Raw genomic sequence first — 121896 nt, forward strand, 5'->3', positions numbered from 1 at the left:
AATTTAATTATAATTAGTATGATCATGTAAGGAGGGACACAGGCCTTAGACATTTGTCCAGATCCATAGAAAGTACAACACCAAGACTGAACCGGAATGTAAAGGATGAATTTGGGGTTTCGATGATGTGCTGATGTAAGTTCAACAGCAACAAAAGTACCACTCTGTTGGGGGTGTTGATAAGTGAAGGGGGCTATGCAGATGCCGGAACAGGGGTATGTGGGAAATCTTGTTCCTTCCCCTCAATTTTGCTGTGAGCTTTTTTTTGTTTTTGCTGTGAACTTTAAATGGTTCTAAAACAGTCTTTTTTTCAATGAGAACAAGATTCCTTTTATAGCTAACGCGGCTGGAGCACATTTATTTAAGACCACGGACATTTGCATTTATTCAGCGCTTCAATTCTTTTAAAAGAGACCTCTGACTGGGGTCACCCATTCTTCTGCGTTGTTTTTATTTTCGTGTTAGCAGAAGGACAGGAGAACCTGATTTTTCTCACACCGGCTCCCCAGTCTCTGCGGAGCGGCTAAGCGGCTTTTTTCTCCCCGTGGCCACTAGGGGGTGCCAGGACCCCGAGCGGCTGCCGAGCCTTGGCACAGCCCAGGCAGCGGGGGTCAGGGCAGTGCGGGGTTATTCCGCACGGGAAGGCCCTCCCCGCCCGCCCGGCCTGGGCACGAACAGCAGCCTCTCCAAAGCCCCAGGACTGCAGGTAACACCCTCACCCCCCTCCAGCCTCTGAGCTTCTGCTGGCGTCCGATCCAGCCGCGCTGACCACAGCCCGGGGTGGCAGTGCCAGGAGTCCCAGCACAGAACACCTTCAGGGGGACCTTTGCCCCCACCCTCCTCAGTTCTGCACCCCCAAGCCTTGACCCCCAAGGAGCAGCCACAGGGCAGCTTGAAACCCTCCCAGCCCCTCTCCAGACAGTCCGGCTGTGTCTGAGAGCACACAGGTACATTACAGGCTAGAATAACCCGTAATGGATCCATCTGCTTCCTGTACAAGCCTTGGTTTTCATTTACTGTAAGTAATCCTGCTTCTCCGAGGCGACGAGAGAGCCGAACGAGGGACAGGGCGGGAGTCTCGCGGGCGTTTGCTTAAACCAACACGGCGGCCGGGCCGCCGCTGGGGCCCAGCCAGGCTTCTGAGCGGAACCCAAGGGGCCTTGGGGCGAGGCGGCACTGGGAAGTGTGAAGGGCCTGGGGCCCTTGGAACAGACTTGGGTTCAAACCCAGCTCCCCCATCTACCAGCAGCTCTAGGTACCTTCCCTCTCAGGGACTCCGTTTCCTCATTTTGAAAGTGGAGATGAGGAGTTCCCGTCGTGGCTCAGTGGCTAACGAATCTGACTGGGAACCATGAGGTTGCAGGTTGGATCCCCGGCCTTGCTCAGTGGATTAAGGACCCGGCGTTGCTGTGAGCTGTGGTGTAGGTCGCAGACGCCGCTCGAATCCCGCATTGCTGTGGTTGTGGTGTAGGCCAGCGGCTGCCGCTCCGATTAGACCCCTAGCCTGGGAACCTCCATACAGCCCAAGAAATTGCAAAAAAGACCAAAAAAAAAAAAGAAAGAAAGTGGACGTGGGAGAGTTCCCCTCGTGGCTCAGCGGGTTACCAAACGGCTTAGTACCCGTGAGGATTAGTGTTCTGTTCCCCCCCTTCCGCCGCCCCCTCCGCTGTCGCCGCCGCCGCAGTGGGTTAAGGATCCTATGTTGCTGCAGCTGTGAGAAAAGGTCATGGCCCAGGAACTTCCATATGCCTTGGGTGTGGAAAAGGGAGAGGAAAAAAAAAAAAAAAGAAATTGGAAGTGAAATTCAGAAGAATGATATGAAGTAATGGCTCCCTAGCACCCGTCACAGCAGGGCCTCAGCTCACAGTAGATACCATTAGGCAGTGGCTTGATGGCCTTCCCACAGTGATACAGGGGGATCAGTGGCATCTCTGTAGCCCAGGACACAGGTTTGATTCCTGGCTGGGCAGTGGGTTAAAAGATCAGCTTTAAAGCTGCAGCATAAGAGTTCCTGCTGTTGCTCAGCATTACCAACCGGCCTAGTATCCGTGAAGACACGGGTTTGATCCCTGGCCTGGTTCAGTGGGTTAAGGATCCAGCCCTGCCAGTGAGATCCTGCATTGCTGTTGCTGTGGCTGTGGCGTAGGCTGGTAGCTATAGCTCCCATTCGATCCCGAGCTTGGGAACTTCCATACGTTGCGGGTGCAGCCTAAAAAAGCAAAAAAAGAAAAGAGAAGCAACAACTATGATAGAGGAGGTATAATAAGTTAAATGGTGGCGTCCCAAAAGATAGGTTCACGGAGTTCCCCTCGTGGCGCAGCAGAAACGAATCCAACTAAGGAACCATGAGGCGGCGGGTGTGATCCCTGGCCTCGCTCAGTGGGTTAAGGATCCTACACTGTTGTATAGGTCACAGACGTGACTCAGATCCTGCATTGCTGTGACTGTGGTGTAGGCCGGCAGCTGTAGCTCCATTTCAGCCCCTAGCCTGGGAACCTCCATATGCCGCGAGTTCAGGCTTAAAAGCAAAAAAAAAAAAAAAAAGATAGGTTTGCATCCTAATTTCTAGAGCTGGCTAATGCAGCCTTATTTGGAAATAGGGTCTTTCCAGGTGTCATGAAGTTAAGGATCTTGAGATGAGATCTTCATGGATTATCCAAGCGAGCCCCAAATTCAATGCCCATGTCCTTATAAGAGACGCACAGAGACAGGCATGAGGAGGCGCAGCCGTGTGAAGACAGAGGCAGACATTGCACTGATGCAGCCCCAAGCCCGGAAACACCATGACGGAAGTCGTAGAAGCTGGAAGAGGTAAGGAACAGACTCCGAGAGCACCCTGAGACAACACGGGCCTGCTGGGTTCGAGAACTGTGAGAGAATACATTTCTATTGTTTTAAGCCACCGAGCTTTTTATAACTGGTTATAGCAGCCACAGGAAATGAATACAATAGGTAATCATTACAGTGGAGCTGTGAAGAAGGCAAGGCATAGAACTCAACCAGGAAGCAATGAGACAACAAGCAGACCTCAGGGGGATCGTGGTTCAGTTCCAAGCCACCCCAGTAAAGTCAGTGTTGCAGTAAAGCAAGTCACATGAATGGTTTGGTTTCCCCTGTGCATATAAAGGTTATGTATTCAGGAGTTCCTGTCATGGCTCAGCAGAAAGGAATCTGACCTGGATCCATGAGGACAGATGCAGGTTCAAGGTGTGGCCCTAAAAAGACAAAAAAATAAAAAGTTAGGTATATACTCTTCAGTAGTGTATTGTGTGCAATAGCATGATACCTGAAAAGACAATGTACATACCATAATTTTAAAATACTCTATTGAAGGAGCTCCGTTATGGCTCAGTGGGTTAAGAACCTGATGTAGTATCCATGAGGATTTGGGTTCCATCCCTGGCCTCACTCAGTGGGTTAAGGATCCAGTGTTGCCACAAGCTGCGGTGTAGGTCTCAGATGTGGCTTGGATCCTGCGTTGCTATGTCTGTGGTATGGGATTCAGCTGCGGCTCTGATTCCACTCCTAGCCTGGGAACCTCCAAATGGCACAGGGGCAGCCCTAAAAAGAGAAAAATAAAAAGGAAAACAGCAAAAATGGTGAATCAGCCAGACTAAGGAATATCATGCAATCATTAAAAAAAGGACATGGCACAATCTGTCCATGACATATATTCTTTTTTTTTTTTTTTTGTCTTTTTACCATTTCTTGGGCCACTCCTGTGGCATATAGAGGTTCACAGGCTAGGGGCTGAATCGGAGCTGTAGCAGCCAGCCTACACCACAGCCACAGCAACGCGGGATCTGAGCCATGTCTGTGACCTATACCACAGCTCATGGCAACGCCGGATCCTTAATCCACTGAGCGAGGCCAAGGATCAAACTTGCATACTCATGGATCCTAGTCAGATTCGTTTCTGTTGGGCCACGACAGGAACTCCAGACTTTGATTGTTTTTGATGACAGTTTTGAGAAGCTGTGGTCAGGTATTTGGAGAATGTCCCTCGAGTGGATTTTGCCTGATGTTCGTCTCGTGATGCGCCTCGGGTGATGGATTCGGGGAGGAGGACCACACATGAAGTGACTTTCCCCACATCACATCAAGGATGTGTATCATCAGCATGACTGCTGACCCTGAAGATGACCTAGACGACGTAACGTCTATCAGATTTCTCTGTTTTCCAGGACTTTGTTTTTGTCCATGATATTTTTTTGGTCCAGCTTTATTGAGATATAAGTGTCCATGATATTTTGAGGAATGAAAAATGCTAATTCCAAAAAAAGAATATAAAGTATAGACAGTTATAAAAAATTATGTGTAGCAAATATGTGTATTTTTACCTGTCCAGCCCTGATTCTCCTTTCTTCGAGTTACGCTTTTCCAAATTTCCTTTGGGTAATGACCACCCCTTCATTCTTAGCCCATGTGGTTTATGTGGGGCTGATCCTCTTCCTGGATTCCTGGGGTGGGCACATGACCCAGCTCAACCAATCAGAGGACCCCATTCTGGTTCGACCTGGTTCAGAGGTGGACATGTGACCCAAGTGCGTCCAGTGAGCCTGAGCCCTGAAAAGAGATGTTGTCTGTGTTGCTAAGCCTGGAGGATTTGAGCTTGAAGGACCAAATGGAGGAAAGCAGAGGTGAGAGGGGGAGAGAGACAGATTCCTGACACATCATATGAACAAGAGCATTTAAACATGCCTAAGGCTAGTGTGTTCCTTTTCAGTTTTGTGGGCCAGTTCTTCCACTCCTGTTCTTAAAAATTATTTTTACTACATTTTCTTTAGCTCTGTAACTCTTCTATCTCTGTATCTATTTATCTGTCTATATCTCTCACTGTCTGTTGTCTGTCTCTGGGCGTGTATTCCTCACTCCTGTCATCTCCCAGTTACTTACTCTCATCAGACTCTTCACTTTTAAGTACTTCAGTATGTATCTGCTAACAACAGCAACGTTATCCTACATCCTACAGTGCAGTTACCTTATTAAAGAAATTTAAGGAATTCCCATCATGGCTCAGCAGTTAACAAATCTGACTAGCATCCATGAGGACGCAGGTTTGATCCCTGGCCTTGCTCAGTGGGTTAAGGATCTAGCGTTGCCATGAGCTGTGGTGTAGGTGGCAGATCTGGCTTGGATCTGGTGTTGTTGTGGCTGTGGTGCAGGCCGGCAGCTGTAGCTCCGATTAGCCCCCTAGCCTGGGAACTTCCATATGCTGTGGGTGCGGCCCTGAAAAAAAAAAAAAAGTCAGAAAGAGAAAGAAAATTACGAAATGATCTCACTTATACATGGTATCTAAAAAACAAAGCAAGCCAACAAACAAAAGAAAATGAAGAGCTCCCGTTGTGGCTCAGTGGTTAACGAATCTGACTAGGAACCATGAGGTTTCGGGTTCGGTCCCTGGCCTCACTCAGTGGGTTAAGGATCTGGCTTTGCCGTGAGCTGTGGTGCAGGTCGCAGACGCGGCTCGGATCCCACGTTGCTGTGGCTCTGGCATAGGCTGGTGGCTACAGCTCCGATTCGACCCCTAACCTGGGAACCTCCATATGGCACAGGTGCAGCCCACGAAAAGCCAAAAACAAAACAAAAAGGAAATGAAAACATACTCATAGATACAGAGAACAGAGGATAGTTGCCAAAAGGAAGGGGGTGGGAGATAGGCAAAGTAGGTAAAGGGGGTTAAAAGGTACAAAAATATAACATGTGCGGTTACGTCGTAAATAAGGCACGGGGACATAATGCACAGCATGAGGGATGTGATCTGCAATATCCTAGTAAAGTCGTATGGGGACAGATGGTTACTAGACTTCTTGCAGGGATCGTTTCGTGATGTATGCAAATGTCAGGTCATTGTGTAGTACACCGAAACTAACACAATGCTGTGCATCAACTGTATGTCCCCTGTGAAAAAGAAATCTCACACTGACATCATAGGGGTTCCTGTCGGGGCCTAGCGGTACCAAACCCAACTAGTATCCATGAGGACGTAGGTTCGATCCCTGGCCTCGCTCAGTGGGTTAAGGATCCGATGTTGCTGTGGCTGTGGTGAAGGCGGGCAGCTGCAGCTCCTACTCGACCCCTATGCTAGGAACCTCCATGTGTTGCGGGTGTGGCCCTAAAAGACCAAATAATAATAATAATAATAATAATAATATTATAGTATTTTCTGATATATAGTCCACGTGCAAATTGCCCACTTATCCCAATAATGTCCTTCTTGGCTCCCATTCGGGATCCTGCATTACACTCTTAGCTCTCAGCCGGCAGATGGCTTTAGTCTCTAACGTTCTTTTTTCTTTTTTTTTTTCCCTGAGCTATGTGGAAGTTCCCTGTGGGCCAGGGATCAGGGATCAAACCCGTGCCACAGCAGCAACCCTAGCTGCTGCAATGATGTTGCCAGATCTTTAAACAGCTGAGTGACAAAAAAAAAATCTCCTTTCACTTCTACTTTAGACACTTTTATAATGGTTGGGTCTTTTAAAAAATCCTCACCTATGCTCTGCAGTTTTAAAGGTTGTTAGGTGGTAAGTTGCAGGCTCTGGAGCTGGGTAGTATGTGGTTTCTCCCAGCTCTGCCACTTACCACCTGTGTGGTCAGGGATGAGCCACTTAACCTCTGGGGACTCTAGTTCCCTTATGGGCAAAATGAGGTTATCATGATCTTCCTTTCCTGAGGGCGTTGCTAACACAAGCAAAACCCTTGAAAAGTTAGCTGCCGCTATTTCTTGTTTGTTTGTTTTTTGTCTTATTCAGGCTGTACCATGACATATGGAAGTTCCCAGGCTAAGGGTCGAGTCAGAGCTTCAGCTGCCAACTTACACCACAGCCACAGCAAGCAGGATCTGAGCTGGGTCTGTAATCTACACCACGACTCACAGCACTGCCAGATCCTTATCCGACGGAGTGAGCCCAGGCCTCGAACCTGCAACCTCATGGATACTAGTCAGTTTGTTACCCTTGAGCCATGATGGGAACACCCACTATATGCTTCGATGCAAACTGGGAGTGGGAGGGAGGAGCAAGTCCACAAAGAGGAAGAAGAAGAAAGGAAGGGCTGGCTCAGAGGGTGCAGGGAGCATGGGGATGCTAACTAACGGGTGGGTTGTGGGAGGAGAACCATGAGTAACCCGTCCTGCAATAGGAGGAGAGCAGAGAATGGGAGACTTCTGTGGGGTGACTGGAAGAGCAGCATGGAGGAGGTGACATTCAAGCTGGGATGTCACCACAGGACACAGAGGAGAGAACCAGGGTTTGCCTGCCTGTTTAGGGTGAAAGATTCGGGAAGGCTCACAGAGAAGCAGCATGACAGTGGATGAGATCTTGAGCTCCAGAATTGGACAGTCTTGAGCGTAAGCTCGATGGGTATAACAATATAGTACTGTTTGATTTTTTTGTTTTCTTTCTTTCTTTATTTATTTTTTTGTCTTATGTCTTTTTATGGCCCGACCCAAGGCATATGTAGGTTCCCAGGCTAGGGGTCTAATTGGAGCTGTAGCTGCTGGCCTACACCAGAGCCACAGCAACTCGGGATCCTTAACCCACTGAGGGAGGCCATGGATTGAACTCACATCTTTACAGACACTCTGTCAGGTTCACAACCTGCTGAGCCACATTGGGAACTCCAGTACTGTTTGATTTTTGCGAATTTGAAATGCCAGCATAGACCTAATATAAGTGAAACTTGCTTAGTGCACCCAATTTGAAATAATTTGGGATTCCTTCCCCCCAAAGTTGTTGTTTGTTTGTTTTTGTCTTTTTAGGCTGTGCACCCGTGGCATATGGAAGTTCCCAGGCTAGGGGTCAAATCAGAGCTGCAGCTGCCGGCCTACACCACAGCTCACAGCAACACCAGATCCCTAACCGACTGAGCGAGGCCAGGGATCGAACCTTCGTCCTCAGATTCGTTTCTGCTGAGCCATGGCGGGAATGACACCCCCAAGTTTTAATGTATCAGAAATCATAAAATTTCCAAAAATTACTTGGAATGTCAGACTTAGCATATTGAATATAATTTGATGGTTCCTGTACAGATGTTCCTACTGGGAACAGCCCAACCACCCCCCAGTCCCTCTTGGGAAATAGCAACATTTGCCAATTTGGGTCAGATTTGAAGGTCCCACAAAAGTTATAATGTGACCCTGACAGAATAAGGGCATAGAGTAAGTTTCGATCGTTGTGTGTTATTTTGGAGTTCTGGTCATGGCTCAGTGGTAACACACATCAGACAAAATCCACCTGAGGGACATTATCCAAATACCTGATCACTTTCCTCAAAACTGTCATCAAAAACAAGGAAAGTCTTAGAACTCGTCACAGCCAAGAGAAGCCTAAGAAGATACGACAAAAAAACGTAATGCGCTGTTGTGGATCGGATCTTGCAACAGGAAAAGTGCTTTAGGTAAAACTAAGAAAATCTGCAGTTCCTGTTGCCACTCAGTGGAAACAAATCTGGCTAGTATCCATGAGGATGCAGGTTCGATCCCTGGCCTCACTCAGTGGGTTGTTTTCCGTGAGCTGTGGGTAGGTCTCAGATGCAGCTTGGATCCCGAGTTGCTATGGCTGGGGCATAGGCCAGAACCTGCAGCTCTGATTTGATGCCTAGCCTGGGAATTTCCATATGCCGCAGGTATGGCTCTTAAAAAAAAAAAAAAAAGTTATTTTATTATCCTGGTGATCCTTGCTGATATTGGCAAGAATGGGCATGACCATAAGACCAGCCTAGCCAGATGGAAGGGTAAATACAGCTAAAGGAATTATATGGGAGTTGTCGTTGTGGCTCAACGGTTTAGGAACCTGACTAGTATCCATGAGGAGGCGGGTTCGATCCCTGGCCTCTCTCAGTGAGTTAAGGATCTGGTGTTGCAGTGAGCTATGGTGTAGGTCACAGATGTGGCTTGGATCTGCAGCTGGCAGCCGCAATTCCGATTTAGTCCCTAGTCCAGGAACATCCCTATGCTGCAGGTAAGGACCTAAAAAGAAAAAAAAAAAGAAAAAGAAAAATCCTTGAACAACAGTCGTGGTCATGGGAATTTGGATGGAATCAAATAGATGACAACACTGGGAGGTTTTTGCTTTTGTTTTTCTTTTTGGGAGGTTTTTGGAAAGGAGCTAAGTGTCGTTTATTGAGATGGATTTGGTAGTAGTGCTTGGAGTCTTGGGAGGTTATCATATTAATTCCAAGGAACATTATAAGAGGAGTCTAAGTCTGTTGAGGACCCTACCCACCCAAAGCGTTCATTCTCTTTGGAAAGAGCCCATCTGAATCATACTCTGATTTAGTATCAAAAGGAAGTTAGTGGGGCTGCCAGCCCAGCCACCCCCAGCAATGACCTGGAAAACCATCTCGTTTAATACCCTGACTTTGTGATGGGAAAAAGATGCTACAAACCCCACTCGTTACCTGCACGATGGCTTTGTTTGAAATGATTCGCCTCTAACAAACACTGATCTATTACACAAACATTTACAACCTGCCTAGTTTGTGTCAGGCCGTTCATCAGATAGTGGGGTGCCGAACTGAAAAGATGTCCAAGTCTTTGCCCTCTCAGTTTATATTCAAAGAAGGGAGCATGTCCCCAAGGTTAATAAACAGATAAGCAACTAAAGAGATTATGACCTGCTCTGGGAGATAAAGAGGAGGCTGCTTATTGGAGATGGAATACGGATGACCAATTGTCCTTCCATGTCTCATCTTTCTTTTAAAGTCAGAAACACACTCCCCCCACCACCCAGTTCATAGCCGGGCACACCACGCAGCCATGCAGCACCTCCCAGGCTCCCTTGCAGCAGACATGACCATGTGACCCAATCCCGGTCAGTGGGATGGAAGCTGAAGTGCTGTGTGCACTTTACAGGAAGTTTCCTGAAAGAGAGGGCAGATGGGAGAATGCTGGAGACCAGTTTTAACCATGTAATAAAAATAATAAAGGTCATGCTCAGGAGAGCAACGAGGTGGAAGGAGCCTGGGTTCCAGGCATCATGAGGCCCATCCTGGCACAGCACTGCTTGCTTTCAGATTTTTAGGTGACAGAGAAATAAATACCTAGGGCTAGAACCCAGATAAGGGAAGAGGGCTGACTCTGGGTGGGGTGGTTTAGGAAGACTTCCTGAGGAGAGGGCATTAGAAAGATGCCATTTAAACCCAATAGAAACATAATGTGGAGTTCCCGTGGTGGCGCAGTGGTTAACGAATCCGACTAGGAACCATGAGGTTGCGGGTTCGGTCCCTGCCCTTGCTCAGTGGGTTAAGGATCCAGCGTTGCCGTGAGCTGTGGTGTAGGTCGCAGACGCGGCTCGGATCCCGTGTTGCTGTGGCTCTGGCGTAGGCCAGCAGCTACAGCTCCGATTCGACCCCTAGCCTGGGAACCTCCATATGCCGTGGGAGCGGCCCAAGAAATAGCAAAAAGACAAAAAACAAACAAACAAACAAAAGAAACATAATGTAAGCTGTATATGTGGTTTCTAATTTTCTAGTAGCCACATTTTCAAATGAAACAGATGAAAATTTAAAAAAATATATATTGCTGGGAGTTCCCATCCTGGCTCAGTGGTTAACAAATCTGACTAGCATCCATGAAGGCTCGGGTACGATCCTTGGCCTCAATCAGTGGATTAAAGATCTGGCGTTGCCATGAGCTGTGGTGTAGGTAGCAGATGCAGTTCGGATCTGGTGTTGCCATGAGCTGTGGTGTAGGCCTGCAGCTACAGCTCCAATTTGACTCCTAGCCTGGGAACCTCCATATGATGCGGGTGTGGCCCTAAAAACAAAAAAACAAACAAAAAAAAAATTGCTGAGATATTTTGCTTTTTAAAAAAATGCTGCCTTGGAAATCTGATGTGTGTTTGGTGCTTATGGCACATCTTGGTTTGGACTGACCGCGTTTTAAGGGCTTAGTAGCCACATGTGACTGGCAGCTTCTATGTTGGACAGCCCAGCTCTGGAGGAATGAAAGAGACACGGAGAAAGCCTGCAAAGAGCATTTTATATTGAGGAGACCAGGCTGAGCACACAGAACCAGGTTGGGAAGGATCAGATCTGAGTAATATAAGTCCTCACTCAATCTTCAGCGAAAACAGGATTGGCCCAGCAGGGGGCTGGCACACTTCAACTAATATCTTGAAAATGCCTTAATATCAAACAGATTACCGTTCTTCCCCTAAGAAGCTGTAAAGCCTGGGTCCTCCACAATGAGTGAGGAGTCAGACTTTTCATATTCAAATCTTTGCTCTGTTTCATATTGCTGTGTGACCTTGGCAAATTAACTTAATCTCTCTGTGCCTCAGTGTTTTTCAATCCTAAAGGGTGGATGATAATAATAGAACTTGCCTCAAGGATTGTTGCGAGTAGAATGTGTTAAGCACTTGCAGCAGTGGTGGGTCTGTGGTGGGCATCCTTTAGACATTGGCAGTAGGCTTGGGATGGGTTTTAGCTCCTAAGTTAATGATGTGCAAGAAGAAACAATTAGGAGATGAACCCCTTGCCAGCTGGGTTTCCTGAGCTTCAGACAGGAGGTGAATGTTCCAAGAATGTAATTCATTTAAAGTCGTAACATAAGGTAGTGGGTGGCAGTGCAGATGCAAAAGCAAACTGGAAAAAGTTAGCCAGCAAGAAAAATAAGCCAGGAAAGAAATGGACACAAAAAAATCATGCCCATTCTTTTTCACCTCCCTGCTATGCCCCAAGGTTTGGAAGCTCTAATACCTAAAGGAACTAGGCTGATTTTGCCAATAAGTGAAGCAACCTAAGGTGTTAGAATGTGGCGGGGTCTATGGCAACAAATTTCTAGGCTCAGCCAACTGAAGTCAGTACAGAAATGCATGTTTTCTGTTTAGTATAGTGGGTAGGAGCATTTACAGTTGGAACTTTGTTATGTGACCTTGGACAAGTTGCTTAAGCCCCTGTGCCTCAGTTTCCTCATCTGTTAAATGGGGACAGTGGTAACTTACTACAGGAACGAATGCAGGTGAATTACTTTGAACAGTACCGGGCATATAATAGTACACATTCGACAAGTATTAGCTACCATTATTATTGCTGTTGTTGTCTTTACTTGCATTACAGAAAAGGGGCCAACTGGGCATGGGGGCACCAGCTAATCCTCACACCGGTGTGATTAAAGGCATGGGAAGTGAGACAGACCCACACCTGCCACTTACTAGCTGAGCGACTCATTTGCATTACATAACATCTCTGAATTCAGTCCTCTCAAATGTAAAATGAAGGTAAACATCTACATGCATCACAGAGATCTTTGAGCTGTAAGGAATGGAAATTTATGTCAACCATAAGGAAATATATCATCTTGAATAGCAAAAATGCCAGAGATAGAGTTCTCATCGTGGCGCAGCAGAAATGGATCCCACTAGGAACCATGAGGTTTCTGGTTTGATCCCTGGCCTCGCTCAGTGGGTTAAGGATCTGGCGTTGCCGTGAGCTGTGGTGTAGGTCGCAGACGAGGCTCAGATCTGGCTGTGGCTGTGGCATAGGCTAGCTGTTGTAGCTCTGATTAGACCCCTAGCCTGGGAACCTCCATATGCCTTGGGTGGGGCCCCAAAAAAGCGAAAAAAAAAAAAAAAAGGGAAAAAAAAGCCAGAAGCCCAGTGTGGCCTTCAGGAATGGTTAATCCAAAAGCTGAATCTGGTATCAAGGACCTAGAAACTCTCCATCTTTCTATCTGGGATTCAGCTTCAGGCTATGGTTGAGTTTCTTTTGTGGTTATTTGATGTCTCTGGCTTTTCATGGTAATTGAAGTCGTTTGCCTTTTTGGTCACATCCAATGAGCACTAGAGAGGCACCTCTTGATCATGGGATAACATTTCTTTCTTTCAGCCTAGTTAGTCAAATTTAGGTGTCATACCCACCCTTGGACTGAGAACCCATTCACTGGGGAATGCCTAAAGCTGATTGGCTTAGGCCTGGAAACCTGAGCCAATCACAGGCAATGAAATGGGATTATCAAGTTTAGACCAATCAGAGCTCAGTCCTGGGGCTGGGGATGGGATTGGCTGGCCTTCAGTCACATGTGCTATGTGCCTTTCCGGATTTCAAGAAAAGGCAGACTGGATGCCCAGTAGGCAATCAGCAGTGACCCCCCACACTGCCTCCCAGGGTTATGGAGAAGATTAAATAAGAAACTGTCTTTAAAGCACTTAACACAGTGCCTCACACCTATTATTAAGCTTATCTGTGTTGTTAGTGGGAGCTGAATTGAGTGCTTAGAACTGCTAAATTGGTTTCCAAAGGAGAGAACAGTGAGTCCTGGCAGGATTTTTTTTTTTTTGGTACGGTTAAAGGAGACAGTATAAATATTCTTAACCGTTTGCCAGCTGTCAGGTGCCTTGTAGACAAAAAGACTCTAATGCAGTCATGAGGCAGTGCTTGAGTTTAATCTGGTATATCATCCTGGAAAAAAAGTAAGAGACGCAAACAAATGAAATGACTGATCCTAAGTGGATGTGAGGGTCCTGAAGCCTCGGTTTTTCAGCACTTCCTAAGTGTAAGGTGAGTGTTTAAGGCATTGTTGTTACAAGTCATATGTCCCCCTTCAATGCATTAGATCAGAGGTTAGCAAACTGCAGCATTTGAAGCAAATCTGGCCTGCTGTTTGTTTCCTAACAATATTATAACTGTAATTAAACTTTTTTTCCTTAAGTGGGGGGCTCTCCAGAATAAAGTGGAGGCCCCACATATGTGACTTTTTCCTTTGAGTGCAAACCCAAACGTAGCTAGAAGGTAACTGATGAGTGAAAATCGCTGGGAATTTCAGGGGTGGGCAAGAGCTTTCACTTTCTCTTTCCTTTTCTCTCTCTGTGCTGTCAGTTGCTGCTTGGCCTTATTTTGCATAGATATTCCTGCCCGGTGTCAGAAACAATGACCTCGGGTGGCTTCAGACCTCCAGTTCAGCCCTCCCATTAGAAGGAGAATTTTTGCCTCCCAAAGTCTGTCAATCCATCTTAGAGGAGGTTCTGATTGGCCCAACGTAGGTCACATGCCTCTGTCATGAGCCAATCCAGTGGCCAGGAGAATGGTCTACTCTGACCTGCCTGAGCCACAGGGAAAGAAGGGGAGGGCAACCCAGGACCAGAGGAACTTCTCCTAGAGGAACTTGGAGAAAGAGAAGTGGGACCATATAATGGTTAACTGCACAGTGTGTTACACTGAGGAACTGCAACCATCCGCTCCATCCCTGTCATGTTATCACTGAGGGTACTGTGACCCGAAGAGGGGATATTTCAGTTTACACAAGGTTACCCTGTATTTGTACAGCAGATCAATCAGTATTAGGAAATCATGGACCTGGAGTTCCCGTCCTGGCTCAGTGGTTAACGAATCCGAGTAGGAACCATGAGGTTGTAGGTTCGACCCCTGGCCTCCCTCAGTGGGTTAAGGATCCAGCGTTGCCATGAGCTGTGGGTCACAGACAGGGCTCGGATCCCACGTTGCTGTGGGGGTAGGCCAGTGGCTACGGCTCCGATTCAGCCCCTAGCCTGGGTACCTCCATATGTCTCTGGTGCGTCCCTGGAAAAGCCAAAAAAAAAAAAAAGAAAGAGAGAGAAGGAAAGAAATCACCTGATATAACATAATCCTACCCCACATGCCCGGCTGTGTTACGGGGGTAAGGAGAAAGTACCACATGTATTGTGACGCTGCGTATGGACTCATCATCTTGGGCTTTGTGACCCAGAAAAAATGGGAAAGACGTGCAGTCAGACTGTCTAGCAGGACTCTTTTAGGGTTCATCAAAGGGATTTCTTTTAAAATACCCACAGAGGCTCCTCCTGGTGGAAGTTACTTTTGGTGCCACCAGAGCTGCTTTCCTAGAATAGTGACAGTTCAGGGGGGTGGAGGTGGGTATATTCTCATCCAGCAACTGCAAGGGAATCCAACGTCATTTCTCATCGTTACCTCCAGGGATTCCAGCACCACCAAGCCACTCCCCTTTGTAAACTGTATATAATCGGAATCTCACCTCCCAATGGTGTTTGGCAAAAATGTCTCCCTGTCAACTGGGAGAATGACAGCTGTAACCAAATGCTTTCTCCATTGTCAGGAGTCAGCTGGGGCAGGGATGCAGCCAGCTTCAGCAGAAAGGAGGGTTTGCAATAAGGGAAGGGAGCGACTCATAGAGTCTGAAGGCCTCAGGAGGGTCCAGAAATGGAAAGCCATCAGCAACACAGACTGGATTGGCATTTCAAGAGTCTCTTGGCTCGGAGTTTCCCACTGTGGCAGTAACGGATCAGCAGCATCTCTGGAGCACTGGGACGTAGTTTTTGTTTTGTTTAGTTTAGTTTGTTTTTTGTCTTTTTGCCTTTTCTAGGGCCGCTTTCCACGGCATATGGAGGTTCCTAGGCTAGGGGTCTGATTGGAGCTGTAGCCGCCGGCCTACGCCAGAGCCACAGCAACGCTGGATCTGAGCCGCATCTGCGACCTACACCACAACTCACTGCAACGCCGGATCCTTAACCCACTGAGCAAGGGCAGGGATCGAATCCACAACCTCATGGTTCCTAGTCGGATTCGTTAACCACTGTGCCACAACGGGAAGTCCCTGGGACGCAGGTTTGATCCCCAACCTGGCACAGTGGGCTAAGGGTCTGGCATTGCCACAGCTGCAGCTTAGGTGGCAACTAGGGCCCAGATCTGATCCCTGGCCCAGGAACTCCATGTGTGGCCAAAAAAGGAAAAAAAAAAAAAAAAAAAAAAGAGCGAGAGAGACTCTTTCGGCTCTGTTTCTCTCTGCAGGTTGCATTCATTCTTTCTCTCTCCGGCCTGACTTCCTCTGCTCCTGGACTACTCCATGGACTGTGGCAGCTTCAGAGCTCAGTCCTAAGCACACAGCATCTTTCTCCCCATCTCTCTGTGCGGCTGCTAGAGGATATAGGGTGGCCATGGAGAGTTAAGCAGGTTCCGTACTGCTCAAGGGTTGCCAAACAAGGAGGCACCTGGAGGATGAACCTTGGTCCCTCCTGTGCTTGTCAAGCCATATGCCCCACTGAGGGCTTCCTCCACCCACAGGGAAGGTCTTCAGCAAAGCTGTTGGATGGCTTGAGTGATGCCCAGAGCCAAGTATCATCTGGACTCATCTCCCAACCACAACCCTTGAAAAGGAACCTCTTTCTGGAGTTCCCGTCATGGCTCAGCAGAAACGAATCTGACTAGTATACATGAGGACATAGGTTCGATCCCTGGCCTTGCTCAGTGGGCTAAGGATCCTGCATTGCCGTGAGCTGTGGTGTAGATGGCAGACACATCTTGGATATGGCATTGCTGTGGCTGCGGTATAGACCAGCGGCTACAGCTCCGATGCAACCCCTAGTGTGGGAACCTCCATATGCTGCGAGTGTGGCCCTAAAAAACAAAACAAAACAACAACAAAAAAAAGAAACCTCTTTCCTGGCAACTTGCAGCTTGGCTGGGGATGTTGATCAGGGTACCAAAGGGTAAGAATGTGCTGGAACTAGAGCTGTCTTGGAATCTGAAACTCGGAGCCTGCCCAGCCCTCAGCAGGGCCTGGAGAGACCTTTGGATCCTGCCTCTTGGATCCCGAGACTGCTCTTGTCCCTTGCTGGGGTCTGGCTTGTTCAGCTTTTCCTTCGATTCTCTGATCCATCCTCTCTTTTCCAACAAATGCCTTTTCTTTTCTTAATGTAATCAGAGTAAAGTATGCTGCTTAGAACTGAAGAATCCTAACTTATGGCAACCGCAACATCATATATTGAGCATTTGCTATGTGCCAGGCACTGTACAAAGCACTTTATGTGGAAATTCATTTACTCCTTACAACATCCCTGTGAGGTTGATACTACTGTAATTATCCCCACTTCACAGATGTGAAAACTGAGCCCCAGAAAGGGAAGTAACTTGCTCAGGAGCACCCAGGTGTTAAGGAGTGGAGCTTGGATTTGGATGAATCCACATGCTTATTCAGTCCCAATTCCAAATTCCCAGGGAAAGGATCCCCCCTTGCCCAGGATGAGTCAGATATACAAGCCTAGTCCAGGAAATGGTGCAGGGGGCATGCTGTACACACCTGGCTGCAGAGACTCTTTGCCAAGGATGAGAAGGGTAGGGTGAAGGTCACTGGTGAGGTTCTCCAAGTGTTCCCAGTGCCCCCTTCCTGGGCACATAGTGGGATGGCACTTCTGCCCCCTAGTGGATATATGGGGCTCTGTGATTAATCTGGCCAATGTAGTGAGTGAAAATGACCATGTGAGCCTTATTGAGCCATGTTAGCTTGGGTCCCTGAGTCACCACCAGGAGACTTTGTCACCTGGCAAATTGAGCAGGAAACGGATTGTTGTTATTTTAGGCAACTGGAGTCACTGGGCTCTGGAGATCATTTGTTACTGCAGCAGAACACAACCTGTACTGACTGATACAATTAAAGGAATCACCTGCAAAAGATGCTTACCTGGAGTTCCTGTTGGTGCAGCAGAAATGAATCCAACTAGTATCCACAAGGATGTGGGTTTGATCCCTGGCCTCACTCAGTGGGTTGGGAACCCTAGTCTGGGAACTTCCATATGCTACAGGTGTAGCACTAAAAAGAAAAAAAAAAAGATGCTTACCTAATATTAGTCATCATACCCATCGTCAATGCTCTGTGCCAGTACTAGTTTCCTATGGCTGCTGAAACAAATTCCCCAAAACTTAGTGGCTTAAACAACACAAAGGTATTATTATTATTATTGTTGTTGTTGTTGTTATTTTGGCCATGTCTGAGGCATGTGGAAGTTCCTAGACCAGGATCCAACCTGCTAGCAGAAACCTGAGCCACAGCAATGACAACACCAGATCCTTAGCCTATGAGGTCACCAGGGAACTCCAAACAACATAAAATTATTGTCTTACCGGAATTCCCATCATGGCGCAGCGGACACAAATCCAGCTAGGAACCATGAGGTTGCGGGTTCCATCCCTGGCCTCCCTCAGTGGGTTAAGGATTGGGCGTTGTCACTGCAGTGGCTTAGATCACTGTTATGGCATGGGCTCAGTCCCTGGCCCAGGAACTTCCACATGCTGTGGGTGCAGTGCCGCCCCCCCACCACCACCTCCAAAAGTATGATCTCTCTGAGACATTTCTGATCTCTGCAGAGGAGAGCACAGCCACCAGGGTGCGGTGCTGCTGCCTACACCCTCTTCCCAGCCAGGCCCCCGCATCCGTATGTCTGAGCAGTTATAGCAGTAAAATCTACCCGCTTTTTGCAGATCAACTGTACTTTTTTTTTTTTTTGGCTTTTTAGAGCTGCACCCGTGGCATATGGAGGTTCCCAGGCTAGGGGTCAAATCAGAGCTACCGCTTCCAGCCTATGCCACAACCACAGCAATTCAGGATCCAAGCCACACCTGCGACCTACACCACAGCTCACAGAAACACCAGATCCTTAAGCCACTGAGCAAGGCCAGGGATTGAACCCACAACCTCATGGTTCCTAGTCAGATTTGTTTCCACTGTGCCACGTTGGGAACTCTCAGATCAACTATACTTTAATCAAATGAATTTTTAAGGGAGTTCCCATTGTGGTTCAGCGGGTTAAGAATCTGACTAGTGGAGTTCCCATTGTGGCCCAGTAGTAACAAAACCGACTGGTATCTGTGAGGACTCAGGTTTGATCCCTGGCCTTGTTCGGTGGGTTAAGGATCCAGCGTTTCCCTGAGTTGTGTTGTAGGTCTCAGACGTGGCTCAGATCTGGCATTGCTGGGCTGTGGTGCAGTTGCAGCTCTGGGAACCTCCATATGCCTCGGGCGTGGCCCTAAAAAGACAAAAAGACAAAAAGAAAATAAATACCGTACTGTATTCCCTAGAGGTTGTCCATTTGTCCATACCTGAGCTCTGTCGGTCATTTATTCGTGTCTTGCGGGGAGGCTGATGGAAACTCTAGATGCCCAGGCCCCAGCCTGACTGAAAGCGGGACCTAGGAATCTGCATTTTAAAGAAACACCCCCAAGCATTTTTGTGTTTCTTACATTGAAAACTGCCCTCTCTTTATAGAGAGCCTCGGGAGGGAGAAGAAAATCACAGTCCTGGAGTTCTCGTGTGGTGCAGTGGATTAAGGATCGGTCTTGCCACTGCAGGGGCTTTGATCCCTGGTCCAGGAACTTCCGCAGGCCGAGGGTGTAGCCAAAAAAGAGTAAAAAGGAAAGAAAAGAAAGTTGCCGTCTGGGGTTCCCATTGTGGCTCAGTGGTAACGAATCTGACTAGTATCCATGAGGACATGTGTTCCATCCCTGGCCTCGTTCAGCGGGTTAAGGACCCAGCATTGCTGTGAGCCGTGGTGTAGGTCAACAGCCATAGCTCTGATTTGACCCCTGGCCTGGGAACTTCCATATGTCGTGGGTGCAACCCTAAAAAAAAAAAAATTTTTTTAAAGGGATTTGTAGTCGATTGTTTGGAATGTCATGAGCATCTCAGCATAAGGTGGGAGCAGGTGGGGACTGGGCATGCCCGCTCAGTTTCCATGCTTGCAAGGCTGCCGCCTGCTGGCAGATGCGCAGGGAGGAAGCTGAGCACCCAGTCTGAATCTGCTTCTGGCCTGCCCACATCAGGAGTAAGTGGGTGCTTTGTGGTTTCTACTCTGGCAGTTCAACCCATCAAAGTCACAGCGGGTCCCTCTGGCCCCCCGCTGAGCAGACTGACCTGTCACCAGCCTAAGGAGGTGCCAGCTATGGTAGAAGCAGCATCAACGAGAAGGTGGGCAGAAGGAGCAAGCATCTGCCCCACTTTCCTGCAAGCAACAGGCTTGTGTCCCCTACAGGTGGCACCTGGCAGGAGGGAAGACCTTGCCCCACTTTTTCCCAGGGAAACTTTCCTTCCTTACCTGCCTTGCTTCTGGGAAAACACAGACTACGCTGGCTTCCCCCAAGCTTGGCATTGCATGGAGGTCAAGAGCACAGATTCTGGAACTGGGTTCAATCCCATGTTCTGCTGTGTGATGTCAGGCAAGTTACCGAACTGCTCTGTTCCTGCCTCAGTTTCCTCATCTGTAAAATGGGGATCACGGAGCCCGTGCCTCCTTGCGTCAGGGTGAGGATTGAATGAGTTAATGTGTGTTGGTGCCCAGAGCACTCACTGCCTGTGATATGGTGAATGAGAAATAAGTGTTTCTTGGTGCCATTGTCTATACTACTCCTCATAATAATTCATGAATGGTCTCCAAGCATTTCCCAGATCCCTGAGCTTGTGTGAAACCTTTAGGTTCACGATATAATCCCAGTAGGTTCTGGAACAGTTTGACAGTGGAAATGGTTGCACAACATTGTGAATGTACTTAGTACCAGCAACTTGTGAATACTGCACTTTAAAATAGTTAAGATAGGCGTTCCCATTGTGGTGCAGCGGAAACAAATCCAACCAGTATTCATGAGGACACATGTTCGATCCCTGGCCTCCCTCAGTGGGTTAAGGATCCAGGGTTTCTGTGAGTTGTGGTGTAGGATGCAGATGCGGCTTGGATCCCGCGTTGGTGTGGCTGTGGTATAGGCTGGCAGCTGCAGCTCTGATTTGACCTCCTAGCCTGGGAACTTCCATATGCCACAGGTGTGGCCCTAAAAAACAAAAAAATAAAAATAAAATAGAACGGTTAAGATAGGGAGTTCCCGTTGTGGCTCAGTGGGTTAATGACAGGGTGTAATATCCATGACAAGGCAAGTTCCATCAGTGGGCTAAGGATTCTGTGTTGCTGAAGGCTGCGGTGTAGTTCGAAGATGTGGCTCAGATCCAGTGTTGCCATGGCTGTGGTGTAGGATTGGAGCTGCAGCTGCCAGCCTACACCACAGCTCAGCAACGCTGGATCCTTAACCCACTGATCAAGACCAGGGATAAGGAGTTCCCGTCGTGGCTCAGTGGCTAACGAATCTGACTAGGAGCCATGAGGTTGTAGGTTCAATCCCTGGACTTGCTCAGTGGGTTAAGGATCCAGCGTTGCTGTGAGCTGTGGTGTAGATTGCAGACGTGGCTCGGATCCCGCATTGCTGTGGCTCTGGGGTAGGCCAGTAGCTACAGCTCCGATTTGACCCCTAGCCTGGGAACCTCCATATGTCACGGTGGCCCGAGAAATGGCAAAAAGACAAAAAAAAAAAAAAAACAGGGATCAAACCCACATCCTCATGGATACCAGTCGGGTTCACTGGGAACCCGGGCACAGCGGGAACTCCCCTCTCAACAAGTCTTTACTGAGCACCTACTATGTGCAGGGCACAGTGCTTGGCCCTAGGAATAAGCCTGTGAAACAGTCAAGTCCAGCAAGGATTTCTGTAAACAGGAGAGCTCCTGGAACTGATATAATTTGAAAGGGCTAATCAAAGTCAACTGAACTCCTCTCTTTCTAAATCCAATTATTTTCGGGTGTGCGCAGCAGCGGGGATGAGTCATGAGTCATCTGCAAGCTTCCTCTGGCCTTACTTTCTCGGGGAGGAGAAGGATAAAAAATAGATACGTCTCAAAGTGCCAGGAAGAGAAGCAAGGCAGGCTGAGGGAAAGGGAGGGTGGTCCGGGAGTGCCTTCTAAGCAGGGACAGAAGGAGGTAAGCGTCCAGCAGCCCTGGTTTCTCCGGCCGCCACCCTTGCTCCCTGTTAGGGGGATGTTGCCCTATGCCTCAGTGTTTGGATTCTGAGAAATGGAAATAAGGACGCTAGAACCTGAGGTTACTCTGCAGGTGGAACCAAGCCATGCACGGAGAATCTGAGTGTGGCCGTCACTGTCACGGGGACACTGTTGGGCAGGGAGCCCTGGGTTTCCAGAACATCTCCTGCAGACTCTGATATTGACTGAGGTCAGCTCACCTCTATACCGACTGTCCAAAATCATGATAGCAGTAATTATAATCATAATTTCTTGTTCCAACAGTTAATGTCCAGTCCCCCCACCTCCTCTGCCTCCTCCCCATCTCCCCAAAGCCTGCACAGAACAGGGACTAAAAACAACTTGGTGGGAGTTCCTTTTGTGGCTCAGTGGGTTAAGAACCCGACCAGTATCCATGAGGGTGCAGGTTCGATCCCCGGCCCTGCTCAGTGGATTAAGGATCTTCCTTGTCACAAGCTGAAGTGCAGGTCGCAGATGTCACTCAGATCTGGCATTGCTGTGGCTGATGTAGGCCGGCGGCTGCAGCTTCACCTTGATCGCCTATCCTGAGAACTTCCATATGCCACAAGTGTGGCCCCGAAATACAAAAAAAGCAAAAAAAAAAAAATCGGTGAGTGAATGAATGACTCCAAAGAATGCCCACGTTTTACCTTAGAATTGGGATGGCCCCACCCACGTTTCTCCCCCTCCCACATTTCCAGGAGGACGTGGCATTGGAGCTGAGCCTTGAAGCTAAACCAAGAGGGAGGAGAGGGCAGAGGCTTTGCATTAAGGAGGGAAAGACCTGGAGGCTGGCTTCTGGCTCTTTCTGAGCTGCTGGGAGACAGGAGGGGTCTCAGGTGGGTGTGATCAGATTTGGCCTCCTGGGTGGAGACGGCTTGACTCTAACACCCAGACTGACCTGGGGCCCTGCCCCCTCTGAGGAGGAACCCTGTCCACCCCTCCTGGGCCAGGACCTGCTTCAGCAGCCTTTCGTGGCTGCCCCTGACCACGTCTGGAACATTCCTGTTTGTTTGTCTGCAGCCCGAGCCCCGGCACCCCCGCCCAGACTCCCACGCCCCATCCTCACTCTGCAGGTGGCATTGGGCTGTTTTTCAATGTTTGGGTGCCTGTTGATTGAGGGCCTACTAGATGCCCGGCCCTGTTTGGGTGCTGCGGGAACCGTGGAGACAAAAGTCCCTGACTTTGGGAGAACCTGTAGTGGCTCACCGGCTTGTGAACCCGACCAGCACCCACGAGGATATGGGTTCGATCCCTGACCTCACTCAGTGGGTTAAGGATCTGGGGTTGCCGTGAGCTGTGGTGTAGGTCGAAGACACAGCTCAGATCTGGCATTGCTATGGCTCTGGTGTGGCCTGGCAGCTTCAGCTCCGATTCAACCCCTAAGGCAAGAACTTCCATATGCCACAGGTGTGGCCCTAAAAAGCAAAAAAAAAGTCTTTGGCCTTGAGGAGCCTGCATTCATTGGGAAGAGACAAGAGAAGTGAAATACAGAGGGTCATGGGGGTCTCTGGGGAAGAATAACTTGGGGGAGGGCAGGGGAGGAGGGCTGCAGGTCAGGTAAGGGCGTGGGGGGGGTGGGGATGGGGGTGGGGTCTTGTGGGAGGACTGCTGGGACTCCTTGCTGCTGCCAGTGGGAGGTCCAGGTGTGGCTCTAAAAAAAGAAAGGAAGAAATAGAAAAAGAAGCAGGTTCCCAGATATAGAGAACAAACACGTGGTTAGCTTTGCAGGGGGAGCAATATTGAGGTGAGGGGGTGACAGGTACAAAGTATCGGGTATAAGACAGGCTCAAGGGTGTATTGTACATCACGAGGAATGTAGCCAATATTTTTTTTCTTTTCCGCTGCATCTGTGGCCTATGGAAGTTCTCAGGCCAGGGATCGAACCCAAGCCAGAGCTAGAATGTAACCTAAGCTAGACCTGCAGCAATGCCAGATCCTTAACCCAGTGTGCTGGTCAGGGGATCTGTGGAGGCCAAAGAGGCAAGTCAGACCATTAACAGGTTGCACCACAGTGGCAACTCCAAGCCAACATGTTGTAACAAGTGTAAATGGGAAGTAAACTCCTCATTGTACTCACAGAGTTCCCCAGTGGCTCAGTGGGTTAAGGATCTGCCATTGTCGCTGCTGTGGTTCCGGTCACTGCTGTGACATGGGTTCAGTCCCTGGCCCAGAAACTTCCATATGCTGTGGGCATGGCCAAAAAGAAAAAAAAGAAAATACTTGGGAGTCAAGTAGCTATGTATTTAACGAATGGTTATAGCTGAAGCAGATTTTACTCAACATTAAAAATGTTTTATTTTTTACTTTTATTAAGGTGTAATTTACACAGCATAAACTTAACCCATTTAAAGTGTACAATCCGGGAGTTCCCCTTGTGGCTCAGAGTTATGAACCCAGTTAGTATCCATGAGGATGTGGGTTTGATCCCTGGCCTCTCTCAGTGGGTTAAGGATCCAGTGTGGCCATGCGCTGTGGTGTGGGTCACAGACACGGCTCTTATTCGACCCCTAGCCAGGGAGTTTCCACATGCCCTGTGCCTGGGGTGTGGCCCTAAAAAGAAAAAAAAAAGGAAGAAGAAGTAAAGTGTACAATCCAATGTTTTTAGTAATGTTTTACACTTCTGCCACCTTCCCTGTAATCTAATTTTAGAACCTTTCCATCCCTCTCAAAGGATCCCTTGGGTCCATTTACAGTTAATCCCCTTTGCTCCACCAGCCCAGGCAACCACTAATCCACTTTCTGTCTGGATGCATTTGCTTATTCTGGCTATTTCATATGAATGGAATCCTACACTATGTGGCCTTTTGCATCTGACTTCTTTCACTGGGCAGCATGTTTTCTAGGCTCATCCACATTGTAGCACGTGTCGGTAGTTCATTCCTTTTTATGGCTGAATAGTATTCAGTGATACCAATAAACCATGGTTTATTTATCTGTTGAGCTGTGGTCATTCAGTTCTTTCAGTTTTTTGGGTTCTTTTTTTTTGGTTTGTTTTGCTTTTGTTTTTTTAGAGCCGCATCTGTGGCATATGGAAGATCCCGGGTTAGGAGTCCAATCTGAGTTGCAGCTGAAGCCTACACCACAGCCACAGCCATATGGGATCTGAGCTGCATCTGCAACCTACATGGCAGCACCATATCCTTAACCCAGCTGAGCAAGGCTAGGAATCTAACCTGCATCTTCATGGATATTAGTCAGTTCTTAACCCGAGGAGCCAAAGAGGAACGCCTCAGTTCTTCCAGTTTTGGGCTATTGTGAATAATGCCCCTAGAAATGTTGACCCTTAGGTCGGTATGGCCATGTGTTTTCATGTCTTTTGGGCAGATACCTAGGAGCAGACTGGCAGGCTGGATGGTAAATTGATGCTTATTAAGAAAACTCCAGTACTGTTTTAGAAGTGCTTTCTGAAGTTCCCATCGTGGTGCAGCAGGAACGAATCTGACTAGGAGCCATGAGGTTGAGGGTTCGATCCCTGGCTTCCCTCAGTGGGTTAAGGATCCAGCGTTGCTGTGAGCTGTGGTGTAGTCTGGCAGCGGTAGCTCCGATTGGACCCCTAGTCTGGGAACCTCCATATGCTGCGGGTACAGCCCTAAAATAAATAAATAAATAAATGCTTCTTAAAAGGATGCAGAGTGTTGGAGTTCCCTTCATGGCTCAGCAGTTAACTAACCTGACTAGTATCCATGAGGACGTGTGTTCAATCCCTGGCCTCGCTCAGTGGGTTAAGGATCCTGCGTTGCTGTGAGCTGTGGTGTAGGTTGCAGACGCAGCTCGGATCCCACATTGCTGTGGCTGTGGTGTAGGCCGGCAGCTGCAGCTCCAATTTGACCCCTAGGGCAACAGCTAGATCAGGATTCCAACAAAGATGTCAGTCTGTAGAGACCCCATCCTTAACCACATACTCACTCTCGGAAGTCCTTTATTCCTTTAGAAATTGGAAATCTACCCTCACCCATGTCCTTCTGGGAAAATCCCAGGCAATGAAGTCTTTTCCCGTTAAGCAGAGTCTCTCTTTTAAAAGCATAGCCTCGACTGAATCACTTCGTTGTACCGCAGAAATTAACACAACATTGTAAATCAACTCTACTTCAATAAAACTTCAAAAATGAAAAAACATAGTAAAAGAATAGCCTCAGAAAGTGTCAAAAGAAATGACCTAAGTGTGCAAAACCTCCTTTGTCATCTGGTACTAAAATTAAGGGGGCTGGAGCCAGAAGAAAGAGCCCATTGGGTGCAGATTTTGGTCAGTCTATGTATTAGACCTTTAATATTTTTTGAGCATTTTTTATGTTTTGAATAGAACATGTAATTGGGCAGTAGTCTTTTTTTTTTTTTTTCTTTCTCTTAAAGAAAGCAAATGGTGGAGTTCCCATCACGGCTGAGCGGAAATAAATCTGACTAGGATCCATGAGGACGCAGGATCCCTGGCCTCAATCAGTGGGTTAAGGATCAGGCATTGCCATGAGCTGTGGTATAGGTCAAATATGCAACTGGGGAGTTCCCGTCGTGGCGCAGTGGTTAATGAATCCGACTAGGAACCATGAGGTTGCGGGTTCGGTCCCTGCCCTTGCTCAGTGGGTTAAGGATCCGGCGTTGCCGTGAGCTGTGGTGTAGGTTGCAGACGCGGCTCGGATCCCACGTTGCTGTGGCTCTGGCATAGGCCGGTGGCTACGGCTCCGATTCGACCCCTAGCCTGGGAACCTCCATATGCCACAGGAGCGGCTCAAGAAATAGCAAAAAAACAAAAACAAAACAAAAACAAAACAAAAAAGTGCAACTGGGATCTGGCATTGCTGTGGTTGTGGTGTAGGCCAGTGGCTATAGCTCCAATTCCACCCCTACCCTGGGGACCTCCATACACTACGGGTGCGACCCTAAAGGACAAAAAAGAAAGAAAGAAAGAAAGAAATCTGGTTTCAGACTGGTAGTTTGGACTAAGATGATGCATTCATGACAAATGTCCCTCTGCCCAGCACCTGTCCCTGTGTGAAAAGAACTATTGATGGCAAAGAGTCATTGGGTGTCACCTATGCACATAAAATTAGGCTGGAAGCTAAGCCAGAGCACATACTGAAAACTTGTCATCCTTGTATTCAGAGGACTTATTTCAGGGTCCTGCATATAGTAGGTCAGTAAATGCTTATAGGATGAGTAAATGCATGGGTGTGAAAGTGTGGGATGTTAGCCGCTAACAGTGTTGATCTTCAGCCTTTGCTGAGGCCACATTTCCATCAGGCGTTGTGCTAGGCATTAGCTGTAAACACAAACAGTCACTGTCCTGGTCTTTGGGGGACCTTTGGCCACTGGAGGTCAGGTCAGGCCAGGCCTCTTGTTCAAAAATTAAGATTTTCAAGATGGCAATCATATGGAGCCCCTCTGAGCACCAGCCCTGGTGCAGCTGCACAGGCTGTATGACCACGAAGGCAGGTGTGTATATAACCCGTGTGCAGGTTTATGTACATATGCAGACTTTCTGAAAGGACTCACCAGAAATGGTTAAGGCTGGGAAAGGGGGCCCAGACAATGTCACTTTCACGCTCAAAACTTCTTTGTTGATACCCGGTATTTCTCTCAGAGTAATAGCCGACCTCCTGACCCCAGGCTGTAAGCTCACCCCACTCCCTACGTCCTGGCTCTCACCTCCTCTCATCCTAGCTCTCTCCACTTACCCACGTGCCTCCTTGTGCTGTTCTTCGTCCAGTGACCCTTGTACAGACCTGCCTCAGGGCCTTTGCGCTTGCCATTCTTCTCCCCACAGCCTCCGGGTTAACTCCCTTTGTGAAGTCACCTCCATAGAAAGCGTGATTACGAGTTCCCATTGTGGTGCATCGGAAACGAATCCGACTGGAAACCATGAGGTTGCAGGTTTGATCCCTGGCCTCGATCAGTGGGTTAAGGATCTGGCGTTGCTGTTGCTGTGGCTGTGGCCTAGGCTGGCAGCTGTAGCTCCAGTTTGACCCCTAGCCTGGGACTCTCCACATGCAGCCCTAAATAAAAAGCGTGACTATGGAGTTAAAGCTGCCTCCACAAAGCTCTAACCCCCTCCCAGTCTCCCTAGTTCCCTAATTTCCTTTTTCTCCATAGTACCTGTTACCATCTAATAGACTTATTAAATCAACTCGTTTTGTTTTATTTTGTTACCCCTGCTAGAGTGTAAGCCCTGCCAAGGCAGGGGTTGATGTGTGTTTGCATCTTTTTTGATCTCTTTTATAGCCTCAGTGCCTGCAAGCACACCTGGGCTATAACAGGTGCTTAATAACTGTTTATTTATTTATCAGAGATCAGATCTGAGCTACAGTTGCAAGCTACACCACAACTGCAGCAATGCCAGATCCTTTAACCCACTATACCGTGGCAAGGCGGGGTTGGGGGAGGATCGAACCTGCATCCTGATGCTGCAGAGACACCCTCAATCCCATTGCACCACATCAAGAACTCCATTAGCTGTTTACTGAGGGAAGGAAGACAGCCTTCCCGTGTACGGGTAGATGGGGGTTAAGACTTTGAATTAAATACTATGATTGGTCCCATATAAACTGAGACATATCAGGGAGTCCTACTGTCACAACAGCTTGGTTACCCACTGTAAGTGCCCTTGGGATCCCAGGAGAAGCTTTTGCTTTTCTGTCAATACCTTTGTATACTATTAAAATTTTGGGCAGTTCCCGTTGTGGCGCAGCAGAAACAAATCAGACTAGGAACCAAGAGGTTGCAGATTCGATCTCTGGCCTCGCTCAGCGGGTTAAGGATCCGGCGTTGCCTTGAGCTGTGGTGTAGGTCACAGACGTGGCTCAGATCCCATGTTACTGTGGCTGTGGTGTGGGCTAGCAGCTATAGCTCCAATTAGACCCCTAGCCTGGGAACTTCCATATGCTGCAGGTGCGACCCTAAAATGACAAAAAAAAGAAAGAAAAGGAATTTTGGGGAGTTTCACTTGGTGTGGTTGGTTAATGATCTGATCTGTCTCTGTGGGGGTACCAGTTTGATCCTTGGCCCAGTGCAATGGGTTAAGGATCCACCGTTGCCACAACTCCAGAGTAGGTGGCAGCTCTGGCTCAGATTTGACCCCTGGCCTGGGAACTCCCATATGCCTTGGATGTGGCAGAAAAGGAAAAAAGAAATCTTATTTTGATTTTTTTTTTTACCAGGTGTGCAAATTCTTTCTATTTAAGAAAACATTCTACTCCCTTTTTTAGAGGAGTTGTACTCCGGAGCTGGTGGTTAATTTCTGGGAACTCTGGCTTTGTTTCACAGGGCAGCGTCCTGGACACAGGAGGCACTCAGTGATGTTTGGGATGTGAATGGAGACAGCGTATATGCTCAGCAGGGGGAGAAAAGGAGAGTCAGATTCTTTTTTTTTTTTGCTATTTCTTGGGCCACTCCCGCGGCATATGGAGGTTCCCAGGCTAGGGGTCGAATCGGAGCTGCAGCCACCAGCCTACGCCAGAGCCACAGCAACACTGGATCCGAGCCGCGTCTGCAACCTACACCACAGCTCATGGCAACGCCGGACCCTTAACCCACTGAGCAAGGGCAGGGACCGAACCTGCAACCTCATGGTTCCTAGTCGGATTCGTTAACCACTGCGCCATGACGGGAACTCCAGGAGAGTCAGATTTAAGAACAGTGCTGGCAACCAGTTTAGTCCTGAAAATATAGCCGATAGGAAGTTTTCTGATGGCGAGAATCTCCACTCTGATTTCTTAAACCTTTTATTTTTGGTCTTTTTTTTGTCTTTTCTAGGGCTGCACCTGCAGCATATGAAGATTCCCAGGAGAGGGGTCCAATCAGAGCTACAGCCGCCGGCCTACAGCACAGCCACAGCAACACGGGATCCAAGCCGCGTCTGAGACCTACACCACAGCTCACGGCAACACCGGATCCTTAACCCAATGATCAAGGCCAGGGATCAAACCCACATCCTCATGGCTCCTAGTTGGATTTGTGAACCACTGAGTCACGACAGGAACTCCCTATTTCTTCAAACTTTTAATTAATTAATTTATTTATTTGCTATTTCTTGGGCCGCTCCTGCGGCATATGAGGGTTCCCAGGCTAGGAGTCCAATCAGAGCTGTAGCCATCGGCCACGCCAGATCTGAGCCACGTCTGCAACCTACACCACAGCTCACGGCAACGCCGGATCGCTAACCCACTGAGCAAGGGCAGGGACCGAACCCGCAACCTCATGGTTCCTAGTCGGATTCATTAACCACAGCGCCACGACGGGAACTCCTTCAAACTTTTTAAAACTGAGTTATAAAATAGCCTAAACTCATTACTCGTGGATTCTGTATTTGCAAAATCACCTACTCACTAAAATATATTTGTAGCCACTAAACCCCCACACACAGTCTTTCCGAGGTCATTCCTGGGTAAATACCTGAGTCGCTTTCCCAGCTGACATCGAACAAGGTGACCGACGCCCTTCCTATAGTTTTGGCTCTGATACTGTGAACTGGTGTTCTTTTGTGATCTTTTTGTGCCATTTGCACTTTTTGTGGATTTTGCTGGTTGTTTTTTTCCCCCCACTCTTTAGGGCCCCACCTGCAGTGGCTAGGGGTCGAACTGGAGCTGCAGCTGCTGGCCTACACCAGAGCCAGAGCAACATGGGATCCAAGCCACATCTATGATCTATACCACAGCTCATGGCAACACCAGGGATCAGGGCAATGCCACCGAGGCCAGGGATCAAACCCGCACCCTCATGGATACTAGTCGGGTTCATGAGCCACAATGGGAACTCCTGGATTCTGCTGTTTAAAATGGCCCCACCTGTTCTCCAGGGGGGTTGTCTACATCCCGAAGTGCGAGGAGGCTGAGATGTGCTTTATGGAGGAAAAAGATGTGTTAGAGAATCTCCATCAGGCACAATCTCTAGCGCTGCTGGCCATGAACTCAATGTGCAGACCCAACAGTGTGTATTAAATAAGGTACCTTGAGGAGTTCCCGTCGTGGCGCAGTGGTTAACGAATCCGACTAGGAACCATGAGGTTGCAGGTTTGATCCCTGGCCTCGGGTCAGTGGGTTGAGGATCCGGCGTTGCCGTGAGCTGTGGTGTAGGTCGCAGACGTGGCTCGGATCCCGCATTGCTGTGGCTCTGGTGTAGGCTGGTGGTTACAGCTCTGATTCGACCCCTTGCCTGGGAACCTCCACATGCCGCAGGTGCAGCCTCAGAAAAGACAATAAATAAGTAAATAAGTAAGTAAATAAGTAAATAAGATGGCTTGAAACAGAAACACACAATTTTGCCAAAGCTCAGTGAAAAGGTGAGATCAAAGATGAATCAAGCTGTGCACATGGTTTGAAAGTTTAAAAAACAAAATAAAACAATGACAACAAAAACCAGAATCACACATAAAACAAGGCATGTACTGATGGGTTGATGAAAATGTGACCAGAGACTCACAGGAACCCAGCTCTGAAGTTTCTCCGGGGGGCGACGGTTCAGCTCCACGCATTCGGTGTTTGTGATGATGGTCTTTATAGGACGTAACTGTCGGGAACCCGGAGAATCAACCCACATACCGTACAGTGCCCGAATCTTAAGTTATCTGCTTGATAACCTTTTTTTTTCTCTTTTTGTTTCGGGTGACTTTTGACATATGGACACATCCCACAACCACCATGCAGGCCAACACCATTCCCAGCACCCCCAAAGGTCTTCACGCCCCTTTCCCACTTCCATTCAGTGGCAATCACCATACCAAGTAGCACCATTGATTGGTTTTCCCCTCCTTGTATTTCACATAAATAAAACCAGGAGTTCCCTGGTGGCTCAACAGGTTAAGAATCTTGCATTGTCACAGCTGTGGCTGGGGTCTTGCTGCTGTGGCGCAGGTTTGATCCTGGGCCTGGGAACTTCCACATGTCATGGGTGAGGCCAAAAATAAATAAACACATAAATACATTAATTAACAAAATCACTCACATTTGGGAGAGTCATTCATGCTGCCAATAATGTCTCAATAATTTGTTCTTTTTTATTGCTGTAGTGTATTCCACGGTATGATTATACCACAATTAATTTAACCATTCTCCTGTTGATGGCCATTTGAGTTATTTCTAGGTTTTTGTAGTTGTTATTAACATCTCTCACTACTTAAAAAAGAATAATGCATTCCCAGCTAATAATTTGTTTCTAAAATATATTATCAAAATATTCCCAAACACCTGTATAACAGTTTAGTAAGAATTAATGCAAAATTTAAAGCATTTAAAATCGGAGTTCCCGTCGTGGCGCAGTGGTTAACCAATCCGACTAGGAACCATGAGGTTGCAGGTTCGGTCCCTGGCCTTGCTCAGTGGGTTAACGATCCGGCGTTGCCGTGAGCTGTGGTGTAGGTCGCAGACGCGGCTCGGATCCCGTGTTGCTGTGGCTCTGGCATGGGCCGGTGGCTACAGCTCCAATTCAACCCCTAGCCTGGGAACCTCCATATGCGGCAGGAGCGGCTCAAAGAAATAGCAAAAAGACAAAAAAAAAAAAGCATTTAAAATCAATGATTTCTGGAGTTCCCCTCGTGGCGCAGCAGAAACGAATCCAGCTAGGAACCATGAGGTTGCCGGTTCAATCCCTGGCCTCGCTCAGTGTGTTGAGGATCTAGCGTTGCCGTGAGCTGTGGTGCAGGTCACAGACGTGGCTCAGATCCCTTGTTGCTGTGGCTGTGGTTTTAGGCTGGCAGCTGTAGCTCCGGTTAGACCCCCTAGCCTGGGAACCTCCATATGCCACAGATGTGGCCCTAAAAAGCAAAAAATAAAATAAAATATTTCTCATTCATGAACTCATTAATGGGAGCTTTGTGAAGTATGCATCAATATTGTATAATATGTATGGCCTGCAATCATGTTGTATAAAATTCTGTTTCCTTTAACTATATAACAAACTTGTACTGTAAGGTAATTGAACCTTACAGTAATTGCTGCTGTGGTGCGGGTTTGATCCTGGGCCTGGGAACTTCCACATGTCATGGGTGAGGCCAAAAATAAATGAATACATAAATACATTAATTAATAAAATCACACACATTTGGGAGAGTCATTTATGCTGTCAATAATGTCTCAATAATTTGTTCTTTTTTATCACTGTAGTATATTCCATGGTGTGAATACATTATACCATGATGGATTATAAGGATATTATCAAATGTAGGCTTGATTATGTAGCTCCCAGGGTACCCAGGGGAAGCCAACACTGGGGCCCGTGAAAGGCTAAGTCTTCAGGGAAAGAACTTCGTTGTCTATCTTGTCTAACTATCTCTATCTCACAAAATGTCACAGCAAATATTTGGAGTGAAAGTTCCTCACAAGTGACTAGATAAAGTACCATCACAAGTGAGTAGATATAGTTCCCTGTGCCATACAGCGGGCTCTCATTGTTTATCCACTCCAAATGCAAATGTTTGCATCTATGAACCCCAAACTCACAGTCCATCTCAATCCCTTCCCCACTCCCTTGGCAACCACAAGTCTGTTCTCCACATCCATGAGTTTCTTTTCTGTGGAAAGGTTCATTTCTACAAGGGATTTTTGCACCGTACTTAAAAAAAAAAAAAAGTGAGACTTCAAAGTTGGAGTTCTGTCGTGGCTCAGTGGTCAACGTATCCATGAGGACACGGGTTCAGTCCTTGTCTCAGGGGGTCAAGAATCCAGCCATGCCATTGCTGTGAGCTATGGTGTAGGTTGCAGATGAGGCTCAGATCCACGTTGCCGTGGCTGTGGTATAGGTGGGCAGCTACAGTTTTGATTTGATTTGAGCCCTAGCCTGGGAACTGCCGGAAGCTGCAGGTACGGCCCTAAAAAGACAAATAAATAAGTAAATAAATAGTTACTTTAGAGTAGCCCGTTCTTTTGTCCTGGAACCACACCTTGGATAAACCCTTAAGTTATGCAAATGAGCAAGGATTTCAGACCCGGCCTTCAGACGAGCTAGGGGTGGGGAAGGGGTGGTGGGGAGGGAGCCTATGAAAGGCTGGAGGCTGAGAAGGGCAGCACTAGACTTCTTTCCCTTCACTGCTGGGTCTAAGGAGCGCAGGACACCCACTGAGAACTTGCTTTCCTGAGAGGCACCATGCCATCAAAGGCAAAGCCACCTCGGAAACGGAAACGGAAGCTTGTGTACAGCAAGAGAGCCAAAGGGACATACATACCCCAATGCCTGAGAGAACTCCCCTGCCACGTCCCCAGCACCAGCTTAGCGTGCAGGTGGTACCTGGCTGCCTGGAAGGACACAATAAAAAAGCAAGGTATGTTTTTTACAATCATGTTTTCCAAGTGGATTGCTGGTTGGTAAGAAAGACGCTCGTAGAAGTCTTGCCTTGCCCTCCACAGCCGGTTTGTTTCTTGTGTGTGTGGTGGGGTGTGAGGGAGGCGAGCGTGTGATTTGCCCATGAGTTTGACCTTTTCCTCTGCCAGCGGCGCATGTGTCTGTCTGGTTGTCTTGCTTTGGGCGTTTCTTTTGGAAGTTGATTGAATTGACCAACATGGAGTTGAGCAGCTGGTGGAAGGATGGGCCTGGAAGAGCTTAGCGGCAGGGTGGAGGGCAAAGGGTCAGCTTTATTAGTCTCCCCAGGAAAATAGCTAAAAGCGCTCCCCACCAAGGAACCTAGGTTCCAAGATCAGCACAGATGCCCAAGTGCAGTCGGAATCACCCTTGAAAATCCCTGAAGTCACTTTGGTTACCTTGTTAAATCCAATTCTCTTCCAAGGTAGAAACAGATGACCTTATTGAGTGCAGCTGAACGGACTGCTGTATTTAGAAATGTCATTACACCCCCCACCCCGCCCCCGCCAAAGAAGAGAGACAGATATTCAAATCCAGAATCGCACCAGTCCAGAGTTGAAGCCACAGACGTTACCGTGAATATACTGAGCATTGTGCTCTCTCTCCACGAGTTTGCGAGGTCCTCTCTCTGGTTTGGTTTCATCTGGAGTTCACGTACTCCCATCCCTTTGTAATTGACATTCTGGCCCACAGTTAAACACCATCTTCTGCTTCCTCCCGCATCTTTTTTTTTTTCGTGGTTCCCCAGGCAGAGAATGCCTTTGCTTGCTTTACTCACAGGGAGAATTCAACCTTCGGAACCCCACAGACAGGGAGAGGGTTGCATGCTGAGTGTGGGGTTGGAGTTGGGAACAGGTGCCGGGCTTCGTCTTAGGAGGTAGGGCAGCTACCAAGCTTTGGCTGCTTCCAAGAAACCTACAAAACCTGCCAATGGAATTGGCTTGTTCTTTTAGGTGATATGGGGATCTTCCCTGTGGCTTCTACCTTGAAAAAGATAAAGGCAGTTACTACCTTATGGAGGTTACATTCTAATGGAGGAGACAGACTTTTTTTTCCCCAAAATCCACCTTAAAAAAAAAATCAGCTCACCTTTATCAAGCACCTGTGTGTACCCAGCCCGTGGGGAGAGGGGATAAGTGAGGCTGACGGGGCCCTGCCTCATTTAAGAAATTCACATCTAGTAGGAAAAAGGCAAAAGCATGTGTTAAGTCATCACTTAACCCTTTTAATCAAGTCAGTCACACACAGAGTTCCCACTGTGACACGGCGGGTTAAGAATCCGACTGCAGGAGTTTCCATTGTGGCTTAGTCGTAATGGGCCCAACTGGTATCCATGAGGATGTGGGTTCAATTCGCGGCCTCGCTCAGTGAGTTAAGGATCCAGGATCCAGTGTTGCTCTGAGCTGTGGTGTCAGTCACAGACGTGGCTCAGATCTCTCATTTCTGGGGCTGTGGGCCAGCAGTTGCAGCTCCAGTTCCACCCCTAGCCATTAGCTGCAGGTGTAGCCCTAAAAAAAAAAGAGAAAGAAAGAAATGACTGCAGTGTGGATTCCAGGGGCTCTGTGCCAGCTCGGTGGAGGTGTGGGTTTGATCCTAGGTCTGAGGCAGTGGGTGGAATGATCCCGCATTGACTGCAGCTATAGCTCAGATTCAATTCCTGGCCACTGGAACTTCTATATGCAGCAGGTTCGGCCATTAAAAAAAATCAGTCACATGAGCACACACAGCCACCAACCACAGCAGTGACTGTGAAGGAAGAGTAGCCTATAGAATGGTGGGTGCTACGGGGGGACCTTAAGGAAAAGATTAGGGTCACCCGGGGTGAAAGTGGTTGGAGAGAAGATCAGGCCACTCTGGAAAGGCCCTGAGGCTGGCAGATTCAGGGTGGGGTGGAAAGGGAGGCAGGGAGGGGCCAGATCAAGCAAGGCAGGGGTCTAGAAGATTTTTAAGAAAGGGGGTTATCCAATCAAATGGCTTTTTTTGAAAAGATGACTCTGGCCCTGGAGGGCAGACACCAGATGATACCAGAGCCCTGGAGGGGCCTGGGGATGCCTTTAGGAAACGGGGACCCACCCTTGGAGGGTGGAGGGAAAGAGCGGAAGAAAAGGACTGGAGGGGGAGAAGGAACGTCAGCTGAACTTGGGCAGGCAGGGACGGATGGACAGAAGTAGGGGACTCTTTTAGGAGCTCTTAGGAGGCAGTCCAGCAGGAAGAGAGCATAAAGCAAGATGGACAAGCTTGGAGTTCCCATCATGGCTTGGCAGGTTAAGAGCCTAGTATCCAAAAGGATGAGCGTTCCATCCCTGGCCTCCATCAGTGGGTTAAGGATCCGGTGTGGTGGTGAGCTGAGAGCTGCAAGCTGCTGCATAGGTCACAGTCGCAGCTTGCTGTGGCATAGGCTGACAGTTGCAGCTCTGATTCGACCCCTAGCCTGGGAACTTCCATAGGCCATAGTCCAAAGGTGCAGCCCTGAAAACCAAAAAAAAAGAAAAGGGACAGGCTTGGGTCAGTCAGGAAGATGGGCCTGCATGGATGATGCTGACATGAAATGACGAAAAGACTGCATGGTGTCCAGCATGGTATCTGTTGGGAACTGGATGGGCAGCGTGCTAAGCCTGTTAATCAGTTCAGTTAATCCTCACATTAGCTTTGGAACCCTGTCGGCCAGCCAAACTTGGCCATCGTGGAAATATTCTATATCTGGGCTCTTCGGAATGGGAAACACCGGCGCCATGTGGCAACTGGGCCTTTGAAATATAAATAGTGAGACCAAGGACCTGAACTTCTAGTTGAATTTAATTTTAATTAATTCAAGTTTAAAACCTGATGCTTGGTTCTGGTACTGGAAATCTTTTATGAAGTGTGTTGGAAATGCTGGGATATGTGGTTCTACTTTTTTTCTTAATTAATATATTATCTTCAAAGGAAATTTGAAAATACATTGAAATACTATTTAAGCAGCTCCTGATAACATTTGACCCTACTTTTTCAAAGGCAAATTTATGAAATCGTAATGGAGATCAATGAAAGAAACATTTTTTTTCTTTTTTGGCTGCATTCATGGCATGTAGAATCCAGGCCGTGCCACAGCTGTAGCAATGCTGGACCCTTAATCCAGTGCATCTGCACTGAGCTGGGCCAGGTTCTGTTTTAAATATGAAATAAGTCAGATTTCAAAGATTTTAATAAGAAAAAATGATGGTAAAATATCTCTCATAACGTTTTATGTGTTGATATATATGTATTGATATCAGTTTGGGGAGTTCTCAAGTGGCTCAGCGGGTTAAGGATTCAGTGTTGCCATTGCTCAGGTCACTGCTATGGCAAGGGTTTGATTCCTGGCCCAGGTATGGAAAAAAAAATCTACAATGAAATGGTAAGTTTGGGGGTTCCTGTTGTGGCTCGGCAGAAATGAATCTGACTAGTATCCATGAGGCTGCAAGTTCCATCCCTGGCCTCGCTCAGTGGGTTAAGGATCCGGCATTGCCGTGAGCTGTGGTGTAGGTAGCAGACATAGCTTGGATCTAGCTTTGCTGTGGCTGTGGTGGAGGCCGGCAGCTGCAGCTCTGAGTGGACCCCTATCTGGGAACTTCTATGTGCTGTGGGTGCGGCCCTAAAAAGACAAAAAAAAAAAAAAGGAAAAGAAAGAAAGAAAAGAAATGATAAGTTTAGATATAACTGGCTTAAATGAAGTGTATTATTGAAATTATCACCAGTTTTTTTGTGTTTTTTTTTTTTTTTTTTTTACTTTTTAATATATTTTCGAGGTTCAACTCAAGAATCTCGAAAGGCATACAATTCAGGAGTTCCCATCCTTTAAAGGCATACAATTAATTATCCTTTAAAGGCATACAATTCAGGAGTTCCGTCGTGGCTCGGGGGTTACCTAACCCGACTAGTATCCATGAGAATGAGGGTTCAATCCTTGGCCTCACTCAGTGGGTTAAGGATCCGATGTTGCGGGGAGCTGTGGTGTAGGTCACAGATGTGGCTTGGGTCCTACATTACTGTGGCTGTGGTGTAGGCTGGCAGCTGTAGCTCTGATTCTGACCCCTAGCCTAGGAACCTCCATATGCCATGGGTGTGGCCCTAAAAAGAAAATAGGGGAAAAAAAAGAAAGGCATACAATTTGGGTTTTAGTATATTTGCAAAATTGCACAACCACAATTCTAATCCCAGGATATTTTCATACCCCCGCCCCCAGAAGAAGGTAGCCGCTCCCCCCCTCCCCCCAATGCCTGGCAACCACCAATTTACTTCCTGTATATGGACTGGACTCTTCTGGACCTTTCATATAAATGGAACCAGACAATATATTGTCCTTTGTAACTGTCATCTTTCCCCAGGCACAGTGTTTCCAGGGTTCATCCACTTTGTAGCAGGTGTCAGTGCTTCATCCCCTCTTAGAGCTGAGCAATAGGCCCATGGAAATAGACCACATTTCGTTGGTCTGTTGTTGAGAGATGATGGATCTTTGGGCTGCTTCCACTTTTTGGCTGTTGTGAGTAAAGCTTCTGTGAACATTTGTGTACAAGCTTTTGTGTGGACCTCAGTTTTCAGTTCTCTTGGATGTATACTAGTAGAATAGTTGAGGCTGCATGATAAGTATTTAACTTTTTTTTTTCTCAGTTCATTTTTTTTTATTTCCCCAATACATTATTATTATTTTTTTCTACTCTACAGCATGTGGTAAGTGTTTAACATTCTGAGGAACTGTTTTTGAACTTTTTGGAATGTGACTCATAGAAAATTTTAAATTGCGTATATGGCTCATATTATACTCCTACACCTGGCCTAGCACAGTGATGAAATGGTGGAAAGAATTTACCCTAAAGGGTGCGACCCAGAGAGGAAGGTGAGGGAGGGAAGGCAAGGCCAGGCAAGGGCAGAGGGTCCCCTTCCCTCGCTTTCCTAGTTTACTTTGTGTAGCTTCACCCTCTCTCTTGGGAGTGGCCAAAGCCTACAAACTGGTCTCTCTGCTCCAGGGCCAAATCTCCACCCAGCCGATTTTTTTTTTTTTTTTCCTCAGCAGATATTTTTTAAAGTGCAAATCTGGGCTCCGCAGTTAACAGATAGCATCCATGAGGACATAGGTTCAATCCCTGGCCTCACGCAGGGGGTTAAGGATCCAGCGTTGCCCTGAGCTGTGGTGAAGGTCACAGATGTGGCTTGGATCCTGCATTGCTGTGGCTGTGACTGTGGTGTAGGCCAGCGGCTACAGCTCCGATTAGACCCCTAGTCTGGAAACCTCCATATTCCGAAGTTCTGTTCCTAAAAAGAAAAAAAAAAAAAAGTGCAAATCTGATCATGCTGTTCCCTGCTTAAAACTCTACAGTGGCCTCTCATTCCAATTATATTAAATGTAAATTCTTTTCCATGGCCTGGCACTCATGTGATACTCAGGAAATATTTGTTGAAGAAATAATGGAACACATTTTGTGTCTTTTTGTTTCAAACCTATATATTTTTAACAAAGTGGTTTTGGTTTTTTTTTTTTCTGTCTTTTTGGGGCCACACCACAGCAATGCCTGTGTTACTGTGTTGTCTTCATCCATTCATCTGTGGATGGAGAATTGGGCTGTCTCCATCTTTCTTTTTTTTTCTTTTTAGGGCCACACCTGCAGCATGTGGAAGTTCCCAGGCTAGGGGTCAAATAGGAGATCTGAGCTATAACTGTGACCTACACCACAGCTCACAGCAATGCCAGATCCTGAGCCCCCTGAGCAACGAGGCCAGGGATTGAACAGGAAACCTCATGGCTACTAGTCGGGTTCATTATGGCCAATTCACAATGGGAACTCCTAAAAGACATTTTAAATTGAAAAAGTTAAAACACTTAAAGTTTATTATTCAGGGCAACGTCCATGCACAGTGTAAGTCCATTTGCTTATATCCTCTCCATCACTGGGTATTCAACTTCTAAATTTTTAACTATGGCCAATTCGTTGGGTGAAAAAGAATCTTGTATTTAGTTTGGATTTCTTTGTTAATAACTAAGTTGACTGTCTTGACTCTTTGTTCACTTTTTGTTGTTTTTATGACCCAATTAATGATTATAAGCTTACTTTGTCCTTATCAAAAAGTATTCTTTTCCACCTCAAGGATCTCCATCCTGGAGCTCCTATCATGGCTCAGCGGTTAGTGAATCCTACTAGGAACCATAAGTTTCGAGTTTGATCCCTGGCCTCACTCAGTGGGTTAATTATCCATCATTGCTGTGAGCTGTGGTGTAGGTTGCAGATGTGGCTCGGATCCCACGTTGCTGTGGCTGTGGCGTAGGCTGATGGCTACAGCTCTGATTAGACCCCTATCCTGGGAACCTCCATACACCATGGTTGTGGCCCTAGAAAAGACAAAAAAAAAAAAAAAAACTCTGTCTTTTGTCTATGTCATGAGTATTTTTTCCCTGTCATTTGTTAGGTTAATGTTTTGCAAATTTTCTTCTAGAAGAAAATACATGTTTTTGCAAATAACCCTAATTTAAAATACAGGTTGGAGTTCCTGATGTGGTGCAATGGGATCAGTGGTATCTGTCCAGTGCTGGGACGCAGGTTTGATCTCCAACGTGGCACAGTGGGTTAAGCATCTGGTATTACCGCAGCTGCAGCCTAGGTCACAGCCATGGCTCCAATCTAATCCCTGGCCCAGGAACTCCCTATGCTGTGGGGCAGCCAAAAAAGAAAAAAATAAATGCAGGTTAAAACAGGGGAGTTCCCGTCGTGGCGCAGTGGTTAACGAACCCGACTAGGAACCATGAGGTTGCGGGTTCGGTCCCTGCCCTTGCTCAGTGGGTTGACGATCCAGTGAGCTGTGGTGTAGGTTGCAGACACGGTTCGGATCCCGAGTTGCTGTGGCTCTGGCATGGACTGGTGGCTACAGCTCCGACTGGACCCCTAGCCTGGGAATCTCCATATGCTGCGGAGCGGCCCAAAGAAATAGCAAAAAGACAAAACAAAAACAAAAACAAAAACAATTTGGGTGGGCGTTCCCATTGTGGCTCAGCAGATGAAGAACCCAGCTAGTGTCCAGGAGGATGCAGGTTCGATCCCTGGCCTTGCTCAGTGGGTTAAAGGATCCTGTGTTGCCTCGGGAGCTGAGGATGGGGTTTTTAACAATGAGATTAACTGGAGGGAGGTAGAGCCCCGGCTTCAGAGTGTAGACAGACTTAAAATCCTGGTCCCAGGAGTTCTCCTGCAGCACAGCGGGTTAAGAATTCAGCCAGAATTCAGCATTGTCACTGCAGTGCCTCGGGTGGCTTGACTTAGGTCCCAGACTCAGAATTTTTTTGTTGATTTTGTTTCTGGCTGCACCTGCAGCCTATGGAAGTTCCCAGGTAGGGATGGAATCCAACCCACAGCCTCAAACTACACCACAGCTACAGCAACGCCAGGCAAGTGGTTGAACGTTCACCCCCACAGTGAACCAAGCTGCTGCAGCCACATCCTTAACCCACAGTACCATAGCAGGACCTCCCAAGTCAGGAGGCTCTAATTTTTTTTTTCTTGGTCGCGCCTGGGATCAGACCCACGCTACAGCAGTGACAACACCAGATCCTTAACTGCTATGCCTCCAGGGTATTCCTGTGACTTTGAGCAAGCTGCCAACCTCTCCATAAAAAGATTCTCATCTAGGAGTTCTCATCATGATGCAGTGACTTGGAACCATGAAGTTGCAGATTTGATCCTGGCCTTGCTCAGTGGGTAAAGGATCTGGCATTGCCGTGAGCTGTGGTGTAGGTCGCAGACATGGCTCGGATCCTGAGTTGCTGTGGCTGTGGCTTTGGCTGGCGGCTACAGCTCCGATTCAACCCCTCCCCTGGGAACCTCTATATGCCTTGGGTGCGGCCCTAAAAAAACAAAAAGACAAAAAAAAGAAAAGAAAAGAAAGAAAGAAAAGATTATCATTTACAGTTCTCCTTTTCAGTGCAAATATGAATCAGTGTCATGAAAATGGGTCCCGTCTCAGTTTTGGTCTTAATGTGAGATAATTCAAATTCCTTACATCCCTGCATTAATTTAAGGCTCCAGTAACCTCTAGGGACATGGGACCAAGAGGTCTCCAGCACTAGTCACTAGGGCCACCCCACCTGAGCCCCGAAACAGCAGTACCCACCCGCCCCCCATTGTCAAGTGTAGCCTTGAATGACTAGCTTTAAATGTTGCCAAGTCTTGGGGTTCCTGTCGTGGCTCAGCGGAAATGAATCCATGAGGATGTAGATTCGATCCCTGCCCTTGCTCAGCGGGTTAAAGATCAGGTGTTGCTGTGAGCTGTAGGTTGTAGATGCAGCTCGGATCCCCCGTTGCAGTCTGTGGTCAGGGTACAGCTCTGATTTGACCCCTAGCCCGGGAACCTCCATATGCCCCAGAGGTGGCCCTAAAATGTGTTTTTAAAAAAAATGCTGCCAAGTCTTCAGGAGTACAACCTCTCTCAGAAAACAGCGGAGCCTGGGAGCCTGGGAAGTTCCCTTGTGGCTCAGCATCAACGCATCTACATGAACCTGACGAGTAGCCATGAAGACTTGGGGTTCGAACCTTGGCCCCACTCAGTGATTTTAAGTATCCAGCATTGCTGTGAGCTGTGGTATAGGTTGAAGATGTGGCTCAGATCCTGCATGGCTCTTCCTGTGTCTGGCAGCTGCCGTTCCAATTTGACCCCGAGCCTGGGAACTTGCATATGCCATGGGTGTGATCCTAAAAAGCAAAAGAGGAAGGAAGGAAGGGGAGTTCCCGTCGTGGTGCAGCAGAATCTGACTGGGAACCATGAAGTTGTGGGTTCGATCTCTGGCCTCGCTCAGGGGGTTAAGGATCTGTTGTTGTGGTGAGCTGTGGTGCAGGTCACAGATGCAGCTCAGATCTGGCATTGCTGTGGCAGTGGTGTAGACTGGCAGCTGTAGCTCAGATTAGACCCCTAGCCTGGGAACCGCCATGTGCCACAGTGTGGCCCTAAAAAGACCAAAAAAAAAAAAAAAAGGGAAGGAAGAAAGAAAATTAGGGGAGCCTGGAACCCACCCCTAACTGGTTGATATAAAAAGTACAGTTAATGAAAGAAGAATAGCTGGCACTGAATGGACCAGGCAAAAACAGTGGCTATTTGTATTAATTCAGCAGCAGATTATTCATTTAGGAATTTCTCAGATGTGGGTTTTGAAATATTGACCTGCTCGCCTGGGTGAGGGCCACCTGGTGTAACTTTTTTTTTTTTTTTGTCTTTTTGCTATTTCTTGGGCCGCTCCCGAGGCATATGGAGGTTCCCAGGCTAGGGGTCAAATTGGAGCTGTAGCCACCGGCCTACGCCAGAGCCACAGCAACGGGGGATCCGAGCTGCGTCTGCTGCCTACACCACAGGTCAAGGCAACGCCAGATCCTTAACCCACTGAGCAAGGGCAGGGATCGAACCCACAACCTCATGGTTCCTAGTCGGATTCGTTAACCACTGCGTCACGACGGGAACTCCGTAACTTCTTTTTTTTTTATTGGAATATGGTGTGACTCTTAAGATCTCCTGTGGAGTGATGTTGAAGCTGCCTGAATGGAAATATTTGTTTCTTTGTTTTCAGATTTATTTTATTGAGGTAGAGTTGACTTATCATGTTGTGTTCATTTCTGCCGTACAGCAAAGCGGACGGTTATACATATACGTATTCTTTTTCACGGTCTTTTTCCATTATGGCTTATCATAGATATTGAATAGGCCCTGTGCTCTGCAGTAGGACCTTGTTAGTATCCATCGTATATATAACAATTTGCATCTGCTAATTCCAGTCTCCCTCTCCTCTGGCAACCAGTCTGTTCTCTGTGTCTGGGAGTCTGTGTTTTGTTTTTTTGAAAAAACAGCTTTGGTGAGATAATTCACATACTACACAACTCTCCTAAGTATGTATAATTCATTCAGGGATTTGTCATGTATTCAGAGAGTTGTACAACCATCACCACAGCTAATTCTGAACATTTTCATTTCTCCCCCCAAATCCCATACCCATGAACCGTCCCCGCAGCCACTAGCCACCACTCATCTCCTTTCTGTCTCTGTGGATTTACCTATTCCAGACATATCTTATAAATGGAATCATACAATATGTGGCCTTTTGTGTCTGGCTTCTTCAACTGAGCGTATGATTTTCAAGGTTCATGCAGGCGTGTCAGTGTGTAATTCCTTTTCAGAGCTGAATGATGTTCCATGTTGGATATGCTACTTTTAGTAATCCATTCAGTTGATGTATGGTTCTGAGTTGTTTCCAGAGGCGAACCCTTGATGCTTTCCTGGACCAGTTGCTAGGCCAATTGACCTCCTACGTCTTGGCTTCCTCCTCCATCAAAAGGGTAATAGTTCCCCAATCTAGGCAGGGCCAGGGCTAGCCTCCCCAGACCCTTTGTTCAAATTAGAAGTGCCCCTCTTGAACGTCTCCCAGTGACTTTTTACAAAATTTGGTGTGCATTAAATTTCACTCCTTGTAAGTGGCTGTGGGTTTTACAAGAGCAGGGAGTCGTGTATCCCCTCCCCCACTATCAATAGGAGAACCTTAAAAAAAAATTCCCCTGCGTGTCCCCCCAGTCCTCCTCCTCCCTGACCCCTCTGATGCTGGTCTGCCGGCCACCAGTTTGTACGATGTACCCACTGCATAACTATGTGCGTGGCCCTACCCATGGGGTGGTTTTGACATCCAACAGAATTCATGGGAAGCACTGGGGACCAGGCCTGGCACATGTGAGTGCCCATCGCATCTGAGCTGTTGTAACTTAGCAGTGGGCCTTGTCCACTGTGGAGTGGGGGTGGGGGTGAGTCCGCATTGCCTGGGGGCTCTTAAAAATGCCCAGTCCTCGAAGTTCCCACTGCGGTTCAGCGGTAACGAACCCGACTAGTATACCTGAGGACTCAGGTTCGATCCCTGGCTTCACTCAGTGAGTTAAGGATCCCGCATTGCTGTGAGCTATGGTGTAAGTCACAGATGCGGCTCAGATCCCACATTGCTGTGGCTGTGGTGTAGGCCGGCAGCTGCAGCTCCCATTCAACCCCTAGCCTAGGAACTTCCATATCCCTCGGGTATGGCCCTTAAAAAAAAAAAAACAAAAAACCCAGTCCTAGAGTTCCCACTGTGCCGTTAACAGATCAGCAGTGCCAGGACACAGGTTCCTTCCCCAGCCCTGCACAGCAGGTTAAAGGATCCAGGGTTGCCACAGTTGTGGTGTAGGTCAAAACCGCAGCTCGGATCTGATCCCTGGCTTGGGAACTCCATATGCTGCAGGCGACCAAAAAAGAAAAATGAACTGCCCAGCCCCAGCCCCAGCCCCAGCTCCAGCCCCCGCCCCTGCCCTAAACCTACCTGAAAAAGTCTTCCTGGGGCAGGACGTTGAAAAAGCCTTGCCTGGGATGGTGGTGCTGCAGATCCTGGGATAGTGTGGATCAGAAAGTGCTACAGAAGTTCTGGTGCCCCTGGGGGAAAGGGGAACAAATACAGGAGTTCCCATCGTGGCGCAGTGGTTAACGAATCCAACTAGGAACCATGAGGTTGCGGGTTCGATCCCTGGCCTCGCTCAGTGGGTTAAGGATCCGGCATTGCTGTGAGCTGTGGTGTAGGTTGCAGATGCGGCTCGGATCCTACGTTGCTGTGGCCCTGGCGTAGGCCAGTGGCTACAGCCTGGGAACTTCCATATGCCATGGGAGCGGCCCAAGAAATGGCAAAAAGACAAAAAAAAAAAAAAAAGGGAGCAAATGCAGTGTCCATGCCACTGGCTCTGGCCAGACCTGGGGAGCCCATTGTGGCAGTCTCAGATGAGGGGCCACCTTGTCTCCCCACCCGGAGCCTGGGGTCTCAGCTGTCTCATCTCAGAGTTTCCCTATAGCTTTTCTCTAATGCTATAGTTTTGTTTTTGTTTTTTGTCTCTAATGCTATTGTTTTGATGTGTGCTTCCTATAAGTGTTATTATTACAGTATAACATGCACATGATTCCAAAAAAATTTCACAGTACAGCAGGAAGCCCAAACTTTCCATTAGAGGCCAGAGTGTAAATATTTTTGGCTTGGTAGGCGATATGGTCTCTGGCCTCTAGTGCAGCTACTGGTGCTGCCTTTGTGGAGTGAAGGCAGCCACAGACAATATATAAATGAATGAATGCTGTGTTCTATTAAAATGTCCTCATTTTTTGGCTGCACCCCTGGCGTGCAGAAATTCCCCAGCCAGGAATGGAACTGACGCCACAACAATGACAACACTGGATTCTTAATCCACTGAGCCACCAGGGAACTCCCAAACTTTTTTAAAAAAATGAGCACTTGCACACTTGTCCTGTGGGCCATAGTTTACTAACTCCCATGGAAGAGAAAAGTAAAGTAAAAAGTAGACATGGAATCCCCTCAATTCCTCGGAAGACACCACCGTTAACACTGGTTAAAAGCACCACTGTAGCTAAAAGCACAAAAGTAGGGTTGTTATATAAAGGGGAAGTAAAACACCATAATTTAGGATGAAACAGAAAAAGCCCAACCCACTTCCCACCCTCACTGCCTTGAATGCAATAGAGGTCAAAATATATTTGTGGTTGAATTGGTAATATCGGCAAATCAGATAGTGTTGAGAAGTCACCATAGAAATGAGCTAAGATAAATGGCTGTTGTTTTATGGTAATGACCAGCTGAGTAGGTATTCCAAAAAAGATTGTTGCATTATTACTTTTTTTTTAGCTTTTTTTTTTAAGAGCTGCACCCGTAGCACTTGGAGGTTCCCAGGCTAGAGGTTGAATCGGAGCTACAGCTGCCAGCCTACATCACAGCCACAGCAACGCAAGATCCGAGCTGTGTCTGTGGCCTACACCACACCTCACGACTACGGCGGATCCTTAACCCACTGAGCGAGGCCAGGGATTGAACCTGCATCCTCATGGTTCCTAGTCGGGTCTGTTTCTGCTGCACCAGGATGAGAACCCCATGTTGCATTATTTAATTGAAAAAAAAAAAAAATACCCCAGGAGTTCCCTGGTGGTTCAGCGTGTAAGGATCTGGCCTTGTCACTGCTGTGGCGCAGGTCTGATCCCTGGTCTGGGAACCTCTCCATGTCATGGGTGAGACCAAAAAAACAAATTTAAAAAAATGGCCCAGTTAATGAATGCAACATTTGAAGGCGGGCTATAGCAGTGATGTAGAGTCATTGATTGCAGGCTGTAGTCTTTGTCCTCTTTTGAATTTCTAGTTTAACATGTGTCTAAAGCAGTTCCCTAATGGTACAGCTGGTTAAGGATCTGGCTTTCTCACTGTTGTGGCTCGGGTTCCATCCCTGGCTCCCGGAACCTCCACATGTCCTGGGTGCACATCACCACCCGGAGCCAAAAAAAAGGTGTAACACGAATTTAATTCTGTGTTAGTTGTACTTTACCACTGCCCTCTTGCATTTGTTTTCTTGTAAAGTTACTTCAAATCAATAACAGAATCAGGGCGTTCCCGTTGTGGCGCAGTGGTTACGAATCCGACTAGGAACCATGAGGTTGTGGGTTTGATCCCTGGCCTCGCTCAGTGGGTTAAGGATCCGGCATTGCCGTGAGCTGTGGTGTAGGTTGCAGACGCGGCTCGGATCTCTTGTTGCTGTGGCTCTGGCGTAGGCCGGTGGCTACAGCTCCGATTTGACCCCTAGCCTGGGAACCTCCACTTGCTGTGGGAGTGGCCCTAGAAAAGACAAAAAGACAAAAAAAAAAGAAAAAAAAACACCTAGTACAAAAGTGGTTAAATAAGGACTCAAGCTAACAAGGTCACTCTATTTTAAGGCCTTAATTTTTCTTATTGTGAGAAAAAAATATCTCAATAATACCAGATCCTAAAACACATTGTTTTTTGCCATTTAAAGATACTGTTGTTGTTTTTAAAATAAATTCAAAAGGTTCTCTGAAAATGTAGATATTTGAAGTATAGACAAGAATTTCCTTTCCGCTTTACTTTGGCAGACAGGCTGGGGAGAAGAAGAGATTATTTGTGAACAAAAATTACTTTCAAGGAGTTCCCGTTGTCGTGCAGTGGAAATGAACCCGATTAGGAACCTTGAGGTTGCAGGTTTGATCCCTGGCCTCGCTCAGTGGGTTAAGGATCCAGCATTGCTGTGAGCTGTGATGTAGGTCGCAGATGTGGCTTGGATCCTGCGTTGCTGTGGCTGTTGCTGTGCAACAGCTCTGATTAGACTCCTAGCCTAGGAACATCCATATGCAGTGGGTGCCTCCCTAGAAAGAAAAAAAAAAATTGCTTTCAAAGAGTTCCCTGGTGGTATAGGGGGTTAAGTGTCACTGCAGTGTGTTCAATCCCTGCCACAGGTGCAGCCAATAAATAATTACTTTCCAGAGTTCCCATTGTGGCTCAGAACTAACAAACCTGACTAGTATCCATGAGGATGCGGGTTCAATCCCTGGCTTTGCTCAGTGGAGCTCAGTAGGTTAAGGATCTATCATTGCCATAAGCAGTGGTGTAGGTCGAAGACGCTGCTCAGGCCAGCAGCTGCAGCTCTAATTTGACCCCTAGCCTGGGAACCTACATATGCTGTGAGTGTGTCCCTAAAAAAAAAGTACTTTCCAAAGAAATATGACGGTTATTAATATAGGATATTATCTCTCTATATTAAATCTTTGGAAATTCTGGATTATTAAAAAGAAAGAAACAGAATACTAACCAGGGTGCCTGGCACATAGTAAGTGTTTAATAAACATCACTTTTGTGTGTAATTTTTTTTTTTAACACAAGACACCTCAGTGTTCTCAAGCTTGTTTGTTGCCCTCAGAACCTGAGACTCTTTCCCTATCTACTTTGATATCGAAAGCCATTATTTTAATTAATTTAAATTCCATGAGTTTCCATCTGGCACGTAAAATCCAGTGGCTGCTTGCAAAGTCACTGCACTCTCAACAGAGGTGCGAGAAATCTGCCTGTTACCAGTATGTGTATTTGTTCATTCAATCAAAATATTTCCTGAGCAAGAGCTATGGAAGGAAGGACCTACTTCCTGCCAGGCTGTTGAACCCAGTAGCTTAGCCATGCCCTGTGTGTAAGCCTCCTAAGAGATGGCAGGGATTCTGAGAAGGGGCATTTCCAGCTGGAAGGACGAGCCACACGCCGGCCAGGGGACCCAGATCACTACCTTAAAGCAAGGCTTCTTATTTTCTGCCTGCATCCACCTCAAGGGAGGGGGCCACGAGAGGCTTTCCACTGATATTTGTTTTGTTTTGTTTTTTTTGTCTTTTTGCCGTTTCTTAGGCCGCTCCCGCGGCATGTGGAGGTTCCCAGGCTAGGGGTCGAATCGGAGCTGTAGCCACCGGCCTACGCCAGAGCCACAGCAATGCGGGATGCGAGCCACGTCTGCAACCTACACCACAGCTCACGGCAACGCCGGATCGTTAACCCACTGAGCAAGGGCAGGGATCGAACCCACAACCTCATGGTTCCTAGTCGGATTCGTTAACCACTGCACCACGACGGGAACTCCTGATATTTGTTGAATGAATAATGAATGAATGACTACATGTAAAGTTCAATGAATTTTGCTTTAACTCAGGTATTCTCCACCCTCATTTTCTTTCTTTCTTTTTTGGGACCTTGCCCACAGCATGCAGAAGTTCCCAGGCCAGGGATTGAACCTGTGCCACAGTAGTGACCCAAGCCACTGCAGTGACAGGGCCAGACCTTTAACCTGCTGCACCTCGGGAGAACTCCTCTCCAACCTCATTTTCTGTTTTTTTTATTATGGTAAATTACACAGTATAAAGTTGACCAGTAATGACATTTCATCCGTTCATCATGATGTTCAGTCATCACCACTATTTCTAGAACATTTTCATTACCCCACCTCCCAAAACCCCATATCCATTAAGTAGCCACTCCCTCTACTCACCCCATACCCAGCCCTTGGCAACCACTAATCTCTTTTCTAACTCTAGATTTGTCCATTCCAGGTATTTCATACAAGTGGAATCATACACGTGGCCTTTTGTGGCTCACTTCTCTCACTCAGCATGTGTTCAAGGTGTATTTGTGGCATATCCGGTATTAATACTTCCTCCTTTTTAATGACTGAGTTATATTCCACTGTAGATATTTGGCCTTTTGTTAAACATCTGTCTGTGGACATTTGGGTGGTTTTGTTTTTTCGCTATAAACATCTATGCACAAGTTTTTGTTTGAGACCTTGTTTTCCATCCTGTTGGGTCCATCCACGTGAGGGACAAAGCTGGGCCACTCCCATGGCAAGTCTGTGTTTAACCTACATTAAGAAACCCTTGGAGGAGTTCCCATTGTGGCTCAGTGGGTTACAAAGCCAGCTAGTATCCATGAGGATGCAGGTTCAATCCCTCACCTCACTCAGTGGGTTTAGGATCTGGTGTTGCCACAAGCTGCGGGGTAGGTCGCAGATCCTGCGTTGCTGTGGCTATGGCATAGGCTGGCAGCTGCAGCTATGATTCCACCCCTAGCCTGGGAACCCATATGCCCTGGGTACAGCCCTAAAATTAAAAAAAGAAACCCTTGGAGTTCCCACTGTGGTGAAGTGGCTCAAGGATCCAGTGTTGCTGCAGTGGTGGCGGAGGTTGCAGCTGCAACTTAGATTCAATCCCTGGCCTAGGAGCTTCCATATGCCACCAGTATGGCAAAAAAAGAGAGAAAGAGACCCTCCCCTTGCTTTTTCTGACCTCTGAGACTAAGCACCTTCCTTCTTTGTGCCTTAGTTTTCTCTCCTGCAGAAAGGGGCTCATGACAGTTTTATTTCACAGAGTGGTTGAAGGGATTAAATGAATGAGTTACTGTAAGCCTTGGACCGGTGCCTGGCCCAGAGAAGCACTTGATAAACATGAGCAATTACTATTGTTCTTACCTGGTTGTGGGGATTAATAAAATACTCAAGCATAAAGCACATTACTTGGCTCTTTGAGGAATATGCATATGAAGAATTTCCTTCTTCATATGCATTTCTTTGTGCTAAGGAAATTCTGTCAAGAATGTAAACTCAAGTGGCAAACTTCTAGGCGAATATTGGCTAAATCAAAATAGAGTTGTTTGCCTTTTAAAGGATGGTTCCTGGAGTTCCCGTCGTGGCATAGCGGAAACAATCTGACTAGGAATCATGAGGTTGCGGGTTCGATCCCTGGCCTTGCTCAGTGGGTTAAGGATCCAGTGTTGCCGTGAGCTGTGGTGTTGGTCGCAGATGCAGCTTGAATCTGGTGTTGCTGTGGCTCTGGCGTAGGCCAGCGGCTACAGCTCCGATTGGACCCCTAGCCTGGGAACCTCCATATGCCATGGGATGCGGCCCCCCCCCAAAAAAAGACAAAAGACAAAATATATATATATATATATATTTATATCCCATTATTCCATATTCTTACCCTTTTAAGGGGGTCTGACCAAGAGGGGTAGTAATGGTTTGACTAATTTTCCTAAAAAACAAACAAAAACAGCAAAAGAAGGTGCCCATGTTCCCTGCTTCTCATCACTGCATCTTTGTTTTTAGACTTTGAGGCAAGCCAGTCACTACTAAAGCATCTTTTTTTCTTTAACTCAATGAATTTTATTTTATTTTATTAATTAATTATTTTTTTTTTGTCTTTTTGCCATTTCTTGGGCCGCTCTTGCAGCATATGGAGGTTCCCAGGCTAGGGGTCGAGTCAGAGCTGTAGCCACTGGTGTACACCAGAGCCACAGCAATGCGGGATCCGAGCTGCTTCTGCAACCTACACCATAGCTCATGGCAACACCGAATCCTTAACCCACTGAGCAAGGCCAGGGATTGAACCCGAAACCTCATGGCTCCTAGTCGGATTCATTAACCACTGAGCCACAACTGGAACTCCACATAAAGACCCAGGTTTGATCCCTGGCCTCGCTCAGTGGGTTAAGGATCCAGCATTTCAGCAAGCTACAGTGTAGGTCGCAGACGTGGCTCAGATCCTGCATTGCTGTGGCTGTGGTGTAGGCAGGCAGCTGCAGCTCCGATTTGACCCCAAGCCTGGGAACCTCCATAAGCCTCTGGTGCAGCCCTAAAAAAAATAAATAAATAAATAAGTAAAAATAAGTATATTAAAAAGGTGGAGTTCCCATCATGGCTCAGTGGAAAGGAATCTGACTAGCATCCATTGAGGATGCAGGTTCGATCCCTGGTTTTGCTTAGTGGGTTAAGGCTCCTGCGTAGCTGTGAGCTGTGGTGTAGGTCACAGACGAGGCTCGGATCCCAAGTTGCTGTGGTTGTGACGTAAGCCAGCAGCTACAGGTCTTCTTTGACCCCTAGCTTGGGAACCTCCATATGCCTCCGGTGCAGCCCTAAAAAGACTAAATAAAAATAAAAAGGTAAACGAGACCCCAGTATCTACAGCTCACCTGGCCAACTCATTCCAGAAAAGAGCTTGCTTTAAGGGTATTACTGTTTTGCTGACTCACGCTCCAGAAGAATGTTGGCCACGTGACTTCATTAGCCACCTCCCCCCCAGGTCATTTTTGCCATTCATTTAACCTCAGGCAGTCTGTCCCTGGCACATAGTTGGTACTCAGCCTACAGACAGTTTTGAATGAGAGGATGGTGGGTCAGGAAGGGTTGTGGGGCTGAGGTCTTGTCTCGCTCACCCTTGCCTCTTACAAGAACCCTCTCAGGAGCTTTAGGTGGAGTGGTCTCAGTTTTTTCTTTTGGTTTCCGTACCAGCCCCTTTAGGTAGAAACCACCCTCCCCATTTCCCTAAGAACCTTGAGTTCAGGAGTTCCCTTGTGGAACAGCCAGTTAAGGATCTGGCATTGTCACTGCAGCAGCTTCTGCCTCCTGGCCCAGGAATTTCCCCATGCCATGGGTGTGACCAAAAAAAAAAAAAAACCAAAAAACAAAAAAAAATGCTTGAATTCAGAGAGGTGAAATGAATTTCTCAAGTTCAAGTTTGCAGGACCCCCTGTGGAACCTAGACCAGCTGGCTCTGCATCCTAAAGTCCCTTGACCTTCTAAACTGCTTGCAGCTGCACGACCTTAGCCAAATGCCTTATCTCTAAGCCCACATCCTCACTAACCTTGTGGTTGGAGGCTTACGTCATCTTTCCAGGTACAGAGTATAACTTAGTTACCCTGAAGGAAAAGAAAAAGTGCCTGTTATTCCCATGTCTTCTCTGACACTTCTCTCCAATTATTTTAGACCCTGACCATCGGAGCTTCCAGATATTTAAATACTTTGGTTCTCAAGAAGAAAAGCCAACCAGCTGTTTATGCCGAGTCATGGCATGGGCCCTGGAAGCAGCAAAATATGTTTTGCTCAGAGAGTAATGATAGGGCAGCCCCTCCCTGCACTTGGCTCTGCCTAATGACAAGGCAGCTGGTCCAGTGGTTCCTGTCTCCCCAGTTTTCTGACTCTTCCTCTGGTCCCTGGTTCCTGAACCAGGGTAGGGGTTGTGAAATTTTTAAAAACTGGCAGTGATCAGAAATGGTGCCCTCAATCCTCTTGCCCTTTGGAGCTCTCCAAACAGATCCTTTGAGGCATCTTGGCATTAAAGCTCCCAGCAAGCAGGCATTACTGAGTTGATGCGGTTCTTCGGCAGAGTTCCTCTACCAGTATGCTTTCTGCGTGCAAATGGGCTTTATAGCTAACTCAGACGTCATTCCACCAGGGGAAAGAAAAGAACAGACTAGCACAGCCCTCTGGAATCACTGAGTCTGGGTAGGTCTCAAAGGGCACTGGTCTTGCTTTTCTAGTAGCCATGGTAGCCTAGGAATACACTCTCCCTCAAGCTGCCATCCACTCCTCCGTGAAAGATGAGCAAGGCAAGAAAAGAGCCAAGAAGGTGGCATCACTGAATCCCTACGAAAATCCACCTGAGAAGCCTTGAAAGCAAGTCGGCACTGTCTTTCCCACCTTGGTATCCCAGACAGACAGCCCCCAGCTCCTTGCAAGCAGATAGTAAGCATCAGTTGAGATGACTGAGCATCAGCTATGTGCCAGGGCTGAGGACAGAGCTGTGAAACAGTTTCTCCCATTGAGATGCTCCTAGGAGGAGGCAGATTAATTATGCATGCTCATCTTTTACTGCTGTGCAGTAAGTTACCACAAACTTAGCGGTGGAGAACAGCACCCACATAAGATCTCGGAGTTTCGTAAATCAGAAGGGCGGGCCAGTTGGTGGGAGAGAGAGAGCAGTGGGGTCTCTTCTTGGCTTCCACAAGGCCAAAGCCAAGGGCTCTCTGACAGCTTTTGGGGAAAGATCACTTCATTCAGGTTGTTGGAGGTATTTGGTTCCAAGGTCCCTGTTTTCAGGCCAGTGGCTGGTCCCTTAGTTGGCAGAGGCTACTCCATGCAGGTCCTTCCATGAGACCGCTTCCATCTTACTACCGGAGAACCTCCTCTCATCTCATGTCTCTGCCTTCCTCTTCTGGTACCAGAGCAAACTCTGCTATTACAGGGCCAATATGATTAGGTTGGACCAAACTGGATGGGCTCTCTAAAAGCAACTGATTAGCAACCTTAATCTCATCAGTGTAATAGAACACAGACATAGAAGTATCATCAAGGTTAAACGTCACAGGGACCCTTGTAGAAACCTACATACCACACTGTGAAAACAGATAATTGCAGTTAATCCCAATGCTGGTAAGTACCAGACAAAAGTAAAACAGGAAGTTCCCTTAGTGGCTCAGTGGTTAATGAATCCTGACTAGGAACCATGAGGTTGCGGCTTTGATCCCTGGCCTTGCTCAGTGGGTTAAGGATCCAGCATTGCCGTGAGCTGTGGTGTAGGTTGCAGACGCAGCCCGGATCCCGTATTGCTGTGGCTGTGGTGTAGGCAAGCAGCTACAACTCCGATTCCACCCCTAGCCTGGGAACCTCCATATGCTGCGGGTATGGCCGTAGAAAAGACAAAAAAAAGAAAAAAAGTAAAACAGGGTCTGGGATTGGAGTGACTGAGTGGATGGATGGGTGAGGGCCCAATCTGAGAGAGTCTGCTTTGCTGGTCCCTCTTTGTATCAGCCTCTGAATATGCGAATATGGCCCAAATCTGCTCTATCACCACCTCCCTAAGTGGCCTCCAGGCTCTAATATCATCTCCATACACCTCTTCCTTCAGCCCAGATTCCTGTTGAACTAACACCTTGCTATCTCCATATGGATAATGTCTTAAAGGCATCTCATTGTAATATAGCCAAAGCAGCAAACAAACATACAATAAACCCAATACCATCCCCCAACTCCCCAAAACAAAGCCAAAAAAACCTTACTCTTTTTTTTTTTTTTTGGCTGGCTGCACCTGTGGCATACAGAAATTCTCAGGCCAGGGAGCAAACACATGCCACAGCAGTGACAATGCCAGGTCCTTAACCTGTTGAACCACCAGGGAACTCCAACAAAAACCTTACTCTTTTTTTTTTTTTTTTTTTGTCTTTTAGGGCCATACCTGCAGCAAGTGGAGATTCCCAGGCTAGGGATCCAATTAGAGTTGTAGCTGCTGGCCTACACCACAGCCACAGCAATGCAGGATTGGAGCTGCGTGTGCAACCTACATCACAGCTCACGGCGGCAATGCCAGATCCTTAACCCACTGAGCAAGGCCAGGGATTGAACTCCTCCAAAACCTTACTCTTAATTTTACTGCCAAACCTTTTGCTCCCTCAGACTTCTCTCCCCATGTTAGTAATTGGCATCACCCATCATTCACCCAGTTGCTCAATCCAGAAATCTAAGAATGCTGTTTGATTCTCCTCTTTGCCCTCCCACCCAACTCCAGCCAGTTTGACCTGCCAACATACTAACCTGTTTTCTCCATCTCTACCTGCTCCCCGACGCCCCCCTGCCTCCAGCTCTAGCCCAGTCCGTCTCCATCTCTTGTGTAGACTATGAGCAGCTTCCACTCTGGTCTTCCTCACTCATTCTCATCTTTTGCAAGATACTCTTTCTAAATTAGTTTTATTGTGATCTGACTCTCATACCATATCCTTTACCCATTTAAAGTGAGCAATTCAAGGAGTTCCCGTGTGGCGCAGTGGTTAACGAACACGACTAGGATCCATGAGGTTGCAGGTTCGATCCCTGGCCTTGCTCAGTGGGCTAAGGATCCGGCACTGCCGTGAGCTGTGGTGTAGGTCCCAGACGCAGCTTGGATCTTGAGTTGCTGTGGCTGTGGCGTAGGCAGGCGGCTACAGTTCCAATTAGCCCCCTAGCCTGTGAATCTCCATGTGCAGCAGGAGCGGCCCTAGAAAAGGCAAAAAGACAAAAAATAAATAAAGTGAACAATTAAATAGTTTTTAGTATATCCGCCAAGTTGTGCAACCATCATCAGAATCAGATTTAGGGTATTTTCATCCCTTACATCTCTATAGATTGATTTTTCTGCTCTGTACATTTCATGTAATTGGAATCATGTAGAAGGTCTTTTCTGTCTGGCTTCTTTCACCCAGCTGGCCTGTTTTCAGGCTTCATCCAGTCTTTTTTTTTTTTGCTTTTTCAGGCCACACCCGAGGCATATGAAGGTTCCCAGGCTAGGGATCTAATCAGAGCTACAGCTGCAGGCCCACTACGCCACAGCCACATCAGATCTGAGCCTGGTCTGTGACCAGGATGGAACCTGAAACCTCATGGTTCCTAGTAGGATTTATTTCCACTGTGCCATGATGGGAACTCCTATCCATTCTTCTTTATTGCCAAACAGTATCTTCTTGGATGAGGATACCACATTTAATGTATCCATCATGCAAGGTGTTCTTTTTACTAATCCCTGGGTTGGTTTTGAACCCAGCAAGATAAGGTTGGCCAGTATGGAACATGATAGGCACGTTTATCACTGCCTGCCACCCTTTCCTCTGCCAGAGCAGTCCTTGCCCTCCCCCAAGTCTCTAGAGCTGGAGAGAAGGATTCCTTTGCATCTGAGAACTGTTCATTAGCATTTGTGAGAATCTGGGTGAATAACAACGCCTCTTCAGAATCTGGGGGTGACCCAGGGGCTGGGATTGACTGGTTCCTGGGGAAAAAACTCCTTCTCTCTCAGTTTGCCCACTGCTTTGGTCTAGGAAGAAATGCACTGGTGGGAAACCAGTTCAAGTCTATGAAATGCTTGGGGGGTGGGGGTGGGGTTCTACTCTAGCCACATTTGAATCCTGTGTTCATTCCACAAATATGTATTGAGTACTTGCTATGCACCAGGCATTTGGGATACCGCAGTGAACAAAACATTCTTTCGTGGCTAGGGAGATGGGCAGTGCATAAACTGGAGAAAGATTCAAGGATGAGAGACGGGAGATGGAAAGTGGGACAGGAATCACGATTTCCTGGTCAGTTAAGGTCACTCAGAGGTACCGATATGTAGGTGCATGTGCTTTTCCTCTATTCTTTTCTCCATCCACACTTCCTTGGTTATCCTCAGAACGCTGAGACCCTAGTCACCAGTGTCTCAAGGATCACAAGAGACAGGACAGAATGAAGGAGGCCCTGGGTGAACGGTCTTAGCTAGGACGGGCTGATAGGAAGGGAATCAATGAATGCCACATGAAGAACTATTTAGTTTGGTTTTGAGGGATTAAAACCAACCTGGTTTCTGGTTTGGGCAATAGTGAGAAAAGTGCTCCCACGCGAGGTGCAGGGTGAGTAAGTTGCAGGCCGGTTAAGGGAGGTAAATGATAGGAGTGCCAACGAGTGCTGATCGGTGCTGACCGCTCGCTCCCACCCGGGCCCTCTTCTAAAGAGGCACCGGGCGGTATCAGCTACCTGCCCTGGGTCACACGGCTGCGGAGCAGGGTTTCGGGCCTGCCCCGACGGCCACTCGCGCGGGCTTTCCCGGTGACCAGATGCCCGGGAGGGGCAGATGCTGGGCCACTCGCCCCCCGAGGGCTGGGGGACCCGTCGCCCACATCGGAGAGCACCGGGCCCGGCCGCGCCGCGAGACTCGGGGCGGGCACCGAGGGCAGGCGCCCGGCGAGAGGCCGAGACGGGCCGGGCGGCGCGGGGCGCGGGGGGCGCGGCGCTGCGAGCCGGGGCAGGCGGGCCGGCGGGCGGGCGGGCCCAGGCGGTGGCGGCGGGCGGGCCGCTCCCTGCACCGCCTCCCCGCTCCGCCCTCCCGCTCCCGCTTCCGCTCCGCCCTCCAGCTCGGAGCTCGCCCGCTCGCTCCCTGCGCCGCCCGCCCGCTCTCCTCGCTCGCTCGCTCGCTCGCTCTCGGGCCCCCCATGCGGATGTGACATTTCACGCCGCCGCCATTTTGAGAGCGAGCCGAGCCGAGCCGCCGGGCGCCGCGTCCGCTGCCGGAGTCCCGACGACGACGCCGAGGAGGCGGAGGCCGCAGAGCCCCGAGCGCGGCCGGTCCGTCGCCCGCCCGCGCCGCCGCCGCTCCCGCCAGCCCCAGGCCCCGCAGGCCCGCCGCGGCCGGCCAGGCCTCTCCTCCGCCGCGCCCGGCCCGAGGCGGGGCTGACTCCGCGGCCCCCGCCCGGCCGCCCTCCGCCCCCGGCCGGCCCGCGGCCCCGCAGCCCCGGCCCCGGCGGCGGGAGGCGGGCCCCGCGGCGGCGGCGGCGGCGGCGGCGGCCGCAGAGAGCGACGAGGCCGCCCGGCCAGGCCCGCCGGCCGCCCGCCCGCCTCGGCGCCGAGATTGGGCGAATCGCGAGCAAGTACGTGCGCGTCTCCCTGCCGCCGCCGCCCGCCGCGGGCCGCCCCGGGGCCGCCGCTGCCGACGACGCGCGGGAGGAGGAGGAGGAGGCCGCCCCGCCGCCGCCGCCGCCGCCGCCGCCCCGGCTCGCCGCCGCCGCCCGCCCGCCGGGCCCGCAGCCCGGGCTCCCGGCCGCAGGCGAGGCCCAGGCCGCGGCCGACATGAACCACCAGCAGCAGCAGCAGCAGCAGAAAGCGGGCGAGCAGCAGCTCAGCGAGCCCGAGGACATGGAGATGGAAGGTGAGCCCCGCGGGCCGGCCGCGGCGGGGCCGGGAGCGCCTTCCATTGTAGCCGAGGGGAGCCGCAGGAGCCACGCGAGGGGCTCGCCATCTTTAACCAGGCCCCGGGCGGCCGCGGGCCTCGGCCTGGCCGCCCCGACCCGGTCGGCCCGGCCGGGGCGAGGCTGCACCGTCATGCCGGGCCCGCGGGCGGGGGGCGGCCGCCGGCCCCCCGCCTGGCGCATTGTCCGGCCCGCGGGACCCGGGCGGCCTCGCCGGCACAAAGCGCCCAGAGCCCAGAGTTGTAAATGAGGGCGCTCCGGCCGCGGAGGGACGCAGGGCTTTTGGGGCTGCTGGCGGCCGCCGCGCGCCGGGGTCGGGAACCGGGTTCCGGGGACCGTGCCACTGGCGGGACGTCGCGGGGGCCTGGCTCTGGCCCGGAGGGTCGGGGCCCTGGAAACCTCCCTGGGCTCGGGCCTCGCCCCCACCTGCTCCCGTGCGCTCCCCCAGAGAGCCCCCCGGGGCTTCGAAGCGGTCCCCGGGTCGATCGCTCTGTAACAGCACTTGCTAGCGTTGGGCTTCATTTTGAAACACCTGCAAGGGACGCGGATGTTGTCAGCCTCCCGACGGGCCCAGAGTTCTGAGCCAGGCGCTCTTCGTTTCTGAGTTACCTGTTTTTCGGGGAGTTTGGTACCTGGCTGTTGGTGCAGTCAGCCTCGGGCCAGGTGTGGGTTTGAAACTACGTGAAAGCTCCCCTCCCCCCAACTACCTATATCCGAATTCAGCTCGACTCCGAAGGTAACTTTTAATTTTCTGCCCCTGTGCCAGCAGCTTTCCAGGGTACCGCACTTTTGAGATACTAGGTCTTGGTAATGAAGGTTTGATGTAGAGGCCCTGGATAGGAAAGGGTCTTGGGCTTACAGGCTCAAGCAGACAGAGGTGGTCACTGGAAGGCATCTGTTTGTCATGGCCCCACGTATTTCAAAGGGCAAAGTCTAGGGAGCCTGAAAAGAGAATTCTTACCCATTTCTAGGAGGGCCAACAGGCAGGAGTTAAAAGGGGGCACCTGGGTGAACGGGGCATTGAATGTTCTTGTTCTGCTTTGAGCAAGAGATCTTGGGTTGCGTAAGTGTGTGGGGCGCTAAGGAAGCTCAGGTAAAGCAGCATTTGTCCTGTGGGGTGGCTACATGTGCGGGGCGCTGCACCCTGGTTGGTGAGAACACTTTGACTGGTGTTCCCCTGAGTATGAAAATGGGGGGGCAGGGGATGCCCTGCCCGATTGCAGGAGGTAAAGTGGAGGTGCCTGCAGAAGGCACTTCCCACTTGTCCTTACAGTGGCGAGGAATTGGGGGCAGGAGAGCCAAGCTCACGCCAAGAACCGGCTGTCTATTTCTCTTGGCCCCAGCGAGGCAGTAACTTGGTGGAGCTTTTGTCATATGCCATTAAACCAACTAGCTTGAAGGAGTACGTGCTGAGAGAATTCTGTATATTCCTTTAGGCCAAAAGAGGGCTGCTTTTCAGTTTCCTTTTCAAATACCACTCATCAAGACAAAAATCAAGTAGCGCTAGGCTGGCCTACGCCATGTCCCACGTAAGTCGTCCTGCCACTGGTTTTGAACACTAGTGATAGTATAAGCACGGACCTCTCCGCAGAGTGCATTTCTGGCACCGAACTGGGTCTTTGGGAAATAATCATGGCCACAAGTTTCAAGGACTTTTTTAAGACTAGAGAGGATTGAATGGGGGAAGAATTTTCAGTCCGGGCATGTGTTCACAACTGCTTTCTTTTCTCAGAGTTTTTTATTTTCATATCAAAAATGGCATTGGAAAGTCACCCATAAAGTCATGAGTCTGCAAATTTACTGGCATCTCAAACTGGATTGCAAAGATTGTAGCTTATTACTAATGATTCCTTAAACTGAAGTCTTGTTTCTTTTGGATGGGCCTTAACTAGAAGCTACCATGTCTTTGAAGGGCTTGTGGTCGAGCCCCCACAGGTGTGCCATTTAAAAAGCTGCCCGAGTCTTAGGCGGTCTACAAGCTTTTCAGCCTTTCCTAGCCTTCCCTCTCCTCGCATGTGCTGCTAGGTTGACATATATTGTGTTTTAGATGAGAAAGAGTGAAAGACTCCTTCCTATTATGGAGCAGGAAGGGTGGGATTTTCGGGACCGGCGGCTCTGGTTGGCCTGCGTGCCCGGCGCTGCGAGTGACTCGCACCTGTTTGCTGTTCGCCCTGAATCCTCCCCACTCAGCAGCTGGAAGCTGTCAGGGTTCTGACCAGCTTGGGGAGGGGCGGCTTCCTCAAGAGGAGCATCTCGCCCGCCCCTTCTGGGCAGGGTGGTTTCGGAGGAGCCTGGGAGACTGGTTTGGTCGGCGGTTCTTCCCTCTTAGCAGGTCAGTTTGCTCTCCTCCTGCTCTGCTTTGTAGGGGCGGCCCCTGCCTATCTGCTGGAGAATAACAGAGCGCAGGATTAGTTATTTTAAAAATGTCTTGTTTTGAGCCCTCAGGAAAGTTACTCGAGGTGAAGAGCAGAGAGGGAAGAGGTGGGTATGTTTGTTGGCAGTTCAGTGGGGTCGGGCCCACGTGCTTCCTGCCTGTGTGCTGTCGGTGGCACATTCTCAGGTGTGGAGGCGGTGGCAATAGTGGGCCTGGGTAGGAATGGCTTTGCTTGGCGGTTTATTCACCGTCTCACTCAGGGGAGAGGCCGTGCAGGCCCAGGGGCTGCCCGAGGGGCTTGTACTTGGGAGCTGGTGGTCTGCTCTGTACTGTGCTCCGTCCCATTCAAGAGGCAGTTTTCCGAGGCCTGCTTCTGCCGCACAGGCTGCCTGCACAGGTGTTTGTCCCCTGGTGTGGCTTCTGCCCTCGTGTGAGCAGTCTTTGATTCAGAGTGAATCTTTCTTTGAGGCTAATGGAGACACTTTGGTCTGACTTTTTTACAACTCTCAGACCACTGCTCTCAGGACACCAAGCTGGGAGCAAATCAGCAGTCTTGAGTCTCTGAAAAGAATTGATCTGTGACTTCTGTGTTTTTTGTTTGGGGGCAGCAGGGATGGATTTCTTTTTCTTTCCAATTCATGTGGGGAGATGGAGTTTCAAGTTACTTTTCTCTTTAAGCAGGTTTGGGAGTGGAAAGTGAGTTCTCTTGCACACGCGCACAAACTACATTCTATCTAAAACATGTTTCCTTTTCGAATAGCACCGTAACAAGACCAAAATCAAGTCATACGAGAATATTGATTTTCCTCTCATGTTGGTAATAAGAGAACTTTTCAGAGCTACAATATAAACATTAACTTGGAGAACCCAGAAGAAATAGAGGAGAAATTAGGCCAAACCTAGAAACATCTGACTCTGATGGGAGGCTGTCAGGTTTTGAGGGAATTGGAAGTTACTCTTCACAGGCATCTGCCCTCCTGAATCTTCCAGGCTGCTGATTTTGATTACCCGTAAACAAATGATCACAGCACATATTGGAAAAAGGTGTATACCTTCATCTTGGATTTTTTTTTGTCTTTTTTTTTTTTGTCTTTTCTAGGGCTGCACCTAGGGCATGCATACGAGCTTCCCAGGCTAGGGGTCGAAACGGAGCTGTAGCCGCCAGCCTATGCCAGAGCCACAGCAACTCGGGATCCTTAACCCACTGAGCGAGGCCAGGGATCGAACCTACCACCTCATGGTTCCTAGTTGGATTCGTTAACCACTGAGCCATGACAGGAACTCCGGATTTTTATTGTTTTTGGAATCAGTTTTGTGGAAAGGGAGAAAGAAGCCATTGAATTAGAACTCCGGGTGGGGCAGTGTGGGAGAGGACAGGCTTGGTGCCAGGCCTGCATCTGAAGGTGGACTTTGCCTTTTCGTTGTTTTGTGACCTCATGCGCATTGCTTAAGCTCTCAGTGCCTCAGTTTCTGCATCCTCGCAAAGGAGGTCAGTCGCATCCTGCCAGGTTGTTGTGAGGGTGGAGACCCAAAGTGGGTGTGAAGTGCTGGGCTCAGGCAGCACTGGGTCCTGGGTCAGTGGGGCTGTGATGGTGAAAGGGCGGCACCTGCCGGAGGGACATGGCCCACACAGGTGGGGCCAGTTGGCCTTCGTGCTTCTATAGCCTAATGTCAATTAGGAAGAAAACTGAGCAGCCTCAGTCTAAGCAACATTATTTATGAAATCCTGGGCCTAATGTGCCTAAATAGGTATTTAAGGTCAATAGTGTAATATTTTAAGAACAATGTAATGCATGACAGAGTGGATTTACTGAAGCTTGGGCAGCTCCGGGGCCTTCTCAGACCAGAGTATTCTTGTTCTTGTACCAGCGTTAGAGCATTGAGTGATGCATGTGAGGCTGAGAATCAGCTTGTAGCAGGGAAGCCAGGTCACCGAGCCTCCAGGCTTTTTGAGTCGGCTCTGAAGTCTTGTCTCTAAATCCCACATCCTGTTACCAAGCCCTTTTGGTTTTCCACCCGTCACCCTAAAAGAGGCTCCTGTTTCCTCATGCTGGAGCTTTGCAATAGCTGTCTTACTGGTCTCTGCCTCCCCTCTTCCTGGACCCCACACAGCTGCCTCATCACTGCCCTACTTAGAAGGACTCAGGTGTGTGCCGCCTTCCTCACACACGCAGGTAGATGGGTGGGAGCCAAGTCTAGGCATTGGGGTCCTCAGCCAGCTTTTGCTTCTGAGCACACACCACACATACACACATACACTCTGGCTTTGGGGCCATGTACTTACACGGGTGGTGACGGTTCTTCTTGAATGCAGGCAGGACAGAGACCCAGGAAGGTGGTTCAGAAGCCATTCAGATGCTTCCTTTCCACTAAACTCTCCTGGTCTCAGCCATTTGACTTGGGTGAGAGCCATGTCTTGGCCCTGAGTGCTTCCACTGTGCACTCATCTTCCTCTTTGCCGGACTGCTGGACTGAAGATGCTCCTCTTATGTTCCTTTTTTTGTTAAATGTATTTGTGGGAGACACTCATTCAGGAAATAGCAATTCTGAGGCTAAACAGTAGCTCAGGAGATGGCTAGCTGGCAAGGTGGTGTGGAAAGAGAATGCCAAAGCCATAAACCAATATTGCCTTGATAGCTGCTAATTCAGTTTTATTGCTTTTAACGTAAGCTGCTTCAAGTGGCATTTTTTTGATCCTTTTGCAGGAAAAAGCTTGTTGTGTAGATGAGGGCACTGATGGACCTTACTAAAGATTTCTTTTGAGTATCTTTGTTTTAATTTATGACTGCACCCGCTGCATATGCAAGTTCCTGGGCCAAGGATTGAATCTGAGCCTGAGCCGCGATCTGCACTGCACCTGTGGCAACGCCGGATCCTTTTAACTCACCGAGTCGAGCTGGGAATCTGATGCCTCCACAGCTACCCAAACCACTGCAGTTGGATCCTTAACCCACTGTGCCATGGCAGGACCTCCTTCTTTTGAGCATTTTAAAACTCGTTATTGTTTCTGGGGTTTTGTGGGTATTTGTGCTTGATTTACAAGGCAAAGGAATTTTACTCTGGAGACCTAGTTGTAACAAGGTATTTCTTGACATGTACTGTGACAGAGTTCAGTGTTATGTGTCAGCTGCTTCATAAACTTTGTTTGAGGAAGCAGCGTTTTAAGGGTCCTGCAGATGCAAGAAAGCCGGTTATGCCATTTTTGTAGTAAGTTAACATACGGCTCAGCTGATGAGAGGTCAGATGGGTTGAAATTCTCTTGAAGAGCGGCAGGCCTACTCCTGGGCGTTGGTGATTGAAGCTTGAAAGTTGGTTGTTACAAAATTTGTTATGTAGGGAGAGAAATGGCCCTGGGCAAGAGTGAATGGTGACACGCAGAGTGTGGACTAGCGAGAGCCAGGGAGAGGGACAGAGGGTGCACCTTGAGGGGTGGGATCATTGTCAGGGGTTGGGAAGAGAAGGCCAGCTGGGGGGCACTAGGGTTCACTACCTGCGGGGTCTTCCCCCCACCCACTCTGTTGTCCAGCCCAGCTGGGGCCATAGTGTTTATTTTCCAGAATGCCCAGGTGTCCTTTCAAGGAGCCCAAGTTACCCAATCGTCAGGAGCTTTTTCTTGGCAAATGTGGTGAGTGCTGTGTTTGAGTCTCCAGGTGGACTTTCCTTCTTTTGGACCTTTTGAAAATTCAAAAGTGAGGCAGGAGGGTCCCCTGCATTACCCCAGCGGTTCTGCAGGATTTTCCTGCCTGGCAGAGAAGGGTGATTCCGTGCCAGTGACTGGTTGGTTTCCTGATACTGGGAGGGCAGTGTCCTGTGTCAGATACCAGCCCCCAGAATATTGACCTGGGAAGGTCTAGCTCTCGCAATAAGTCGTTCAACAGGCCCCTGGTTTGGAAAAGGGTTGTAGGAGCTTGTTGGGGTGACCTGCAGTGCAGAGCATGGTCACACCGGGGTGTGGCCACAGTTGTTGTCTGGGTGGTCTGATATCTTGGCTCCCTTCTGCTAAACCCCCCCCCTCCCAATACTTTCGGAAAGAGCTGAGGGGCTTTTCCCAGGAAAACCATGTGTGTTTGCTCTAGTGGACAGGTGGAGCAGACCAGGCGGACTGGCCTAGAGTTGCAGGTACATTTCATCAATATGACTTTGGGGAATAAATTACATTTCAGGGATCTTAGTTGACTCTGTATGATGGCTGTATAGTGCTCCTTAGCGTGTTTCCATGGTTAGATAGTCCAGTTCTACCTCTTAAACAGTTTTGGGGAGGCAGTTTTTTGGGGGTAGGTCATTTTGAAGTGCTTGCTTCTTGGAGTTGGTAGTTTATCAGCTTGAAGGAGAAATTTCTTCAATCAAATTGTGTGTGAATTGGTGAAAAACATTCTTCAATCCCTATTGCTGTTTTATAACCATCCTAGATGGACACATAAGAATTTCCCTCCAGGATTCTCAGCCTTTTCCTAGTCTGTCTTTAGCTTTTAAGAAGAACAGAGGGGCCAGAATGCCTAGCCTGCAGAATGCCCTCAGAACTAGCTGGTGGAGTGAAGTCTCTGAGCCTCAGCCTTTGGGCACCCCTGCCCCCCAACACACACAGCCACAGGGTAGTGGTGGACACGGGGCTGTTTTTGCTGATCGGAGTGATAGCCTACCTGTCTAGCCAGAGGATTCCTCATTATTCTGAAGTGCTCTAGCTCTCCTGCTCGTACTGATGAGAATAGTCTGTTTCCCTGTTGAGACCCAACCTGCCTGAGAGGGCTGGCTCAAGTGTTCAGTAGCCACCCGTGGCTGGCGGCCACCACACTGGATGAACAGATGCAGCATATGTCCCTCAAAGCAGGTAGTGTTAGTGGTCAGAGTTCACCTGAACAATCCACTAGGATTCTGGGCTAGAGGGTGTTTCTGGGAGCGTTGGTATCCCATTGGATGTTGGAAAGATACAATGTGTCCTGGAAAAGCTCAAATAAGTGCCTTGGAAACTTGTGGATAAATAGTTCCCGGGCATACTGGACAGCAGGCTTTCTTCATATATTTGTGGTAAAGAACCAGGTTTTTTTCTTTAATTTTCAGTCCATTGTGGACAATTTCTAAATTATTTCTGTAGAAATGCAGTGCAGACAAATTGAAAAATGAAATAAAATACACGTACAAGATGCAGACCCAGGTTATTATTAAAGAAAGTCACATTTCAGCAATTTATTACTTAGAACAAGCACATAGAATTGCAGTAATTGTACGTGTGCATTGAAAGTGTGTATAGGCCATTAATAAAGAGAAAGTCTGTTGCTCTTGTAACTTTATCATTCCACCACGGTAAGGAAACAATTTTGTGTAGAACAGCAGTTCCCCATGTTAAAAGCCTGCATGCACACTTGGAAGGAATACAGAATACAGCACACATGACTAGTTTTTAAGTAACAAACAAACCCGCTTCCTGCTGGATGGATGGCATCGCTGCTACTCCTAGAGGATGACGTTTATCCGAGTTATTTTCTGTGTGTTTTACTAATGTGCATGTGACTCCAGTGCTGCAGCCCTGTACCCTTGGGAGTGGGAGCCGTCATAAAGCAATTTTCCCAAAATGTTTTCTGTAGGCAGCTTTACCTCTGTCCAGTAAACTTACATCTGACTTAGGTTGCAGTGAAAGAAATGGGTTCTGGGTTATATTGGCTTGGGTTGCAGCTAACCTGCTAACCCTCAAGTCTACTGTAGCTGGTTCCCGTGTGACACGTGACACCCTGCTGTTGGACAGCGCACAGACTGGCCCATATTGGGATCTTGCAGAAAAGTCACAGATGGCTGAAAAGTCTCCACGCTTGCTCCTGTTTCACTAGGTCCTCAGAGGGCACTTGCTTGCAGGCTCGGTGAAGGCACCTTTTGGTTTTGCCCACCCCACCCCCACCCCCACCCACATTTCCATGAGCAACCAGGGCTAATGGTTTTGCTTCTGACTCCTGTACTCGCAGAGCCTAAGCCGTTAGACAGACATTTATGAGACCCTCCCGACGGGCAGGCTCAGTGCCGGCTGCCACCTGCCCTTGACCACCTGGTTGGAGTGAAGGCCCTTGGTAAATACAGATGTGCTGGGGAGGGCTATGATGTAGCATTGGGGGTGACTGTGTCCCCGGGGAAGGCGGGGACTGGCCTGTGGTGGAGAAGGGGTGCATCAGCTGAGGCTTTGCAGAGGATGTGACACAGCTAAGTTTGAAAAGAGGGAGGGGTGGTGTGATCAGAGGCAGGAAGTGAAGGACAGCACCGGTGGGCTTGGGGTCTTTGGGTCTCTAGGACTAGAGGGATGGGATCTGTGGTCCCAGAATAATGACCCACAGAAATGTCTGCCCTGGTGCCCCGGAAGCAGCGGCTGTATTACTTACGCGGCAGGGGCCTTGCAGGTGTGATGAAGTTAGAATTGCTAGATATCCAGGTGGGGCCAGTGTGATCACAGGGCCTTAACCTGGGGAAGAGGGAGGCTGGAGTGGCTGGTGTGAGGGGGACCTCACTGGCTTTGAAGACGGAAGGGGAGCCAAGGAGAACCCCAGCCCTGCTGGTACCTTGATTTTAGCCCAATGAGGCCCATCTTGGGCTTCTGGCCTCCAAAACTGTAAAAGAATGAGCGTGCGTTCAAGCCAGTAAGCTCGTGGTAATTCGTTCAGCAGCCACCAGAAACGAACAAGGATCCAAGAAGGTTGTAAGAAGTAGCAGGTGGTGTCCAGGAAGTGTAGCTGGCCCCGAACTTTAGAGAGCTGCAGAGAGGCTGGCAGAGTGTGGCAGCTGACCTTCCCTGGACCAGGCCATTGGATGGAGGGCTGTGTTTGTGTGCACTCCTTACCACCTCTCTGAAATAGCATTCCCATTTCATAGCAGAGCAGAGCAAGGCACTGAGCAAGTGGAATAACCTACCCAGGGTCAGCGTCAGACGTGGGATATGAGCCCAAGCCATCTGGCTTCACAGAAATTTGCGCTTCATTCTAGAGCCAGTAGGCCAGCACTGTTGGTCGTAAGGTTGTGGTCACCACCTTGTGATTAACCCCCTGCTGTTCTCCCGTGGGCCTCACCTCACCACCCAGAGGGCAAAGCTGCAGTTGGGCTTCTCAGTCTAGAAAACAGCTCATGCCAAAATTAGCTGGGGCCACCCAGCACCTAAGCAAGTGGCATATGATGGCAGAAGGTGATACCAGCAAAACAGGCGTGTTTTGAAGGTTGATGCCTCCCTCCTTTGAGACTCAAGTGCTCAGTAACGTGATCCTGAACTGACGTGAATCATCCCTAAAGCAAACATTCGGGGCTCTGGGCACATGGAGAGATTTAAACTGAGAAGGCTCGAGCCTTGGTAGCCAGGGCTCAGTGCACATGTGTACTGCATCTCAGAGGATCCACTTCTGTGGAGCTCCAGGATTAGACCTTGAGGTGCGTCCAAACAAGGACAGGCTGCCCCGACTCAGGTCCTCCCATCACCCCACCCCCACACCCACCTCTGCACGTGAGCAACCATAGCTCCTCCGAGCCAGACGGATGGCATAAACCTGGCTGCACCCTGCTCTGCCCCCAAAGCCCTGACCCACCACATTGGCCTCCTCCCTGTTCCCTCAATCATCTGTTCTTTCTTAAGACAGCAGCTTTCATAAGGTGGAAGGAAAACGGGGCCAGAGGCTCCAGAACCCAGATTCCTCTCCTGGGCAGCGGTTAAGGACATAAGAGGTCCCAGAGGCCAGCCTGTCTCCCTGCTCCCTGAGCTTCCAGCTTGGCCGTCTGGTGGTGTTTGGTGGCATGTCCTGAACACCTTCTCCGGGCCTCTTTCCCTGACAGTGAGGGCTCTTGGTCGTGCAATTGTGTTCTAGAGCAGGAAGGGACTGCTGCGCCCTCTGCTCTACAGGCCCAGAAACCCAAGGCTCGGGGGGGACGGAGTGATTAAGGCAGTGCTCAGCTCCTCTGTCTTGTCTGGCTGCAGTTCCGGGGCTGGTGGCCACACGTGCTCAGGGCTTCTGTGTCACAGCGAGTTCTGCCGACCAGTCATTGCTCTACTTTTCTAGCCAACGGCTTCGGAGAGGATTGTTTAGAATAACCAAGTATTTTCTTGTGTAAAAACCTAGGAAGAAGGTTCCCAAAGTGGCTCAGCAGAGGACACACTTGCCCTTGGTCTCAAATCACTGCCTTGGGCACAGGGTGGGGTGGTTTACAAAGATGGAGCAGGTGATAAGGTGTCTTTGCTTTAGGAGAGTCTGCAACATCCAGATGGGTCACGTGAGCACGTTATTTATGCAGGATAGAAAGTGATGAATGCCACTGGAGCGTAGGGCTCTGGAGGTGGAGGAGAGGCTCGGCCTGCCAAGTGCTACTTACAGGGCCGGAGGGGTGGTTAGGTTAGGATTTGAGTTCTGGGGATGTGAGGCGTGAGCGGAGAGGGCCAGAGGCAAGGCTTTCGACCCCTTCATTGCCTGGTGCATCCTGTCCTAATCACTGCCCCCCTTCCCCACAAAGAAATCCTCTGTTCCTTAGGGTCACTCCCGGCTCCCCACCGCCCTAAGCAACCTCCAGTCTACCCTGTGCCTGCTCTGGATATTCCGTATAAGTGGGATCATACAGTATGTGGCCTTTGTGTCTGGCTCCTTTCTTTCACTTGGTGATTAACGTTCTCAGGGTGTACCCTTGTAGCCCTGCCAGCGCCTCTCTCCCCCGCGCCCCCCCCCACCGCCCCCCATTACTGCAGAACAGCACCCTGTCCTGGGGAACCTCCTCACCATGATTTATATTGGATCAGAAAGATGTGCAGGTTCTCAGGATTCTGTCGTCTGTAATAGGTTCGATTCAGTATCTTGAAAAGGAACTTGGGACTTTGTGAATGTGACTCACCACCAAAATCAATGGACAGGGTGGTGCAGGGTGAGGGTATCTGTCAGTCAGCCGCAGAGTAGCAGTGGAGCTGGACAGAAGGTTCAATCCCTGGCCTCAATCAGTGGGTTGAGGATCCGCTGTTGCGTGAGATGTGGTATAGGTTACAGACCACGGCTGGGATCTGGCATTGCTATGGCAGCTTCCATATGCCGCAGGTTCGGTCCTAAAAGAGGAGAAAAAAAACTAAACTAAGACCAATCTTAGTTATTCCTTTAAAAGTGAGAAACCAGTACCTGGTAACATATCTACCATACTTCTTATAGGAAATATTTTCTAAAAACTTAATGAGGAATGGCATTGTTCATATTTTTTGCATATTTCTTTATTGTCTGGCTTAATAGAAGGCACCTGGATTCTCATATCTCCTTCCACTGTCAGTTGCAGTGTAATTTTACTGGAAATACAAAGGAAACCCAGTCTTATGGAGAGGTGTACAGTTAGAAAAAAAGCAGTACTTCAGTAGCCTCTTCAGGTATCTGTGGCAGTTCTTTCAAACTACATGAAAATGCGGTAGCTTCTTAAGGTTAATTACAATGTGCAGTTTGAAACCTATGAGTTTTAACTTTTCGTGCCTCTAATACATTAAAATTCATTGGTCTATCTTATCCTTTTTCTTTCTCTTCTTTTTTTTTTTTTTTGGCGGCTCATGGCATGCAGAATTTCCTGGGCCAGAGATTGAATCCTAGCCATAGCAGTGACGGTGTCAAATACCTAACCACTCGGCCACCAGGGAACTCCCTGTCTCGTACTTTGAATGGAGCATTTCTAATCTCAGTCCTGGGTCATTTGGAAATACCAATGCACAGAGTCATACAGATCTTTTAAATGTTGGCTGATTTCATTATTCAGTTACATTAAAAGTCTCCAAAACATCACATTCGTGTGGGTAGCAGCCCAGTGCCTACCTATCTGGGGGCAGGACTGAAGTCCAGAAAGCTCCCTGGCACAAAGAGAGCAGTGACTTTGGTTCTGTATGTAAGTAAGAGTCTTGCTCTTGCCTGACAGAGGTGATGGTTGGATGATAATTAGCGATTGGCAGCCTGCTTGTCCACGGCAGCTGATGCCGTGGGAACAGGCAGCAGGCGGTGTTGGATGGTCCCCTGCAGTAAGGTGTCTGTAATGGTCTCGTTAGGATGAATGACAGATGCTTGGTGAGAATTTGGAGAGAGCGCTTAAACCAGAAATAATGAGTAGTTTTGATTATTTTGCTTTCTACTCCATCATGGCCAGCATTGCTCTTGTTTGTTCTGTTTGTGTCGTTACCCACCCCCACCCCCTCCTCCGTTTTCCAGTAGCTCCTGTAGAACAGTTGGAACTCTTGGGGAATTGGTTTGAATTTAAACATAGTTTATGAAACAGCACACTTTGTGTCCAGTTGACCAGACAGAACAGTGTGTGTGTTTGACCTCCCATTATTCTGGCTTACTGACATTTTCAGCTCCCTCTCCCCCCAAAGAAGAGGAGCTGTGATGCAGACATTTGTGTGCCAGACCCTCCAAAGGTCCTGGGGCAGAAAGACTCTGATCTGCATCTTTTAGGCTCTTTCAGTTCTCTTTTCCCAAGTAGTTAAAGATCTGAACCCATATATCAAGGCAAAGTTTATTTAAAGAGTCAGTAAATCATTTCTCTTTCTCCTCCCTGCCCTACAGGTGGTTTTTCCTTTAGTTTTACATATAGTAAAATTGACTTTGGGGTGAATGCTGTGTTTTAACACAGGTGTGGGTCTGTGTAACCACTCCTGCATATGGGGACTCGGACCCCCCTCACGCCCTTCTTCTGGTCATGTCTCCACTGCCTGTGCTCTCCAACTCTGACGGTTTTACCATTTTGCAAATGTAAAAGGAATCATACAGCCCATAATCTAGTCAGTAGTTCCTTGCTTTGTATTGCAGGGCAGTGTACCGTGTGTTGAATTTTAGTCATCCTAATGGGTGGATGGTAGTTTAATTTGCATTTGTATAATAGCTCACATCTTTATGTGTGTTTATTTGCCATCCCTGTATCCTCTATGAAATGTCCCATTTATCAAAATTTTCTTTCACGGATCTTGTTTCTGGTGTTGCATCTAAGAATTCTTCGCCGTACCTCACATGATTACTTCTAAAAAATTTTTTTTTTTAGTCTTCTTGCCTCTCCTAGGGCCGCTTCTTCAGCATATGGAGATTCCCAGGCTAGGGGTCAAATCGGACCTGTAGATGCCAGCCTTTGCCACAGCCACAGCAACGGGGGATCTGAGCCTCGTCTGTGACCTACAGCACAGCTCACGGCAACGCCTATCCTTCACCCACTGAGCAAGGCCAGGGATTGAACCCGCAACCTCATGGTTCCTAGTCGGATTCGTTAACCACTGAGCCATGACGGGAACTTCTACCTCTAAAAATTTTTAAGTTGAAATGTATATTCACCTATGGTCCATTGTGAGTTAATGTTTATATAAGGTGTGAGATTGGAGTTCTCTCTCTTTTTTTTTTTTTTTTTTGCTGTGCCCAAGGCAGTACAAAAGTTCCCGGGCCAGGGATCGAACCCGTGCCACAGCTGTGACAATCCTGGATCCTTAACTGTGCCACAGGGGAACTCCCTAGAGTTCTTTTTTTTGTGGCCTGTGGATGTCTAATTGTTTCCTGTTTAAAAAGACTCCCCCTTCTCCATTGGATTACTCACACCTTTGTCAAATAGTGGTGTTTACGCGGGTCTGTTTTGCGCTCTCCTGGTCCATTGGTCTGTGTCCATTCCTTTGTTAATACAGCACCATCTTGGTTATTGAAGCTTTACAGTGAGTCTTAAAATCAGATCGTTTAATCCGTCCAACTGTTTACATCCTCTGCTGGGATTTTGATTGGATTGTGTTCAAAGATTAATTAATTAGTACAGATTAATTTGGGGAAAACAACAGGAACACGATTTTGTCTCCTGCTCCAGTGATTTACCTGGGAAACTAGTCTTCCTCCTAGGAACTTCGAAACAGTTTCTTTGGCCACTAGTTTTTAGAAGGTCTTGAATATAGGTATCCCTTGACAGTCCAGGTGGGTCACGAGGGTAAGGCCTGAGTGGTGGTCTGCTGGCTCCAATGTGGCGGGGCAGGGGGGCGGGGGGGGGGGGTGGGGTGGGGGGGAACCAACCAGAAACAACTGGGTCTTCTGTCCAAGTTGGCTGTTCTGTTTGTGGCTTGATACAAATAAAGGAACTCATTTGAAATTGGCGGTGCTTGACTAGTTTTTAAGTTTAAATTAGCTCAATCAGAATTTGTTTAAAGTCTGTCGTCTACTTCTTTTTTTTTGTCGTTTACTTCTGACCCCAGTCCTCAGCTCCTAAGTTTCCTTGTCTTTTTTGTAAAAGACAAGGAAATAGCTCCAAAGGACAATCCAGGCATTTTAAGAGAGGACGCTGGCCTTTGCCCAGGTGTCAGAGGACCATCAAGGCCACAGATGACTTAGGTGATCCCTTTTCTGGGACTGTTCAGGAGTCCCACTCCCTCCTGCCCCCAGATAGGCAGCTGCTGCCCTTGTCCTTCCATGGTGCCACCTGTGAGGCTGCTTGAGGTGGGGTCCGGCCTCAGGCAGTATTGGGGTTGTGTCTTTGTGCACTGTGATGTGCTTGGCTTCGCATGTGTGTGTGGTTTTACTTTGTTGTAAAGGCATGTATATCCACTGAAACAGTAAAACAACATGGAAACAAGGCGGGAACAGCTCTACTGCTCAGCGGACACTGTATACTCAGTGTCTGATGGATATTGTCCCTTTCACAAGTAAGGCTCATTCTGTAGGGACATCCTGGTAAATGATGCCCCCTTAATGGATATTCTCCCTTATTATAGTTTGCTTTCCCTAAAAACGACATGAATGTGGAGTGAATTTATCTACATAAGTAACTTTTGTAGATAATTGAGTTTTTAAACACCAAAACATTGAATATTTTAGAGAAATACTGCAGAAAAAGGAACAGTGATGTTGGAGGCACTTGATGAGTGTGCACACTTACCACACAGAGCCCTCAACTATGATCTGTAAAACTGTCCTCAAAACGGCCCATTTCTAGTTAAGTTCTTGTCTTGTTTCCCAAATACAACTTTACAGAGGCATTTCATAGGCTCTGGAATTCACTCATAAGATTCAATGGCTTTTTTTTTTTTCCTTTTTCTTTTATGGCCACACACCTGTGGTATATCGAAGTTCCCAGGCCAGGGGTTGAACCAGAGCTGCAGCTGCTGGCCTGCACCATGGCCACAGCAACACTGGATCTGAGCTGCGTCTGCAAGCTACGCCGCAGCTTGCAGCAACATCAGATCCTTAGCAACACGGGGATTGAGCCTGCATCCTCACGGACACTATGCTGGACTCTTAACTAGCTGGGCCACGAGAACTCCTCACTGGCTTTTAATATGTATTCACCTATTGCTACAGTCGGTTTACTGTAAAGAAACCCCTGGACTCTAGCTGTTACTCTTCTGGTCACCCTTCCAATTCAAGGCAACCACTGATCTGCCTTCTGTCTGTAGATGGGCCCGTGCCTCACACTTTGTACAATACGTGGCCCCTAGAATTAGAGGGCATTTATATTTTAAAACTTTTTCTCTGTTTAAAAAAATGGTGCTTCAGGGAGTTCCCTGGTGGCTCAGTGGGTTAAGGATCTGGCATTGTCATGGCTATGCATCAGGTGACTGTTGTGGCTTGGGTTTGATCCCCAGGCACAGTCAAAAAATGAAAAAGTGGTGTCTTCATTTTAAGAAATATACTTGCGTATATCTCTTTGGGCATGTGTGCTAGTTTTCTTGGAATGGATACCTAGAAACATTTGGTGTGAAAGAATATTTGATTTTGGTTTGAATAAATATTCCCTTCGGGAGAATAATTTGGCCGTGGATTTTAGCCTTGAGCCAGTTGACACCACCCAGTTTGTGACATGAAACCCTCAGTTATCTGGGGACATTTCCAGTATTTTCCCCTGTTAATCTGGTAGATGAAAAATAGTATCATGTTAATTAGGAAAGTTGAGCATATTTGTCAGTCCTTTGTATTTCTTTTTTCTTTTTTTCTTTTTTTCTTTTTTTCTTTGCCATTTCTTGGGCCGCTTCCGTGGCATATGGAGGTTCCCAGGCTAGGGGTCGAATCAGAGCTGTAGCCACCGGCCTTCTCCAGAGCCACAGCAACGGGGGATCCGAGCCGCGTCTGCAACCTACACCACAGCCCACGGCAACGCCAGATCCTTAACCCACTGAGCAAGGCCAGGGACCGAACCTGCAACCTCATGGTTCCTAGTTGGATTCGTTAACCACCGAGCCATGATGGGAACTCCAGTCCTTTGTGTTTCTTAAGAATTTCTCCTTTGTTGCAGTTGTTCTTGATTTTTGGATCTCTGTATTCTGGGTATGAATCTTTTGGCTCCTGTGTTGGGCAGATACTTTGTGTCTTCGTCCTGTGGCCTCCACGGGGTCTTGTCTCTGCTGGGCATGCTCAGGCTTGTTTTTCTTTCCCACAGGTGGACTGCAGATGGGGCCGTTTCTCCTTTGCTGGGGAATCAGACTGTGTAAGAAAGCAGTATGGCCGTAATTATAATCCTGGGCAGTTGTACAGGATTTAACCCCTCTCTGTGCCCGGCCAGCATTCATTGCCAGTCCTCAGACATGTTTGTGGGACAGACATGGTTGGCAGTCAGCGTGAAACTCTAGGGAACAGATGATTTTTACATAATGAAGCCAAACTGAAAGCCCCAAACAGATCCTTTTTATTTAAGGAACACAGATTTGTACCTGGCCTTCCTTGGGGCTTTATTTTCATATAGCTAATTTAAATGAAGGTTATTTCAGAGTATAGAGCTAACTGTCAACGTGGTACGTCTACTTGGGACCTTCAGAGTCCACCCCAGGCAGGACCAATCAAACCAGAACACATTTAGTTGTATTGATGAAGCTACAGTTTTCGTTGCTAATGTGACCAGAGGAATTCATAGAGTCCCTGGAGGCTGCCCTGCTAACCTGGCAAGGGCAAGATAGCCCAGCCCCACACAGGACGGCAGAGGAGCCTCTGCTGGGCCCTCCCCGCCTGATGACCAGGATGGGCTTGATCCAGTGGGCGCGTGGGGCTCGATCAGCCAAGACCTAAAGGACCCTGGGCCCAGCTCAGCTCTGACCCACCTGTGCTTTCAGGCCCATTTCCACTTCACGTGGTGGGACGCATTTGGAACGTTCAAGGCCCTGCCCACCCTCTGCCTGAGCCACATCTCCCACTCCCTTGCTTGCCGGTTACCAGCGGGAATGTGCGTCTCCAAGGGCCTCTGCCCAGCTGCCTCCTTTCGCTCCTGGTCCTGGCCCTGCATCCAGGGCCTGGGGCTCTGTTTCCCCTTCTGTTGCATTAGCCCTCTTGTCTTAGGGCTGCCTGCCTGGCTCCTCCTGAAGCCCAGGCCTTGCCTGCTCAATACATCGAGACACTTGGCAGGTAGGGCGACTAACCTGAGGAGGGCACCCAGCACAGCCTCCACCACCCCAGACGGTCAGCGGTGGAGGAGGAACATTAGGAAAGTAGTCGTCCGAGTGCCGCCCTCCTTGAGAGAGTCGCGATTGCAGGAAAACCCACGCTTGTGAGAGTGGAACAGAAGGCATCTTTCAAACATAGTTGCGTTTTCCACCTGTGAGAGGTTCCCTGGAGCCAGGGCTCAAAAGCATGGGGGTGTTCCCCCCCCCCCCCCCCGCCCGTGGCCTTGTCTGTTGCTGGGGAGGGGAGCTCGTTGGCCAACAGGGGCCCCACTGCCCAGCCAGCACCTCCTCCCCTTCACCCAGTGGCTGGAAGGGCAGTAAAGCCCTGGGTGAGTGCAGAGCAACTCAGATCTGCGATTCCTCTCTATCTGTGTCCTTTTCACTCTAAGGACTTACCCTTGGTTACCTGCAGATTCTGCCTCTGCCAGGGACTGCATATAGCCCTCGGTCTTGTCTGAGAATCCCCCAGGGGGTGACACCATGGCCCTGAGTGCTCCTACAGAGTTGTGGGTTTTCTAGGGGTGTCCAGAGCTTTTTCGCGACTTGTAGGAGGTTCCGGTTTTGGGGGGAGCATAACAGCTCACAGCCTGCCGGTCCTTGCTTTTGTGGAAGCCTTCCCAGCCCCCCACCACTCCATCCCCTGCCCCAGGCTGCTGCTGCTTATCCCCCTTCCACCAGCTCAGCTTCTCAGCTACCTCGGTAGGTCTTCTGTCTTCCCTCTCTGAGAGCGGTGGGTGCTCAGCTGTCTCTGCTAGTTTTTTCATGGACCAGAGCATTGGGAAATTGATCATATCTGAATTCTTGAAAATAAAAGCGATGGAGCTAGAAGAGTTCTCCTCCCCTGAATGTCAGGAGAACTTGGTGCAGGAGGCTGTTCAGAGCCCCTTGGTCTTGTTCTGGCTTTCAGAAGCATTGTTGATCTTTGCCCTTGGGAAAGAGTACTACGTGGGTGGGTGGGGGGCTCAGTGTGGTTGAGAAAGATCTAGTTATACCCTGTGCTGCAGGACAAAATCATAGTACGGTTATTTGCTGAAGTATCGCTCAGGTGGCCAAAACAGAGTGTTGGTGTGTGTGGCTAGAGAGTCGTGTGTCCAGGATGGCTGAGTAGGTCATGATGTGGTGTTAGGAGGCTATTCAAAATCAAATGAGTGTGCCAAATGGGGATAGCTGTATTTCATCCATGCGTTACAGGTAGTGGATCACTTCTTGTTCTTGAAGATAGGTGCATGCAGCTTGTGGACGGGCGTATATCCATGAACATCGAGAATGCTTTCCTCCCACTTGGGGGGCAAGAAGGTCATTGCTGTACCCCTTGCCTTGCTTCTGTGAGCATTTCATTCTGTAAAATCCCCACGTAACAGTACCTGCCTCTTTGATTAGGACTTAGACAAAAATGATGATGGCCTCTTGGTTCATCATACTCCCAAGCTGGAAGCAGCTCGGATGTTAGCGGGTGAGTGGTCAGATGGTGGTCTGTCCTGGGCCCGGAACCCTGCTCAGCAGGGAGTGTGATGAGTGTCAGTTGGTGCTCCAGAAGGTCACACACTGTATATCCTTCTGTATAACATTGTCTTTCTCTCTCTCTCTTCCCCCCCCCCCCCCTCAGCTGTGGCAATGCAGCAACTTGACATAGGGTCTCAGTTCCCAAACCAGGGATGGAACCTGGGCCTTGGGTGAAAGTGCCTTAACTACTAGACCACCAGGGAACTCCCTGTATAAAGTTCTAGAAATGGCTGATTATGGATAGGGAGAAAATTGGTCACCACCAGGGGCTGTGGAGGGGCACGGAAGGGAGGTGGGCGTGGCTGTAAAAGGGCCACCTGAGCGTCGTTGCGCTGGACCGGTCAGTATCTTTGCTGTGGGGAACAGAGTCCTGCCTGCACATGTTGTAAAATGCATGTAGTAACTGGGAGTGGGAATCAGTACAGTGTATCAAGTCTTTCCTGGTCGTGATATTTCTGCGCTATAATTCTGCAAAATGGTGAGAGGAGGCGTTTGTGAGGTATTTGTGGCTAAAGAACTTTTCAGAGCTTTGTGCCCCTTTGCTCAGGACTTGTGTATTCCTCACTAGTGCCCTGCATTCATTCAGGAACTCTGTCTAGCCTGTCCTTTATCTGAGGGGAGCCTTCCTCCTTGAGACTGATCCTGTCTCAGGGAGGAAAAGTGGGGAGAGCAGCCTGGGTTCCTCCTGTGGCAACACCCCTCACCGTCCAGCAGGGACCCCGGGTCCCTCTGTAAACGGGAAGACACACCGCTCTGCCTGGTCCCCGGCTGCGGTTTCGGCAGTGCCGGCCGGCACTAACGCAGTAGGGGCCAGTACTGGGAGCACTGAAATCCTTGGAGCTGACTGTGGGTCCTCTCACACATCCCATGTTTCCTCTGCTGCTCCTGCCCCGACACAGACACCAGCTCCTTCCCAGGTCAGCCCCTCCGGAGGAGCTCTGCTCTGTGTACCTGCCCCGGTGTCTTGTGGGAGGCTTTCATGTCTCGGCCCTCAAGCTGCCTTTCTGTATAATTAGATGAGAATTTCAGGCATGCTGGTGTGGATGCCTCGTGCTGAAAATCTTCATATATAAGTTTAATGTTAGCTACATTCCTGCCTCTTAGGCTTGACGGTTTCTTATTTATGTGTTTTTATTGCTTTTTACAGCCGCACCTGCAGCATATGGAAGTTCCCAGGTTAGGTGTCAAGTAGGAGCTGTAGCTGTTGGCCTACACCACAGCCACGCCAGATCAGAGCTGCATCTGCAACCTATACCACAGCTCATGGAAACGCCAGGTCCCCAACCCACTGAGCGAGGCCAGGGATCGAACCTGCGTCTTCATTGATAGTAGTCCGATTCGTTTCCACTGCACCACAATGGGGACCCCTATGTGTTGTCTTTTTAAAAACAAACTTTAGGAGTTCCCGTCGTGGCGCCGTGGTTAACGAATCTGATTAGGAACCATGAGGTTGCGGGTTCGGTCCCTGCCCTTGCTCAGGGGGTTAAGGATCCGGCGTTGCCGTGAGCTGTGGTGTAGGTTGCAGACGCAGCTCGGATCCAGTGTTGCTGTGGCTCTGGCGTAGGCCGGTGGCTACAGCTCCAATTCGACCCCTAGCCTGGGAACCTCCATATGCCTCTGGAGCGGCCCAAGAAATGGCAAAAAGACAAAGGGAAAAAAAAAACTTTAAATTTTGGATTAATTTTAGATTGACAGGAAAGTCACAGTTAGTAGCGGCCCCCTCACCTGGTTTTCTCCCCTAGCAGCATATATCAGCTAAGGAACTCCAGTCTTAGGTTTCCCACTAACCGTCTCTGTTTCTGAACCGCTTTGCCTTTTGAGGGTGATCATATAAATTGATGAGGTGGCTTGAATATGTTTCTGGCCCTAATTTTGTGGGGGAGCTTTAAAAAAAAAAGGAACGCTGAGGGAGCACTCCTGGAGGTTCTATGCAGTCATGCTGATGTGGCGGAGAGAACCTCCCCTCCCCCAGCCCCAGCAGATGCTGCTGCAGAGCCATGCAGGCATGGCGGGCACCCACGGGCTTGGACGAGAAGGTGACTCGGGGGCTTGGAGTGGGGTCCACAGGCTGCCCATAGGTTTTCAGCACCAGTACCACCATTTCTAGACTGCCCTTCTGCAGCATATTCGGGCTGGCAGTTAAGAAATTAATATTGGGAGTTCCCGTCGTGGCACAGTGGTTAACGAATCCGACGAGGAACCATGAGGTTACGGGTTCGATCCCTGGCCCTGTTCAGTGGGTTAAGGATCCGGCGTTGCCGTGAGCTGTGGTGTAGGTCACAGACACGTTGCTGTGGCTCTGGCGTAGGCCGGTGGCTACAGCTCCAATTGGACCCCTAGCCTGGGAACCTCCATATGCCATGGGAAGCAGCCCTAGAAAAGGCAAAAAGACCAAAAAAAAAAAGAGCATTCAGAAAGATACCAGTGTTCTAATTCACCTTGATACTGTCTATTTTATGCAATATTCTTTAAATTGGGTTCAGTGCCAGGAGAGAGGAGAGGAGGAGGACTAGACAGAAGCCGGGTGTGGAGGGTGTTGACTTGGAATTCAGGGTGAGCTGGTAGAGTTGGGATTAAGACTGCTGTAAGTAAGGTTCTGCTTGACCACTTCGCGGACGAATAGTTGGCCCGTGGACTTGGTGCTGCTCCATGGATTCTGCCCTTGTAACTCAGTCATGGTTTTGCTCCCTGGGTTGTTTCGCTAGTTGGGCACCTCTTGGTGGCAGCATGCGGACTCTTAGTTGGAAGAGGCCTTGCGGTTTTATTGTGGTTGTTTGATGCCTTTTTGGCAGAGGTTTGAAAAAGCTTTGTGAAGTGACAGAAAAGTCAAGGTCAGCAAATTGGAATTTTCTGGGTTTTTTTCTTGTCCATCAGTCCGTCCATCCCGCCCCATCCAGGAGTGAGATTCAGGTGCTGAATCAGCACCACATCATTTCCATAGCAATTGGCCAGTGTTCTTTGGGTCAGTAGTTCTAGGTTGTGACATCACAAATGGAAGTCGGTGGGAAGAAAAGCTGGATATAAGCACAGGCATCCTCAGTAAAAGAGAAGGAAATACGGGCTTTGTAATTAAACAAGGGAGCCTTTTGTCTTTCTAAAGTCACTCTTTAAAAAAAGGTATCTTGTACCTTATGTATGTTATATTAAAATGAAGCCTTTGATACTTAACACAAGGTTGTTGTCAAAAGGCTTACCAGGAGTTCCTGTCATCGTGGCCCAGTGGTTAATGAATCCGACTAGGAACCATGAGAGTGCGGGTTCGATCCCTGGCCTTGCTCAGTGGGTTAAGGATCCCGCATTGCTGTGGCTGTGGTGTAGGTTGCAGACTACAGCTCTAATTAGACCCCTAGCCTGGGAACTTCCATATGCCGCGGGAGCAGCCCAAGAAATGGCAAAAAGACAAAAAAAAAAAAAAAGAGGCTTACCAATCATGAGTAATGGATCTGTTCTATTTCTGGGTGTCAGGTATATATTTTGGAATGACGATTGCGTTCCCCTGCCGACATTTAATATAGCAGGAACTTTTTGTCCTGTTTATTTGAGGCATTGCATGCTGTCATTCCCCAGTCTTATTATTTGCAAGCCTTGTGTCAAAAAATTAATATTGTAGAAGTTACCGTTGTGGCTCAGCAGTAGTGAGCCCGACTGTATCCATGAGGATGTGGGTTCAATCCCTGGCCTCAGTTAAGGATCCGGCGTTGCCATGAGCTCTACTGTAGGTTGCGGATGCAGCTCGGATCCCACGTTGCTGTGGCTGTGGGTAGGCCAGCAGCTGCAGCTCTCATTTGACCCCAGCCGGAGAACTTCATATGCTGCAAGTGTGGTGCTAAAAAAAAAAAAAAAGAAAGAAAGAAAGAAAGTTAATATTGTAGTTCATATTTGGCCAAATAAGAGTTAACACATCTGGGAAAATTCCAACTGGGCAGGTTGTAAAATTCAGGAACAGGATCACTTTATGTAGAGATGAGTACGTGTACATGTCAATCTGCTGCTTCCTTGACAACAAAGACAGGGTTGTCGTTGAGGATATTTCTGGAAGCCTGGTAACAGACGGTGGTATCCGGCGCTTTCACCATTTAATTCTGGTCCAGGGATTTACTGTGTCTTAATTACAATTTTAATCCTCTGGTCGAACGAGCTCATTTTTGAGGAGCCTTTTTTAACTGGATATTCAGTCCCTTAGGAGCTAGACTTGAGTTGCCAACATCGTCTACAAAAGATCCCAGACGGTTGGGAGCTTCGCAGGGCCTGTTGCTGGACAGGTTCCTCATGTATGTGATGGGACAACAGGGGCTTTTTGCAGTTTCACAGCCACCAGCCTGTCCCACCATCTCAGTGCCTATGAAGGGTAGAAAGAGCAAACTGGTCAGCCCGGCAGGAAGGTGCAAAGGATGGTGCACCTGGTTCAACTGGAGAACTCTATCCACCTCGCCTTTAAGGCTCCAACTTAGAGAAACGTTTGTCAGTTTTGCGTTATAAACATGTTTTAAAGCTCCTGGCCTAGGTTGGATTTGAACCGAGGAACTAATAAACAAATTACAAGTGCCAGGCATACATCAAGCAAATTTCAAGATTTATGATGCATTCACGTGATGGTTTTGTGTCTTGGGTGAAGAGTCGCCATATTACTGCTTCTGCAGAACCTCTTAGTAGCTTGTGTTCTCCCAGTGTTCATTTGTGTAAAGGGAAATAAGAATTTACTCTTATTCCAACACTTTTATAGTAAAGGTTGCATATGATGATATGTATTGCTTGGTATCTTAATTTTTTACACCATATATATATATCTCAGAACTTTTCATGCAGGTATATCTTGAGAACCTTAAAAAAAAAAAACTGCGTAATATTCCATTGGTGGAATGTGCTGTTTATTTCATAGGCTTTGATAGAGTGTTTCCTTATAAAATATTTTTTATGATGTTTGAGGTGGGTGACTTAGGATAAATATAGAAATTTCAAAGTACCTGATGTTCATTTTGCTTGCAGGTAAGTTTTAGAGCTTAAAGACTATCCATTAAACAACAGGAAAAAGAATTTCTCCTTTCTCCACTTCCCTCCTCCAGGTTTTCTGTCAGGGTGTCATGGTTAAGGGATCAGTTTAAAAATTTCGTTTTCATAAACAACTTTTAAACACAGTAAGTGTATATGTGTAATAAAACAAAGAGTATCAAGATGGGCAGTGGTCTAAATTTAGGTAGTAATACCTGTTTCTTGGCTTCCTGGGATTTTTTAAGGTGTATTCTGAGATGCTTAAGAAGGAAAAAGGGACAGTTTATATTCAGAAGTTGTTTGAGAACTGTAACCTGGCAATTGGGGTTTGGAACTTGCCTGGAGGGGCAGGGGCATGGTGCTGTCCATGGTGCTGAATGAGACCTTCGGCTGGTCCAGATGATGTAAAGGCTCTGAAATGTTAGAGTTCAAGGACACATCTACACGGCAGTTTAAAAAAGTACATCTCCTTTTTGCAGCTGAGACGCTTTGAATTTCTTTATTAAAATTTTTTATTGGTAGTTTATAATGTGTTAATGTCTGCTGTACTGCAGTGTGGTTCAATTACATATATACGTATTCTTTTTCATACTCTTTTCCAATACGGTTTATCACAGGATATTGAATATAGTTCCCTGTCGGACATCGGGGGTGTGTGGGGGCGTGTCCACATCACGTGGAGGTTCCCAGGCCAGGGAACAAACCTGTGCGACAGCAGTGACAGTGCAGGACTCTTAACCCACTGAGCCACCAGGGAACTCCCCCTGTGAGACTCTCTAATTTCCACTGGAGAATCTGATTTGCCAGGAAGCTAACGATGCAGGCAGACAAGGAACAGCATTAGTTGCAGCGAGCTGTGCTGACCTGTGGGAAGGATAGGCTTTAAATGTGAAATATGGCCCTTTTGGCCAGTAGAGGCTATTGAAATACTAAGTCCTGGCAGAGTTTTTGTTTGTTTTTTACATTTTTCTTTTAAACCATGGGTGTAAGTCTGTTGAAGATTTGCTTTTAATGAAGAGGGATGAAAATGTTATAGTGGGGGTTTCAGCCTTACACTTGCCAGGCATTGGTTAAAAGTTTTGATTCCCCACTTCTGTGCACAGGTTGTTCAACCTAGATTAAGAATGACAGAACAACCATGTTACCAGTTTGTGGATCCTTTCTTTCTAGGGTTTTGGTCTATGCCAGTCCTCTCAGGGACCCCCTTTCCACATTCCCTATACCCCCGAAAATGCTATTCTTAGTTTTTTACTGTATTCATACGTACACAGTAATTGTCGCATAACACTTAGAGACTTGAGTGCTGCTTAAGGTGTGTGAATCCGTGGTAAAAGGTTGTAATGTCCACTCTTTTGTATATGTTTAGTGAACCCTAAACAATATTTCCTTGAGTTTTAATGAGTAAGAAACCCAATTCAAAAGAGATACCATTGCAAATGGAGCAGACTGTTGTGTGGCACAGTGAGTGTTGAAGTCCCATTCAACATTTTGAAAGCAACAAAAGTTTGTATTTAGTGAGCACAACAGTAAATACCTTTTGGGTTAGAATGCAGTTATTTTGAAACTTAGTGACTAGAAATCATCAAGTACAAATATATTTGTTTATTTTCTTTAAAGCTGGAGATACAGATGACCCACCAAGAATTACTCAAAACCCTGTTATCAACGGGAATGTAGCCATGAGTGATGGACACAACAACACAGAGGAAGATATGGAGGATGGTAAGTACCTGTGGTTTGTTTACTTGCATTGGGCAGAAAACTATGTCGGAAACACATTTCTTCAAGTACTTGTGAGTTTCTTAAGAGTAGCTAGGAGGTTGTATGGGAGGAAGATTTAGGAGCCTGCTTTGGTTTTGAATTTCAAGATCTGCCTACACATTTCAAGGTGAGTCGATTCTCCCCAGGCTAGGTAGGAAGGGTTCAATACAGAAGTTGGTAACAGATGGGTATTTGCTCAGGCCTGCAGTTTTCTAGCCACTGCTAGTATTGAGAACAGCAAGTGTATCTTACTCTCCTTTCCTCTTCGTCTGCAGCACCATACTTCTAGACACTGGAACGTGGCTTTCCATTGCATTCTTACTGTAGCAAGTATGTCCGTTGTCTGTAGCTGGTCACCCCTCCCCGTTCCGGTTAGGTACGAAACCAGAATCGAGCTTTGGGCTTCATCCCCCAGACTGACTCTCGGTCTTTAGCTTCTCCGCGGAAAGTGTATGCATCTGTACATGCATGGACATTGTGTCTAGGAGACCACTTTCTTTTGAGGCAGTTTCTTCATTCTGACTTAGACTGCGTGGCCTGTGCATTTGCCGGGTCAAAATCGTGAGAAGGTAGCAGCCAGAAACCACTTTATGCAGCCCCTGGAATCATGCAGTGTAATATGAAACCATGTTCTGTCAAAAGCATGTCCATCAATCCTCATGAGGGTTGTGTCCTTCCCAGGGGTGTAACGGGGCAGTTGAAAGAAACCATCAGTCACGGGCTGCACCACCAGAAGGACTGCTGTTCAGACCTCCTGCCAAAAGTTCAGCCTCCATGAGAAACTGCAGCCGTAGTTGAGAGTTCTCTCACAGTGCGGTTTACCCCTGGCAGCTGGCTGAGGCAATATCTGAGGAAGGTAAAGAGGCGTGGTCCGAACCCGCTGCTTTGTTACCTGTGGAGCGCCCTCGCGGCTGCAGATGAGGGCGATGGTGTGGGCGTGGTCTCTCGGTCGCTGGGATCTTGGTTTTCTTTCAGACCCTGGAGATGCCGAAAGTGGTTCTGAGAGTGCAGTTGGGAAGGCAGGACCGGGCCTGCCGCGCCCGGCCAGAGCGAGGGGTGCCGCTGGTCCTCCTGAGCAGCGCGCGGCCCACCCCGCCGGAGCCCTCCCGGTCTGGGGTCCACAGAGGAGTGTCTCGCTCCGCCTCGCCCAGGTCTTTTTCCGGCGGGTCGGGACGAGGCACAGATGTGGATGGAAGGGCAGGGTTTCTCCGCCTCTGATGGCCTTCTGGGTGCATCTTTTTTCTTTGGGAAGGGATGGTCCTGTGCCTTAGAGGGCGTCAGTGTGACCCCACTCCCCAGTCGGGACATCCAAAAGTGTGTCTAGATGGGGCCAGTCATCTCCATTTGGGAATTAGTGTGAGGAGATCACTTGCCTTTTGAGGCAAATTTTGCCAAGTTATTAATAGTAAATAACGGTGCTGTCGAACCTGGAGGTGGAATTGCTCCTATGACGAGTTACCCGTAGAGGAGAAAGTGAAGGGAAGTGCTCTTCAGTCAGCCCTTTGGAAGAAAGGCCCCGGGCAGGAGCGTGAACAGATGGAGTCTCTGGTGGCTGAGGGGGCGGGAGGGAGATGGTTCTGGTTCTAGGGGCAGAAGCCTTCGTTTGCACCAGCGGTGACACATATTTTGAAACACTGAATGGCGAGATAACGTGCCTCGTGGACAGTGTTCTGACACCGAAGAAGTTAGAGCAGCGCTGGCCTAGACACAGTGCTTTGCCAGCCGTCAGTCTCCCGACATGTCCCTCCAGAAGACTTGACGGAGTTAGTGATTGCCCAGGGCTCTGGGGCAGCCTTAGAGCCCCCCTTTTTCCTGGATCTCCTTTTGAGGACAGGGCATACAATATGGGAAGAGCTGAATTCGAACCATCAGTCTCTTCAGAGAGGCCTTCTTAGTAACAGGCGTTTCTTATACAGCAGTTAAGTGGCCAACAACACAGGAAAAATAGTTTTGAGGTAGAGAGCATTTAAAAATCCTGTAACACAGAGTTATGAGCAAGTCTCCAAATCGTTTGCTAGTTGAACCTGTTGACTCTGAATTTAGTTTATTCCACTTTTCCCTAGGTGACCCATGGGCAGTTGGAGGGCAGATGCATCCTCTGCGGATCTTGATGGATCCAGATCTAGATTGTTGGTACCCATGAAACAAAAGTAATTTCTGGGGATTAACTAGGATTTGCAGAGGCCGGTATGAGCATGAATAATTGCGGTTTGATGTAGTTAGTACTAGAGCACCATTTAGGGAAACCTCAGGCCCGCCTTTCTGAGTAAAAAACTTAAAGATAGTGGGTTATCAGGCTTTCTGACTGGATGTGAGGACAGCAGGTGGCACAAGAGCATCCTGTCATTTATAATAAAGGAATGCATGGAGGAATTCCCATTGTGGCTCAGCGGGTTAAGAGTCCGACTAGTATCCATGAGGATGTGGGTTCAATCCCTAGCCTCGCTCAGTGGGTCGAGGATCTGGCATTGCCGTGAGCTGTGTTGTAGGTTGCAGGTGCGGTTCAGAATCCCAAGTTGCTGTGGTGTAGGCCAGCAGCCGTAGCTCTGATTCGACCCTTACCCTGGGAACTTCACATGCCACAAGTGTGGCCCTTAAAAAAAGAGAGGTGTATGGAGGAGTTCCCCAGTGACTCAGCAAGTTAAGGATCGGGCATTGTCACTGCTGTGGCCTGGGTCACTGCTGTGGTGCGGGTTCAGTTCCTAGCTTGGGAACTTGCATATGCCGTGTGTGCAGCCAAAAACCTAAAAAGGTAGATGCATAGAGCAGTTGAGTAAAGGCTCTGTGGTGCTCAGGCAGGTTAGAGCCTCTGGATGAAATAGTAATTCTGTAGGATGTGAAGTATCTTTCACAGACAACAGAATTGTTTGGTTTTGAAGCAATTATAGATACAGGGGAAGTTGCACAGGTCGTAGGTGGGATCTCTAGTACCCTTCACCGATTTTCTCATGTAGTTCTTCAGGGGAGGGTGATCAGACCAGCCCTATCGGCCAGAGGTGGGTTTCACGTCTGCTTCTCTTTGGTAGACCCTCCTGTCTTGACCTTTTGGTGTTGAATGTAGGTTTTCAGTTACTCAGCGCGAAGACGGGAGGGCAGCTGCCCTCACCACCCTGCAATAGGAGGAGTTGGAGCCGAGGGGCCGGGGGGCATCTCCAAGGGCTTGCCCTCTCCTGGAGGCAAGCCACACTGAATTTGTCTGGTCCTAGTTCTTATCTAAGATTAATTGAGGAATTGGACTGCACTGTGGGTCGGAAGAGCAAAAAGGGATGTAATTGAGAATCAGTTTCCTTATCAGTAGAAAACTCTACAATCCCACCTGAACGGTAACTGAAAATCAGGTAGGTAGGTTAGAAAGGTGGGGCCTTGCGACCTGATGTCTTTGGGTTTGAGGAGTGTGTCCTGTGGTGACATCATTTGGCTGCTTTTAACCCTCTGGTCACTGTACAGCAGGCTGGTTTTATTGGTGTCTGCATTTGGCCACCTAGACTTTAGGGTGGCATTTTACAAACCAGAGGCAGAGCCACGGTGCTCGGTGTCCACAGAGCTTGGGTGCTGAGACCCCATGCTCACTTTGTTGTAAGACATAGCAGATGAGATAAGCCACTGAACCTCAGCAAGCCTCAGTTTCCTCATCTGTAAAGGGGGCAGGAACACCTCACGTGCCTGCCTTGCAGGGTTTAGACACTGCTCACATGTGAGTGTGTGGCTCCAAAAGCGTGGCCCAATTTCCTCAGCCCTTCTGGACCTCATTCTCTTGAACAGTTTTCTTGCCTTGTCCTTGGACTTTCAGCTGGAAGGGATCAGGATAATACTTGCTCCTTGAGGCTCAGATGCACAAGGCACCTGGGCAGCTGCTCTCCCTTTGAGGTCCCCTGCGAACCACTGGGCCATGTTACAGGCAGTGAAAAAGCTGGGGACCAAGAACCTTTAAAAGAAGGTAACAGCGCTGTTAGGCATCCTTTTCAAGGGCTTTAGTCTTTGGTAAAGAATACTGCCCTCTCATGAGGAATGATGGACATGTTTTCTTAAGAACAAATTGAGTCACAGCAGAGGCAGCTTCTGTGTGCGGAGAAGTCTGCACCCCAGTGGCCTGAGTGAAGCGTGGAGACAAGGAGTGGAGGGCAGGGTGTGCTCTCAGCCTGTTCCTCCGAACTGTGAGCGCCCGCCTGCTTCCTCAGCCCTGGAGTCTAGAATGTCAGAGCAGCACCTGCTTCTGGGCCAGAAAAGGCCTTCCTGTTGTTCTGGAGACCATGTGTGGCCCGGAGACCATGTGTGGCCCTTGGCCCCTACACCTGTGAACCGTCCCTCTGTAACGAGATAGGCACAGAAAGAGAAGGCACTTAGCAACTCCGTAGCAATCTGACCTTCCTGTGGCAGGTTCAGTGCCGGCTGCTAACAGGTTGGAGGGGCGGCCTTGGGAGAGCCGCTCCCTCACAGGGGGAGTTGGGAAAGTGTGCACACTGCAGGGTTTGTCAGAGCTAGTCCATGGCCCAGGTCACTTCAGATGAACAGTCACCAGCAGAAAAAGGTGGACTTTTGAGTGTGACTTGTAGTTGAATTCTTATCAATGCTTTGCTTTTTATTGAAGAAAACCTTGATTTCTTAAATTAGCCTTAGGTCCTGCTGAGTAGACGTAACAGTTCAGTTCTGTTCATGTCAAAAGGAAAACCAGTTTCTCCTTTAGAAAATCTAGCCTGGTATTTCACCAAAATGGTGAACTAATGAAGTTAACATTTATTTTTAGCTACTTTATTAGGAATCGTGTCTGTGAGTGGTGCTGCACTTCCCGGGAATGGCTGTCCCCAGCCCTTGGGAGTTCCTTGTGCCTGCAGATTCAGTGTCCCCTCCCTGGCTCTGCTCCACACTCAGCCCACGAGTCCCAATCCCTTTTCTTTTCCTCAAATCGTGTCCTTGAACAGATAGGATGGGAACAGTTTGCCTCCTGTCTCCCGTCTCTCCTCCACCTGCTGCGGGCTACTGGGGAACTAAGGCAGGAGAGGAGGGGTTCCTCTTCGGAACTCTGGGGGGAGGCAGGTGTGGGATGTTAGCGCTGAGTAGTGGATTGCAGTCACACAAACTCTAAGTCCTCCCACTGTTTGGATCGTTAGGAAACTGGAAATGCTGCTGTCCTTTTCCCTGAGAGCCAGGCTTCCGCCCTCGCGTTGCGGTTGTATAGGACGTTTATCCCGGTGTTGCTGCTTTCACTGTCGGCCGGTGATGCTCTGCCTTTGTGACTGACAACGCGTTTTCTTGCAGACACGAGTTGGCGCTCCGAGGCGACCTTTCAGTTCACTGTCGAGCGCTTCAGCAGACTGAGTGAGTCGGTCCTTAGCCCTCCGTGTTTTGTGCGAAATCTGCCATGGAAGATTATGGTGATGCCACGCTTTTATCCAGACAGACCACACCAAAAAAGCGTAGGATTCTTTCTCCAGTGCAATGCTGAATCTGATTCCACGTAAGACAGTTTCAATGATGCAATTACACACCCACAAATAGTTATTATACGTTATTGGAAGACAAACCTGACCTCCCTTTGAATTTTGGATGTCTTTTTGAATTTCCTTGCTGCCTCTACATAGCCATTTGGTTTTAAATTAAATAAATTTCTCTCTTTAAAACCTACCGGTAGGTATTATAGCCAGACTTCAACAGGTGTATATTTTTCTTGCAAATAAAAAACTAAACCTTGCATAGAATCTACCTGCCCATGGAACATGGAATCAGAGTGTTTGGACTAGCTGACTGCTGGATTACCAGTAACGGCCAGAGGGCAAAATTGTATGTAATTAAGAAGAATTCGTCTGTCAGGCCCTCCTCATTGTATGCTAGCCAGTTCCTCTTGGTTAAACAGAAAGTTCAAATTAAAATATTCTGTGAGGGTTTTACTGCTTGGGCCTCTCTGGCGTTAATTTTAGAAAGAAGTTTTTGTGTCATTTCTAAAAATGAGTTACACTATAAAATGTCTTAAAATTGAGTCTTGGTGGTCCCTCTGTTCAGATGAAACCAGGGATTAGAGCCTTCATGTTTCGTACATGTTGATTCGATCCCTAGAGTTTGACTCTTGCCCTTCATTAAAAACCAGGCTGTCACTGTTGAGCACAATTATCAGAAGCACAATTGACAGAGCTCCTTTGAAGGGGTCCCGGATCACTCTGCCCCCTTTTCTCATTACACATCGACAAATCCATGAGGAAGCTGCTTCCTTGGACCCCGTCCGTCTGCCAGAAGCTCCAGGGAACACAGCTCATTTCATTTTCCTCTTTACTTGACTGTCAGGAAGTGCCAGGCCAGTTTTACGGTACAGAGCTCCGTTCTCATCTGGTCTGAGGCGTACGTGGCCTGGATTTGGTTTAGTGTGGCACACGACTTTAGCCTGAACGGTCGTTTGGGAAAATAGCAAGCCATCCACATCCAGCACAAGCCCTTGCACTCGTTCCGATGACTCTGAAGTCATTTCCGAGTTCAGTCAAAAGCGTTCCTTTAGAGAGCGCCACCGAACGCGGTTGTGTAACATTTTAAACATTGCGCCCTTTTGTGGTCTGTCCCAAGTGACCGTATCTGCTATCACTCCTCTGCTGGTGGTGGTCCTGCTCAGAGTTCCCCAGGAGCCTCCAAGCTTCAGGGGACAGGAGTGACATTTCAAAGTGACACCTTTATTAGTAGAATGTAGAGCTTTAGGTCTTTTCATCTTTTTTAAAAAATAATAGCTTTATCGTCATTCTTTTCAAGTCATAACCGTGTTAGATACTAGAACTTGTTATCTGACCAGGAAGCTAAAGTTCAGATGTGTGTATTTTATAGATAGCAGTAAAAATCTTGAATTGAAACCTCTTAGAAATCAAAGAGACGTGAAACCATGAGTTAAAAATCACTGCTGAGGTTCCCTGGTGGCCTAGTGGATTAAGAATCTGGTATTGTCACTGCCGTGGCTCTGGTCAGGGCTGTGGCTCGGGTTCGATCCCTGGCCGGGGGAACTTCCCCATGCTGTGGGCGTGGCCACAGATCCCTACTGACTGCACAAGGGTGCCCCAGGCCCCCTTCACCTCTTTCTCCATTATTCCCTCGGGAAAAATGGGGTTTCTTGTGCTGTGTTTTGAAAGATGTGCCAGCGTCAGGCTGATGTGTTCCTGAGGCTTAGCCGGTTGTCCCTGAACAGGTCGTGGTCCTGTCATGCACAGGCCGTGCTGAAGATCATCAACTACAGGGATGACGAGAAGTCCTTCAGCCGCCGCATCAGCCACTTGTTCTTCCATAAAGAGAACGACTGGGGCTTCTCCAATTTCATGGCCTGGAGTGTGAGTAGCAGTGTCTTCAGACTGAATAAGCAGAGCATGTTCCCTTGTCCCCCGATTTTTTTATTCTTGAAGTCCATCTATTCATTTTAGAATCACAGTTTTGCTCTGTAAGTTGGGTGGGTAACTGTGAAAATGTGTTTTCTTTGGTTTCCTAGCTCAGATGTTTAGCAGCCAGCAGGACTCTGTTTTTGTTCTAACTTGTAAGGTATTTTATAGCTTTCCCAATAGACCAGATTGCCTGGTTTTTGCTCTCTAGGGCCACATTTGTGACATGTGGAGGTTCCCAGGCTGGGGTCGACAGAGCTGCAGCTGCCGGCCTACACCACAGCTCATGGCAATGCCAGATCCTTAACCCACTGAGTGAGGCCAGGGATCAAACCCACATCCTCATAGATACTAGTTAAGTTCATTACCGCTGAGCCATGAGGGGAACTCCCAGCTAGATTGCCTTTTTTTTTCTTTTTCTTTTTCCTTTTCTAGGGCCACACCTGCGGCATATGGAGGTTCCCAGGCTAGGGGTCTAATTGGAGCTGTAGCCGCCGGCCTACACCAGAGCCACAGCAACTCGGAATCCAAGCCATGTCTGCAACCTACACCACAGCTCACAGCAACATCGGATCCTTAACCCACTGAGCGATGCCAGGGATCAAACCCACAGCCTCATGGTTCCTAGTCGGATTCGCTAACCACTGAGCCACGATGGGAACTCCCCTAGATTCCTTTAAAAGAAATAACGCTGAGGCAGGCATAGTGTGTGGCAATTTGCTGTAACCAGTGGATTCTCGGGTCAGTGAGTTGGGGCTGTGTTTGCAGAGGCGGAAGCCAGTAGGATGTTTCAGGCACAGCTTCTAGTGTGGAAAACCTCCCCAGAGACACCGGAGGAGCGGACACCAGCACCTCGGGTCCAGGTGGCATGAACCCCCAACCCCTCCCAGTCCTTCCAGGAGGCATCCTAGCTTTGGCTGTTTTTAGTCAGAAAACATTGTTAAAAAGGAGTCAAAACACTGCAAAACTAGAAGCACAAGTAGCATTTTAATCTATTGAATACAGGGCAGTAGGGTAATTAATTCTTTGTGATGAAGTGAACACTCAAATTCTTATGCATGTTGGATATTCTTAATTGTTTTTTATAGGAAGTGACTGATCCTGAGAAAGGATTTATAGATGATGACAAAGTTACTTTCGAAGTCTTTGTACAGGCGGATGCCCCCCATGGAGTTGCGTAAGTTTCCTTTACTTGGGCGCAAATAAGAAATGTCCTGAGCCATAGTGAAGGGAGCAGAGGTGCTTCTCTGCTCTCACCCCTTGGCACATGGACGTGTGTGCCAGCTTGGTGTTCATGCCTTTGTGCAGCAGGTTTTTTGCGCAGTTACTGTTTGCGGGGCTCCAGGAGGGTCATGATGAGCAAGGTAGCCCCGGCTTTCTGTCCTCAAAGAACTTGGAGACTTAGTCCGGCAGAGGCGTTAACTATGGTACCTAAGTCACCTCAGCCACAGGTGCTCTTGTTACCTTGGGTGGCTGGGGGAGTGCCACCGGTGTGCCAGGAGGAGCGGAGAGGCTGCGAGGCCAGAGGAGCTGGAGGGGCGTACGTCCCTGGGTCCAAGAGAGCCGTTCGCAAGAGAGTGTTTTTGGCCCTGAAGAACGAGTAGTGTTGGGTCGCTTGTGGCTTGGAGGGCGAGGAACGGGGGTGGGCGGAGGGAGGCTTGGGCTGGGCAGGGTGTCCGGTGCCCTGGCGGAGGCACCAGGAGGTCTGGGAAGGAGTGAAGCGTCATCTCCCGCCGCGGGGCGCCCCCCTCCGGCCGGAGAGCGCGCTCGATGGGGGCGGCGGCGGGCCGTCGAGAAGGGCGTCTTTCAGTCCAGCGCTTGGCGAAGGTGGCCTGCATGTGGCACTGGGAACTTTCAAAATAAAATTTATTCGTTTTTGTATTAATTGGGCCGGTAGCAGAGGAGGAACCTTTTGGAAATATATACTTGAATTTGCATATCAGGGCTAAAACCATGGTATTTCTAATTAAATTTTTTGGAGGATTTTTCTCCCCTTTATTTTTTTTAATTTTTTTTTTTTGTCTTTTTTCTTGTTGTTGTTATTTCTTGGGCCGCTCCTGCGGCATATGGAGGTTCCCAGGCTAGGGGTTGAATCGGAGCTGTAGCCACCGGCCTACGCCAGAGCCACAGCAACGCAGGATCCGAGCCGCGTCTGCGACCTACACCACAGCTCACGGCAACGCCGGATCCTTAACCCACTGAGCAAGGGCAGGGACCGAACCCGCAACCTCATGGTTCCTAGTCGGATTCGTTAACCACTGCGCCACGACGGGAACTCCTCCCCTTTATTTTTAAAACGTTCCCTTAGGCTTATGGTATGTCTCCTGACTGAAAAAAAAGTAGATTGGGTTTTTCAGACTTAACCACTTAGATCATACCTTGGTTCAGTCTCACTTGTGACAAGGTATTCAGAATTTGATTACGGTTTTTGAAATAGCGACCTGTAATTTAAGATTCTTGCATTTGGAGGCCAGTTTTTATCATGCATACACATGCATTTTAACCAGGGCCATTTGGTAACCTTGAGCCTGTTTGCAAGGCCGTGGACAAACCCCTGGATCAGAGTCCCGCTGACCCTGAGGCAGTAATACCTCCTAACGCTGGTCACATGTTCACGTCGTATACAGAGGGACATGGCGCGGGCTGGGGAGGCTTTTCTGCTGTCCGGTCGCATCTCCCTAGGTTCCTGTTACTGCAGAGGGTGAGGGTTACAGACTGAGAACACCTACCTCTCTCCTAACCAACCAACAGTATAAAGACTTAGGAGAATAGCTGTAGGAGTTGAGAGGTCTCAACTTGCCAGTACGCATGCCCGTGTCCCTGTCTTGTGCTACCTACACACGTGATGTCACGTGTGTGTGGCAGAAGCGTACTGGGACTCTGCGAGAAGCATGTGTGAGTCCTGCTCTTGGTCCCTGACAGCCGTGCTGCAGTCAGCAGGCTGTGCCGAGGTGAGTTTGCACTGGTTCATGTACTCGAGTGGACAGAACAGGTGACCGAGTGATAAGAGCTGCTGGCCTGGCGACAAAGTTATTCCCGTGTCAGGATGGTGGGAAGGAGGTGGCGGCAGAGCAGCCCAAGGCCGGCCCCCAGTCACATTGCAGAAGCAAGGAGGTGTCCTGTGCAGTTTTCCCTCAACCTCAAACTGATCTTGTAGGTGGGATTCAAAGAAGCACACGGGCTATGTCGGTTTAAAGAATCAGGGAGCGACTTGTTACATGAACAGCCTGCTGCAGACTTTATTTTTCACAAACCAACTACGAAAGGTAAATGGATGGTATTTCTCTCCCTCAACCTTCCACCCACCCCTCTCTCTTCGAGTACTAAGGGGCAGGCAAAGCCCCCTCCTCGCCGGACTCTCCTCCCAGTACACAGGGCTATCTCCACGGAGGGCTCTGCTTTATGCTTTGTGTAGTTTTGTTCCTCGGTGTGTGGACACTTAGTGAAACTTTATTCGGTTGAAAGTAATCAATAGAGCTTTTTTTAAATACAGAAGTCATTAGCAGCAATATTTGAAAAGTTTATCAAATTGATTTGTTGAAAAAAACTACTAGCTGGGAAGTGTGGTTTTTCAGTTACTATAGATGTGTTCTTTAATCAGACTAGAGCTTGAATCTCGAGGAGGGTTGTCTGTACGGCAGGGCTGTCATCGGGCAGTGCAACCGTGCAGCCAGCACACGCTCCTGGTGCATGCGGCGGGGGAACCACAGCACTGGCTTTTCCTCTGCGCTATTCCAGGGAGCGGTAACCGCCCCAATAACATTATATCACAGGGATAGCAGAGCGTGGGTCACATCAGTAGCACTTAAGTTGCATCACCTCCTGTTCACGAGTCACATTCACTTAGAAAATACTGCTCTAGGAAGTATGAGATAGAAGTGGTTCTCATTGGATGCTGAGCTCTAAGTTATTTATTTTGACTTTCCTGTAACTACCAGATTGTCTCTAAAGACTCCTGATTGTTTAAACAACCTTCTGACCCTTTTGGGGGATAGTTAAAAGCCTTACCCAGCAACCTTAGTCATTGTGGTGTTGGAAATGATACTTTCACATAAAATTCCATTTTTATGTCTGAATCAATTCTTCTAGGCTGTGTACATGATGCCAACAGAGGGCGACGATTCTTCCAAAAGCGTCCCTTTAGCATTACAAAGAGTCTTCTACGAATTACAGCACAGCGATAAGCCCGTAGGAACAAAGAAGCTGACCAAGTCTTTTGGGTACGTGTTGGGAGACCCTTGCCTTCTGCTGCCTGAAGGACGAGTTCGTGGACGGGGAGAGCTGAGAGCAGAGCACGGGCACTTAATTATCAGTGTACTCTTGGACCTCCTTGGCAATGGAAGCTTTTGGAATTTTGCTTGAGAAAGAATTCACCACTTAAGTTTTCCTGTCGAGAACAGGATGCATACCGTTGCCAAACTTCTGTACATTTGTGTGCAAACTCGACCTCCTCCTCTTGCAGTGAGATGTTCGGGAAAGATGGGAGTTCCTGTTGTGGTTCAGCAGGTTACAAACCCAGCTAGTATCCACGAGGATTCGGGTTTGATCCCTGACCTCCCAGTGGGTTAAGGATCCAGCCTGGCTATGAGCTGTGGTGTAGGCCAGCAGCCGCAGCTCTGATTCATCCCCTAGCCTGGGAACTTTCATATGTTGCAGGTGTGGCCCTAAAAAGCAAAAAATTTGTGAAGGGTCCTGATAAAATTTGATTTGTGTTTGAATTCTAAACCCCCCCCCCAAATACTCTTCTCAAAAAATGACTTTAAGGAGGAGATGCTGCTGTGCTCGGCGGTATCAGTTCAGCTACAGCGTAGGTCGCAGCTGCGGTTCATACTCATCCCCGGCCTGGGAGTCCACATGCTACCGGTGTGGCCCCCAAAATAAATAAATAAATGTTTTTCCATAATGACTGATTATATGGTTTCATTTTTTATTCCCAGTTTGTTAATTTACTCTTCATGGAAGTTTAAAGATGAATTTGTTTTGTCTTTCCAAGGTGGGAAACTTTAGATAGCTTCATGCAACATGACGTTCAGGAGCTGTGTCGAGTGGTGAGTTTTCTGCTGTAATTGTGCACTGCGTACATTTCATATCTTGAAGCACGGTCAGAAGTTGTTACCAAGTCAAACCTCAGGCCTACTTCACATCACTATAATTCAAATTGTGCCCATCTTTCTTCAGGACTGGAAGTAGGCTAGAAAGAAAAGGCAGCGTGTATCTAGTTTAAAAGCCAGAAAGGCTGTTACTTGACAGGGGAGTATGACGGGAGTAGTCATAGGTAGTATACTTTGGATTTGTGAAGTTGGTATAATCTACCAGTTACTCACCCAAAGAAACAACAGGCTGATTGGCTTAAGTAGCTGTCCTGGTTCTCCCGCTTCACTTTGGAATGGTGACTTCTCATCGTACTCTGTAGCATCCAGACCCCCTCCTTTGCCCAGAAGTTCTGACTGAGGCAGACCTCTGTGTGGGTGGTCCATCCCCCAGACCACTGGCCAATTCCCATCCTTCCAGTTGTGATGAAAACACACACACACACACACACACAACATGAAATGGCTATTCAAGGTGATTGGCTGGGCAAGGTGTGTTTTCTTTTTTGCAGCACTAGCTGGATTGAATCCAGTTCATTAAATATCCATGGACAAACCAGTCAATCCTGTTGACAGGCTCAACCTCATTAATCTCTTGGTGTGGACCAATACGAGTTAAGTTTAGTGCTCAATTTACATGCTTTTCCACAGAGGTAAAATGAATATAAAAAATGCTTCTAAAGGCACTACAGATTACTAATTCATTCCAAAGGCTGTTATAGAGGGTTAATTTCAACTGTTGCATGTAGATATTTTTGTAAATATCCAACCAAGGAAGAAGATTTTGTATGTTTTTGATAATTGCATGCTAAAGGTCTTAATATTTATAGCCTAGAATTTCTTTTGACCATTGAAATTTCCCAGTTGCATTTCAAATTACTGTATGTTAAGTGTAACATTTTCTGAAAGCGGAAACTTTCTCTTCCAGTTGCTTGATAATGTGGAAAATAAGATGAAAGGCACGTGTGTAGAAGGCACCATACCTAAATTATTCAGAGGCAAGATGGTGGTATGTGTTTACCAGTTTTAAAGAATGATTTGAAAGGTTCTTAAAACGCCATCATTTTGACCGTCGGTGTTTAAGCCATCTTACTTTGCTTATCTGCAGTCATATATCCAGTGTAAAGAGGTCGACTACCGATCGGATAGAAGAGAAGATTATTACGACATCCAGCTAAGTATAAAAGGAAAGAAAAATAGTAAGTTCTGTGTATAATAGTACGACTTTTTCATGACTGGTTTTCGTGTAATGCTTCCTTTGCAGTCGTGGTGGTTATTGAACAGTAGCGTGGAGAAAATTGCCCAGATGACAAATGTACCACCTGAACCCAGGATTGTGATCCCACTCGGGCCAAGGGACAGAACATTTGTAGGCACAGATGTTGGCCCCTTCCCGCCCACTGCCTCCCCCTCCTCACAGAAAACCCCTGCTGGGCTTCAGCCTGTCCTCGGTTATTTTTGTTGGTTTTCACTGTCTCATGTAGTCTCTCTCTCATTCTCATTGTCTGTTTTCAGCATTGTATCTGTGCAGTTTATCCTTGTTCCGAGCAGCCGTGATCTGACTGACCATTTTCCTTGCTTTGTAGTATTCCACCTTAGGAATACAACACAAGGTTTTGGAAACCATTCTTTCTTGATGGATATTTTGGATGTGAGGCGGGTGGACACAAGGCTCGCTGCCGGCTTGTAGGGCCCGCATACATGCCGACTTGGTAGGCACAGCAGTCTATCCGTTGTCCCATATCTGTTTTGGTGGGTATGGTGCTCTCCTGGGTTTAATTTGCATTTCCCTGGAGATCAGGGAGGTTTCACCTTTTGAAATAAATGCTGTTGGCCATTTGGACATCTTGCTGAACATGTGGAATGGAGTTCATAATCACGTGATGTCCTAGCCTGGTGATCTCTGGATCTTTCTCTCTTGGTTCACTTTTCATCATGGTCTGTAAGTTCCAACTTGTTTGTGTGCCTGGTCATCTTTTATTGGATGCCATCTGTTGTGACTTTTATCTTATTGGATGTTGGATATTCTTAATCTTGGTTCTGGGACACATTTCACTTATTTGGAGATAGTTCTTCTGGGACCTGTTTGTAAGCTTGATCATGTGCGAGACAGTGGGGCTTAGTTGTCCCCACAACTGGGGCGGCACTTTGCTGGGTTTTCTGAGGGTCTCATGTGTTAGGAGGCTTTTCCACTGAGCCTGGAGGAAACAGGCTGTTCCCAGGCCGGCGTCAACTCTGGGGGCCATCCCTAATCCCTTTAGTGTAACTGCCTCACTCCCTCACTGGTCAGGCCCCAGGAGAACCTCACCAGGGTGCTGTGCTGGGCCCTCTGTCTGGCAGATGCTCTAAAATTCCCCCAGTCTCCCAGGGAGGCTCTGTGGCCTCTTGGGTTTTCTCTTTGCTGCATTGCAGCCTGGTAGCTCCAGGCAGTAGGCTCGGTTTCCAAACTTGCCTGCTGTCCAGGGAGTTGAGAGTGGCCCCACGCCCATAGGGGTGGTTCTCCACAGGCTCTTCCCCCGTATGGGGCTCACCTTTTTCACCCTTTCGGTGTAGCCGTTTGTTTAGCAGAATTTCATAGTTAGAGTGAAATCCAGTGTATCAGTCTTTTGTGTCTAAGAACACCTGCATGAAGTCCTAAGCTGATTCTCTTATCGGGTACAGTTTTATCTTTGCTATTTATCTACAATCCATCCAGGAAGTTTCTTTTTGCACAGGGTCAAGGTGGACCAGAGGTGCCTGCTGCAGGATCTGTGTAGACCTGTTTCTAGACTTTCTTCGGGTCTGCTGGCTGTGTCATCCTTGGATAAATTCTACATTCTTCCTTTTCAGCTTTATTGTGGTTTAACTGACAAAATTGAAGTACTTGACATTTTCTTCATGATTATTTGATAGCCCCCCCACACACACACAGTGAAAGGATTACCCCAATCTGTTGTCTCACTGCTTTTTTAATTAATTTTAGTTTTTTGGCCTGAGAACATTGGAGCCGTGCCCTCTTCAGGGAGGTCGGTCGTACACTGCAGTGTTAGCAACCACGCCCCCAACGCGTATATTAGAGTCTCCCTTCTTACTCATCAGAAAGCTCCTGCCCCCTTTCCTCCCCCCCAGCCCCCACATGCTCTCTGCACTGACTTCAGAATGAGTGTTTTGGTTAAAATTTGTACTTCCATGTGTTTTAATAACTGTATCACTTGTAACACCCTTATGAAACCATATCAGTGGCCTTAAGAGTTGACACCTTTTGGGGATCAGTGAAGTTGCAGAGCTGGGGAGCTGCCCCACTCATGGCTGCACTTACAGCTTCCTCCCTGGCTATGTTATAATCAAAGCTCTAGTGATAACTTTAGCTGACTTTTTTCTCTTTCTCTCTTTGAAAGTATTTGAATCATTTGTGGATTACGTGGCAGTAGAACAACTAGACGGCGACAATAAATACGATGCTGGGGAGCACGGCTTGCAGGTAACTTGGAAACTGGGTCCTATGTCCCTTTGTATGTTTCCTACTTTGTTTTTGGGTATTTTGTTTAACTGTGAACTAAAAATTGTATGTTTTTCTGTGCTGCTGGTACTTGGAACTCAGAAGGATTGTACTTCTCAGTATGGACAGTAGAAGCAGCTCTGGTTGTATCTAGTTGGCAGGTGGGGGTGGAGAAGGGGATGGTGATCGGAGGCAGACGCGTCACCTGACACCGAGAGGCCCCCGCCCCGGGTTTGAAAATATTTTTCCATTCTGTCCACGTTTCTGTCCTTTACTCACTGCTGTCCGCCCCTGAGTTTTCTTCAGTTTCTCCTCCTCGGAAATGATACTGCTCAGTCACTGGGACTCTCTCGCTTTGGCTGCTGGTGGTAGTTTGCCTCTTTTTTTTTTGCAATGGAGTTTCACTTCTCTGAGGATCCGAGGGTGAGGAGCACATTTTCTGTTATTTGTTCCGTGGGCACTCGGTGTCCCTGCTTGTTTTTCCCATGGCCCTGCAGGGCCTCTGGGCCTCCGGCAGAGCAGTAGGTGTTGTGAACAAGATGGTCCAGGACCAGCAGCATCCTCACATGTCCAGCCACCCAGGGTCTGTGTTGCAGCCTCTTGACCCATTGGCGTAACTGACTGATGATTTTTTTCAGACCATCCTATGTTTACAAAGCTTGCTAATTTATAATTTATGGTACTCATGAACCCATTTTGCAGCGGCTCACAAACTAGTTCTTCTGCTTGGTCAGGCCACTCAACACATGGGATTTGTAGATCAGTAAGTCAGTTTGCAAACATGCAACCAGGTGTGCTTAGGAAACTCAGGAATTGGCCTTATCCACACTGGTTATTTTGGGATCTGGGTGAACATTACGTATTTTAGAATCATCGTGTCTGTGGTGACTTAGAAACAGGATTTCTCCTTTTTTGTTTTTTCAAGTTGTATTAAAACCATGCCATTTCTTTGTGTGGCAGTAGGTTCCTGGGCTTTTGTTTTTCTTCCCAGGACTACCCTGTTCTCTTAAGCACACTAACGTGCAGCAGAGAACATTGCGACATAGGTGTGGCTTGTCGGCCCCAGTTCTAACCAGTTTACAGCGCAGACGGAAGGGCCGAAGTGGAGATAGATGCAGGCCATTGATGGATGGCTTGGGCGAAGGCCTGTGTCATGAGGGAAGAGCTGAGGGAGTGGCAAGGAGTAGGTCTGGTCCCTCCTCCTCATTGGGCCTTGTTGAGCAGTTTAGGGGTGTCCTCTGCCCAGGGGCCCTGATGGTGGTCAAAGGGCCTTGCTAACCCCAGGCTGGAGTTGTGTGCAGAAGTGGGAATGAACAGTAAGCACTGATGGGCTCCTCAGTCTGGGCCTCATCAGAGGCCAGGCCCTGACCCCTGACGGTTCTGCTTCTACGGGTCAGGTGCCCACGGGCACGCCTCCTCTCATACCTAGAATCGTCTGCTTTTCCAGTTGGTTTTCCTGGGTTTCTCTGTGATTTTCGTAGTGGTTACTGACTGACTGTATCAGTACAGCAGCAAGCGACTGAGCCTCAGTTCACTCCGCTGTTGCCCTGGTGCCGGACATGAGGCAGAGCATAAAGCGAAGCAAGAGGAAATTTCTCTCTCGTGTAGAACCTTTAAAGGCGCCCTGCACCGCCTCCTTGTGTGTTGCAGTCTTGCTGTGAAAGGCAGTTGCTTTCATTGCTTCAAGAAGTGAATAGAGGTGAACTAAACCTGCGTTTCTTTTTCACTGTTCAGGAAGCCGAGAAAGGTGTGAAATTCCTAACATTGCCACCAGTGTTACATCTACAGCTGATGAGATTTATGTATGACCCTCAGACGGACCAAAACATCAAGATCAACGATAGGTAATCTAGAGTGGGATGTGAAAGTTAAGATTTAACCAGCATCCTCATTTAGGGGGTTAGTCTCAGTGCTTTGTTGAGTCTTTTTATTTTCAGTCTCATCTCTGATTGATTGAGGTTTCCACACCCTCTGCCTAGATGTCCCACAACCAGCTGTACTTTTAACCTGATGATTTCAGGGGCTGCTTCCTCTGCAGAAAGCCCCGGCCTCTGTGCACGTGGCAGAAGGACCTCCCTGGGGAGGGGCGCTTTCTGCTCCACAGGCTTCTTCGCATTCCCCAGCAGTGGGATCTGATGTTTAAATAGAATTCTCCAGTATCTTGTAACCTCTCAGCTGGTGTAGATTTGGAGAACGTGCTAGAATGCTGATGGAGGTGTGTGTGCCCCCTGCTCCAGGTGCTTTCTAGATCCTTAAAGTACCAGACAGAAGACTGATGCAACACACACTTTATCTGGTTCTGGAGGCAGGACTTCTACCCTGATTGGCTGAGCAGTAACTTAGACTCCTTGGTCAGGGGGTACAGTCTGGCCATAACCAGCCTCAGCCTCCAGGGCGGGTATGACTTAGTCAGATGACCAGCCACCAGCCGGGCCTGCTCATCCGTTCTTGCCCTTGACTGTGGGTCTCTGAGAATCAGACCTCACTGACCAGTGGCCTGCAGACGAGGTCCAGCCTGCTGGTGTGCTCTGCTGGGTCCTTACCTTGGCTTTGTTTCTCTTTTTATTCGAATTAGTTGCCAGCGTTTCTAAGAAATCATGCTATTTCACAGAAAAGTCTGGATTTCTGGATCTGGAGTTGAGCATTTGGCAGTGCTGGGCCTGACTCCCAGAGGGTGCCGTTGTGGGGGGCGGAGGGCTGGTGTGTGGCTTGGCTGAGCCGGGCACCTCGGTCTTCGTCCTCACCCACCCACCTCCTCTCCTTCTTCCTCCCAGGGTACTGCCTTGTTGATCCATACATTTGGGAATATTCAAAGCCTAGAAAAGTAGGCTTTTGTCACAAGGCTCACTGTTGTGTGATGTCCTATAGTGTCCTGTCTCAGATCAAGCTTCAGCCTTTGTTGATGTGGGACTAATTAGATGTAACAAGTAGGAGCTGCCCGAGGAGGTCGTTCAAGCTCATGTTCCTTCCAGTCAAGATGAGCCAGTGAATTAGGAGGTCTAGCAATAAAGACGACAGCTGAAATATTTTACCAGTTATGGAAACCTGGATTTCTCTTAAAATTTTCTTTTTTTTTAATAGGTTTGAATTCCCTGAACAGTTACCACTTGATGAATTTTTGCAAAAAACAGATCCTAAAGACCCTGCAAATTACATCCTTCACGCAGTCCTGGTGCACAGTGGAGATAATCACGGTGGACATTACGTGGTCTATCTGAACCCCAAAGGGGACGGCAAAGTAAGTGCCGGGCTGGGTACGTGACGCTCTGTGGGGACATTGGTCCTACTCGGCCTGACTTGGCCTTGCTAGTGAAGGGTTCCTTCCTGGCCTCTGTTGCTGTATGTCCTGAGCTTTGGAAGGTGGATGGTAGGTGGTGACAATCGCACTTTAGACATCTCCTGAGCATGGACGTCAGCCCTTGGGGAACCCCTCACATCTTCACTCAAGGCAGTTGATTGGCCACTTCCTGGGGCCCGTGCAGGTGGGGCGGCATTGGTCACATGCTATTCTGCTACCCTGTTGTCCGTGCTGTGTGTCGCCCTGGCTTTGCCTGGCTCACGTGGGTCCCCTCACGAGATCTCACTGGGAGCTGCAGGTGGGGGGCTTGGGATCTGGTCCAGGGCTGTAGGGCTACTGAGGGGCAGAGCAAAGCTTGAGCTCTGCTAGCTCATGCTGAGGGGGTTTGATGGAGGGGGACAGACACACATGGCACGGCACCCAAGGGTGAACTCTTAACTAGGAGTTAGTTAAGGCCATTTAAAACAACTCTGTCTGGAGTTCCTGTCGTGGTGCAGTGGTTAACGAATCTGACGAGGAACCATGAGGTTGTGGGTTCGATCCCTGGCCTTGCTCTGTGGGTTAAGGACCCGGAGTTGCCGTGAGCTGTGTGTAGGTCGTAGATGCTGCTCGGATCCTGCGTTGCTGGGGCTCTGGCGTAGGCCGGTGGCTACAGCTCCGATTCGACCCCTAGCCTGGGAACCTCCATATGCCACAAGAGCAGCCCTAGAAAAAGGCAAAAAGACAATAAAAATAACTCTGTCCTGTCCACGACGGAGAGAGCTTGCACCTCATCTGCCGTCAGGCTGTTGACTACATGACGGAAATTGCCGGGGGGGCGGGGGATGTTAGCCTTGCCTCACAGCGCTTGGCTCTGCCGCGTCTCCCCTCGCAGTGGTGCAAGTTTGACGACGACGTGGTGTCGAGGTGCACGAAGGAGGAGGCCATCGAGCACAACTACGGGGGCCACGACGACGACCTCTCCGTGCGGCACTGCACTAACGCCTACATGCTGGTGTACATCCGGGAGTCCCGGCTCAGTGAGTGGCCCCGGGTTGTGCCCTCCACCGGAGGCCAGCAGGGACCTAAGCTCTGTCCACCCGTCCAGACGCCTCTGCTGGCCCTGCCTCACTCCCAGCGTCTAGGCTTGTGGGTTTTGACCTGGGCCCCAGGTGGCTTTGTTCCTGATGCCGTGATGCCCCAAGGTGAAGGAGTGGTGTTTGTCCTGCAGGTGAGGTTTTACAAGCTGTCACCGACCATGACATCCCTCAGCAGCTGGTGGAACGCTTGCAGGAGGAGAAAAGGATCGAGGCTCAGAAGCGGAAGGAGCGTCAGGAAGCGCATCTCTACATGCAAGTGCAGGTGAGCCGCTAGGCGGGGCCCGGGCAGAGCTTTCCCAGCGGTGACGTGAGCCAGACCTGTTCCCTGACCCTCTCGAGGGGTCTTGCCAGGTCAGGGTGCTGGCTTAGAGGTACTCAGGCCGCCAGACAGAGCGGCAGTATGTTGGTGTTGATAAGAACAATGCAGGGGATCCGAGTCAGACAAGGGGAAGGGAGGGGGAGCAGCGCCCACAGGCAGCCCAGGTGGGCAGGTGAATTGCCACCTGGCTTGGGTTCATGGTTTAGATGTGACAGGAAATAGGCGTTTGTTTTAAGAAGTGACTGCCTGGAAGAAAGGTCCCCGTGCACCCTGGCTGTATAATATTGGGGATCCCCACACAGGTGGGTTTCCAGTTGATGCTGAGTTGAGAATGGCTGCATGGAAGTAGCAGGTTTTGCCTTTTCTAAGTAAAGAGGTGACTTAGTTCTTGGTCGTCTTGGTGCTTTCTTGCCGCTGGGGCCTTCTGAAGAAGGCTCATTAAAGCAAAAGGTTTTTAGCGTTTGAACCTTAAGTTTCGATTAGTGCGGCCTTGTTCTGTTTTGTCGGTTGTAAACTCTGTTCGGGATTTTCATGCATGTTTTTATTTTTAGATCGTTGCAGAGGACCAGTTTTGTGGCCATCAAGGAAATGATATGTACGATGAGGAAAAGGTGAAATACACTGTGTTCAAAGTGTTGAAAAACTCCTCGCTTGCCGAGTTCGTGCAGAACCTCTCTCAGACCATGGTGAGTCCCAGCGCCCGATGCTTCAGGCTCAGGGACCTGAGCTCACTTCCTTCCGAGCTGTGCCCTCACCTCCCTCCCCAGCTCCCCTCTTCTTGGTGAAAGGGGCTCGGAGCCCCACAGGCCAGGGCGCTCTTGTCCCCATCCGTCGGGGAGCTGTCATCGTCTCTCTCTCTCATCATAGAAGCATTACCTCGGTCTCGAGCTAAAATACAAACTGATTGTGTTGTGATTCTTTCCAGGGCTTTCCACAAGATCAGATTCGGTTGTGGCCCATGCAGGCCAGGAGCAATGGCACCAAGCGACCGGCCATGCTAGACAACGAGGCCGACGGCAACAAAACAGTGAGTGTGGCCGGCAGTCTGGTCTGGAAGGACGGCAAGCCCCGTCGGTCTCCCTCGGGTCCAGTTGCCTAGAATTGGACCTTCTCTTCAGTTCTTGAGTATAGTTTTTCACGCTCACTTAGCCATTAAAATCTTCTAAAACCAGCATCTCTTTTGGAAATAGATGATTGAACTGAGTGATAATGAAAACCCTTGGACAATATTCCTGGAAACAGTTGATCCTGAGCTGGCTGCTAGTGGAGCAACGTTACCCAAGTTTGATAAAGATCGTAAGTGCCCACGTCGCCCAGCACCAGAGTGTGGCGTCGGAGTCCTGGACCGTCATTCTAAGCACACGGGGTTAAGCATTCTTCTCTTGCAAAGAAGTCTTGTCAACACCCCCCCCCCCCGCCCAAAAAAAAAAGGCTCCACTCTGTTCAGGGTTCCTTGAGGAAGTCAGATTCGCCCGACTGTGGGTTTAGGGCCCTGGAGAAGGTCTCAGCAGCCTGGAGTCCTCCAGGTTGCTTGTCCTGCTAATCAGGTGGCCTTGTCGATGTCGACAGATCGTAGAGAGCAGGGATTGCTGTGGAGGGCCAGGTGGTAGATATTTCATGCTCTGTGGGTCATCCCACCTCTGCCTGCTGTTGTGGTAGCAAATGGGGCCGAAGAGACCAGGTAAGTGAGCTGCCTGTGCTCCCGCTCCGCTTCCAGACCAGGTGGGTCCAGGGTCATCGATGTTACTTCAGGTGTCATTTCTCGGCAGAGACACACCACTGACTGATGACCCATGTTCCCGTGGTGAGTAGTGCGCAGCTAGCTGCCGTTGCCAGAATTCCTGAATGTTCAGCACTTGCACCTTCAGCGTGTGACGTGAGGTGTGCCCTGGGCATCTGGTGTCTGCCGTGGTGCTGCAGGCCTGGCAGCAGCGTCTTAGCATCTCATGTTTAGGTGCCCTGAGTTATGGTTTCAGTTGCCAAGGTTGCTGTGAATGTTTGTTAACATTGCAGTGCCTAGAAGATCCTAACAAAGCCTGTTTCTTCACTGTGTAGATGATGTGATGTTATTTTTGAAAATGTACGATCCCAAAACACGGAGCTTAAATTACTGTGGCCATATCTACACCCCGATATCCTGTAAAATACGTAAGTCCAACCACACTCCCTCGCCTCGTGAGTTGACTTAACCGAAGTCCCCGTGTCACAGCTTTGGATTCTTCTTTCTTCTCGCACCTAGGTGATCTGCTCCCAGTTATGTGTGACAGAGCAGGATTTATCCAAGATACTAGTCTTATCCTCTATGAGGTTCGGACCCTGTTCTTCTGCAGTTGGCATACCCGGGTGGTTTGGGGAGTGCCTTTCCTGTTTGTTTACTTTGCGAGCCCCAAATTTGTTGGTCTGAAGAGACCACACCTCTGAGTGGGGCCTCGGGGGATCCTGAGTCAGGATCCCCTCTGTACATGGTTGACTTTTCCCTCTTGAGGGCCTGTGGTTACTATGTCCTTATTATCATTTCCGCTCACATTTGTATTAAAGACGTAGGGCTGGTGGAATTGGGTATAGAGAAAATACATACAGGAGTTCTCGTCATGGCACAGCGGAAATGAATCTGATCAGCATCCATGAGGACGTAGGTTCCATCCCTGGCCTCGCTCAATAGGTTAAAGATCCAGTGTTGCTGTGAGCTGTGGTATAGGTTGCAGACGCCGATTGGATCTGGCATGGCTGTGGCTGTGGTGTAGGCCGGAGGCTACAGCTCTGATGAGACCCCTGGCCTGGGAACCTCCATGTGCCATGGGTTCATCCTTAAAAAAAGGACAAAAAAAGACCAAAAAAAAAAATACAGCGTGTGGCCATATTAAACTCTGGACAGGCCTTGCTTTGTAACCATGTCGTTTCTTTTACTGTAGGAAGTTAAACCGAATTTAACAGAGAGAATTCAGGACTACGACGTGTCTCTTGATAAAGCCCTTGATGAGCTGATGGATGGCGATATTATAGTGTTTCAGAAGTACGTACTCCAAGCCCGAGAACCAGGACACACGCTATCCCTAGAGCCTGGGTCCCGTTTTGCTTGAGGGGTGGCAGCTGGCCTTCTGGGTTTTGGAACGTGGGGCTGTGAACATCTTCCTCGTTGAACGTTCTCATTTCCTGAGAATGTCAGCAGTGAGCGTGACCCCTGAGCAGGAGGGCGAAGGTCTTGATGGAAGAGCAAGCGTGTTTCCTTCCCTTAAAACGTGAAATTCCTTAGAACGCACCTACCTGGGTCGTTCATTCACACGGGTCAGCTTGGCAGCCGGCAGGTGTGTGGTCTTGGAGTCTGGCAGCCCCAATGTTGCACTTGGCCTCTGCCCTCCTCTTGCAGCTGCCTTGCAGGGGTGGTAGGCCTCGGTTTTAAGAGCCAGGAGGAAATATTTAGGTGGAACGATGCCCACGGGAAAGTCCTGTCTGGGAGTGGACTCAGCAGAGCCGGCTGTGTGGCCCATGGTGTCTGCAGACCCAGAGGGCAGCCTTCTGGGCCGGGATCGAGGTCAGGAGCAGAGCAGTGGATCAGAGCACACCTCTGGTCCTGCTTACAGAGAGGCTGCTGGGCAGGCTCCCAGCACTCAGAGATGCTAACCCAAGTTTTATCCACACCGCTGGGTGTCAACTGCTGCTGGAGGAGGGGGGGGGGGTATTGCCTTTTTAAACCAGTGACCCCTGGCCTGTACTTTGTCTGTAATCCATATTTCTTCCCACAGGGATGATCCTGAAAATGATAACAGTGAATTACCCACCGCAAAGGAATATTTCAGAGACCTCTATCACCGTGTCGATGTGATTTTCTGTGATAAAACAATCCCCAATGATCCTGGATTTGTAGTTACATTATCAAATAGGATGAATTATTTTCAGGTATTTGATAAAACGCTCTTTTCCCTGCACATTCCTCAAGAGTTCCTGCTGTGGCACAGTGGGTTAGGAATCAGACTCCAGTGGTTCAGGTTGCTGCAGAGACGAGGGTTCCATCCCAGCCCCGTACAGTGGGTTGAAGGATCTGGCATTGCCACAGCTGTGGCTCAGATTCAATCCTGGCCCAGGAACTGCCATATGCTGCGGGTGTGGCCATAAGTGTATTGTTTTTTTAGACGCTTAGTGACAAGGTTGTATTCTGGAGGAGGGTTGCTGTCCCCTCTGAGGAAGTGGATTGGTGTGGATGTCACCACCGGGTCAGAGGCTGTTTCCCCCTCCCTCCTGCCCCGCCCACCCCCCTGTCTTGTCGCCACCCCGGCACGATTTGGTTTCAGAGATGGTAGTCTGAACAGCAGCTTTGCTTCAGTTTTAACATGCCAAGTGCGAACCATTAAAAAGAAGTAACTTTTAAAAGTGGAAAACCCTTTAAAGGTTTTCTCCACCGGGACTGCTGCTCCCCTGGTAAGAGCACCAGCGATTCTGCTTGCTTCCTGTTGGAGAGTAAGTTTTGGGGGCATTCCAATTCAGGCTGCTTAGAGCACATTTCTTGAAGAACAGGAAGCAAAAAATCGGTGAGAAAGGTTATCAGCAAGTGTCCTTTGGCTTCTCGTGTGACCTTTGCTCCCTGACCTCTGGACCTCCCTCCCCAGGTGGCAAAGACAGTTGCTCAGAGGCTCAACACGGACCCAATGCTGCTCCAGTTTTTCAAGTCTCAAGGGTGAGCCACACTCGCAGGTGCCGCCGCTCGGCCCGGATCGCATGCTTTCCCTAGTTCCTCCTGACGGGTGTCACGAGTAGCTGGCCGCCTGGCCCGGCACGCCATTCCAATCGAGGCCTGTCCCACTGCCATCCTGGCCACACCACGGCTGGGCCCGTCCCCCCAGGGCCCGTCGCTGTCACCACTGCAGAGCACGTCGGGTGTGACAGCTGGAGGGACTTGGGCCTGGGGGACAGGCGCGTCAGGGGGAAACCCTGTGCCCAGGCCGTTTCAAGTTTAGGTGTAAGGCCAGGGGTTTGCTCTTGCGCTGACTCACGGATATTGTTCGAGGCAAATAAACCGGTCACTAATCCCCGTGCTCTTTTCTGGTGTAGTTACAGGGATGGCCCAGGTAATCCTCTTAGACATAATTACGAAGGTACCTTACGAGACCTTCTGCAGTTCTTCAAGCCTCGACAGCCTAAGAAACTTTACTATCAGCAGGTACGAGTCCAGGTTACTGTAACCCCGGGTAATGAGAGGAGGCTTGGTTTTGGTGGAAACATCTCTAAAATGAGCCTCTTTGCTTAACAGCTTAAGATGAAAATCACAGACTTCGAAAACAGGCGGAGTTTTAAATGTATATGGTTAAACAGCCAATTTAGGGAAGAGGTAAGTTTTCCACGAGGTGTGCGCTTTCAGTGCAGCGCACTGAGCCTCTCTCCCTCCCCGACTGTGAGAACTACAGCAGTCAGAGCTCCGTCTGTGGAGCGCCTGAGGCCATGGGCTACCCTGCTGCCGCCTCGGAGGCCTACGGGCAGAGGGATAGGCGCAGGAACCAGCCGGGGCCTCTTGAACTGGGTGCCTTGCTGCTTGGCCGCAGTCCATACCTTTCTCATCAGCACAGGCGGCCAACAGCCACTCCTGCTGGGCCCTCGGCACACGCATCCAGCCGCGTGTTAGGTGGTTCTTCTAGAAACAGGCTTTTACCTCTCTGGCCCCACCCTTACTGAGGGGAAATCGGGCATGCGTCTTCAACACCGTCACCCGTGCAGAGTGATCAGGCTGTGGTGACTGTCCATCCTAGTCCTTGTCCTCTCTGTCACCCTGCTGAGAACTAGACAGGCTCTTAGGTGACCTTTCAGGGGGAGAAATTCCTGAGAAACTGTCCTGTGAATGACAGGCTTCTTGCCTCAAAACGGCATTTCCTAGACGCCCCTCTTGCCGGCTGGTCGGGGCTTGGGTGGGTGGCCTGAGGCAGCGCTGGGGGGCAGGTGCCCGAGCGAGTGGCGGCTGAGTGAGCTGGGGACAGGAGCACCCTACGTGGCTCCTGTCCCCTGGAAGCCTTTATCTTGTTGTTTCTTAGGAAATAACACTATATCCAGACAAGCACGGCTGCGTCCGGGACCTGCTGGAGGAATGTAAAAAGGCCGTGGAGCTCGGCGAGAAGGCGTCAGGGAAACTTAGGCGAGTGTTGCCTCTGCGTCGTACCGGCACTGACGCCTGTTTATTCGCCCTTCTTCCCTCCCTGTCTCCTGATAGCACCCGGCTCTAGTGAAAAGGGGAGGTTGAGGTAGGAAAGCCACGCAGAGGAGGAGGAGAGAGTAGTTCAGACCGTGTTGAGCTGCTGCTGGGGAAAGCGGGCCTTGACTAGGCCCAAGACATTGGGTCACTTCTCATCCGTTTGGCCAATGTTGAGGCTGAAGAAGGAGCCCCAGATTTGATGATGAGTTTTTATTTCAGAGAGTGGGGTGCTGTTACCACCTGTCTCATGGTCAGCTTGTGGGATGAAACAGCCCTTGGGGCTGCTTGGTTCCCAGAATGTTTTCTTGGTGATGTTAATAAAAGAACAAGGCCTCGAATATCAGAAGAGTAAGTGAGAAAAATGTCTCCAGCCCTGCCTAATTTGGAACCTCCGCAGGATTACACGGGTCCGATTTAATTCCACCCCGGGCCCTGACGTGGCCTCGTCCATGGGGTCTGGCCAGGCCTGGTCACAGGGACTCCTGTAGACTGTCCATTAATCACATGCTCCAGTCTTTGGTCTGCTCCCCACAGACGCTTGCTTTGGACATTTCAGATCGTAGGAGACAGCAAATCTTAGCTCTGGAATGGAAACTTTCTAGAAGACTACTGTTTTTTTTTTTTTTTGCACGTGAATTTATATGGTTCACTTTCTTGTTTTGCGCAGGCTGCTAGAAATTGTAAGCTACAAAATTATTGGTGTGCATCAAGAAGATGAACTATTAGAATGTTTGTCTCCTGCGACGAGTCGGACATTTCGAATAGAGGTAGCTGTCCCTTGAGGGCACCAGGGCTCAGCCCTGTGGGGGCAGCAGCCTGACCCTTGTTCGGATATCACAGCGACTCAGAGAAGTGGCTTTCCTTTCGTTTGTGCACCCTCAGACAGAGTGATCCCGAGGTCAATTCAGTTCTTCCAGACTTTGAAAAATTAACCGCTTTATTGTGACAGAGTAGAGCTAAGCTCGGCGTTACCGTTTAAAGTGTTGAGTTGAGGTGGATCCGGCACATGCATGTCGCTGAACAGCCGTCCGGCCGCCCCTGGAGTCCTCAGCCCCACCCACCAACCCTCAGGCCTCGGCTGCCAGGCCCCCGCCTGCTAGATGGCTCCCTTACCCCTCTTTAGAAATTCATTTGGAATATGGATCCCTAAGCACGTGTAGTCAGAAACTGTGGGTCCCTGTTGACATTAAAGCTGCTGAGATCCCCACAGCGACTAAAACAGTTTGTTATTTGGTCTCTCAAGACCCAGAGTTTTCTGTTAAAGCTTGGATGTTTCTTCTGGCTCTAAACCCTCATTGTTCTAGCAAGACCCACACACGGCCTTTTAAACTGCGGCGTTGTGTTTGCATCAACTGAATTTCTCACCTCTGGTGTTTCAAACTCGTGTCCCCAGGAAGTACCTTTGGACCAGGTGGCCATAGATAAGGAGAACGAGATGCTGATCACGGTGGCGCATTTCCACAAGGAGGTATTCGGGACGTTCGGGATCCCGTTCTTGCTGAGGATCCACCAGGTAAGGGGCCTTCTCAGCAGCCTGAGCAGCCTGGTAGAGGCTCAGCGCCTTGTGCTCGCGCATCAGCCTCGCCCACTCTGCGTGCAGCCGAGGCAGGTGCAAGCCGCGTGAGCACCCGTGTCCTTTGTCCTTCGTAGGGCGAGCATTTCAGAGAAGTGATGAAGCGGATTCAGAGTCTGCTAGACATCCAGGAGAAGGAGTTTGAGAAGGTAGGGCTTCTGGGGTGTTGAGGAGGACTTACCAGGCAGGATGCTAAAATCCTGACTTTGTCAGTGGGGTGGCTTTTGCTCATATTCAGAATTAATGGGGTTTTCTGTTTTTGTCTCTCAGTTTAAATTTGCCATTGTGATGATGGGCCGGCACCAGTACATAAACGAAGATGAGTATGAAGTAAACTTGAAAGACTTTGAACCTCAGCCTGGTAAGAGCCCTTCTGCAGCCCAGAAGCAAGTACGAGGGGGCCAGGAGCCAGGCAGCCCTTCCGCCCCCGCAGCAGCCGGCAGCCGGCCTCGCTCCCCTCATCTGTGGGGTTGGGGGTGGGATGCAGCCTGTAACCGTGAGCGCTCCTCAGGTTCAGAGCACTGGCCCGTGTCCCGCAGAGGCTGTAACAGCTGCGGCCCCGGTGGACACGGTGGCAGCGGCTCTGCAGGGCGGCCACCCCGTCAGGGGCTGAGTTGTCTCTCCTCCACCAGGTAACATGTCTCACCCTCGGCCTTGGCTGGGGCTCGACCACTTCAACAAAGCCCCAAAGAGGAGTCGCTACACGTACCTTGAAAAGGCCATTAAAATCCACAACTGACTCCCTGAGCGGCGGGCGAGGCGGGACCGTGGTGGGTGTGCCCTTTACCAGCCGAGAACTCTGGTGCCCGAGCACCGTCCGAAGTCTTGAATGAGAGGATTGGCTGCTGGTGTCCCTTTTATTTTGTTGAGGCTGTTCAGTTTGGCTTCCCTGTATCTATTGATTGCCCTTTTTGAGCAAAATGAAGGTGTTTTTATAAAGCTTGGATGCCAATGAGAGTTATTTTACCGTAACCACAGTTGAAGGCGACGGTCAGCGTGCTGGGGAGAGGCGGGCGGGCGTGGCTGGGACAGCGCCCCGGGGCCCGGCCTCCAGCTCCGCCGCCAGGACATCTTCTTTTAGGCTCGTCTGGCGCGTTCCCCCAGTTATACTTTGATGACCTTTTGTGCATCTGTAAAGGCGAAGCAGAGAAACTCACAACCTAATAAATAGCGCTTTCCTTCACCCGTGTATTGTCGCCCCTTCCTCGGCCTCCCCGGCTGCCTGGGTCTTTTTAATAACTCGTCTCACTTCGCCAGCCACTGCTGTCCTGCAGCCCCGCCTGCAAAGTGGATGCACTGGACACCGTCCTGACAGACACTCTGGGGTCTTTTTATTCAATTGGAAACCCTTAAAAACACAGTTAAGGTGTGTACCGTGCTGCCTCTCGGCAGACCTAACGATCTCAAGAGCAGGTGAAAAAAATTATAAACAGACTTTCTTTCACGTGGAACAGACGGAACAAAGAAAGGAGGGCCTTTTAGCGAAGAGGGCATGCCCACTAGTGTTAGCAAGCTGTTGACTTTGTATAAAAAAGTTAAATAAAAAAGAGGAAAAAAAAAGGAAAAATGAAATTGTATATTTAATGAATGAACATGTACAATTACCACTGGGAGGAGGTGGCTTTTTGTCGGGTGAATCCAAGTGATGCTCTCTGATGTTGATATTCATTGTGTGTCGTTTCCTTTCAGTCCAGCCTCTTCCTTTGGCGCCGACGCCAGCTGCGTGTCTAGTTTTGAGTGCAGTAAAATAGAATCAGCAAAATCACACTTATTTTTCATCCTTTTCCAGTATTTTTTGTTTGTTTCTGTAGCAGCAGTGTACACCAACTCTTCCTGTATATTGCCTTTTTGCTGGAAAATGTTGTATGTTGAATAAAATTTTCTATAAAAACGATAACTCAGTGAGTGACGTGGACGTTGAGAGAGGTTTCCGCTCTCCGTGCGCGTGGGCCCCAGGAAGCTGCAACGCGGTGTGGCTGCGGCTGCGGCGTGGGTGGTTTTACCTCTCATTTGCCACGTTTAAGCAGGTGCAATAAAAAGGTTTGCCAGCAGGGAACTGGTGCGGTAGGATGGCCGGAGACGAGAGGGCGGCAGGCATGGTCCAGGGCAGCTGGCCTCGCTTCCAGAGCTGGGGGGTCTGTGCCTGATCCCTGGGCGTCCCCTCCTGACCTCAAGACAGCGCCACCCACCCCATCCTCCTGCACTCGTTGGTCTCTGGGCGCTTAGAACAGTGAAAGCGTGGATCTTGCTTGCTTTAGGTGTTGGCTGAGGGTTGATTATAGTCTTAGATCACTGAACCTTATTCTCAAATTATTAAATGGCTTTTCCCGCAGGCCTTTTTATCATGCGGACAGCACATACTGGCTGCAGTTTGTTCACTCCCAGTTAGGGCATTTGAGTCCAATTCGTCAGATTCATGCTCCAGGGTGGTGGTGGCGATAGGCGACGGGGATAGAGCTGCAGAAGGATGGCCTTTCCCAGAACTCTCAAACCCGAAGATGCCGCATGCCCCCCTCAGGTGATCGGCGTCCCCGGAACCACAGTGTCACACAGGGCTAGGGGGTCACCGTGACCACCAAAAGCAGCACACTTGGAGAAACGGTCTCAAAAGTATAAACCTGCATTTCAAATACGAGGATGGAACTGTAGATGCCCACGCTTTGGGTGGGTGGGTGGGACTGCGGCGTTTCTGACTGCTCACTGCCCATAGAAGCTCTGCCCTGAGGGGTGAGGGGGGCCTCCGTCAGCCCTGCCCAGCAAGGGAGCCTCGAATCCCAAGTGTCTGTTGAGCATCTTAGATGTGCCTAAAGTAGCTGAGGAGTGAGTTGTCACTGATTTTATTATTTTTATAACCCCCCCCCCCCCTTTTCTTTTGAGCCACACTTGAAGTGTATGGAAGTTCCCAGGCTAGGAGTCGAATCACAGGTACAGCTGCCGGCCTACGCCATGGCTCCAGCAACTCAGGATCTTTAAACCACTGCTAGGCCAAGGATTGGACCCACATCCTCACGGATAGGCGGGTTTGTAACCCACCGAACCACAGCAGGAACTCCTTGGTTTAACTTTAAGTAGCCAGAATTCTCTGATGGCTCAGCAGGCTAAGGATCTGGCGTTGTCACTGCTGTGACTCCAGTGGCAGCTGTGGCATGTGTTTGATCCATGGCCTGGAAACTTCCACATACCACCGGTGCAGCCAAAAAACAAATAAATCTCGCAAATGGGAGTTTCATTGACCTTTGAGCAGAGGAAGCCTGATACTGGACTGCAGCTGGATGTTCAGGGTGTTTGAAAGAAGCTGAAAAGTTGGGATGCTTTTAAGTGGGGCATGTGATGTTTCCTCTTCTGCCACTGGGCAGTCTGAGGAAGGCCTGGGGCCGATTCACGGGCTCACGGAGGGCTACTAGCAGAGCTGGGCAGGACCTCTCAGGTGGCCTGTGCACTGTGGCTGTGGTGACCAAACGTTCCTGCCTGGGGACCTCCCAGAGAATCCGAGTCACATCCAGCACGTTGCCTGGTGGTTGCGGAATCAGACTGGCCTGGAGCTCTGCAGAGGTGCCTGGTTTCTGTCTGGGTTCTGGAGGAGCCAGGCAGGCCCCGTGACTGTCGGCCCACTGGCCCGGGTGCCTCTGCAGAGCTGTGGGGCTCCACGCCCAAGACCAGCCACCACCCAAGTCAAGACCTCTTCCTCTGGGTCGTGGTGGCCAGTGGGCCCACCCGGCCTCCCTCTCAGTCCTCCTTGCTCGGTCCCTCTTTCCAACACAGGACCTAGATGGGTGGCCACCTGCCCTGTCGATTGGATCCACTCGACGTCCCCATCCTGATGTGCTGGTTCTTAGGGGCTGGATGCCTAGTTTGTGTTACATACGTCATCTTCTAATCCCGAAAATCTCTTGAAGACGGGTCTCTCTCTGGATGGGAAACTGAGGCTGTCTGTCCTGCAGCTTCTGCTGACTCCAGGGCATCTTAGGGAGCAGAGGGTGCAGAGGGGCAGCTGGTGGGCGTCTTCAAGGGGCCGACGTTCAGATCTGGAAGTCTGTCCCTGGATGGGTCCATTCCCCCTGCCAGGGCCTGACCCCCTGGCCCTCTCTGTCCCCAAAGACCACGTGGGAAATGTTCCCAGGCCTCCACTGGCACTGTGGACACCCTTTCCCAACGTCATACCCTTTCTCGCCACTGCAGGAGCCTCAGCAGGCAGACCCAAGTACTCAGCTGCCCATCTAGTTATGGCCCTGGACTGGCCATCTCTCCAGCCTCAGTTCCCTCCTCTGTAGGACGGGGGACACTGCCCTCCTGAGTGATACTGAGCATAACGGAAGCACCTGCCACTTGGAGGGAATAAGATGTAGGTTAGTGCCGAAACCTCCGATCTGCCTTCCAATTCTCCCACCCCTCTGACCTGGTCTCTAGAAAATTCCTCTAGTTTTTTTTTTTTTTTTTCTTTTTTCGGTCTTTTTAGGGCTGTTCCTGTGGCATAGGGAAGTTCCCAGGCTAGGGGTCAAATCAGACCTGCAGCTGCTGCTGGCCTACACCACAATCACTGCAATGCAGCATCTGAGCCATGTCTCCACCTACACCACAGCTCACGGCAATGCCCCAGATCCTTAACCCACTGAGCAAGGCCAGGGATCGAACCTGCATCCTCATGGCTACTAGACGCATTGTTTCCACTGCCTGGGAAGGGTTTTAAGGATTAAACCTCTTTGAGGGGAGGGGGTAGAGATTTGCGGAGATTTCCTCCCCCATCCCAGCTCCCATAAACCCTCCTGTCACTGCCAGGCCCTGGGGCCCCAGGATACCCGGAGGAAAGGGACAGGACCAAGACTGTCCCTAAGAGTGACGGGCCTGGAAGGAAAGGCAGAGGGGGCGGGCAGGGCATCCTGGAAGTCTCCAGGGGAAGAGTCTGGACATGAGGGTGAGCGCATCGCTCTCTTGCTTCTGGCTGGAGCCCAGAGGAGGGAAGCCAGAGCCACAGGCAGCCTCCAAGGGGCCACAGAGGATGGCAACTACTAGGCCAACGTCCAGCATAATCAGCCAAAGGTCAGTTCTTTTTTTTTTTTTTTTTTTCTTTTTAGGGCCACACTCCAGGCACATGGAACTTCCCAGGATAGGGGTCAAAATGGAGCTGTAGCTGCCGACCCACACCACAGCCACAACAACGCAGGATCCGAGCCTCATCTGCGAATTGCACCACAGCTCACGGCAATGCTGGATCCTTCACCCACTGAGGGAGGCCAGGGATTGAACCTACATCCTCATGGATAATCTGCTGAGCCACAACGGGAACTCTTGAAAGTTAATTCTTGCTGGTGTTCATTGAGCTTACTCAGCACCAGCCACTAGCCACAGGTGAATGCCAGCAGGAGCGGTCAAGACTTGGGGTGGGGAGTTCCTGTCGTGGCTTAGCGGAAATGAATCTGACTAGTATCCTTGAGGACGCAGGTTCAATCCCTGGCCTCGATCAGTGGGTTAAGGATCCAGCCTTGCCGTGAGCTGTGGTGTAGGTCGCAGATGCAGCTCGGATCTGGCGTGGATGTGGTGAAGGCTGGCAGCTGTAGCTAAGATTCAACCCCTAGCCTGGGGAACTCCATATGCTACAGGTATGGCCCTAAAAGGACAAAAAAGAAAAAAAGAGGCAAGGAGGGAGAGAAATCATTGCGGGTCTCTTGCGCCGAGGGACTGGTGGGCTCTGGGATGAGGGGAGGGGCTGCCGGCAGGTGGAAAGAGGGTGATTGAGGCCCAGTGGGTTTGTGGGGGCCCCCAGAGCATCCTGGGCGGCCTGTGGGATGCAGGAGAAAGGAAGAGGCCAAGATGGCCCTGGCGGGTACCAGCTTGGCAGGGTTTCTGAGGGGGTGCACGGGACGTGGCCAGAGCATCACGGCAGAGACTCCTGGTGGGTGTGGCATTTAGTCACGCGAGGGTCACTGGTCAGCTGGACCATGCCAGGCTCTGTGCCAGGAGCGAGTGGCAGGTGAGGCCGTTGCAGGTTCCCTTGCTGGAGTTGGAGAGAAGTTTTCACGAAGATACAAGAAGCTGGAGCCGATGAGAAACTGCAGAGCTTCTCTGTGAACTGGAGCTGACGCAGTGGACTGCGGTTTCCAAGGGCTAGAGGAGGAGGGCAGGCCACCGGGCCACCATCATTCCTCCACCAGGTGAACCACCCCGTGCCAGCCCTCCTCAAACCCAGCAGCCACCGCCCCCCCCACATACCACACGATGCTCAAGACCCCTGTGGAGGTGAAGGGCAGCCACTAATCTGGCCATGAAGGTGGTGGTGCCCACACTCACCTGGCCTTCCACTGCAGGAGGGCAGGCAGGCACCACCTCAGTCCCTGCATCACCCCTCAGGGCTGGGGCTGGGGGAACCCCAGTAAGACAGATACGGGCAGGCAACGGTCGCTTAATCAGCATTTATTTCACAGGTGTTTGTAGCAGAAGAGCTCCTGCTGGCACACAGGGCACGTATGCAACACGTCCATCAAGCCGTCCACGCAGAAGGGGATAAGGCAGCAGCCCATGATACACCTGCAGCTCGGGGACAGCGGGCCCTAAGACTCACCTGGGGCCAAGCCAAGCCTGGGACCACCCCACCCCGTTCTGTCCTTAGTGCTGCCCGGCCCCCCAAGGTGAGCTAGGAAACGGCCCCTCCCTCCAGCCCTGTGCCAGCCCCCCAAAACCCGGCAGCCCCCCACCGCGCACACTGATGCTCAAGACCCCTGCAGAGGCGAGGGCCAGCCGCTCACCCAGCCATGCAGATCCCGGTGCACAGAATCCAGGTAAGGGTGCCTGGGACAGCCTTGGTCACTGTGATGATGTGGGTCCCACAGTAGGGACACACGGACGGTGTCGGATATGGAGACAGCAGCTGAAGCCCGCTGGGGAATGGTCCTTGGGGGCAGGGGTGGGGGGCAGTTCAGAGCCCAGGTCCCTAGCATCCCCATCACCAGCATCCCCCACTGCAAGCCTGCCTGCACCTGCAGGTTCTCTGGGCTCCCCTGAACACCCCAGGCCACCCAGATGGGCCCGGTTTCCCCTCGTACCGCCTCCTACCCACCAGGGCTCAGGGCTCCCTCAGCCTAACGGCCCTCCCACCCACAAAGCACCAAGGTATTGGGGGTGTCTTTGGGTATGAACTGGGTCCTTTCAGCTCGGTGAGTTTCCTGGGATCACCCTGCCCCATACAGTCTCCTTTTGGGTGAATTCACTGAAGTTCTCAGCTTCGGTCTGTAACCCTGCAAATTTTTTTTTTTTTGTCTTTTTAGAGCCGCACCCATAGCATATGGAAGTTCCCAGGCTAGGGGTCAAATCAGGGCTACAGCTGCCAGCTGATGCCACAGCAACATGGGATCTGAGGCACGTCTCTGACCTACACCACAGCTCACGGCAACACCAGATCCTTAACCCACTGAGCAAGGCCAGGGATCGAACCCCACATCCTCATGGATCCTAGTCAGGTTCGTTAACCACTGACCCACGATGGGAACTCCTAACCCTGCACTTAAAAGCTCTAAGAGACCCCCGTGGCAAAGCAGTAGCATGAAAACAACACCCCCCCAAAAAAATCTTCCCATTGGCCTTCTTGTCTCTTCCTCTTGCCCAGGTACAGTAGAACCCCCAAAATATGTGTTTAGCGATTTTTAACATTTTATTTTATTGTATTGTATTTTACTTTTTAGGGCTGCATCCATGGCCTATGTAAGTTCCCAGGCCAGGGGTCACATCAGAGCTGCAGCTGCCAGCCTACGCCACAGCCACAGCAACACAGGATCCAATGTAACCCAAGTCTGTGACCTACACCACAGCTCACAGCCATGCAGATCCTTAATTGACTGAGCAGAACCAGGGGTCGAACCCACATCCTCATGGAGACTAGTCAAGTTTGTTACTGCTGAGCCACAACGGAAACTCCTGTTTAGCGATTTTTTTTTTTTTGTCTTTTTGCTATTTCTTGGGCCACTCCCGCGGCATATGGAGGTTCCCAGGCTAGGGGTTGAATTGGAGCTGTAGCCACCGGCCTACACCAGAGCCACAGCAACACGGGATCCGAGCCGCGTCTGCAACCTACACCACAGCTCACGGCAACGCCGGATCGTTAACCCACTGAGCAAGGGCAGGGACCGAACCCGCAACCTCATGGTTCCTAGTCGGATTCGTTAACCACTGCGCCACGACGGGAACTCCCCTGTTTAGCGATTTTAAACGCTGCAGCCGTTTTTAAAATCTTGGGTGTGCAGAGAAGTGAGGTCTTGGATGGTGGCTGAGTATTTTTTTAAGAAAACACCATTCCAGCAAATTTCCAGGTTCTGGATGGAAGGCTCAGGGTCTGATCCAGATGGACTGTCAACACTGTGAGGAGGAGCTTATGACCGGGCTTCTTTGGGGCCAGGGAGGAAGGCTTCCTGGAGGAGGTGCTGTTTGGGCAGAGTCTTGGTGAGCGGTCAGGGCCGTGCTGAGTGAGAGGGCAGGCCAGGAGGTGGGGCCGGCAGGCTGACTCACCTGGGGAGCTGTGCATCGGGAGAGGTGGTCCAGGTCTTGGAGGCAGAGGTGGGTGAGGAGGAGGCCCTTCGGGGAAACAGAAGGGAAAACCCTTCAGATCTAAAGCCTGACTATGGGCCAGGTCTTGACCTGAAAACCTGGCCCGTCTGGGCAAGGGCGGTGGTGGGGGTGCGCCCATTTTATAGGAAGGAAAGCTGAGGCCTGGAAGCATGGATCAAGTTGCCAATGGTAGTTCAGCTAGTAGGTGGAAGAGCTGAGATTCAAACCCAGGCATTTCTGACTCCATTGTGCCCTCATTGTCCTAGGATGTCAGCTCTGCCTGGAGCCGGTGC

General features: G+C 49.3%; 2 protein-coding genes across 3 annotated transcripts; one reads left to right on the plus strand and one right to left on the minus strand.

The window, feature by feature from the left end:
- The first annotated feature begins 58546 nt into the window (after nucleotides 1-58546).
- On the plus strand, nucleotides 58547-114968 carry USP7 (ubiquitin specific peptidase 7). Of its 2 annotated transcripts, none has more exons than XM_047780528.1 (31): nucleotides 58547-58703; nucleotides 84576-84680; nucleotides 89976-90174; nucleotides 91876-92014; nucleotides 93148-93236; nucleotides 95217-95325; nucleotides 96149-96279; nucleotides 97053-97107; nucleotides 98078-98158; nucleotides 98258-98348; nucleotides 100527-100609; nucleotides 102362-102471; nucleotides 103709-103865; nucleotides 104800-104944; nucleotides 105136-105266; nucleotides 105875-106009; nucleotides 106249-106350; nucleotides 106514-106619; nucleotides 107379-107471; nucleotides 107563-107630; nucleotides 108236-108336; nucleotides 109067-109220; nucleotides 109928-109995; nucleotides 110370-110478; nucleotides 110569-110646; nucleotides 111341-111441; nucleotides 112166-112265; nucleotides 112892-113011; nucleotides 113149-113220; nucleotides 113342-113432; nucleotides 113704-114968. In XM_047780528.1, the coding sequence occupies exons 1-31, from the start codon at nucleotides 58625-58627 to the stop codon at nucleotides 113808-113810; spliced, it is 3309 nt and encodes a 1102-aa protein (XP_047636484.1). In that variant the 5' UTR covers nucleotides 58547-58624; the 3' UTR covers nucleotides 113811-114968. The 2 variants fall into 2 exon arrangements, with proteins under 2 accessions (XP_047636484.1, XP_047636485.1); XM_047780529.1 differs by lacking the exon at nucleotides 58547-58703 and adding an exon at nucleotides 85401-85575.
- Nucleotides 114969-119484: 4516 nt separating this feature from the next.
- Nucleotides 119485-121580, minus strand: LITAFD (LITAF domain containing). Its single transcript, XM_047782766.1, has 3 exons — nucleotides 121565-121580; nucleotides 119812-119956; nucleotides 119485-119593 (listed from the first exon to the last, which is right to left on the minus strand). The coding sequence occupies exons 1-3, from the start codon at nucleotides 121578-121580 to the stop codon at nucleotides 119485-119487; spliced, it is 270 nt and encodes an 89-aa protein (XP_047638722.1).
- Nucleotides 121581-121896: the final 316 nt, after the last annotated feature.

The sequence above is a fragment of the Phacochoerus africanus genome, chromosome 5, assembly GCF_016906955.1.
Source record: "Phacochoerus africanus isolate WHEZ1 chromosome 5, ROS_Pafr_v1, whole genome shotgun sequence".
Taxonomy (NCBI): domain Eukaryota; kingdom Metazoa; phylum Chordata; class Mammalia; order Artiodactyla; family Suidae; genus Phacochoerus; species Phacochoerus africanus.

Excerpts from the sequence above, each read along its gene's own strand:
- USP7 (XM_047780528.1), top strand. The coding sequence starts at position 58,625 with ATGAACCACCAGCAGCAGCAGCAGCAGCAGAAAGCGGGCGAGCAGCAG. Across the intron at positions 107,472-107,562 it reads CCCGATATCCTGTAAAATAC|GTGATCTGCTCCCAGTTATG; the intron begins GTAAGTCCAACC and ends TCTCGCACCTAG. Across the intron at positions 113,012-113,148 it reads TCTTGCTGAGGATCCACCAG|GGCGAGCATTTCAGAGAAGT; the intron begins GTAAGGGGCCTT and ends TGTCCTTCGTAG.
- LITAFD (XM_047782766.1), bottom strand. Across the intron at positions 119,594-119,811 it reads ACCGGGATCTGCATGGCTGG|GTGTATCATGGGCTGCTGCC; the intron begins GTGAGCGGCTGG and ends CCCGAGCTGCAG.